The sequence below is a fragment of the Mytilus galloprovincialis genome, chromosome 12, assembly GCF_965363235.1.
Source record: "Mytilus galloprovincialis chromosome 12, xbMytGall1.hap1.1, whole genome shotgun sequence".
Taxonomy (NCBI): Eukaryota; Metazoa; Mollusca; class Bivalvia; order Mytilida; family Mytilidae; genus Mytilus; species Mytilus galloprovincialis.
In genome coordinates this window covers 44,048,077-44,192,255 of record NC_134849.1, presented here as the reverse complement: position 1 = coordinate 44,192,255, position 144,179 = coordinate 44,048,077, and the positions used below count along the sequence as shown (strand labels likewise).

Here is a 144,179-nt window from a genome sequence, read left to right as displayed (position 1 = left end):
CAAGAATCAAATATGATACTTCACTGGGGTTCTGAAAACAATCCAAGAAAAATTTGAAATATGGATGTTTATTACTGTAATTGAAAACAAATCAGTAAGTCATATATGCAAATACAATACAAAGGCTGTAAATTAAAATCATAGATTACTGTAAATTCAGAAATTATTGCAGGCATTGAATTATTTTTGAGATTTTGTCATTTTATACTAATATGTGATTTTAATTTTTACGATTTTAAGAAAATTCATGTTTAATTCATATAAAATATTTCAATAGATTACTGTAAATTCAGAAATTATTGCGGGCATTGAATTATTATTGAGATTTTGTCATTTTAGACTGATATGCGATTTTAATTTGATGATTTTAAGAAAAATCATGTTTAATTCATATAAAATATTTCAAAATGCGAGTTAGAATTATTGAGTTTACAACTCGGACGCATGTTTCGCAATAATAAAAACCTCGCATTTATTTCTGAATTTACAGTAATAAAAACTATCAATGACATTCATGAACATCAAAATGAACATACACATTTGATAGAAGTCAAAAATACATAGCAATAGCATTATTATTTATTCATGAAACTCAATCAACCAAAATTAAGATGTAATGACTACTAATGAATAAAGCCACAAGGTGAAATTCATAAATAAATGTGTATACTTATGCTTACCAAATAAAATATAAGTGTTCTGTCTGATTGGATGGTATTCAAAAATTCTAAATATATCTACTTTACTTCTCGTCATGTCAAGACCATTATTTTTGACATGTATAATTTTGGTTGCCATGAATAATAAGAAATTCTCAATTAAAAATATTTTGAAAATATTATTGTTAGTTATTGCGATTGATTTAAAAGAAAAACAAATATAAAGGGTTCTTTTCATATTTAAACTTATTCATATTTCTCAATACAAAAATCTATACTGAAAGCAAAACAAACAAACGAACAAAAAGCACCTTGCAAAATTAAGCATATTAAAAATTGAAGGGTAGATAATATAGAATCTGAATTTACATACATATACAATAAATAAGGGAGAAACTAGCTCCTTTATCAAGTTTTGGAAAGTGTGGACCTTTATTCTATAATTTGTTAAGTCGTTAAGATATTATTCATAAGATAAATACTTATTTGAAAAATGATACATGTCAATTCAAGGGGAGATAATTATACATGTACTTTTATGCATGGGTGTCTTGCAAGCTATACATTCTATTTGAAGGATGATAAGTTATTAAGTGCTGTGAAAAACATAGTTCTGAGTATGAATCTGAAATTAATATGCATTACACACTATACATACTTAAATAATAACTTACAGCTAATGATTAAAACAAAATAAGGGGAGATAATCAATCTCAATTAATTTAATTGTGGTGAATAACTTCCCCCTGTCAGAATAAAAATTGTTATTAATTATATCCCATAATGAAATTACTAATGATTTTTATTCTGCCAGGGGAGAAATTATTCACCACAAAATATATTAGGAAAAAAGCAATATATACATTTCCATATTTAAGACAATAACATTACAATTTTTATTACTTAACTTCATGATTAAAATCGTGTTACCAGTATGCCAATATAGTCATACCTATATCAAGACTAAAATTGATTCTGTATACATCGAACAAATGTTAAGATAACCTTGTAATGGATAACATTATTATATAGAAATTCTTCCAGTCTTACCATGAATCTAAACTTCTTTTTCAAAGTTAAAACTTGCTTTCTCTTACAAAGCACCTTTCTATTTTTTATCACAATAGAAATGGGTTATCTGACTTGATTTAAAACTAGCTATTTATAATTAGGTTTCAAAATTTAAATTTTCATATAAATGAACATACATTTTTAATGAAAGATTCGATCGAGAATTACTGATGTATATACAAATATATATATATAAAGCATATTATTTACAATAATGACTAGACATAGAAAAAAGGGTAAGCTGTAATTATAATTTATTTTACAAAAGATTTTCATCATACCAGATTTCCCTATGTTTAGACAAAAAAAGATGATCTTTATTTGGTAGTTAAAAGTAAAAGTGGTGGGAGGGTAAGGTAATACATGTACATTGTATTACTGATAAGAGGAAATGATCGCTAATAGCAACCATTTCCTCTTAGCAGCTACTGAGACAGCTCTCCAATGGAGACCAAATGAAATAGTAGTTTACAACTGTAGGTCACTGTGCAGCCTTCAACAATGAACAAAACCGATACTGCATATAATTAGCCTAAAAAAAACAATAATATAAAATATAAAACTATTTGCCTGATTTATGTACAAAACAATAAATGAAAAACAAATATGATTAACATACTGTAGATTCATTATTAGCTCACCTGGCCCGAAGGGCCAAGTGAGCTTTTCCCATCCCTTTGCGTCCGGCGTCGTCGTCGTTCGGCGTCGTTAACTTTTACAAAAATCTTCTCCTCTGAAACTGCTGGGCCAAATTAAACCAAACTTGGCCACAATCATCATTGGGGTATCTAGTTCAAAAAATGTGTGGCGTGACCCTGCCAACCAACCAAGATTGCCGCCATGGCTAAAAATAGAACATAGGGGTAAATGCAGTTTTTGGCTTATAACTCAAAAACCAAAGCATTTAGAGCAAATCTGAAGTGGGGTAAAATTGTTTATCAGGTCAAGATCTATCTGCCCTGAAATTTTCAGAGGAATCAGACAACCCGTTGTTGGGTTGCTGCCCTTGAATATGTAATTTTAAGGAAATTTTGCTGTTTTTGGTTATTATCTTGAATATTATTATAGATAAAGATAAACTGTAAACAGCAATAATGTTCAGCAAAGTAAGAATTACAAATAAGTCAACATGACCGAAATGGTCAGTTGACCCCTTTAGGAGTTATTGCCCTTTATAGTCAATTTTTAACCATTTTTCGTAAATCTTAGTTATCTATTACAAAAATCTTCTCCTCTGAAACTACATGGCCAAATTAATCCAAACTTGGCCACAATCATCTTTGGGGTATCTAGTTTAAAAAATGTGTGGCGTGACCCAGCCAACCAACCAAGATGGCCGCCATGGCTAAAAATAGAACATGGGGTGAAATGTAGATTTTGAATTATAACTCTGAAACCAAAGCATTTAGAGCAAATCTTTCAGGGGTAAAATTGTTTATCAGGTCAACATTTATCTGCTCTGAAATTTTTAGATGAATCGGACAACCCGTTGTTGGGTTGCTGACCCTGAATTGTTAGTTTTAAGGAAATTTTGCTGTTTTTGGTCATTATCTTGAATATTATTATTGATAAAGATAAACTGTAAACAACAATAATGTTCAGCAAAGTAAGATTTACAAATAAGTCAACATGACCGAAATTGTCAATTGACCCCCTTAGGAGTTATTGTTCTTTATAGTCAATTTTTAACAATTTTCATAAAATTTGTAAATTTTTACTAACATTTTCCACTGAAACTAATGGGCCAAGTTCATTATAGATAGAGATAATTTTAAGCAGCAAGAATGTTCAGTAAAGTAAGATGTACAAACACATCACCATCACCAAAACACAATTTTGTCATGAATCCATCTGCTTCCTTTAATATTCACATAGACCAAGGTGAGCGACACAGGCTCTTAAGAGCCTCTAGTTTTTTGTTGGCTACCAATTTTTGTGGATTACGTGGGTACAAGTGAACCACAAAATTAAAAGTTCAACGAATGATATATTTTACATAGGCTTGTACGCAGACTTTTCAAAACCACAAAATTAAATATCCATTAACATGCAAATTTTCCTAATCGACAAAAATTGGTACCCACGAAAATAAACGAATCCACAGTCATGACAGTAGGGATAACTGCTGCAAAAATTATAGCTACTGACTTTGGAATTTTAATTTTTGCAATATTTAGAAAAATCCTTTTTGATTCATATAAAAAAATTCAAAATGCAAATGTAATTATTGCAATGATAACCCTGTCACATTTTTCATATTGACAAAAACATCACAATAATTTCTGAGTTTACAGTAATATATTTGTAATAGAAAAACAAAAAACATAAAAAAATGTAAAATATTTTTACAGGTAGCCAATTATATACCACAGTTGGCCAGGTACAGCCCTGATGATTGGGGAATATCTGTCTGCACAATAGACGGGCAAAGGTAATACTATTTTCAAACCAAGAAAAAAAATATTAAGTCATTTCAGGTAACTCACTTGTGATTGCTAATTATAGATTAGTGTTGATCATCTCAATGAGACTGCTTTTCTCACTTAAGCCGGTACAGTGAGAGTGAGAAAAGCAGTCAAGTTGAGATGACCAATGATATCCTGTTTATCACTATTTTACCTATGACAACAGTGTTAATTTCATTGACAACAGGCATGTGTGCCCTCAGTTTCTAGCGAAAAAAGAATTAGTTACTCTACTGTGCTGAGAAAGGAAATTATAAGTCAATAAGATGAATGGAAAATTTTGTAAAATAGCTATGATAGTTTTTATTTTTAAATTTCTCAACTTTTTAGCGCACCTGGCCCAAAGGGCCAAGTGAGCTTTTCTCATCACTTTGAGTCCGGCGCTGTTGTCGTTAACTTTTACAAAAATCTTCCCCTCTGAAACTACTTGGCCAAATTAAACCAAACTTGGCCATAATTATCATTTGGGTATTTAATTTTAAAAATGTGTCCAGTGACCCGGCCAACCAACCAAGATGGCCGCCATGGCTATAAATAGAACATAGGGGTAAAATGTAGATTTTGGATTATAACTCTGAAACCAAAGCATTTGAGCAAATCTGACAGGGGTAAAATTGTTGTTGGGTTGCTGCCCCTGGAATGGTAATTTTAAGGAAATATTGCGGTTTTTGGTTATTATCTTGAATATTATTATAGATAGAGATAAACTGTAGACAGCATTAATGTTCAGCAAAATAAGATCTTCAAATAAGTCAACATGACCAAAATGGTCAGTTGACCCCTTAAGGAGTTATTGCCCTTTATAGTCATTTTTTACCAATTTTTCATAAATTTTTATAATCGTTTCAAAAATCTTCTCCTCTGAAACTACTTGGCCAAATTTAACCAAAGTGAGCCACAATTATCTTTGGGATATCTTGTTTTAAGAATGTGTGCGGTGATCCAGCCAACCAATCAAGATGGCCACCATGGCTAAAAATAGAACATAGGGGTAAAATGTAGATTTTGGCTTATAACTCTGAAACCAAAGCATTGAGAGCAACTCTGAAGAGGGGTAAAGTTGTTTATGAAGTCAATATCTATCTATCTGCCCTGAAATTTTCAGATGTATTGGACAACTGGTTGTTGGGTTGCTGCCCCCAATTGGTAATTTTTAAAGAAATTTTGCCGTTTTTATGCCCCACCTACGCTATGCCCCACCTACGATAGTAGAGGGGCATTATGTTTTCTGGTCTGTACGTCAATTCATCTGTCTGTCTGTCTGTCTGTTTGTTCGTCTGTGCATCCATTCATCCTGCTACAGGTTAAAATTTTTGGTCAATGTAGTTTTTGAAGAAGTTGAAGTCCAATCAATTTTTAACTTAGTACACATGTTACCCATGATATGATCTTTCTAATTTTTATCCCAAATTAAAGTTTTGACCCAAATTTCACGGTCCACTGAACATAGAAAATGACAGTGCAAAGTGCAGGTTTAAGTTTTTGGTCAAGGTAGTTTTTGATGAGGTTGAAGTCTAATCAAATTGAAACTTAGTACAAATGTTCCCTATGATATAATCTTTCTAATTTGAAAGCCAAATTAAAGTTTTGACCCCATTTTCACTGTCCACTGAACATGGAAAATGACAGTGCGAGTGGGGAATCCGTGTACTATGGACACATTCTTGTTGGTTACTATCTTGAATACTATTATAGATAGAGATAAACTGTAAACAGCAAAAATGTTCAGCAAAGTTAGATCTACAAATAAATCAACATGACCAAAATGGTCAGTTGACCCCTTTAGGAGTTATTGCCCTTTATAGTAAATTATTTTTACAGTTTTCATTAATTTGGTAATTTTACAAAATATTTTCCTCTGTTACTAAAGGGCCAAGTTTATTATAGATATAGAAAATTGTAAGTAGCAAGAATGTTCAGTAAAGTAAGATCTACAAACACATCACCATCACCAAAGCACAATTTTGTCATGAATCTGTGTCCTTTGTTTAATATGCACATAGACCAAGGTGAGCAACACATGCTCTTAAGAGCCTCTAGTTTGTAACCCCAATTTTCGGCCATGGAATATTGACTTCCCCCTCCTCCTCATGTAAAATTACCAATTGAATTACAGAATTTAACTGTGTATCTAAATAACCATTCATAAATTCAGACATTTGTCTGAACTGAACTGATGGAAATTTTTTATTCAAATATCAAATAAAGTGGATGTAAGTAATTATAGGCAAATTTAAGGCCTTCAACAATGTACTACCATTTAGTAGGCTATTTATAAAGCAATGACATGAAAAATATGAAGAAAAAAAATTACAGCCTATTTATTTTTTGTTGTTGAAAATTAAAGTCTTCTTTTTTTGAATTATTAAGTCAAACTGCAATAAAAATATACTACATGTTCCTTTGAAGATTCTATTTCTAATCATGCCAAATTAATTAATTAATAAACAAATGTTCAATGATGTTATTAGAAATCTGTGCTCGTTTTAAAATTGAAAGATCAAAAGAATTTGTATCAATATTTGGAAATACTTCATCTTTTTGCATGCAATTAAATACAATTTTTTAGGTAAGAGAACATTTCAACATTAAATCTATTTCGTGATAAAGGTAAACATATTTGAGAACTATACAGTTATTTAAAAATACGTAAGAATTTTTATATGTTCTTTGAATTTCTTCACAAGAATAAAATAAAGGCTTTAAAATAAGCTAGCTGTTATCTTCAGTGGCATATAATTATAAAAAAAATTCAACAAATTATCCTTTTCAGATGAGTTATACATTATATACCAATGTTTAAAAATAGACATTCTGTATTCCTTAACTCAACCATATAGGTATAAAACCACTAATTCATAGCCCCACTGCTCTCAATGTTAAATTATGCAATTTTAAGCATTAATGGCTACTTTGTATTTAAGTTCAAATATAGTGGCAGTTATTCCATGTCAAAAGTTTTGACTCAAAACTATACAATGTATACCTTATCTTGACTAGTGTTGAAAAATTAAAGATACCTTTTATTACATTTTAGAGCATATTGGTTCCCAGAAGTTTGATAGTACAAAAACGGGTACTTCTTATCTGGCAACAGGGCAAATTGGTCCTCCTATCAAAATTATATTTACTTATTATTCATATTATTCAAAAGACATTTTCACCGAGGGTTTTACTTTGATCCCAAGTCCCCAAGCTTTTATTTGATATCTAAACAATCCAAATATTTCAACTATTGAAAAAGATGCAGATATGCTTAGGAACTATTTTGTTTAAAATATAAACTTCTTTCTTGAATGTTCTTTCCAACCAGACATGCGTTAGTGGTTCTATACCTTTAATAATAAATTTTGGGAGAGAAACTTGTCTTTTTGACCATCAGCTGATAAAAATTGCTGAATTTCACATAGACAGTCTTGTAGTCATTTATTATTGACAAACAATTTATTTAGAAATTTAAGTAGATTTTGCTATAAACAATATAGTTTCCGCAGGAAATTCACATCTCTCCAGCTTGGATTTTTTGGTCGCTGAATCTTGCTTATAATTTGGTATCTCTCTCTCTGGATTCTGCATTTTCTCTCAAACTCCGACTTATATGCTAGTACCTATGGTAAATGAATATATGTATTTTTAGCTCACCTGGCCCGAAGGGCCAAGTGAGCTTTTCTCATCACTTGGCGTCCGTCGTCCGTCGTCGTCCGTCGTCCGTCGTCCGTCGTCGTCCGTCGTCGTTAACTTTTACAAAAATCTTCTCCTCTGAAACTACTGGGCCAAATCAAACCAAACTTGGCCACAATCATCATTGGGGTATCTAGTTTAAAAAATGTGTGGCGTGACCCGGTCAACCAACCAAGATGGCCGCCACGGCTAAAAATAGAACATAGGGGTAAAATGCAGTTTTTGGCTTATAACTCAAAAACCAAAGCATTTAGAACAAATCTGACATGGGGTAAAAATGTTTATCAGGTCAAGATCTATCTGCCCTGAAATTTTCAGATGAATCGGTCAATCAGTTGTTGGGTTGCTGCCCCTGAATTGGTAATTTTGAGGAAATTTTGCTGTTTTTGGTTATTATCTTGAATATTATTATAGATAGAGATAAACTGTAAACAGCAATAATGTTCAGCAAAGTAAGATCTACAAATAAGTCAACATGACCAAAATGGTCAGTTGACCCGTTTAGGAGTTATTGCCCTTTATAGTCAATTTTTAACCATTTTTCGTTAATTAAAGTAATCTTTTACAAAAATCTTCTCCTCTGAAACTACTGGGCCAAATTAATCCAAACTTGGCCACAATCATCTTTGGGGTATTTAGTTTAAAAAATGTGTGGCGTGACCTGGTCAACCAACCAAGATGGCCGCCACGGCTAAAAATAGAACAAAGGGGTAAAATGCAGTTTTTGGCTTATAACTCAAAAACCAAAGCATTTTGAGGAAATCTGACGGGATAAAAATGTTTATCAGGTCAAGATCTATCTGCCCTGAAATTTTCAGATGAATCAGTCAATCGGTTGTTGGGTTGCTGCCCCTGAATTGGTAATTTTGAGGAAATTTTGCTGTTTTATGTTATTATCTTGAATATTATTATAGATAGAGATAAATTGTAAACAGCAATAATGTTCAGCAAAGTAAGATCTACAAATAAGTCAACATGACCAAAATGGTCAGTTGACCCGTTTAGGAGTTATTGCCCTTTATAGTCAATTTTAACCATTTTTCATAAATTAAATTAATCTTTTACAAAAATCTTCTCCTCTGAAACTACTGGGCCAAATTAATCCAAACTTGGCCACAATCATCTTTGGGGTATCTAGTTTAAAAAATGTGTGGCGTGACCTGGTCAACCAACCAAGATGGCCGCCACCGCTAAAAATAGAACATAGGGGTAAAATGCAGTTTTTGGCTTATAACTCAAAAACCAAAGCATTTTGAGGAAATCTGACATGGGGATAAAAATGTTTATCAGGTCAAGATCTATCTGCCCTGAAATTTTCAGATGAATCGGTCAATCGGTTGTTGGGTTGCTGCCCCTGAATTGGTAATTTTGAGGAAATTTTGCTGTTTTTGGTTATTATCTTGAATATTATTATAGATAGAGATAAATTGTAAACAGCAATAATGTTCAGCAAAGTAAGATCTACAAATAAGTCAACATGACCAAAATGGTCAGTTGACCCCTTTAGGAGTTATTGCCCTTTATAGTCAATCTTTAACCATTTTTCATAAATCTAAGTAATCTTTTACAAAATCTCCACTGAAACTACTAGGCCACAATCATCTTTGGGGTATCTAGTTTGAAAAATGTGTCCGATGACCTGGCCATTCAACCAAGATGGCCGCCACGGCTAAAAATAGAACATAGGGGTAAAATGCAGTTTTTGGCTTACAACTATGAATTCAAAGCATCTAGAGCAAATCTGACAAGAAGTTAAATTGTTAATCAAGTCAATATCTATCTGCCCTGAATTTTTCAGATGAATTGGACAACTGGTTGTTGGGTTGCTGCCCTCCAATTGGTAATTTTTAAAGAAATTTTGCCGTTTTTGGTTATCTTGAATACTATTATAGATAGCGATAAACTGTAAACAGCAATAATGTTCAGCAAAGTAAGATCTACAAATAAGTCAACATGACCTAAATGGTCAATTGACCCCTTAAGGAGTTATTGCCCTTTATAGTCAATTTTTAACAATTTTCATTAATTTGGTAAATATATGTAAATTTTTACCAAATATAGTTCTCTGTTACTAATGGGCAAAGTTCATTATAGATATAATTGTAAGAAGCAAAATCGTTCAGTAAAGTAAGAACTTCAAACACATCACCATCACCAAAATACAATTTTGTCATGAATCCATTTGTGTCCTTTGTTTAATATGCACATAGACCAAGGTGAGCGACACAGGCTCTTTAGAGCCTCTAGTTTTGCAATGGCATGATCTGATCGTATGACTTCTCAGTGCATATTTTATACAGAAGATAAATTGAATTTTACTAAGCATTTACCATATAGATCACAAATATAACCTGAAGACTCCTTATGTTTTAAGCAAATACACAGAGGATTCCTTAGTCCTTCATCTTCACTTATCAGTACTTTACTATTCTGTCCATCTTTTGATATCACTATTATTCTATCAGTGCCTTTGTCTGCTACAATAATGTTACCATAAGTATCTGTACAAAGTCCCTTTGGTCTAAGTTCTAAATCCTGTGTATATTGCCAGATCTGTTTACCTGATCCATCCACACAGTATACTGCATTATCGATATAGTCACTATAGATTACTCTGTCACTACAGTAAACAAGGTGATACATTAAGTATTTTTTAAACTGGACTTGAATTGATTTCAGTGTATTTCCTTCGAAGTCTATAATACGGATTTCATCACTGCTCAACCCTGCAACCAGAGAATTATTAGAGAATAATAAATAAAAGCATGGTTTGTCTAATGTGATAACTTTGGTAACTGTTTCATTGTCCATATTGAAGACCTTAATGGCTTTCTCACAAGGATAAGTTATGGCAATAGTGTTCTGATTGATTTGTGTGACACTGAAGGCATCACCAGATATAGGAACCTGTTTCTCAAGTTTGCCATTTGAAGTAAGTAGGTTAACTTTACCTTTCCATTCCACTACTAAAATTCTTCCATCCATCAGACAAATCATGTCATTAATCCTTTTCTGTAGGTTGAGTTCTATCTTTGTCTCAATATTCATTGTCATGTTATTTATGTTGGATTGTTCTCTTGATTCTACTTGGGCTTCACGCTTCACATTTGTATCTCTATTTAAGTCTTTATCAGTTTTAACAACCAATACTTCTCCAAGAGTTTCCAATGATTCTACTTTGCTGAGTATTATTTCTATTTCGTCATTTTGCTTCATTTTGATGTGAAATTCTTTCGCCCTGTCATCATTTTCAAGATCTTCAACATATCGTTGACATTGGTTTACTTGTTGTTCTATCTGATGTACTTCTAGAAATGATTGCAGTTTTGAACTGTTAGATATGACTGTGTGTAAGTGGTCTTGCATTTCTTGTATTTTTTTCTGTTTTTCCTTAATTTCAGCCATGAGATCTGTTGCTTTAGATTTTTCCTGATTCAAGATGGTGTCTGCGTCATTGCACAACTTCTTTTCCAGATTGATTAAATAACTATTTATTTTCTCGCGAATATTAACAATAAGTTTTTTTATGTTTTTGTTTTCTTGTTCACCTCTGCTAATGTTTACAGATTTGTTTTCAATAAAATTATCTAGAAAATGTTTGATGGAGTCAATTTGTTTTTCTATAGACTGTGTGGACTTTTCAATTTTTGTTTTCTCCACAACATCAGCTAAACTTTTGATTCCAGTACATTTTGAATGACTAGTGGAAATACATTCATCACAGCAAGGCATTAAATGACTTGGGCAGTACAAGTTGAGCTGTTGACCATGTTTGTCACACTCAGTCTTGATAGCAGAAATGGATGGGTTATAGCTTTTAATATCAATAGTCTTATGATTACGTGTTCCTCTGGATCGTTTGTGATGACTGGAACATGTTGAGCACAATCCTTCATCACAGTTGTTACACCAGATCTCAGCTTCAGTGTTTACCTTTCCTTTATGACAAGGTCCACACGGTATATTAGGCTTATTGGACGCCATGACCTAAACATATACAAGATAAATTATGCTGTTTTTTTTATTGTTTGAAATCTTTTACATTTTGTCACGAATAGTTTACTTTACAGTATTGGTTTTAATTAGTGTTGAAAGCTGTACATTGATTTATATCTGCTTACATCTATGTCACTTTGACTCATGTGTAAAGTCATACCACACAAAGGCTTCTCACTTGTTCATTGATCAAAATACTTGATATAGAAATTATAGATATAAGTAGATGTGTAATGAATGTCTTGGCTCACATGCACCTAACAGCAAGCTATAAACGGCTGCCTAATTACACTGTAATATATATTACTCAGTGTTTCTATTTGACAAATTTTTATATTGAATAAACAATCATCCCAAGTTTGAATGCTAAAAAATATAGCTTACACATTACACTCAGTATGAAATATGCATATATTACATAAAGATCTGCAAGAATTTTTCATTGGAAAATGAAAACTAACTTGACTTATTGGTTTGAACTTTAAACAGTCCTGATCATCTAAAGACAGGATACTGTGTTCAATGTTGTAATTAATTAAATTGGTTTCTGAGATGTTTTATTTTTTTAGTCCCCTACTGATGAAGTCGAATGGGACTTTAGGTCTGTCTGTCTGAAGATATTGATTTGATATTTGGTGTATTGTTTTATCATGACAAGACACAGTTCAAGTTCAATTTTCACTAATCAAAGGGAGATAACTAACTTTTTTAAAAGATTTTGTTGGATATTTAGTCTGATAATTTTGTGCAGAGCTATGGTCCTTTGACTTAGAATATTCACTAAGATGATCAATTTTTCAACCTTTTTTGTAAATTCACAGTTTCTTGTTCAATTCGCACTAAATCCCTGTGGGATCAAAACAGTATGGTATCACATGCTTGTGAGTTACTTGGGTTTGATATGTGATTTCTCAGATACCATAAGCAAAAGATTAGTCATTTATATATGGTGTATGAAACAATTAAAAGAAGAAAATATTCGTAATTAGAAATAGGAAGATGTGGTGTGAGTGCCAATGAGACAACTCTCCATCCAAATAACAATTTATAAAAGTAAACCATTATAGGTCAATGTACGGCCTTCAACAAGGAGCCTTGGCTCACACCGAACAACAAGCTATAAAGGGCCCCAAAATTACTAGTGTAAAACCATTCAAACGGGAAAACCAACTGTCTAATCTTTATAAAAAACGAGAAATGAGAAACACGTATAAATCACATAAACAAACGACAACTACTGTACATCAGATTCCTGACTTAGGACAGGTGCAAACATTTGCAGCGGTATTAAACGTTTTAATGGTACCAAACCTTCTCCCTTTTTCTGAAACAATGGCAACATCACAACATAGAAAAACACACGATAGAATATCAATTGGCAGGTTTGGAAGTGTTCTTATGACTGTGACCTCATTTATTTTTAATTCAATGGTCACATTTAATAAATACGTTTGTTTCTCAGATACTATAAGCAATAGACTAACTATTTTCATGGTATTGTATGAATTTTAATCATAATAAGTAAAGCAGGTGAGACATTTCAGCATATGAACTCTTGTTACAATGTTTAATTTTTGAGAGAAACAATTATTTTTCATCTCCTTTTCCGAGTTTTGGTTGTGATCCAGCTACATGAACCTTGGTCAATGAATGAAAATTTCTTCTTTATGATACGAAAAGCTAAACAATTCAATTTATAAGGACAAAATTGTCATAAAATTATAGATGCTTGATAGGTTTCATTGAGATGAAGGGGCCTATTCTGGTATTAGTCATTGATACATAAAGCAGTACAGGCTTTATGATGACATGTCTTTTGAATATATAAATCAAGAAACACCTTTTCATTCAATATACAGTGGCTGATCTAGAGGGGGTTCCGGGATTTGTACGATAAAAATCTTTTGAATGGGGAAAAATAGTTGGAACACCCCCTTAATCCTGGGTTGGGAACCTTCCCCTTTCTAAAATGGCTAGATCCGCCCCTGATATATACTAAAAAAAAACATTTGATAGAAAAGTTAAGATTTCAGCCAAATACCTCTTGATGTTGTTATGACAAAATTTACATCAGCTGTGTGTATGTCTATCGAAACTTTGTTTTCCTTCACTATATTGAAAATGTCCACCATAACCAGGAAGTTAATTAGGACATGTCGATACCTGATTCAGGTGATACATGTGATATGTAAACATTTAAATGACACCTGAAATACCTGACGCAGATAATTAAAGTTGATAATAATCTTTCAATATCTTAGGGATTTAAATTTTCTATTAGAGGACTATAATAATTATTCCAGATACAAAAATGTGACTTTTTCCATTAATTTTTACAGTTTGTTATTATTATGTGCTGTCACATCACTGTCTTAGGTTTTATTTTATTTTTATTTATTTTTTTTTTTGGGGGGGGGGGGGGGTGTTGAGGGCGTCATGTGTCTGTCCCAAGTCAGTTTAGTGGTTTTTGTTGGTTCATGTTTGTAATATTTTTTTTTTCGTAAATTATTTTGTTATAAATTAGGCATGAAGTTTTCTCAATTGAATTTTTTCATATTTTTTATTTTGGGGCCTTTAACCAGTCTTGTGCATAATGTATAAAACTGTCCCCTTATTAATCATGTTAATAAAAGCAAAAATGTTTCTTACAAACTAACAGGCCATTAATACAGGGCAAGTAGGGATAAAAAGGGCTATTTTTAATCAACAGGGCCATTATGAAAAAAACCCAGAGCCATTATAAAAAATGTCCATTTATATGAAAAATCAGGGCTATTCACATAAATTTGTTATTCTATTTTTAGGCATTCTGTTGGGAATTATAATGTACTATTATTATATTTTTAGGCATTCTGTTGGAAACTATTATAATGTACAATTATTCTATTTTTAGGCATTCTGTTGGGACTATAATGTACCATTATTCTATTTTTAGGCAATCTGTTGGGAACTCTAACGTACCATTATTCTATTTTTAGGCATTCTGTTGGGAACTATAATGTACCATTATTCTATTTTTAGGCATTCTGTTTGGAACTATAATGTACGTACCATTATTCTATTTTTAGGCATTCTTTTGGGAACTATAATGTACCATTATTCTATTTTTAGGCATTCTGTTTGGAACTATAATGTACCATTATTCTATTTTTAGGCATTCTGTTGGGAACTATAATGTACTGTTTTGCTTACAGTCAACCAGTAAACCACTAGTGTATGTGTTCCAGACCGTATGAGTGTTTGGACCGTACGCGTACGGTCTGGACCGTATGCGTACTTTTTTAAAATACTCATACGGTCTGACTAATATTAAAAAGTTGGTCAAATTTATTACAAATGCATATAGCAGATCAACATTATTTAACTATCAAATTAATATAAAAAAGTTTAATTGTAATTGAAACAAAAACTTTATATTTTAACTTTTTTTAATTCACGCTAATTAAATATGTTAATCTCTTGTATTAAGCATGTCGATCAGTAATACATTAATTGTATTATGAACACTGAAATTGAAGATATCGGAAGTAAACATAATGTGGGAGTTCAATTGTTTTAGAAAATTTAGCAACTTCACCAAAAAATGCAAATGCAAAAGAACATGCATGAACTGTATACTTGAAAATGCTAAAAATATTACGTTACTTGAATTGTGTCACCTTGAACTGAAATGTACCATTATTCTATTTTTATGCATTCTGTTGGGAGCTATAATGTACCATTTTGCTTACAGTCAACTAGTAAACCACTAGTGTATGCCCTGGTTCAAGAGGAATTAAATCAAGAAATATTTTATAGGTCAAATGTCCATAACATCTAGCTAGGCATGTTTCTGATAAATGGTGTTTTTATACAGTATTTAAGTGGTCAGATGTCCATAACAACTACCGAGGCTTGTTTTTGAGAAATGGTGTTTTTATACTGTATTTTACAGTTCAGATGTCCATGACAACTAGCGAGGCCTGTTTTTGATAAATTGTGTTTTTATACTGTATTTTACAGGTCAAATGTCCAGAACAACTACCGAGGCCTGTTTTTGATAAATTGTGTTTTATACTGTATTTTACAGGTCAAATGTCCATAACAACTTGCGAGGCATGTTTCTAAAAGTGGTGTTTTTATACTGTATTTTACAGGTCAGATGTTCATAACAACTAGCGAGGCATGTTTTTGATAAATGGTGTTTTTATACTGTATTTTACATGTCAGATGTCCATAACAACTAGCGAGGCATGTTTCTGATAATTTGTGTTTTTTAACTGTATTTTTAAAAAAAAGTGGTCAGATGTCCATAATAACTACCGGGGCATGTTTTTGATAATTGGTGTTTTTATACTGTATTTTACAGGTCAGATGCATGTCCATGACAACTAGCGAGGCCTGTTTTTGATAAATTGTGTTTTATACTGTATTTTACAGGTCAAATGTCCATAACAACTAACGAGGCCTGTTTTTGTTAAATTGTGTTTTTATTATACAGTATTTTACAGGTCAAATGTCCATAATAGCAACAAGCAAGGCATGTTTCTGATAAATTGTGTTTTTAACTGTATTTTACAGGTCAGATGTCCATAACAACTAACGAGGCATATTCTTGATAAATGGTGTTTTTATACTGTATTTAACAGGTCAGATGTCCATGACAACTACCGAGGCTATTCTTGATAAATGGATTAATGGCTTTGTCCAACTTCCTGTCATATCAAGAATATTTGATGAAAAACAAAATCATATGTCATGCACACCTTATTTAATTTTATAAACATCCTGAAAAATAAGGGGAAGCTAACAAAACTGTAGGAGTTACGGACAAGGGGTCATTCGTGGCAGCAGCATAAAAACATACATTTTTTTTATACAACTACATTCTAGTGAGTACACCCTGTCCTTACCATAATATAACAGTATATGGTATAGGGTAATTGATTAAGATTAAAGCAAAATTAAAACATGTAAAATCATCTTGTATTATACTTCCTTTAATACTATACTATACATATGTATTTCCCTTTGTCATGTTTTAAAGGTGGTTGCTGAAGAATGTAACACACCTGCTTTAACCGAGGAGAATAGGGAGGGAAACTGTGGAAATAGGAAGCAGAAGAACAGACATAATACTTGGGTCAAGAATTGCATAAGGAGTCCACAGTTTCCAAACCCTAGCACTTCAGTGTTGAGTGAGTACATGAAGGTTGATGAGATTACGAATAAAAATGTGAAATACTTATTGTTGGCAATCTCATAATTGTCATATAGATGTGCAGTCCGATTAAAAGTATCCCTCAAATCGCTCCTTTTTTTCTGAAATGTGACATAGCAAGTTAAACCACAAGGAAATCCTTGCAGCTGGATTCCTAATTTAGATAACAAAGGGGACATATACCATGTATATTTTTAACATCTTTCTTTATGTTACAAATGTATGCAATTCACTTATTTACTTGTATATAAACATGTTAAAACATCATCAATGATTATGTTTTTATTATTTTTTAGATCCAAACAACTATGGATAAATTATGCAGATGCAAATGAGGAGCAGGTGATAGAGCACATCAGAAATCGACCAAATATTTTGGCCAAGCTTCAGTTACCAGGTATGTTGTCAGAAACAGAAGTCTCTAACAAAGACTGTGCGTCTGTCTGTCCTATAACAATTCATACTGGGCAAATATTGTCTGTATTTTGTTTTTAAATGACATGCTTTATATAATTCACAAAGAAAATACTGGGAAAACAATGTCTGTATTATGTTCACATATGACATGCTGTCTATAATTCACAAAGAAAACAATTTATACTGGGAAAACAATGTCTGTATTTTGTTCACATATGACATGCTTTCTATAATTCACAAAGAAAACAATTTATACTGGGAAAATATTGTCTGTATTTTGTTTTTATATGACATGCTTTCTATAATTCACAAAGTAAACAATTTATACTGGGAAAACAATGTCTGTATTATGTTCACATATGACATGCTTTCTATAATTCACAGAGAAAACAATTTAGTGGGAAAACAATGTCTGTATTATGTTCTTATATAACATGCTTTCTATAATTCATAAAGAAAACAATGTATACTGGGAAAACAATGTCTAATTTATACCAGACAAACAATGTCTGTATTATGTTCACATATGACATGCTTTCTATAATTCACAAAGAAAATAATTTATACCAGACAAACAATGTCTATATTATGTTCACATATGACATGCTTTCTATAATTCACAAAGAAAATAATTTATACCAGACAAACAATGTCTGTATTATGTTCACATATAACATGCCTTCTATAATTCACAAAGAAAATAATTTATACCAGACAAACAATGTCTGTATTATGTTCACATATGACATGCCTTCTATAATTCACAAAGAAATCCATTTATACCAGGCAAACAATGTTTGTATTATGTTCACATATGACGTGCTTTCTATAATTCACAAAGAAAACAATTTATACCAGGAAAACAATGTTTGTATTATGTTCTTATATGACATATTATATTCTATGATGTTCGTTAAGTTTTCATTCACACATTTATGGACTGATGAGAAGGAAAAACTTTTTATTTACAGACATGGACATCATCATTTATCTTTCTCAACATTATTGCTGTATTAAACACATTAGAAAACAAGATGACTATGAAAATTTGGCAGTTTTGTTCCTGTGATGCAATGATGTCAGTTCATTTGGTTTTGTAAAAAGCAGATGCTGGTTAGCTTAAGAGTACTTTTTTTGCTGTAATTGTGAGGTACTTATTGATAAAGAAATAGCCTTTCTATGATTTGGATAATTTATTTCCGTATTAAAACCATTTTGTCAACTGTTATGTAAGTGCCAAATTAAAGACAGACGTGATTAGAAATGAAATATCATAATACAACTACTGTGGATTCATTTAGTTTTTTTGGGTACTAATTTTCATGGATTAGGAAGACTTGCATATTCGTGGATATTTGTTTGTGTGGTTTTTGTAGAGCCTGTGACTTTTTTTCGCAATAGCTTGACATATGGATAGTGATCCAGCGGAGGCATTAGCTATCTTCTTAAAAGCTTTTATATTTTAGGAGGTGGAAGACCTGGATGCCTCAAACTTTGTATATGGATGCCTCATGTCACAAAGTTTCCGTCAGTCCCATGTCTAATGTTCTTGACCTCATTTTCATGGTTCAGTGACTACTTGAAAAAAGTGAACATTTTTGGTAATGTTAATTTCTCTCTTATTATAAGTAATAACATAACTATATTTGGTATGTGCCTACCTTGCAAGGTCCTCATGTCCGTCAGACAGTTTCCACTTGACCTCGACCTCATTTCATGGATCAGTGAACAAAGTTAAGTTTTGGTGGTCAATTCCATATCTCAAATACTATAAGCAATAGGTCTTGTATATTCGGTGAAAGGAAGGACTGTAAGGTGTACATGTCCAACTGGCAGGTGTCATCTGACCTTGATCTCATTTTCATGGTTCAGTGGTTATAGTTAAGTTTTTGTGTTTTGGTCTGTTTTTCTTATACTATATGCAATAGGTGTACTATATTTTGTGTATAAAATGATTGTAAGGTGTACATGTCTAGCTGACAGGTGTCATCTGACCCTATTTTCATGATTTAGTGACTCAAGTGAAGGTTTTTGGGATACGATTGCTTTCAAGCAATCTGTAGACTTATACGATTGGCTCAGGGTGTCATGCCCTCACGTCAACCGTTTTATTCTAAACATTTTGGAACATCTCAGATTCTTATGATTGTCTTGGTTTAAAAGGTAAAAACAAACAAATGGATTGAACTTAAACAACTGTCCTATAATGTTCTTTTCATAATCTTCATGTTTGATATTTCCCTTGACTTATATGCGTGTTTTTAACAACACGGAAAATCAGAATTAAGCAGTATTTGTATTTAGTGTTTTTATAAATTTAGAAACACGTCAGAGGGAATTCCCCAGTTGTGATAAAAATGCAAGAGTTCTCTGAATTCCAATAATTTAAAATCTATTTCTGTCATATACGAACTGAAGTGAAGTTTTTCTTATATGTCACTGTTATGAAACTGGTATTTGATAATGTACTTCCATAAAGAAATAGAGAACCATCTAGGTCGTTTAATTAATGTACGTTCTTGCTCTAGGGTTTGTTTAGGTAATTATGCGCATGCGTTAGTTTTCTTGACTTCAAGGGGTATTAGATTGAATAGTTGCTCTGGATTTCCCACTCAATTTATTAATTTATAACTCATGGGATCCTTTCTATGTATGTCTACTATTGAGGGTTATTCTTGTTGCATAATTCTAAATCATATGCATCATTTAAATTAAAATAAATGTAGTCCACATCGTAAAGGTAACTACAACACCCCTTCAGGCGAAATGGAGTCTTCCATATTATCGTTTCGAGTTGTCTCCCTTCTGGAAGTAACTGAATCAAAACAACATGTTGAGAAAAATAAAATTGTTTTGTCGATAAACGTCGTATTATATTAAAAACGATTGCAATTTAAACCGTGGAATGTGTACGGAAAGACGTCATGATCACTGACCCAAAGGAAATTAAATATATAAAGAGTTAGGAATGGGGTTTCTCCTATAATTAACGTAGGAAAATAGGTGATAAATGTATAAATGATTTATTTTTCAGGTTTTATGGACATATTTTATTTCCTTGCACCCAATGTTGTATGATGATTCGTCATGGCTCACCAAGTGTAGAAATTCCAAGATGACTCAAGAAGAGATTTTATTCGCTATATTCCGTTCAAATTTTGATCGTGATTCTATAATTGAACTTTGTACACCTTAACTAATGGACAAATGTTGAAATATTTTGACACAGAAGCGTTGGATTAATAAACTTTTCATTCTATTAATTTTCAACTAATTTCTTGAAGGACTATCCGAAGAAAATTGGCGGGAAAACGACACAACGCCTGCAATCTTGCACCATGTTCTCACAATGGACTCTAATATCCGTTACTGAGCTTCTGTTCCCAGGGCCAGTATTTTTAAAGTCAATGTCAGTATTGGACAGTAATGATAAAGTGCTCTTTTTGTACAGATGGTTCTAATTGATCATTCTTGATCCATGCTAACGTTATAATTGATCAATCGTGATCCATGCTAAAGGTTTTTAATCGATCAATCGTGATCCATTCTAATGTTATAACTGATCAAAAGTGATCCACGCTAAAGTGTTAATTTTGATCATTTGTGACTCATGATCATGCTAATGTTTCATCTTTATTGAGGATAAATTAATGTTTGATTAATTTGTGAGCCGTGGCCTTTATTTTGCCAATTAAAATAATAATTCATTTATATCTCTTTGGTATTTTTTCAAGCATGAATCTTAAGTTATTTAAAGAATACCTTTTGATCGAAAGCAAATTCATAATACAAAATAAATGTTTATTAAGTTAAAGGTCATCATAACATGCATGTGAAATTCATCATTAAAATGTGTGAAAACATATGTACAAAAGTCAGCACTAATCAGATATACTTGATCATGTTGATATGAGTTCATAAGTCAGTTCTGGCAGAATATTTGTAGCCAACACGTTGAAAAGACTCGGCACCATTCGAATTTGTTGTTCTCGTTTCCTCGGTGTCAGGAAATTTGCGGAAACGTAGTATTGGGAATATGAAAAATTAGCGGAAATGCAATACGCCCTTCGTTTGATATGTTTGAACTTTTCATTTTGCCATTTGATTGGGAATTTTCCGTTTTGAATTTTCTACGAAGGTCACTAGTTTTGTAATTTTATTTTTCTAAATACAGTGTACATGTACATAAACAACAAAAACTATTTTTTAATCTACGGCTTGGTTTGCCATTACAAGATCTTACAACTATCGCTCGATTGACGGTGTCCAAATTATTGTTACGTTAACTTATTAACCCTATTACATGTACAATGTATGTCTATTTGGGTTGCTCACCCAATTTTGTCAATATAACAGAATGACCTGTCGTACATGTGGAAAATTAAGCTGGATATGAAACCAGGTTTAACCCACAGTTTTCTTTTGGAAATATGCCACTGCATGGTAACTTTCGCCCTTCTTTTCTGTACCAAATCAAGCATATGATAGTTGTTTTTCACTCGTTCCGCTAGTGAAAAACGTTAGATTTTAGATTCCCAATCTTGGATTTCCGAGCTCCTTTGTTGTACTTTTTTATAAGCCTGGTATCCTTTTACAACCAATTGGTCAATAAAACTGGTGGCATAAGCCTGGTATTCTTTTACAACCTATCGGTCAATAAAACTGCTGGCATAAGCCTGGTATCCTTTAACAACAAATTGGTCAATAAAACTGCTGTTGTAAGCTTGGTATCCTTTTACAACAAATTGGTCAATAAAACTGCTGTTGTAAGCTTGGTATCCTTTTACAACCAATTGGTCAATAAAACTGCTGTTGTAAGCTTGGTATCCTTTTACAACAAATTGGTCAATAAAACTGCTTTTATAAGCTTGGTATGCTTTTACAACCAATTTCTCAATAATTGATACTGCTGCTAGATATGTCGCTATAAGATTAGATAGTTTCACTTTGTATGTTTTGTAAAAGATAGTTTACGCAACTACAATCATGGTAATAAAAAAAAAGCAAGTGTATGAGACATATTTTTTTATTTTATTTTTTTATTTGAAGTCATTTATGACTTTTATTTAAACAAATGCTATTAATCATCGTTACTTCATGCTCGTATTAAAATTAAAAAAAATAGAATAACACATACGTACATCACGGTCTTTTTAGATTGTCCAGTTTAGAAAGATTTGCGTTCTTACTTATTTAACCAATAAAATTAAGAATGAAAATTAAGAATATTTATAACACGTGAATTAAGATTTGGCGTTCATGACTATCAAAGAGACCAATTTTCAACAAGAGACCAAATGGCCGGTATAGAAGTAAGCTACTTGTAATTATTTAAAAAGGTGATCGTACGACCTTTATTAAACATGAAATTGTTTATGAAAACCTACAGTCCGAGGTATTTAAAAGCCTCGGAAAGGTTAATTAATAGTACTGCAACCAGAGTTCATTTTAAAAAACTTTAATGGTCCGGAAGAACACACACCTAAATTATATATCGATGGAAAGAGGGAAACGTGTACAATAAGAAAAGTTGGGTCGTAAAAATACAGAGTGTTCACAATTTTGTGAAATTGAGGCCAAAGGTCAGACCTAAAAATATCAATATTTCAACCACAAGAACAAAAAGGAGAAATATTATGATATTTATTCAATAGAATGCTACAAAAACGATTCAATCATAAGCATATGCTATAAACGATGTTAAAACGACAAATTTGACTACTTATATGAAGAGTTGCCATTACAAAATGGCGTTGATTTGGAACCTTCTGATTTTTTTCCATTTAAGACATAGCAAAAGAAGAAGTGGCCTTGGCCTTTTCACATCCATAAATTTTCATATTGTGTATAGTATTTCATTATAGTATATTACAGAATTATTTTCTAAAGTATAAAACACCAGTTTATCAAATTATTTCAATATTTTTTCTATCTTTGAAAAAAACAAAATTCAAGCGCTGAAACAGTGCATTTAATTTTGCATCTTTAAGGTTGTGTATTTTGTGAAAATTAGTATCTAGTTATAGATAAATACATATGTATTTGGAAAGTCTGGACAGAGCAGTTATTACACAAAATATATTATAGTCACCCGAGGCGAATGCGAGGTTTAAAAAAAATTGAGTGTAAAACAGTCAGTTTGGTGCATAAACATTTTTTAGTTAACTCATTAATTTTTTAAGGGAAGGATGAAAAATTATACAATGCAATGCCAATTTTCTAATGTTGTAATTCAAAATCAGTCATGACTCATGATCCTTATATAAATTTTAAAAAGCGACACACAATAGCTCAAGTATTCACAAAATAGGGACATGAATCAATCTCTTAGTCATCATATGCGGATTCAGTACGCGTATTAGCATTACAAGACACTTCCCTTTTTTTTATAAGAATAAGAACAAGTTCGGCGCAGGACAGAGTTTGTTCAAAGCAAACACAGTTTTTTAGTACAAATGCTATCTGGAGCGTAAATACCGTCATGATTTGGTCAAACTCGTCAGATATAGTCTTACCTTTGCATAGGAAACACAAAAGAAATGTGAGTACAACGTTTCGATCAATGTTCGTGACCCATATTCCCATATGCATATGCATGATGTATCTGCACTGCCAATCCCAAATGTAATGGCCGGGGCGAATGTTGCTACAGAAACGATTGATTTTGTAATAGCCATACATTTACAAATTTTTGTTATCTTTAGGGACAATATACGGTTCAGAAGCGCCTTTGTGTTATTTTTCATCGATTAACTATCAAATGAACTTTTGAGCCTAGGCTCCGTGTTGAAGACCGGACCGCATAGGCGGATTTAGGGGGGGGGCGGGGGGCCCGGGCCCCCCCTTTTTGGGTAAAAATTTGGTTGCTTATATAGGGAATCACTGAAGCGTGACTGGAGCGGGCCCCCTCTTAGGTCAGTCAGTAGGCCCCCACTTATGAAAATTTCTGGATCCGCCACTGGACCGTGACCTATAATGGTTTACTTTTATAAATTGTCACTTGGATGGTGTGTTGTATCATTGGCACTCATACCACATCTTCCTATATCTATTAACAAGCTATGCGGGCATCATTTCCATAGAAATACCAAAACGAGGACATAGTTCATAAGAGCACTGGTGGCAGGATGAAGTAATTGTTCTACTTTTAATGTATCCTTGATATTTTCAGACACACCTTGGTGTAATTCTGAAAATCTTAATATAGACTTCAATTTTTCCTGCAGCAGATATGGCATCCCCTAAATTGAGTTCAGAGCTAAACTCTATAATTCATATCCCTTGGCCCCACTGTGTCTGAATTGTAAGGTGTCACAATATCTAGTTAGTTCTGGAGTTTGGCAGTTTGGTAAGCATCAGAGACAACTTTGGGTAAAATTGATCGGTATATATAGAGGATGTGCTACATGAGAAAGGCTTTTTCTTATGGAAGAACAAATTACATCACTAACAATCGTTATTAATAAACTGACAGCAAGTTCAAATTCTAATTTTTCAGTGACTGTTTTACTTAATTGCACAGGTGTTGACTTCAATAAGTACTTGATTATGCATGGATAAATGATTACTCACATTAATAAGCACAACTTAAAAGACTGTCAACACGTTTAGAGGTTTTTCTTTTACACAAAAATCCTGTTTTCATATCCAAACTACAAAGAAGAAACTGAGCGCGAGATCGTATAAAAGTGTCAGGTTGTGATGATACATGTCGATCAATTTGATCACATATATGGATTTCTGTTGTTTCTAATTTAAAGTTCCCCAAGGGTGACTGGGGAAATGAAATATGGTCACTTGGTCTTCCCCCGATCGCCAGTATAACGAAGTTGGGCGTCCGTTTGGTTGTGCGGGATGTATCAAGTTCGCAGTCACGTCCGGTCAGAATGGGGACGTTAAAACCGATGCCTCGTGTAAACACCTTTGCATCAACTCTTTGAGGGGTCCGTAGGTGGCATGTTGCAATGGAAAATTTCTGTCCCAATCCAATATCCCATCATTTTCCAGTGGCAGTCGAAATTTTCCCGATCATCATCCCGAATGGCCTCTATTATGACAAAACCTACCTATTGCATGCAGTCAGCTCTTCTACATTATGGAATATAAAGCTTTCTACAAATCGTTTACGACGCCACAGCCACTGGATTTTACTCCATATAGGTCTTGGATTCTACGACTTTTGTCACAGGTGAGACAACAATATGGTACTAACTAATGACCATCAACACATGCACTGTAACTTTTAACCCCAATTAAAAAAACACACCCTTATTAAACCAGTTTATTTTTCCAGATAAGAGCAGAAAGCCAGTGTCTAGCTTTAGCTGCCATCAGAGACATATAATACAATGTATCTGCTGTAAACAATGCCAACTTGCGAAATTCTCAAAAAAATGAAATTATCAAGAGGGAAAGTAAATATTAAAAAAAAATATTTTCATTAACGACCCTCATTAACCAATCATGGTGTCAAAATTTGAGCAATATAATCAAAAGACTTAATGGTAGCCTTCGTCTGTTGTCTGCTCTTTGGTCGGGTTGTTGTCTCTTTGACATGTTTCCCATTTCAAAACATAAAGTCTTTTGGAAGCCACGCGGCAACTCGGAGAAAGTACGTAATCTTCTGCAAAGCATTCTACGGGAGCCCGAGACAGCTCCTGGTCGATTTTTATCATTCATTTTCAAACTACATTGATATTTTCTAAAATTTTAAACAAACGATATTTTTAAACAATTTCATTGACAAAAAATTAGCCTTTTGGAAGTCAATGCAACTTGGAGAAAATGCCTACCGGCTACGTTTTCTTATCAGTCAATCATTCAAGAAGGGGGAAAGGACCTTTATCGGAACTCCGGGATCAAGTGTTTTTAAACTCGGGATTTTGGGATTGACCCTTTCGGGATCCGGAAATTCTTTTTTTCAAATTTCGGGATGCCGGGATTTCATTTATTTGAATTCGGGACCTTGGGATCTCGTGTTTTTAAGCCCAGGATTTCGGGGGGCCCACTGACTGCCTAAGAGGGACGCTCCAGTTATTCCCTATATATATATATAAGCAACCATTTTTTCCCCTAAAAAGCCCCCCCCCCCCTTAATCCGCCTCTGACAAATTATTTAACTTGCATATAATTTTCAAGAAAATGAGTATAACAATGTTGCAAGAAGTCATAATTATTTGGACTTGTGTTATGGTCGGTTATGAGGGTTTGGATGGGGGGGGGGGGGGGTGGTCTTTTATTCTGTAAACATTTAATTTTCACCCCTTTTTTCTCTAATCTTCAAAAAATTAACCCCTTTTTTCTCTAATCTTCATTTTTTTGCCCGTTATTTTCTAATCTTCATTTTTAAGGGCATTATTCTTTTTAAATCATTTAACCCCATCAAAACCCTCGGTTATCATAAAGTTATTTTTATATTATTATTCTCTATTTAATAACCCTATTCACACCCTCGTACATGTTTATTGAAATAAGAAAGTTATACACATTAGCCTGGGATCCGGCCCAATCTAGCTGCGCGTCGACAAGATTAGCCAGGACCCCAGGCTATATACACATATACATATATAAGGGTTTTGGTTTTCCACGTGTATTTGTTGACATCTTCAAACAAAAATGTACTTATCAACCAATTAAAATGCCGTATTTGTACACACCTCCAAAGTTATGAGTAGTTTCCCTTGTCATCTAACAACATTTTCTATACGATTGCAAACTTCCAGACTGCAAGAAAGCCAGTCTACTTCCTGTTGAAATATTAACAGAAGACATTTTTCTCTAAAATTAATTTACATGTGGAAAAACTTGCTTATATGATAGTTTGTACAGGTGCTTTCAGAAAAATCTTGCCTTTGTTTATGTAAAAGACAGATTTAATTAGATTCAACGTAAAACATTTCTACTGGCTTACAACATTGGACGAAAATCTACTATTAATTTAGTACTATGCATCGACATGTAACCTTTGTAAAGAAAATAATCAAGCTTGAAAACTTTGGACGATATTCTAAGAATGGTTTTACACTGGTTGGTTCTTGTAACTCTGTAATAAACAGACACTGGTACAACACAGGTACCAACAATCCAAACACTTACCATACACAGTTTCCAGCAAAAGAGGAAAAGTAAGTTATGCCTATATTTATCATGATTTATACATAATTGCAAATATGTTCTTGTAGATATGCTTGTTGTATTGCTCACACTAGGAAATATTGAATTATGAAAAATTAGGAAATTAGCTAGTTTCTTCATGTTTAGAATCAGTTTAAGAATGAATCCTGGATTTCCTTTCTACTATCATGACTATTAAGTATATAAAAAGGAGACTGCAAACCAATGACACGACCATTAAAAAGTCTTTAACTGTATATATAGGGGTGGCAAATTGACTCTTTTTCTAAAACTTGAACGTTGCTAACACCATGATTATACAAAAGAATGTAGCCAAACTAAAGTGATGATGACTGACTTTTAAATTTTACACAGACTTAAAAAATAGCTATGAGACATTGCTGACACCAAGATTTTACAATCATAGCATGAACAAGATGTAATGACATTGACGACATCAAGATTTTACAGAACATGCACAAGTCCTATAATATACGACTTCAGAGCCTGAGGTTCATATCATTGATCATTTACATTCAATGTTTTTATTGGATTTTTATAGCTCACCTGTCCTTTGTTTTATATGCACATATATATAGACCAAGGTGAGCAACACAGGCTCTTTTGACCCTTTAGTTTTTATTCGAATGACAAATTTTTTTTTAGTCATATATTGGTCATATTGGTATCATGTCGTCGTCAGCATCTTCCGCAGACAGATTATTTCTGGATAATAACTTTAGTATTAGTAAATAGAAATCAATAGAATTTTAACTAAAGGTTCATAATCACTAAATGAATGTTGGGAATGAATTTGGTTTTTATTGTCCCAACAGTTTAGGAATTAGGGGCCAAAAATGGGCACAAATAAGCATTTTTAGCTCACCTGACCTGAAAGGTCAAGTGAGCTTTTCTCATCACTTGGCGTCCGTCGTCCTGCGTCCGTCATCTGTAAACTTTTACAAAAATCTTCTCCTCTGAAACTACTGGGCCAAATTCTACCAAACTTGGCCACAATCATCCTTGGGGTATCTAGTTTAAAAAATGTGTGGCGTGACCCGTCAAACCAACCAAGATGGCCGCCATGGCTAAAAATAGAACATAGGGGTAAAATGCAGTTTTTGGCTTATAACTCAAAAACCAAAGCATTTAGAGCAAATCTGACACGGGGTAAAATGGTTGATCAGGTCAAGATCTATCTGCCTTGAAATTTTCAGACGAATAGGACAACCTGTTGTTGGGTTGCTGCCTGTGAAATGGTTATTTTAAGGAAATTTTGCAGTTTTTGGTTATTATCTTGAATACTATTATAGATAGAGATAAACTGTAAACAGCAATAATGTTCAGCAAAGTAAGACCTACAAATAAGTCAACATGACCAAAATTGTCAGTTGACCCCTTAAGGAGTTATTGCCCTTTATAGTAAATTTTTAACAACTTTTCGTCATTTTTTGTAACTTTTCTAAAAATCTTCTTCTCCAAAACTACTTTGCCAAATTTAACCAAACTTGGCCACAATTATCATTGTGGTTTATAGTTTAAAAAATGTGTCCGATGACCCAGCATGCCAAACAAAATGGCCGACATGGCTAAAATTAGAACATAGTGGTAAAATGCAGTTTTTGCTTTATATCTTTGAAATTAAGACATTTAGGGCAAATCTTTCAAGATTTAAATGTCCATCAGAATAAGATATATCCCCTCACAAATTTTGAGTTGAATCAGACAACCTGTTGTTGGGTTGCTGCCCTAAAATTGGTGATTTTAAGGAAATTTTGCAGTTTTTGGTTATTATCTTGAATACTATTATAGATAGAGATAAACTGTAAACAGCAATAATGTTCAGCAAAGTAAGATCTACAAATAAGTCAGCATGATCAAAATTGTTAGAGGACCCCTTAAGGAGTTATTGCCCTTTATAGTCAATATTGAACAACTTTTCATCATTTTTGTAACTTGTATAAAAATCTTTTCTAAAACGTCCTTGGCCAATTTAACCAAACTTGGCCACAATCATAATACTAGGGTATCTATTTAAAAAAAAGTGTCTTATGACCCCACCTACCAACGAAGATGGCCGACATCAGTAAACACATTAACAGGTGAGCGACACAGGCTCTTGAGAGCCTCTAGTTTGTGGTCTTCGCACAATAACTTTAGTATAAGAAAATAGAAATCTATAAAATTTAAACACAAGGTTTATGACCACAAAAAAAAAAGTTGGGATTGATGTTGGGGTTCTTTGATATGCTGATTCTAACAGTGTATTTAGATTCTTAAATTTTGATCCCATTTTCAAATTGGTCTACAATCTGACAATGTACATTAACATGATTAAGGTCCAAAGTGTCCAAAATTAAACTTAGTTTGATTTTAACAAAAATTGAATTCTTGGGGTTCTTTAATATGCTGAATATAAACATGTACGTAGATTTTTGATTATGGGCTCAGGTTTCAAGTTGGTCCAAATTAGGGTCCAGAATTTGGTACACTTTAATACATGTAATTCATTCAGGATTCCTCCTTCTAACTTTCATTTTTATAACAAAACATTATTGTTTCCAGTACTTAGAGACATAGCTTGATCAGGTCATGAAATTGAGAATGAAAATGGAAAATGTATCAAAGAGACAACAACGTTACCCGACCAAAGAGCAGAAAACAGCGGTAGGCCACCAATGGGTCTTTACATAGCAAGAAAATCCTGCACCTAGAGGCGGGTTTCAGCTGTCCCCTAAATAAAATGTGTACTAGCTAGTTCAATCAAAATGAATGTCACTAAAACATATAAATAAACTTAAATTATAAAACATACAGAATTAACAAAGGCCAGAGACATGATTTGGGACATGTATGCATTGTAATATATGCCCGATCTACTTAAAATGAGACATTTATTCAACTAAGATTTAATTGTTTCACCATGGTAACTGTAATTGTGATAATATATTATATATATCTTTTACAGAGTTCTTGCATCAAGAGAACTACCAAAAGAACGGTAATTTCTAGCAAGATTGTTTTTCATGTGCACTTTTTTTTCTAAACGATTTCAACACAACTTGTGCATGGTGTTTTATATTTTTATTCTTCTTTTAGACACTGCTTTAACATACACATGCAAGTCAGTTAAAATCTCTTTTTGGGGGTGTAAAGTTTTTTATGAACAGTGTTCTAATTTCACTCCAAAATATCTTTCTGTGTGCAAAATGTTATATTTGACAAAGATTTAAATATGTGTCATGACAATATTTTAGAGTAAATCACTGATCACAATCCAGAGTGATATTTAAATTAAATCCCCCTGTGTGTGTATTGTCTGCACATTGGTACCAGATATACAGGGTTGTTTGCACATTTTTACATTTCACAATAAAATTGAACATTTTTTGTAATATATATATATACATGTATATCCATGTAACTTTTACACACATGTACATGTATATATTTCTCTCTAATTCTTCGTCAATTTATCCCTTTATGCACCCATTGTATAAAAAAAAAATTCATCAACGTGTGGTTCGCTTGATCTCAGTACTTCATTGATTAAAATTTGATTATGACGTCGAATTTTCTTGCTTTCCTCTGAATTTCCTATTGTGACGGCATGAAAAAAGGCGACCATGCCCGATGACGTCACATAGAAAGAACACATCTTTTTGCAGATCATAGGAAAAGAAGGAATAAGTTGCCTGCATAAAGTTAGAAAATCATTAGAGAAACAGATTCTACCACCAAATCTCGTGTAATACGATATTTATCCACTCTCGACAGTTAAATTTTAAATATTTAAAACGCTCGGGCAAGCCTCGCATTTTAAATTTAAAAATTTAACTGTCTCGAGTGGATAAATATTGTATTACACTCGATGCAGTGGTAGAATCTATATTTATGCAACACATCCTGTAGTTTGTCTGTTTGAATTATCAACTTCATCAACATGAGGTACATCATTAATTGTGTGTAGATAAATAAACCAACTCAAAATAAATAGAACTTTATATTTTGTAGAGAATCCTGGGCAATACAGAATTTTGAAGATCGGTTGTTTAATTACCTTAGTGATAATGGAGACAGGTTGAGCGTGCAGAAATTTAGAACTGTAAGAAATGCCATTTTATCATGTTTAAACTAGAAATCAGTTGAATCTGGAATAATTTTGAATTCTCGAAAATTGATTAGAAATTTAAATGTATGATGATTGATTGATTGTTGGTTGCTTTACACCGCATTAGCACAAAAAGGCTATATCGCGGCGAAAATGTATGATGAAAACTAACCCAACTAAACATGCTAAATAGGGTTAGTCATGTGAGCCTGGCTAAGGTCAATTTTACTTTCACTATCATTTCAGTATGAATTAATTAACCCCCTTTACTGGGCCTTAGCCATGGACTCACAGCTAACCCTATTTAGTTGGTTTAGTTTTCATTCTAAATTTCTCATCAATTTTCCAGATTCAAATAATTCCTTGTTTTTATTCTATCTGATTAAAATACAGATCAAGAGTTCAAACATTGCTCATTAGGATGTGACAAGACTCCATTTTACTTTAATTTCTGGTATTTATTATTTCAGCCAATGAAATTTCAGCTTTCAAATTCTTGATGGTGTGTTTTAATTCAACAAAATCAGAGGATTCTTGAAAGGTTTTTAAAAACAGAAAGTAGAGCTGAGTGTTTTCAGATCCTCGTATAAAACAAAACTTAGACACATGATCTTTATTTTAATCCGATTGTTTTTTTATTCAGCATGATCATATAAAAATAAGAAGATCAAGTATAGTGGTATAAAATGTATATGAGACAACTATCCACCAAGTCCAAATGATGCAGTTGTAAGCAGCTCATGATCACTGTACTTCAACAATGAGCAAAACCCTTACCAAATAGTCAACTATAAGAGAGCCTTAGCTTGCATAACAAAATGTAAAACAATAGACAACTTTGGAGTTCGATGCATTTCCGTCAAAAACTCTGGTTTTAGTGAACATCATTCGTGCGTTTAGGTGCATCGTCACTTCCGTTCCAATGTTGAGCCAGTGGTCAGGAAACTATAATGTTATATTGCACGAATCATTCGGCAAATTAAATTCTAATAATTGACAATCAACACTGCTGTCATTAGGAAATTGTAATTAAGTACCTACAAAACAAAAATTATTTCTAGTTTATCCTGCACAATGACGATCACTAAGGCACTTGATGAACGTTAATAGTGCAGGGATACAGGCGACCCCCTCTATCTGGTAAATGACGTCATAAAGGTGCTCATAATTGATGAGTTTTTTCTGGTGACAGATGAACTCGCAAGTGGTCTACAGTGTTTATATATCTCAACTTGTACGATTTGCTCGTGTATGTTACAATGTTTTAGATTTGAACGAGAGAAATTTATGTACATGTATTACTGAAAAATTATTACACCAGGGTTTTCGATATCACAAACTAGTCAAAACATTTACTAAATTTATCATCAGTATAAGGACATCATTCGTAAATATAGCTCAACATGCAGACTTCTTATACGTGAGATGAAGGTATTTCACATCCAATTTTTTATGGAAATATTCTTTATAAAGCAGAAAGGTGTCAGTATTCACCTCAAAAACTAATAAAACCTTTGAATAGACTTATTAAGAAGGGATATAGTTACGATAATGTTGTCAGGTCATTAAAGATGCATATTTTGGCGTTAATATTGATTCACTTATAGGGTCTTTGCATCGGAACTAAACACATTTATTCAAAAACCAGTTGTTGGCATGACACGGGTTATGTTCTTCTTTTATGATGGTATGATACTAAACCCCTAACTGGAAGGATTGTGCCTGATGTTCATATGATGAAATCATAATCTTTCAGTCAGTTTAATTGAATTCTGGAGCTTGCATGTCAGTTAACTGCTAGTAGTCTGTTGTTATTTATGTATTATTGTCATTTTGTTTATTTTCTTTGGTTACATCTTCTGACATCAGACTCAGACTTCTCTTGAACTGAATTTTAATGTGCGTATTGTTATGCGTTTACTTTTCTACATTGGCTAGAGGTATAGGGGGATGGTTGAGATCTCACAAACATGTTTAACCCCGCCGCATTTTTGCGCCTGTCCCAAGTCTTGAGCCTCCGGCCTTTGTTAGTCTTGTGTTATTTTAATTTTAGTTTCTTGTGTACAATTTGGAAATTAGTTTGGCGTTCATTATCACTGAACTAGTATATATTTGTTTAGGGGCCAGCTGAAGGACGCCTCCAGGTGCGGGAATTTCTCGCTACATTGAAGACCTGTTGGTGACCTTCTGCTGTTGTTTTTTTCTATGGTCGGGTTGTTGTCTCTTTGGCACATTCCCCATTTCCATTCTCAATTTTATTGAAACAAGAAAACCAACCATTTCTTAACAAAACAATACACCCCAAAATCAATTATGATATAATACAGAAACAAACGACAACCACCTAATTACAGGCTCCTGACTTGGGACTAGGTCAATTGTATGAAAAATTGTTATTTTCTTCATTCTTCAGGCAATAGCAAATTATGGTTTACGTGATTCTGACCCAAGGTTGAAAGAGAGTATGGATAATTTGAACAATGTACAAGCACAGGCAGACCTACATGGTTTGTTTGTTGACAAAAACACATTTAAAGAGTAAGTTATATAGACTTTTAGATGTTATCTTGGGATATTTTGGTTATTCAGTCATGCATTTTACATCACAAATATGGGTCAGAGACAGTGTGCAGGGACTGTTTTTGGAATAAACTTTTCATCAGACACTAAAATTTAAAACAGTAAATATGATAAAAAGCAAAAAGCATAAAGGGAAAAAACAAAACCATACATATTTATTTACATTGTTTCAGTTTTAACAGAACTAAAGTAATGGCTGTTTTGTGAATGAAACTCTAAGGGAATGATGATTTAAAGGGGAAGGAAACCCACTTGAAATGTAATTGTGTTAAGAATCTATTTTATATTTGTATAGTAATAAAGCGTCTTATCTCTTTGCTTTGTAATTTTGAGTTGTCTCCCATTTATATAAAATAAGAGGATTTGGTATGATTGCCAATGAGATAACTAGCCACAAGTTACCAAAGGAGGTAGATGTTAAGAAAATATAGGTCACTGTATAGCCTTCACATTGAGCAGAAATTGTACCAAATACAGGCCCTGACATGACAAACTGTAAAACAATTAAGACTAAAATTTCGTTGCATTTGCTAAGGAACTTCTTATAATCACTTCCTGAAATTTATTCTCAGGCTTCATTTCAGCATTCTATACCATGTGACACAAATTCAGAATCAGGTTCATCCCATATCAACTTTCTGTTTACCAAATACTTACATGTCATAAAAAAAACCAGAAGAATATGGGGTATCCATCCAAGACACAAAAAAAATCAGTACATGAACAGCAATAAACACACAAAAAACAAAGCAACAGGGATTTTATTGCTGTTCTTCATCTCAACGTCACATGTATTATACTGACACATACAGGCCATGCATAACATTTTTGTCACACTATTTTAGGGAAAATATACAAATAAGAGCTTCCTCAAATTTCTTATTGAGCTTGATGCGATTAATTATGTTATATGTTGTGATTTGATTCCTCTTTAACTTCCTGTTTAAAGAATACTAAAAGAGGGTATCATTAGTTAACAATAGCTTCTAATTCTACTTGTTTATTTCAGTTGTATAGCAGATAATATAGTCTTGATAGCCAAAGCCTTCCACAACAATTTTATCATACCAGATTTCCCTATGTTTAGACAACAAATAGATGATCTTTATTGGAAAGCGAAGAGTAATAGTACTGGCAGGGTAAGGTTCTTTTTAGAAAGCTAAGAGTAATAGTGCTGGCAGGGTAAGGTTCTTTATTGGAAAGCTAAGAGTAAAAATGGTGGCAGGGTAAGGTTCTTTATTGGAAAGCTAAGAGTAATAGTGCTGTCAGGGTAAGGTTCTTTATTGGAAAGCTAAGAGTAATAGTGGTGGCAGGGTAAGGTTCTATATTGGAAAGCTATATTGAAGAGTAAAATTGCTGGCAGGGTAAAGTTTTTTATTGGAAAGCTAAGAGTAATAGTGCTGGCAGGGTAAGGTTCTTTATTGGAAAGCTAAGAGTAATAGTGCTGGCAGGGTAAGGTTATACTGACCAGGTGGGAATTTTGCTTGTTTGTTGTGGACATTGATGTGTGTTCGGGTAAACTTGGGTACTGTGGATTCATTTTTTTTGGTTGGTACCAATTTTCGTGGATTGAGCAAAATTTGCATGTTCGTGGATATAATTTAATTGTTTTGCCAAATTCTACATACAAGCCTAAGAAAAATTTGTTGATTGTTGGACATTTAAATTCATGGTTCACCTGTACCGACAAAATCCCAGAAAATTGGTATCCAACGAATAATAATGAGTCCACAGTATTCCAATAATTGAATAAGATACTTCACTGGGGTTCTGAAAACAATCCAAGAGAAACTTGAAATATAGATGTTTATTAATTGAAAACAGATCAGTAAGTCAAATATCATGAAATATGCAAATACAATACAAAGCCTGTAAATTAAAATCATAGATTAATAAAAAGCTTCAATGACATTCATGAACATACACATATGTAAGCTTAAGGGATAGAAGTAAAAATATGTAACAATAGCAGTATTATTTGTTCGTCAAACTCAATCAACAATAAGACGTAATGACTACTACATATATACTGATTGAATAAAGCAACAATTTGAAATGCTAAATAAATGTCTTGTATATTTATGTGTACCAAATAAAATATAAGTTTTCTGTCTAACTGGATGGTATTAAAAAATACTAAACATATCTACTTTACTTTTTGTCACATGTGGCAAGACTATTATTTTTTGCATTATATATCTTGACATTTATAATTAATTCTCATTAAATATATTTTGATAATATTATTGTTAGTTATTGTGATTGATTTCAAAGAAAAACAAATATAAAGGGTTCTTTTCATATTTAAATATGTGTGGACCGTCATTCTATAAATATTTTTAAATTGTTAAGATACTATTCATAAGATAGATACTTATTTTGTCAATTTAAGGGGAGATAATCAAACTATTATGCATGGGTATCATACAAGTTATAAATCCTATTAAACAGGTCACACTGATAAGTTAGTATATGCTGTGAAACTGATAAGTTAGTATATGCTGTGAAAAATATTTATGAGCATGAATCTTAAATCTTAAATCAAAATGCACTACACACTATATATAGTCCGAGACCACATTTATTGTCCCTTGATTTCTAAATTTATTTCTCAATGTTTTATGCCTCAAATGACAAGTAGGGGGTAAACTTACACTGTACAGAAAATTGGGTCCAGAATTGCAAAGTAAAGTAGGGATTTGGTCCAGCTGAAAATTGTTAAAAATTAGCATGTCGGAAGCTGTCAAAACATTTCAAGACCCCCTAAACATAAAATTATCTATATTTTGAGTTTAAGAGAGTCGATGCAGTTTTCTATAGTTTTGATATAATTTGTCCCAAAAAAAAAAACACACTAAAAAATTTATTGAGAAATCACAGGTGGAATTTTTTTATTTGCATTTATTGTCTAAAAGAAATACACTAAGAAATAATTGTGGTCTCGGATCTAAGATACTAGAATATTTCATATGACTTTTTGTGTAGCATTCTCCTGTTTACATTGGATATTACAATTACATGTTTCAAAGGTTATTTTATGTATTCGAAGCCTTGTTTCAATATTTCTATGTATATTTACGCTATGTTTCTATTTTTATTTTATATTCATGATCAATATTAAAAATCTTGCTAAATTTAGATTCATGATATCATGACGTCCCACATAACAAATATGAAGGAGGTGCCGCAGAAGACGATTTGAAAGAAATTTCAAAATTTGTCAGAAGGAGATATCAAGAATTTTATGTTAAATCAGCTTCTGTGACAACTATCCACCAGAGACCTAATGAAGTAAAAGTTAACAACTGTAGGTCACTGTACAGCCTTCAACAATGAACAAAACCCGTACTGTGGATTCATTAATATTCGTTGGATACCAATTTTTGTGGATTTCGTGGGTACAGAGGAACCACAAATTCAAATATTTAAGGAATGACATATTTTCTAAAGGCATGAATACAGACTTTGCTGAAACTATGAATTGAAATATCCACGATCATGCAAGTTTTTCTCAATCCACGAAAATTGATACCCACGAAAATAAATGAATCCACAGTATTGAATTATTAGTAACAAATGTAAAGCAATTCAATCATAAAACTAATGGCCTAATTTATGTACAAAACAATAAATGAAAAACATACATGATATACATAGTGTTAACCGCTGAATTACAAACTTCTGACTTTGGACAGGCACATACAGAATTTGGCTGTGTTAAACATGCTAACTTAGTAGGTAATTATGTCATTTTGACTGTTCGTAGTAATTTTAAAGTAAATAAAATAAATCTTGACAGTTCCATTACTTTAGTAAGAATTGATTTTAGAAATTTAATTATCCTCATTTATAACTGATTTTTTGCAATTTGCATATCTAACTGTATATTCAGAAATTATTGTGTGCATTTATTATTGCGATTTTAGACTTGATTTTGTCATTTAAGACTAAAGTTTAGATATTTATTTATGGCAATAAAATAGTGAATTGAATTGAACTAAAATGTGATTTTAATTTTTGCGATATTCAAAAAATCCTGTTTGATTCATATAAAAAATTTCAAAATTCAAGTTTTAATTATTGCGATGAAAACCCTGTAGAATTTTACATATTAATTAAAGCATCCAAAAATTTTCTGAATTAACAGATATTTACTTGTAATTGAAAAACATGAAAATGTAAAATATTTTAACAGGTAGCCAATTATATACCACAGTTGGCCAGGTACAGCCCTGATGATTGGGGAATATCTATCTGCACAATAGACGGGCAAAGGTAATACTATTTTCAGACCAAAATTTTTTTAAAGTTATTTCAGGTTACTCGCTTGTAATTGCTACTTATAGATTATCGTTGATCATCTCAACAAGACTGCTTTTCTCACTTTCAAAGTGAGAACAGCAATTAAGTTGACATGACCAATGATAATCTGTTCATCACTATTTTACCTATGACGATGTTTTTAATTTCATTGACAACAAGCATGTGCGCCCTTTATTTCTATCCTTAAATTTTCATATTACTCTACTGTGCTGAGAAAGGAAATTTTCAGTCAGTAAGATCAAAGGAAAATTTCATTAAAAAGCGATAATTGTTTTTATTTTTAGATTTCACAACCTTTTGTAACCCCTATGTCAATTTTCAGCCATGGAGTATTGGCATTCCCCTCCCCTGATGTAAAATGACAAATTTAATTATAGAATTTAACTGTGTATCCAAATAACCATTCATAAATTCAGGCATTTGTCTGAACTGAACTGATGGAGATTTTTTATTCAATCTTGCTAGATCAATGTGATCACTTTGGGTTTAGTGATGGTGCAGATCTCTAAATTCATAGAATGGTTCTGTCAATTATTTCGTAAAGATATATGATTATAATAAGAGATTCATTTTTTTCCAAAAGAAAGATCAAAACACAAAATATGTATAAAAAGGATGGTCTATTTAATTTGGTAAATCAGTGGTATATATAGATATATTCATCTAAATCTCTTTATTAGGTTAAATTAAGTTACAATATCATAAATTTGCTTGAAATGATAAATACTATTGCATAATTCTTATACCTGGGCATTATCTGCAATTCAAATTTAAGTGTAACTTTATATGATAAAAGAATATATGCAGTTTGTTGTAGTACATGATCATTTGACTTCTTAGTCCATATTTTATCTCGAAGATAAATTAAACTTTACTAAGTATTTGCCATAGCGATCACAAATATAACCTGAAGACTCATTATGTTTAAAACAAATACACTGAGGATTCTTTAGTCCGTTCTTTCCACTTATTAATACTTTTCTATTCTGTCCATCTTTAGATATTACTTTTATGCTAACAGAGAAAGAGTCTGCTACAATAATGTTACCATAAGTATCTGTACAAAGTCCCTCTGGTCCTTTTAAATCCTGTTTATATTGCCAGAGCTGTTTACCTGATCCATCCACACAGTAAACGGCATTACCATTATAGTCACTATAGATTACTCTGTCATTACAGTAAACAAGGTTGCACAGTTCTGATTCACTCTGAACTTGTATTGATTTCAGTGTGTTTCCTTCTAAGTCTATAATACGGATTTCAGCACTGCTCAAACCTACAACCAGAGAATTATTAGAGAATGATAAACCATAGCATGCTTTGTCTAATGTGATAACTTTTGTAACTGTTTTACTGTCCATATTGAAGATCTTAATGGCTTTCTCATAAGGATAAGTTATGGCAATAGTGTTCTGATTGATCTGTGTGCCACTGATGGCCTTACCAGATATAGGAACCTGTTTTTCAAGGTTGCCATATGAAGTAAGTAGGTTAACTTCACTTTCTCTTTCGACTACTATAAATCTTCCATCCATCAGACAGATCATGTCACTAATCAACATCTTATTGTTGATCACTATATTTTTCTCAATATTCATTGTCATGTTATTTATGTTCGATTGTTCTTGTGATTCTACTTGTGCTTTCCTCCTCACACTTGTATCTTTATTCCAGTCCATATCAGTTTTAACAACCATTATTTCTCCAAGATTTTCCAATGATTCTAACTTACTTTGAATTACTTGTATTTCATCATTTTGTTTCATTTTGACGTCAAATTCTTTTGCCCTGTCATCACTTTCAAGATCTTCAACATATCGTTGACACTGGTGTACTTGTTGTTCAATCTGATGTACTCCTAAAAATGATTGTAGTTTTGAATCGTTAGATATGACTGTGTGTAAGTGGTCTTTCATTTCCTGTAATTTTCTCTGTTTTCCCTTAATTTCAGTCATGAAATCTGTTGCTTTAGATTTTTCCTGATTCAAGATGGCATCTGCTTCATTGCAAAACTTCTTCTCCAAATTGATAAAATGATTATTTATTTTCTTGCGAATATTAATAATAAGTTTTTGGATGTTTTTGTTTTCTTGTTCACCTCTTCTAATGTTTATAGATTTGTCTTCAATCAATTTTTCCAGAAAATGTTTGATGGAGTCAATTTGTCTTTCTATGGACTGTGTGGACTCTTCAATTTTTGTTATCTCCACAACACTAGCTAAACTTTTTATTCCAGAACATTTTGAATGACTAGTGGAAATACATTTATCACAGCAAGGGATTAAATGACTGGGGCAATACAAGTTGAGTTGTTGACCATGTTTGTCACATTCAGTCTTAATAACAGGAATGGATTGTTTATAGCTTTTGATATCAATAGTCTTATGATTACGTGTTCCTCTGGATCGTTTGTGATGACTGGAACATGTAGAGCATAATCCTTCATCACAGTTGTTACACCAGATGTTAGCTTCATTGTTTACCTTTCCTTCTTGGCAGGGTCCACATGGTATAGGTTTATTGGACGCCATGACCTGAACATATACAAGATAAATTATGCTGTTGGTTTTCTTGTTAGAAATGTTTTACATTTTGTCATGTCAGGGACCTAAATACACCTTGTCATGTCAGGGACCTAAATACACCTTATCTCTTTTTGTCTGCCATTACTGGACAAATTTGTATATTACAGTATCTTGTTCACAGACCAAAATACTTGATATAGAAGTCATGCCAAATAAACTCATCATAGATTCCAGGTCTAAATTTAGTATCTACGCCAGACACGTGTTTCATCTACAAAAGACTCATCAGTGACGCTCGAATCCAAAAAAGTTAAAAAGGCCAAATAAAGTACAAAGTTGAAGGGCATTGAGGACCAAAATTCTTAGAAGTTTTGTCAAATACAATTGCCAATTTACACTGTAATATAGGTCACTGTGTTTTTATTTAACAAATTACCTATTAAATGAATAATCATTCCAAGTTTGAATGTTTAAACATATTATTTAGTGTTGTATACACATAGCTGACACATTTCACTCTGTATGAAGATCTGCAAGAATTACTAATTGGAAAATGAAAACTAACTAGACTTATTAGATGGTAAATAGTCCTGATTATCTGAAGACATGATATTTTGTCTGATGGTGTAACCAATTAATTTAGTTTCTCCTGCTACACATAGAAAGATGTATAATTTGCATGGAAACGATTGTTATAATAGAACAGTTGTTTTTGTCTCCACTGCGAGGAAAGTATCAGAGCCATAGGTATAACAATCATGGCAGCGGTGGTGACATTGTAAATTATTTGTATATATTTCTGACATTAGAAGACTTTATGCTTCATACCATGTATGCAAATTCCTTATATAACAATATAACTTTTTCATTGTGTGAAATACTCACTTATTATGAGTAATAGGATAACTACATGTATATTTTGTATTTGGGATCCTTGCAACACAGAAATACCGGTAGTAAGTTAATATCTTAGATTTCATCCCCTGGTAGATTTATCTCTAAAATTGGCACATAAAGGAATATTTATTATTAAATACAGTAAATTAAGAAATTATTAGGGGGGGGGGGGAGTGTGTGGCTGAAACCATTAATTAGGGGGCAAAAAATGCCCAGTGGGTTTTTCTGGTTAATGGACAATTAAGACAATTTAAAAGTAGTGTAAGGGAGGTAATACAAATACATTTAAAATATAATTTTGTGTATGTTTGACAAAGGGGGTTAATTTTTTTTTTGAGTGGGGAGGGGGGGGGGTTAGGGGGTCAATTTGCAACAGTAAAGTGTATTGCACGAAAGCAAAAAGTATATAAATTCAAATTATATAACCAATTTCAAGTTCTTTGACTACAGTTATTCTGTGTCAGAAACCTATTATGTGTAAAATATTTAATCACATTTCAAATTCAGATCTGTATCAAGAGAGAATATTGTGTCCATTTTTGCATATCCTGCATATTATGTCTATGGAATCTTAATTCAAGAAACACCTCTTCATTCAATATACCAAACAAAGCATTTGACAGTATAGTTAAGATTTAAATAAATACCTCTTGAAGTTGTAATGACAAAATTTACATCAGCTGTGAGTATCGACTTTTTAAAATTTATTTTCCTTCACTGATTTAAAAATGTCCACCTTACCAGGAGGTAAATAAGGACATGTCGATACCTGATTCAGGTGATATGACATTAATATGTAAACATTTAAATGACACCTAAAATACCTGACTCAGATAATTAAAGTTGATAATAATCTTTCAAATATCTTAGGGATTTAAATTTTCTATTAAAGGAATATAATAATTATTCCAGATACAAAAATGTTACTTTTTCAACTGTTTGTTTTTATTATGTGCTGCCACACCACTGTCCCAGGTTTTAATATTATTTTTTTTATTTTTATTTTTTTTTGGGAGGGGGGGGGATGGTATTGAGGGCTTACAAACATGTTTAACCCAGTCACATTATTTGTGTGCCTGTCTTAAGTCAGGTGCCTGTAGTTAAGTGGTTGTTGTTGGTTCATGTTTGTAATACATTTTTTTTCGTAAATTATTTTGTTATTTATAAGGCCCTTAGTTTTCTCAATTGATTTTTTCATATTTTTCATTTTGGGGGCCTTTAACCATTTAACCAGTTTTGTGCATAATGTATAAAAATTTCCCCTTAAGTTATTGATAAAAGCAAAACCGTTTCTTACATTAATACAGGCCATTATTTAATACAGGACCATAAGGAATAAACAGGGCATTTTTAATCAACAGGGCCATTATGAAAAAAACCCAGAGCCATTATAAAAAAATGTCTATTACAAAAAAATCAGGACTATTCACATAGATTTTTATTCTATTTTTAGACATTTTGTCGGGAACTATAATGTACAATTATTCTATTTTTAGGCATTCTGCTGGGAACTATAATACCATTATTCTATTTTTAGGCATTCTGTTGGGAACTATAATGTATCATTATTCTATTTTTAGGCATTCTGTTGGGAACTATAATGTACCATTTTGCTTACAGTCAACTAGTAAACCACTAGTGTATGCCCTAGTTCAAGAGGAATTAAATCAAGAAACAGTTCATCAGTATGTTGGCCATGAACCCAGTGGGATTACGTTCAATGCCATTTCTCTCGATCCTGCAAGTAAGATATATTTGATAATTCTAGAATGCCATAATGCCCTATCTCATCAAGTACTGTAAATTCAAAAATTATTGCCTGCATTTATTATTTTTGTCATTTTGAACAAAAAATTTTGCGAAATTGAGAAAAATCCGGTTAAATTCATATAAAAAATTTAAAAAATGCAAATTTAAGTTATAATTGTGATTATAACCCTGTTGCATTTTTCGCAATAATTTCTGTATTTACAGTAGTATGTAGTTAAACCTCTTGTACACCACTGCCCTGAGGATGGTAACTAGTAGTGTGAGTCTTCTTCAATCCTGTCAGGTTAAAGAGTTCCTTTATGACTTTGGAGGGACGAAAGATACCAAAGGGACAGTCAAACTCATAAATTGAAAATAAACTGACAACGCATGATGGCTAAAAATTAAAAAGACAAACAGGCAAACAATAGTACACATGACACAACATAGAAAACTAAACAATTAACAACATGAACCCGACCAAAAACTAGGGGTGATCTCAGGTGCTCCAGAAGGGGAAGCAGATCCTTCTCCACATGTGGCACCTGTCATGCAATTCATTCCCTGGTCTTAAGTGTATCCTCCCAGGTACCCCGTAATGAACACTGTTGTGGTCCTGATTTTGTCAAGACATAAAAACCAATCCACCTCAGAAGAACGATTATGTTTGATAAGCCTAGAAAGTGCTACTACACATTAATCAAAACAGGGAGACAATCCTAACCTAGTAAATGTCCTCCAAACCGTAGAGTATAGGATTTGTCCTGTCTATTTTAGCAATTAGATTTTGCCTGGTCATTAATCATGCATATTCATGATATTAGTACACAGGTAACTTTTATCTATAAATAGTCGAATCTTCAGGAGTTTCGTAAACAACAACATTAAACGATATACATGTATACTACTTGATAACGTGTGACCTCACGTGTGTGGTAAAATTTGTTGATTGATGCACGTGGCTATTCTAGTAAATGAATTAATCTACAAAGCGAGAGCACTTTCAATTTTCATCAGCTAAGAGTGGACTAGCCCTTTTTGAAAGGCTTATGCTTGTTGGCCTTGTATATGATAAAGGGGACAAAGATATAAAAAATCTAATATATTTTTTTGGCTCTATCATTAATCAAATGAAAATAGTGAAATAATAATTCGCTTTTAGCATCCAGTATGGTTCAATTTTGTCAAAATAAGGTAAAAACAATAGATGTAAGACCCATTAAAATATTGCCATATTGATACATGTATATACATGTATAAAATACCACTGATGAACAAGGTATTGCTGGAACTCCCCTGTATTAAAATGTCTGGTTCTGCCCCTCTAAAGAATCCCATTTTAGCAGCACTAAATGATGAACTGAGAGGGCCACAGACCACAATTAATTCCTCTATCAGTTCTTTATAACCTTTTGCATCATTAAAAAAATTGCACCATGCACTTTTGTCCAATTTTTTGTGTGTGTAATGTATTGTCCTAGTCCAAATATATATCCAAAATTCAGAAAGATTGAAGCAATCACTTTTACAAATTTAGCCAATACACATCCATACCCCTATTGACAAGTCAAGAGATGTTCCGAAAACTGTAAATATCACCTTTTTGCACTTGACCTAATCACTCATTCCATATCAAAATCAGTTAAAATACAACCTCCAAAAATTTATTTGACCTCTCTTCTTTCATTTCCACCCAAAAAGAATAAAGGAATGAGTGAGGAAAGGAAAGAAAAAAAATTAAGGAAAAATACACTCTAATTAAAAGGAACTATATTCGTGGACAACGAAAAGCGGGGTCATTAATTGTGGTCTTGGGCCTATTAGGGGCCTAAAACTTGACCAATTCTAATAAAACTTGGCATGATTCAAGCTTAGTATATTATAAAACATGTTACAAAGTTTCAAAGCCATATGATACCAAATAAAAAAAATGTGGCATTTTTTATATGTGAATTTTGGGTGCTGAATTGTGGCGTTGAATTAAAACAATTAAAACTATCAAATTTGAGCTTCTAAAAACCAAAAGATACCAAAACTAACACTTTTTAATGTCTCTATGTATAAGTTAACATCTATTTAAAGCAACAGAAAGCATATTTCATGTATCAGACTTATGCAAAATGGACAGAAGTTAATTTTATATGAGCCTGTGCCAAAAAATAGAGGTTTTCAATTAGGGTGAGGCCTTATATCAAATGTAATATTTTTCACTTACCACAATTTTCTGAAGTTGTTAAGTTATTAAACAAACTTTAACAGGTTATAAATGTACTTTTGATGGAAATATAAGTTTCAAATAGCATAACGCATGTGGATAAAATGGTCTTTAGCAATGTTATGCTTAAAAAAACAGATTGCCAGTTTAGGCCGTTCCCCACATTTGCATATTTAAAAGCATATAAATGATATGGGAGATGGAGATATACTTCTTTTTGCTAAAATCTGTGCTCAGATATGATAAAACATGGAGCCTGGATGTAACAAGACTGTCACTTTCAACTATATATGCAGACAGTATGGTCTGATGCAAAGTTTATTAACTTTACTGTTTAAAAACTGAATGAAATGTCAGCCTCAAAAGGCCAATATTTAAACCACTAGCTATCGAACAGAAGAAAGTAAAGGTAGTCTGTGAAACAGAAATGGTTAAGCAACCAGTAATAAATGTTTTTGATGTAGGTTCAGTGCAATCTCTTTTGGAATACAACTTTTAAGTGCATAGAACTTCACATTTCACCTGCTGCGTATACTGACCGTTAGACTTAGACTATTAAAACAGCACATTTTGCACTCTTTTTATGTTTTTATCTACTTTTTTTTGTGTTCAGAGTTCACAAATAAGTTAAACAACTGAAATAAATACCACAAACACAAATAGATATCAGAAAAAAACTGTCAGAGAGAAATTAAGCATGCTGTTTTTGAAAAAATAGTGAAAAAAGTGAAAAAGCTACATTTTAGGCATTTAACCTGAAAAGTGACTTTTTCACAAAATTTCTATCAAATGAAAGTGAAAATCATTTCTTCTCATATAGTTTGACAAATCAATACCAATAGATCATTCAGAAAAGATGCCAAAGTAAAAATTCTAAATTTGCTGAAATGCACCTCTTAGGCCACAGACCACAATTAATTCCTCTATCAGTTCTTTATAACCTTTTGCATCATTAAAAAAATTGCACCATGCACTTTTGTCCAATTTTTTGTGTGTGTAATGTATTGTCCTAGTCCAAATATATATCCAAAATTCAGAAAGATTGAAGCAATCACTTTTACAAATTTAGCCAATACACATCCATACCCCTATTGACAAGTCAAGAGATGTTCCGAAAACTGTAAATATCACCTTTTTGCACTTGACCTAATCACTCATTCCATATCAAAATCAGTTAAAATACAACCTCCAAAAATTTATTTGACCTCTCTTCTTTCATTTCCACCCAAAAAGAATAAAGGAATGAGTGAGGAAAGGAAAGAAAAAAAATTAAGGAAAAATACACTCTAATTAAAAGGAACTATATTCGTGGACAACGAAAAGCGGGGTCATTAATTGTGGTCTTGGGCCTATTAGGGGCCTAAAACTTGACCAATTCTAATAAAACTTGGCATGATTCAAGCTTAGTATATTATAAAACATGTTACAAAGTTTCAAAGCCATATGATACCAAATAAAAAAAATGTGGCATTTTTTATATGTGAATTTTGGGTGCTGAATTGTGGCGTTGAATTAAAACAATTAAAACTATCAAATTTGAGCTTCTAAAAACCAAAAGATACCAAAACTAACACTTTTTAATGTCTCTATGTATAAGTTAACATCTATTTAAAGCAACAGAAAGCATATTTCATGTATCAGACTTATGCAAAATGGACAGAAGTTAATTTTATATGAGCCTGTGCCAAAAAATAGAGGTTTTCAATTAGGGTGAGGCCTTATATCAAATGTAATATTTTTCACTTACCACAATTTTCTGAAGTTGTTAAGTTATTAAACAAACTTTAACAGGTTATAAATGTACTTTTGATGGAAATATAAGTTTCAAATAGCATAACGCATGTGGATAAAATGGTCTTTAGCAATGTTATGCTTAAAAAAACAGATTGCCAGTTTAGGCCGTTCCCCACATTTGCATATTTAAAAGCATATAAATGATATGGGAGATGGAGATATACTTCTTTTTGCTAAAATCTGTGCTCAGATATGATAAAACATGGAGCCTGGATGTAACAAGACTGTCACTTTCAACTATATATGCAGACAGTATGGTCTGATGCAAAGTTTATTAACTTTACTGTTTAAAAACTGAATGAAATGTCAGCCTCAAAAGGCCAATATTTAAACCACTAGCTATCGAACAGAAGAAAGTAAAGGTAGTCTGTGAAACAGAAATGGTTAAGCAACCAGTAATAAATGTTTTTGATGTAGGTTCAGTGCAATCTCTTTTGGAATACAACTTTTAAGTGCATAGAACTTCACATTTCACCTGCTGCGTATACTGACCGTTAGACTTAGACTATTAAAACAGCACATTTTGCACTCTTTTTATGTTTTTATCTACTTTTTTTTGTGTTCAGAGTTCACAAATAAGTTAAACAACTGAAATAAATACCACAAACACAAATAGATATCAGAAAAAAACTGTCAGAGAGAAATTAAGCATGCTGTTTTTGAAAAAATAGTGAAAAAAGTGAAAAAGCTACATTTTAGGCATTTAACCTGAAAAGTGACTTTTTCACAAAATTTCTATCAAATGAAAGTGAAAATCATTTCTTCTCATATAGTTTGACAAATCAATACCAATAGATCATTCAGAAAAGATGCCAAAGTAAAAATTCTAAATTTGCTGAAATGCACCTCTTAGGCCACAGACCACAATTAATTCCTCTATCAGTTCTTTATAACCTTTTGCATCATTAAAAAAATTGCACCATGCACTTTTGTCCAATTTTTTGTGTGTGTAATGTATTGTCCTAGTCCAAATATATATCCAAAATTCAGAAAGATTGAAGCAATCACTTTTACAAATTTAGCCAATACACATCCATACCCCTATTGACAAGTCAAGAGATGTTCCGAAAACTGTAAATATCACCTTTTTGCACTTGACCTAATCACTCATTCCATATCAAAATCAGTTAAAATACAACCTCCAAAAATTTATTTGACCTCTCTTCTTTCATTTCCACCCAAAAAGAATAAAGGAATGAGTGAGGAAAGGAAAGAAAAAAAATTAAGGAAAAATACACTCTAATTAAAAGGAACTATATTCGTGGACAACGAAAAGCGGGGTCATTAATTGTGGTCTTGGGCCTATTAGGGGCCTAAAACTTGACCAATTCTAATAAAACTTGGCATGATTCAAGCTTAGTATATTATAAAACATGTTACAAAGTTTCAAAGCCATATGATACCAAATAAAAAAAATGTGGCATTTTTTATATGTGAATTTTGGGTGCTGAATTGTGGCGTTGAATTAAAACAATTAAAACTATCAAATTTGAGCTTCTAAAAACCAAAAGATACCAAAACTAACACTTTTTAATGTCTCTATGTATAAGTTAACATCTATTTAAAGCAACAGAAAGCATATTTCATGTATCAGACTTATGCAAAATGGACAGAAGTTAATTTTATATGAGCCTGTGCCAAAAAATAGAGGTTTTCAATTAGGGTGAGGCCTTATATCAAATGTAATATTTTTCACTTACCACAATTTTCTGAAGTTGTTAAGTTATTAAACAAACTTTAACAGGTTATAAATGTACTTTTGATGGAAATATAAGTTTCAAATAGCATAACGCATGTGGATAAAATGGTCTTTAGCAATGTTATGCTTAAAAAAACAGATTGCCAGTTTAGGCCGTTCCCCACATTTGCATATTTAAAAGCATATAAATGATATGGGAGATGGAGATATACTTCTTTTTGCTAAAATCTGTGCTCAGATATGATAAAACATGGAGCCTGGATGTAACAAGACTGTCACTTTCAACTATATATGCAGACAGTATGGTCTGATGCAAAGTTTATTAACTTTACTGTTTAAAAACTGAATGAAATGTCAGCCTCAAAAGGCCAATATTTAAACCACTAGCTATCGAACAGAAGAAAGTAAAGGTAGTCTGTGAAACAGAAATGGTTAAGCAACCAGTAATAAATGTTTTTGATGTAGGTTCAGTGCAATCTCTTTTGGAATACAACTTTTAAGTGCATAGAACTTCACATTTCACCTGCTGCGTATACTGACCGTTAGACTTAGACTATTAAAACAGCACATTTTGCACTCTTTTTATGTTTTTATCTACTTTTTTTTGTGTTCAGAGTTCACAAATAAGTTAAACAACTGAAATAAATACCACAAACACAAATAGATATCAGAAAAAAACTGTCAGAGAGAAATTAAGCATGCTGTTTTTGAAAAAATAGTGAAAAAAGTGAAAAAGCTACATTTTAGGCATTTAACCTGAAAAGTGACTTTTTCACAAAATTTCTATCAAATGAAAGTGAAAATCATTTCTTCTCATATAGTTTGACAAATCAATACCAATAGATCATTCAGAAAAGATGCCAAAGTAAAAATTCTAAATTTGCTGAAATGCACCTCTTAGGCCACAGACCACAATTAATTCCTCTATCAGTTCTTTATAACCTTTTGCATCATTAAAAAAATTGCACCATGCACTTTTGTCCAATTTTTTGTGTGTGTAATGTATTGTCCTAGTCCAAATATATATCCAAAATTCAGAAAGATTGAAGCAATCACTTTTACAAATTTAGCCAATACACATCCATACCCCTATTGACAAGTCAAGAGATGTTCCGAAAACTGTAAATATCACCTTTTTGCACTTGACCTAATCACTCATTCCATATCAAAATCAGTTAAAATACAACCTCCAAAAATTTATTTGACCTCTCTTCTTTCATTTCCACCCAAAAAGAATAAAGGAATGAGTGAGGAAAGGAAAGAAAAAAAATTAAGGAAAAATACACTCTAATTAAAAGGAACTATATTCGTGGACAACGAAAAGCGGGGTCATTAATTGTGGTCTTGGGCCTATTAGGGGCCTAAAACTTGACCAATTCTAATAAAACTTGGCATGATTCAAGCTTAGTATATTATAAAACATGTTACAAAGTTTCAAAGCCATATGATACCAAATAAAAAAAATGTGGCATTTTTTATATGTGAATTTTGGGTGCTGAATTGTGGCGTTGAATTAAAACAATTAAAACTATCAAATTTGAGCTTCTAAAAACCAAAAGATACCAAAACTAACACTTTTTAATGTCTCTATGTATAAGTTAACATCTATTTAAAGCAACAGAAAGCATATTTCATGTATCAGACTTATGCAAAATGGACAGAAGTTAATTTTATATGAGCCTGTGCCAAAAAATAGAGGTTTTCAATTAGGGTGAGGCCTTATATCAAATGTAATATTTTTCACTTACCACAATTTTCTGAAGTTGTTAAGTTATTAAACAAACTTTAACAGGTTATAAATGTACTTTTGATGGAAATATAAGTTTCAAATAGCATAACGCATGTGGATAAAATGGTCTTTAGCAATGTTATGCTTAAAAAAACAGATTGCCAGTTTAGGCCGTTCCCCACATTTGCATATTTAAAAGCATATAAATGATATGGGAGATGGAGATATACTTCTTTTTGCTAAAATCTGTGCTCAGATATGATAAAACATGGAGCCTGGATGTAACAAGACTGTCACTTTCAACTATATATGCAGACAGTATGGTCTGATGCAAAGTTTATTAACTTTACTGTTTAAAAACTGAATGAAATGTCAGCCTCAAAAGGCCAATATTTAAACCACTAGCTATCGAACAGAAGAAAGTAAAGGTAGTCTGTGAAACAGAAATGGTTAAGCAACCAGTAATAAATGTTTTTGATGTAGGTTCAGTGCAATCTCTTTTGGAATACAACTTTTAAGTGCATAGAACTTCACATTTCACCTGCTGCGTATACTGACCGTTAGACTTAGACTATTAAAACAGCACATTTTGCACTCTTTTTATGTTTTTATCTACTTTTTTTTGTGTTCAGAGTTCACAAATAAGTTAAACAACTGAAATAAATACCACAAACACAAATAGATATCAGAAAAAAACTGTCAGAGAGAAATTAAGCATGCTGTTTTTGAAAAAATAGTGAAAAAAGTGAAAAAGCTACATTTTAGGCATTTAACCTGAAAAGTGACTTTTTCACAAAATTTCTATCAAATGAAAGTGAAAATCATTTCTTCTCATATAGTTTGACAAATCAATACCAATAGATCATTCAGAAAAGATGCCAAAGTAAAAATTCTAAATTTGCTGAAATGCACCTCTTAGGCCACAGACCACAATTAATTCCTCTATCAGTTCTTTATAACCTTTTGCATCATTAAAAAAATTGCACCATGCACTTTTGTCCAATTTTTTGTGTGTGTAATGTATTGTCCTAGTCCAAATATATATCCAAAATTCAGAAAGATTGAAGCAATCACTTTTACAAATTTAGCCAATACACATCCATACCCCTATTGACAAGTCAAGAGATGTTCCGAAAACTGTAAATATCACCTTTTTGCACTTGACCTAATCACTCATTCCATATCAAAATCAGTTAAAATACAACCTCCAAAAATTTATTTGACCTCTCTTCTTTCATTTCCACCCAAAAAGAATAAAGGAATGAGTGAGGAAAGGAAAGAAAAAAAATTAAGGAAAAATACACTCTAATTAAAAGGAACTATATTCGTGGACAACGAAAAGCGGGGTCATTAATTGTGGTCTTGGGCCTATTAGGGGCCTAAAACTTGACCAATTCTAATAAAACTTGGCATGATTCAAGCTTAGTATATTATAAAACATGTTACAAAGTTTCAAAGCCATATGATACCAAATAAAAAAAATGTGGCATTTTTTATATGTGAATTTTGGGTGCTGAATTGTGGCGTTGAATTAAAACAATTAAAACTATCAAATTTGAGCTTCTAAAAACCAAAAGATACCAAAACTAACACTTTTTAATGTCTCTATGTATAAGTTAACATCTATTTAAAGCAACAGAAAGCATATTTCATGTATCAGACTTATGCAAAATGGACAGAAGTTAATTTTATATGAGCCTGTGCCAAAAAATAGAGGTTTTCAATTAGGGTGAGGCCTTATATCAAATGTAATATTTTTCACTTACCACAATTTTCTGAAGTTGTTAAGTTATTAAACAAACTTTAACAGGTTATAAATGTACTTTTGATGGAAATATAAGTTTCAAATAGCATAACGCATGTGGATAAAATGGTCTTTAGCAATGTTATGCTTAAAAAAACAGATTGCCAGTTTAGGCCGTTCCCCACATTTGCATATTTAAAAGCATATAAATGATATGGGAGATGGAGATATACTTCTTTTTGCTAAAATCTGTGCTCAGATATGATAAAACATGGAGCCTGGATGTAACAAGACTGTCACTTTCAACTATATATGCAGACAGTATGGTCTGATGCAAAGTTTATTAACTTTACTGTTTAAAAACTGAATGAAATGTCAGCCTCAAAAGGCCAATATTTAAACCACTAGCTATCGAACAGAAGAAAGTAAAGGTAGTCTGTGAAACAGAAATGGTTAAGCAACCAGTAATAAATGTTTTTGATGTAGGTTCAGTGCAATCTCTTTTGGAATACAACTTTTAAGTGCATAGAACTTCACATTTCACCTGCTGCGTATACTGACCGTTAGACTTAGACTATTAAAACAGCACATTTTGCACTCTTTTTATGTTTTTATCTACTTTTTTTTGTGTTCAGAGTTCACAAATAAGTTAAACAACTGAAATAAATACCACAAACACAAATAGATATCAGAAAAAAACTGTCAGAGAGAAATTAAGCATGCTGTTTTTGAAAAAATAGTGAAAAAAGTGAAAAAGCTACATTTTAGGCATTTAACCTGAAAAGTGACTTTTTCACAAAATTTCTATCAAATGAAAGTGAAAATCATTTCTTCTCATATAGTTTGACAAATCAATACCAATAGATCATTCAGAAAAGATGCCAAAGTAAAAATTCTAAATTTGCTGAAATGCACCTCTTAGGCCACAGACCACAATTAATTCCTCTATCAGTTCTTTATAACCTTTTGCATCATTAAAAAAATTGCACCATGCACTTTTGTCCAATTTTTTGTGTGTGTAATGTATTGTCCTAGTCCAAATATATATCCAAAATTCAGAAAGATTGAAGCAATCACTTTTACAAATTTAGCCAATACACATCCATACCCCTATTGACAAGTCAAGAGATGTTCCGAAAACTGTAAATATCACCTTTTTGCACTTGACCTAATCACTCATTCCATATCAAAATCAGTTAAAATACAACCTCCAAAAATTTATTTGACCTCTCTTCTTTCATTTCCACCCAAAAAGAATAAAGGAATGAGTGAGGAAAGGAAAGAAAAAAAATTAAGGAAAAATACACTCTAATTAAAAGGAACTATATTCGTGGACAACGAAAAGCGGGGTCATTAATTGTGGTCTTGGGCCTATTAGGGGCCTAAAACTTGACCAATTCTAATAAAACTTGGCATGATTCAAGCTTAGTATATTATAAAACATGTTACAAAGTTTCAAAGCCATATGATACCAAATAAAAAAAATGTGGCATTTTTTATATGTGAATTTTGGGTGCTGAATTGTGGCGTTGAATTAAAACAATTAAAACTATCAAATTTGAGCTTCTAAAAACCAAAAGATACCAAAACTAACACTTTTTAATGTCTCTATGTATAAGTTAACATCTATTTAAAGCAACAGAAAGCATATTTCATGTATCAGACTTATGCAAAATGGACAGAAGTTAATTTTATATGAGCCTGTGCCAAAAAATAGAGGTTTTCAATTAGGGTGAGGCCTTATATCAAATGTAATATTTTTCACTTACCACAATTTTCTGAAGTTGTTAAGTTATTAAACAAACTTTAACAGGTTATAAATGTACTTTTGATGGAAATATAAGTTTCAAATAGCATAACGCATGTGGATAAAATGGTCTTTAGCAATGTTATGCTTAAAAAAACAGATTGCCAGTTTAGGCCGTTCCCCACATTTGCATATTTAAAAGCATATAAATGATATGGGAGATGGAGATATACTTCTTTTTGCTAAAATCTGTGCTCAGATATGATAAAACATGGAGCCTGGATGTAACAAGACTGTCACTTTCAACTATATATGCAGACAGTATGGTCTGATGCAAAGTTTATTAACTTTACTGTTTAAAAACTGAATGAAATGTCAGCCTCAAAAGGCCAATATTTAAACCACTAGCTATCGAACAGAAGAAAGTAAAGGTAGTCTGTGAAACAGAAATGGTTAAGCAACCAGTAATAAATGTTTTTGATGTAGGTTCAGTGCAATCTCTTTTGGAATACAACTTTTAAGTGCATAGAACTTCACATTTCACCTGCTGCGTATACTGACCGTTAGACTTAGACTATTAAAACAGCACATTTTGCACTCTTTTTATGTTTTTATCTACTTTTTTTTGTGTTCAGAGTTCACAAATAAGTTAAACAACTGAAATAAATACCACAAACACAAATAGATATCAGAAAAAAACTGTCAGAGAGAAATTAAGCATGCTGTTTTTGAAAAAATAGTGAAAAAAGTGAAAAAGCTACATTTTAGGCATTTAACCTGAAAAGTGACTTTTTCACAAAATTTCTATCAAATGAAAGTGAAAATCATTTCTTCTCATATAGTTTGACAAATCAATACCAATAGATCATTCAGAAAAGATGCCAAAGTAAAAATTCTAAATTTGCTGAAATGCACCTCTTAGGCCACAGACCACAATTAATTCCTCTATCAGTTCTTTATAACCTTTTGCATCATTAAAAAAATTGCACCATGCACTTTTGTCCAATTTTTTGTGTGTGTAATGTATTGTCCTAGTCCAAATATATATCCAAAATTCAGAAAGATTGAAGCAATCACTTTTACAAATTTAGCCAATACACATCCATACCCCTATTGACAAGTCAAGAGATGTTCCGAAAACTGTAAATATCACCTTTTTGCACTTGACCTAATCACTCATTCCATATCAAAATCAGTTAAAATACAACCTCCAAAAATTTATTTGACCTCTCTTCTTTCATTTCCACCCAAAAAGAATAAAGGAATGAGTGAGGAAAGGAAAGAAAAAAAATTAAGGAAAAATACACTCTAATTAAAAGGAACTATATTCGTGGACAACGAAAAGCGGGGTCATTAATTGTGGTCTTGGGCCTATTAGGGGCCTAAAACTTGACCAATTCTAATAAAACTTGGCATGATTCAAGCTTAGTATATTATAAAACATGTTACAAAGTTTCAAAGCCATATGATACCAAATAAAAAAAATGTGGCATTTTTTATATGTGAATTTTGGGTGCTGAATTGTGGCGTTGAATTAAAACAATTAAAACTATCAAATTTGAGCTTCTAAAAACCAAAAGATACCAAAACTAACACTTTTTAATGTCTCTATGTATAAGTTAACATCTATTTAAAGCAACAGAAAGCATATTTCATGTATCAGACTTATGCAAAATGGACAGAAGTTAATTTTATATGAGCCTGTGCCAAAAAATAGAGGTTTTCAATTAGGGTGAGGCCTTATATCAAATGTAATATTTTTCACTTACCACAATTTTCTGAAGTTGTTAAGTTATTAAACAAACTTTAACAGGTTATAAATGTACTTTTGATGGAAATATAAGTTTCAAATAGCATAACGCATGTGGATAAAATGGTCTTTAGCAATGTTATGCTTAAAAAAACAGATTGCCAGTTTAGGCCGTTCCCCACATTTGCATATTTAAAAGCATATAAATGATATGGGAGATGGAGATATACTTCTTTTTGCTAAAATCTGTGCTCAGATATGATAAAACATGGAGCCTGGATGTAACAAGACTGTCACTTTCAACTATATATGCAGACAGTATGGTCTGATGCAAAGTTTATTAACTTTACTGTTTAAAAACTGAATGAAATGTCAGCCTCAAAAGGCCAATATTTAAACCACTAGCTATCGAACAGAAGAAAGTAAAGGTAGTCTGTGAAACAGAAATGGTTAAGCAACCAGTAATAAATGTTTTTGATGTAGGTTCAGTGCAATCTCTTTTGGAATACAACTTTTAAGTGCATAGAACTTCACATTTCACCTGCTGCGTATACTGACCGTTAGACTTAGACTATTAAAACAGCACATTTTGCACTCTTTTTATGTTTTTATCTACTTTTTTTTGTGTTCAGAGTTCACAAATAAGTTAAACAACTGAAATAAATACCACAAACACAAATAGATATCAGAAAAAAACTGTCAGAGAGAAATTAAGCATGCTGTTTTTGAAAAAATAGTGAAAAAAGTGAAAAAGCTACATTTTAGGCATTTAACCTGAAAAGTGACTTTTTCACAAAATTTCTATCAAATGAAAGTGAAAATCATTTCTTCTCATATAGTTTGACAAATCAATACCAATAGATCATTCAGAAAAGATGCCAAAGTAAAAATTCTAAATTTGCTGAAATGCACCTCTTAGGCCACAGACCACAATTAATTCCTCTATCAGTTCTTTATAACCTTTTGCATCATTAAAAAAATTGCACCATGCACTTTTGTCCAATTTTTTGTGTGTGTAATGTATTGTCCTAGTCCAAATATATATCCAAAATTCAGAAAGATTGAAGCAATCACTTTTACAAATTTAGCCAATACACATCCATACCCCTATTGACAAGTCAAGAGATGTTCCGAAAACTGTAAATATCACCTTTTTGCACTTGACCTAATCACTCATTCCATATCAAAATCAGTTAAAATACAACCTCCAAAAATTTATTTGACCTCTCTTCTTTCATTTCCACCCAAAAAGAATAAAGGAATGAGTGAGGAAAGGAAAGAAAAAAAATTAAGGAAAAATACACTCTAATTAAAAGGAACTATATTCGTGGACAACGAAAAGCGGGGTCATTAATTGTGGTCTTGGGCCTATTAGGGGCCTAAAACTTGACCAATTCTAATAAAACTTGGCATGATTCAAGCTTAGTATATTATAAAACATGTTACAAAGTTTCAAAGCCATATGATACCAAATAAAAAAAATGTGGCATTTTTTATATGTGAATTTTGGGTGCTGAATTGTGGCGTTGAATTAAAACAATTAAAACTATCAAATTTGAGCTTCTAAAAACCAAAAGATACCAAAACTAACACTTTTTAATGTCTCTATGTATAAGTTAACATCTATTTAAAGCAACAGAAAGCATATTTCATGTATCAGACTTATGCAAAATGGACAGAAGTTAATTTTATATGAGCCTGTGCCAAAAAATAGAGGTTTTCAATTAGGGTGAGGCCTTATATCAAATGTAATATTTTTCACTTACCACAATTTTCTGAAGTTGTTAAGTTATTAAACAAACTTTAACAGGTTATAAATGTACTTTTGATGGAAATATAAGTTTCAAATAGCATAACGCATGTGGATAAAATGGTCTTTAGCAATGTTATGCTTAAAAAAACAGATTGCCAGTTTAGGCCGTTCCCCACATTTGCATATTTAAAAGCATATAAATGATATGGGAGATGGAGATATACTTCTTTTTGCTAAAATCTGTGCTCAGATATGATAAAACATGGAGCCTGGATGTAACAAGACTGTCACTTTCAACTATATATGCAGACAGTATGGTCTGATGCAAAGTTTATTAACTTTACTGTTTAAAAACTGAATGAAATGTCAGCCTCAAAAGGCCAATATTTAAACCACTAGCTATCGAACAGAAGAAAGTAAAGGTAGTCTGTGAAACAGAAATGGTTAAGCAACCAGTAATAAATGTTTTTGATGTAGGTTCAGTGCAATCTCTTTTGGAATACAACTTTTAAGTGCATAGAACTTCACATTTCACCTGCTGCGTATACTGACCGTTAGACTTAGACTATTAAAACAGCACATTTTGCACTCTTTTTATGTTTTTATCTACTTTTTTTTGTGTTCAGAGTTCACAAATAAGTTAAACAACTGAAATAAATACCACAAACACAAATAGATATCAGAAAAAAACTGTCAGAGAGAAATTAAGCATGCTGTTTTTGAAAAAATAGTGAAAAAAGTGAAAAAGCTACATTTTAGGCATTTAACCTGAAAAGTGACTTTTTCACAAAATTTCTATCAAATGAAAGTGAAAATCATTTCTTCTCATATAGTTTGACAAATCAATACCAATAGATCATTCAGAAAAGATGCCAAAGTAAAAATTCTAAATTTGCTGAAATGCACCTCTTAGGCCACAGACCACAATTAATTCCTCTATCAGTTCTTTATAACCTTTTGCATCATTAAAAAAATTGCACCATGCACTTTTGTCCAATTTTTTGTGTGTGTAATGTATTGTCCTAGTCCAAATATATATCCAAAATTCAGAAAGATTGAAGCAATCACTTTTACAAATTTAGCCAATACACATCCATACCCCTATTGACAAGTCAAGAGATGTTCCGAAAACTGTAAATATCACCTTTTTGCACTTGACCTAATCACTCATTCCATATCAAAATCAGTTAAAATACAACCTCCAAAAATTTATTTGACCTCTCTTCTTTCATTTCCACCCAAAAAGAATAAAGGAATGAGTGAGGAAAGGAAAGAAAAAAAATTAAGGAAAAATACACTCTAATTAAAAGGAACTATATTCGTGGACAACGAAAAGCGGGGTCATTAATTGTGGTCTTGGGCCTATTAGGGGCCTAAAACTTGACCAATTCTAATAAAACTTGGCATGATTCAAGCTTAGTATATTATAAAACATGTTACAAAGTTTCAAAGCCATATGATACCAAATAAAAAAAATGTGGCATTTTTTATATGTGAATTTTGGGTGCTGAATTGTGGCGTTGAATTAAAACAATTAAAACTATCAAATTTGAGCTTCTAAAAACCAAAAGATACCAAAACTAACACTTTTTAATGTCTCTATGTATAAGTTAACATCTATTTAAAGCAACAGAAAGCATATTTCATGTATCAGACTTATGCAAAATGGACAGAAGTTAATTTTATATGAGCCTGTGCCAAAAAATAGAGGTTTTCAATTAGGGTGAGGCCTTATATCAAATGTAATATTTTTCACTTACCACAATTTTCTGAAGTTGTTAAGTTATTAAACAAACTTTAACAGGTTATAAATGTACTTTTGATGGAAATATAAGTTTCAAATAGCATAACGCATGTGGATAAAATGGTCTTTAGCAATGTTATGCTTAAAAAAACAGATTGCCAGTTTAGGCCGTTCCCCACATTTGCATATTTAAAAGCATATAAATGATATGGGAGATGGAGATATACTTCTTTTTGCTAAAATCTGTGCTCAGATATGATAAAACATGGAGCCTGGATGTAACAAGACTGTCACTTTCAACTATATATGCAGACAGTATGGTCTGATGCAAAGTTTATTAACTTTACTGTTTAAAAACTGAATGAAATGTCAGCCTCAAAAGGCCAATATTTAAACCACTAGCTATCGAACAGAAGAAAGTAAAGGTAGTCTGTGAAACAGAAATGGTTAAGCAACCAGTAATAAATGTTTTTGATGTAGGTTCAGTGCAATCTCTTTTGGAATACAACTTTTAAGTGCATAGAACTTCACATTTCACCTGCTGCGTATACTGACCGTTAGACTTAGACTATTAAAACAGCACATTTTGCACTCTTTTTATGTTTTTATCTACTTTTTTTTGTGTTCAGAGTTCACAAATAAGTTAAACAACTGAAATAAATACCACAAACACAAATAGATATCAGAAAAAAACTGTCAGAGAGAAATTAAGCATGCTGTTTTTGAAAAAATAGTGAAAAAAGTGAAAAAGCTACATTTTAGGCATTTAACCTGAAAAGTGACTTTTTCACAAAATTTCTATCAAATGAAAGTGAAAATCATTTCTTCTCATATAGTTTGACAAATCAATACCAATAGATCATTCAGAAAAGATGCCAAAGTAAAAATTCTAAATTTGCTGAAATGCACCTCTTAGGCCACAGACCACAATTAATTCCTCTATCAGTTCTTTATAACCTTTTGCATCATTAAAAAAATTGCACCATGCACTTTTGTCCAATTTTTTGTGTGTGTAATGTATTGTCCTAGTCCAAATATATATCCAAAATTCAGAAAGATTGAAGCAATCACTTTTACAAATTTAGCCAATACACATCCATACCCCTATTGACAAGTCAAGAGATGTTCCGAAAACTGTAAATATCACCTTTTTGCACTTGACCTAATCACTCATTCCATATCAAAATCAGTTAAAATACAACCTCCAAAAATTTATTTGACCTCTCTTCTTTCATTTCCACCCAAAAAGAATAAAGGAATGAGTGAGGAAAGGAAAGAAAAAAAATTAAGGAAAAATACACTCTAATTAAAAGGAACTATATTCGTGGACAACGAAAAGCGGGGTCATTAATTGTGGTCTTGGGCCTATTAGGGGCCTAAAACTTGACCAATTCTAATAAAACTTGGCATGATTCAAGCTTAGTATATTATAAAACATGTTACAAAGTTTCAAAGCCATATGATACCAAATAAAAAAAATGTGGCATTTTTTATATGTGAATTTTGGGTGCTGAATTGTGGCGTTGAATTAAAACAATTAAAACTATCAAATTTGAGCTTCTAAAAACCAAAAGATACCAAAACTAACACTTTTTAATGTCTCTATGTATAAGTTAACATCTATTTAAAGCAACAGAAAGCATATTTCATGTATCAGACTTATGCAAAATGGACAGAAGTTAATTTTATATGAGCCTGTGCCAAAAAATAGAGGTTTTCAATTAGGGTGAGGCCTTATATCAAATGTAATATTTTTCACTTACCACAATTTTCTGAAGTTGTTAAGTTATTAAACAAACTTTAACAGGTTATAAATGTACTTTTGATGGAAATATAAGTTTCAAATAGCATAACGCATGTGGATAAAATGGTCTTTAGCAATGTTATGCTTAAAAAAACAGATTGCCAGTTTAGGCCGTTCCCCACATTTGCATATTTAAAAGCATATAAATGATATGGGAGATGGAGATATACTTCTTTTTGCTAAAATCTGTGCTCAGATATGATAAAACATGGAGCCTGGATGTAACAAGACTGTCACTTTCAACTATATATGCAGACAGTATGGTCTGATGCAAAGTTTATTAACTTTACTGTTTAAAAACTGAATGAAATGTCAGCCTCAAAAGGCCAATATTTAAACCACTAGCTATCGAACAGAAGAAAGTAAAGGTAGTCTGTGAAACAGAAATGGTTAAGCAACCAGTAATAAATGTTTTTGATGTAGGTTCAGTGCAATCTCTTTTGGAATACAACTTTTAAGTGCATAGAACTTCACATTTCACCTGCTGCGTATACTGACCGTTAGACTTAGACTATTAAAACAGCACATTTTGCACTCTTTTTATGTTTTTATCTACTTTTTTTTGTGTTCAGAGTTCACAAATAAGTTAAACAACTGAAATAAATACCACAAACACAAATAGATATCAGAAAAAAACTGTCAGAGAGAAATTAAGCATGCTGTTTTTGAAAAAATAGTGAAAAAAGTGAAAAAGCTACATTTTAGGCATTTAACCTGAAAAGTGACTTTTTCACAAAATTTCTATCAAATGAAAGTGAAAATCATTTCTTCTCATATAGTTTGACAAATCAATACCAATAGATCATTCAGAAAAGATGCCAAAGTAAAAATTCTAAATTTGCTGAAATGCACCTCTTAGGCCACAGACCACAATTAATTCCTCTATCAGTTCTTTATAACCTTTTGCATCATTAAAAAAATTGCACCATGCACTTTTGTCCAATTTTTTGTGTGTGTAATGTATTGTCCTAGTCCAAATATATATCCAAAATTCAGAAAGATTGAAGCAATCACTTTTACAAATTTAGCCAATACACATCCATACCCCTATTGACAAGTCAAGAGATGTTCCGAAAACTGTAAATATCACCTTTTTGCACTTGACCTAATCACTCATTCCATATCAAAATCAGTTAAAATACAACCTCCAAAAATTTATTTGACCTCTCTTCTTTCATTTCCACCCAAAAAGAATAAAGGAATGAGTGAGGAAAGGAAAGAAAAAAAATTAAGGAAAAATACACTCTAATTAAAAGGAACTATATTCGTGGACAACGAAAAGCGGGGTCATTAATTGTGGTCTTGGGCCTATTAGGGGCCTAAAACTTGACCAATTCTAATAAAACTTGGCATGATTCAAGCTTAGTATATTATAAAACATGTTACAAAGTTTCAAAGCCATATGATACCAAATAAAAAAAATGTGGCATTTTTTATATGTGAATTTTGGGTGCTGAATTGTGGCGTTGAATTAAAACAATTAAAACTATCAAATTTGAGCTTCTAAAAACCAAAAGATACCAAAACTAACACTTTTTAATGTCTCTATGTATAAGTTAACATCTATTTAAAGCAACAGAAAGCATATTTCATGTATCAGACTTATGCAAAATGGACAGAAGTTAATTTTATATGAGCCTGTGCCAAAAAATAGAGGTTTTCAATTAGGGTGAGGCCTTATATCAAATGTAATATTTTTCACTTACCACAATTTTCTGAAGTTGTTAAGTTATTAAACAAACTTTAACAGGTTATAAATGTACTTTTGATGGAAATATAAGTTTCAAATAGCATAACGCATGTGGATAAAATGGTCTTTAGCAATGTTATGCTTAAAAAAACAGATTGCCAGTTTAGGCCGTTCCCCACATTTGCATATTTAAAAGCATATAAATGATATGGGAGATGGAGATATACTTCTTTTTGCTAAAATCTGTGCTCAGATATGATAAAACATGGAGCCTGGATGTAACAAGACTGTCACTTTCAACTATATATGCAGACAGTATGGTCTGATGCAAAGTTTATTAACTTTACTGTTTAAAAACTGAATGAAATGTCAGCCTCAAAAGGCCAATATTTAAACCACTAGCTATCGAACAGAAGAAAGTAAAGGTAGTCTGTGAAACAGAAATGGTTAAGCAACCAGTAATAAATGTTTTTGATGTAGGTTCAGTGCAATCTCTTTTGGAATACAACTTTTAAGTGCATAGAACTTCACATTTCACCTGCTGCGTATACTGACCGTTAGACTTAGACTATTAAAACAGCACATTTTGCACTCTTTTTATGTTTTTATCTACTTTTTTTTGTGTTCAGAGTTCACAAATAAGTTAAACAACTGAAATAAATACCACAAACACAAATAGATATCAGAAAAAAACTGTCAGAGAGAAATTAAGCATGCTGTTTTTGAAAAAATAGTGAAAAAAGTGAAAAAGCTACATTTTAGGCATTTAACCTGAAAAGTGACTTTTTCACAAAATTTCTATCAAATGAAAGTGAAAATCATTTCTTCTCATATAGTTTGACAAATCAATACCAATAGATCATTCAGAAAAGATGCCAAAGTAAAAATTCTAAATTTGCTGAAATGCACCTCTTAGGCCACAGACCACAATTAATTCCTCTATCAGTTCTTTATAACCTTTTGCATCATTAAAAAAATTGCACCATGCACTTTTGTCCAATTTTTTGTGTGTGTAATGTATTGTCCTAGTCCAAATATATATCCAAAATTCAGAAAGATTGAAGCAATCACTTTTACAAATTTAGCCAATACACATCCATACCCCTATTGACAAGTCAAGAGATGTTCCGAAAACTGTAAATATCACCTTTTTGCACTTGACCTAATCACTCATTCCATATCAAAATCAGTTAAAATACAACCTCCAAAAATTTATTTGACCTCTCTTCTTTCATTTCCACCCAAAAAGAATAAAGGAATGAGTGAGGAAAGGAAAGAAAAAAAATTAAGGAAAAATACACTCTAATTAAAAGGAACTATATTCGTGGACAACGAAAAGCGGGGTCATTAATTGTGGTCTTGGGCCTATTAGGGGCCTAAAACTTGACCAATTCTAATAAAACTTGGCATGATTCAAGCTTAGTATATTATAAAACATGTTACAAAGTTTCAAAGCCATATGATACCAAATAAAAAAAATGTGGCATTTTTTATATGTGAATTTTGGGTGCTGAATTGTGGCGTTGAATTAAAACAATTAAAACTATCAAATTTGAGCTTCTAAAAACCAAAAGATACCAAAACTAACACTTTTTAATGTCTCTATGTATAAGTTAACATCTATTTAAAGCAACAGAAAGCATATTTCATGTATCAGACTTATGCAAAATGGACAGAAGTTAATTTTATATGAGCCTGTGCCAAAAAATAGAGGTTTTCAATTAGGGTGAGGCCTTATATCAAATGTAATATTTTTCACTTACCACAATTTTCTGAAGTTGTTAAGTTATTAAACAAACTTTAACAGGTTATAAATGTACTTTTGATGGAAATATAAGTTTCAAATAGCATAACGCATGTGGATAAAATGGTCTTTAGCAATGTTATGCTTAAAAAAACAGATTGCCAGTTTAGGCCGTTCCCCACATTTGCATATTTAAAAGCATATAAATGATATGGGAGATGGAGATATACTTCTTTTTGCTAAAATCTGTGCTCAGATATGATAAAACATGGAGCCTGGATGTAACAAGACTGTCACTTTCAACTATATATGCAGACAGTATGGTCTGATGCAAAGTTTATTAACTTTACTGTTTAAAAACTGAATGAAATGTCAGCCTCAAAAGGCCAATATTTAAACCACTAGCTATCGAACAGAAGAAAGTAAAGGTAGTCTGTGAAACAGAAATGGTTAAGCAACCAGTAATAAATGTTTTTGATGTAGGTTCAGTGCAATCTCTTTTGGAATACAACTTTTAAGTGCATAGAACTTCACATTTCACCTGCTGCGTATACTGACCGTTAGACTTAGACTATTAAAACAGCACATTTTGCACTCTTTTTATGTTTTTATCTACTTTTTTTTGTGTTCAGAGTTCACAAATAAGTTAAACAACTGAAATAAATACCACAAACACAAATAGATATCAGAAAAAAACTGTCAGAGAGAAATTAAGCATGCTGTTTTTGAAAAAATAGTGAAAAAAGTGAAAAAGCTACATTTTAGGCATTTAACCTGAAAAGTGACTTTTTCACAAAATTTCTATCAAATGAAAGTGAAAATCATTTCTTCTCATATAGTTTGACAAATCAATACCAATAGATCATTCAGAAAAGATGCCAAAGTAAAAATTCTAAATTTGCTGAAATGCACCTCTTAGGCCACAGACCACAATTAATTCCTCTATCAGTTCTTTATAACCTTTTGCATCATTAAAAAAATTGCACCATGCACTTTTGTCCAATTTTTTGTGTGTGTAATGTATTGTCCTAGTCCAAATATATATCCAAAATTCAGAAAGATTGAAGCAATCACTTTTACAAATTTAGCCAATACACATCCATACCCCTATTGACAAGTCAAGAGATGTTCCGAAAACTGTAAATATCACCTTTTTGCACTTGACCTAATCACTCATTCCATATCAAAATCAGTTAAAATACAACCTCCAAAAATTTATTTGACCTCTCTTCTTTCATTTCCACCCAAAAAGAATAAAGGAATGAGTGAGGAAAGGAAAGAAAAAAAATTAAGGAAAAATACACTCTAATTAAAAGGAACTATATTCGTGGACAACGAAAAGCGGGGTCATTAATTGTGGTCTTGGGCCTATTAGGGGCCTAAAACTTGACCAATTCTAATAAAACTTGGCATGATTCAAGCTTAGTATATTATAAAACATGTTACAAAGTTTCAAAGCCATATGATACCAAATAAAAAAAATGTGGCATTTTTTATATGTGAATTTTGGGTGCTGAATTGTGGCGTTGAATTAAAACAATTAAAACTATCAAATTTGAGCTTCTAAAAACCAAAAGATACCAAAACTAACACTTTTTAATGTCTCTATGTATAAGTTAACATCTATTTAAAGCAACAGAAAGCATATTTCATGTATCAGACTTATGCAAAATGGACAGAAGTTAATTTTATATGAGCCTGTGCCAAAAAATAGAGGTTTTCAATTAGGGTGAGGCCTTATATCAAATGTAATATTTTTCACTTACCACAATTTTCTGAAGTTGTTAAGTTATTAAACAAACTTTAACAGGTTATAAATGTACTTTTGATGGAAATATAAGTTTCAAATAGCATAACGCATGTGGATAAAATGGTCTTTAGCAATGTTATGCTTAAAAAAACAGATTGCCAGTTTAGGCCGTTCCCCACATTTGCATATTTAAAAGCATATAAATGATATGGGAGATGGAGATATACTTCTTTTTGCTAAAATCTGTGCTCAGATATGATAAAACATGGAGCCTGGATGTAACAAGACTGTCACTTTCAACTATATATGCAGACAGTATGGTCTGATGCAAAGTTTATTAACTTTACTGTTTAAAAACTGAATGAAATGTCAGCCTCAAAAGGCCAATATTTAAACCACTAGCTATCGAACAGAAGAAAGTAAAGGTAGTCTGTGAAACAGAAATGGTTAAGCAACCAGTAATAAATGTTTTTGATGTAGGTTCAGTGCAATCTCTTTTGGAATACAACTTTTAAGTGCATAGAACTTCACATTTCACCTGCTGCGTATACTGACCGTTAGACTTAGACTATTAAAACAGCACATTTTGCACTCTTTTTATGTTTTTATCTACTTTTTTTTGTGTTCAGAGTTCACAAATAAGTTAAACAACTGAAATAAATACCACAAACACAAATAGATATCAGAAAAAAACTGTCAGAGAGAAATTAAGCATGCTGTTTTTGAAAAAATAGTGAAAAAAGTGAAAAAGCTACATTTTAGGCATTTAACCTGAAAAGTGACTTTTTCACAAAATTTCTATCAAATGAAAGTGAAAATCATTTCTTCTCATATAGTTTGACAAATCAATACCAATAGATCATTCAGAAAAGATGCCAAAGTAAAAATTCTAAATTTGCTGAAATGCACCTCTTAGGCCACAGACCACAATTAATTCCTCTATCAGTTCTTTATAACCTTTTGCATCATTAAAAAAATTGCACCATGCACTTTTGTCCAATTTTTTGTGTGTGTAATGTATTGTCCTAGTCCAAATATATATCCAAAATTCAGAAAGATTGAAGCAATCACTTTTACAAATTTAGCCAATACACATCCATACCCCTATTGACAAGTCAAGAGATGTTCCGAAAACTGTAAATATCACCTTTTTGCACTTGACCTAATCACTCATTCCATATCAAAATCAGTTAAAATACAACCTCCAAAAATTTATTTGACCTCTCTTCTTTCATTTCCACCCAAAAAGAATAAAGGAATGAGTGAGGAAAGGAAAGAAAAAAAATTAAGGAAAAATACACTCTAATTAAAAGGAACTATATTCGTGGACAACGAAAAGCGGGGTCATTAATTGTGGTCTTGGGCCTATTAGGGGCCTAAAACTTGACCAATTCTAATAAAACTTGGCATGATTCAAGCTTAGTATATTATAAAACATGTTACAAAGTTTCAAAGCCATATGATACCAAATAAAAAAAATGTGGCATTTTTTATATGTGAATTTTGGGTGCTGAATTGTGGCGTTGAATTAAAACAATTAAAACTATCAAATTTGAGCTTCTAAAAACCAAAAGATACCAAAACTAACACTTTTTAATGTCTCTATGTATAAGTTAACATCTATTTAAAGCAACAGAAAGCATATTTCATGTATCAGACTTATGCAAAATGGACAGAAGTTAATTTTATATGAGCCTGTGCCAAAAAATAGAGGTTTTCAATTAGGGTGAGGCCTTATATCAAATGTAATATTTTTCACTTACCACAATTTTCTGAAGTTGTTAAGTTATTAAACAAACTTTAACAGGTTATAAATGTACTTTTGATGGAAATATAAGTTTCAAATAGCATAACGCATGTGGATAAAATGGTCTTTAGCAATGTTATGCTTAAAAAAACAGATTGCCAGTTTAGGCCGTTCCCCACATTTGCATATTTAAAAGCATATAAATGATATGGGAGATGGAGATATACTTCTTTTTGCTAAAATCTGTGCTCAGATATGATAAAACATGGAGCCTGGATGTAACAAGACTGTCACTTTCAACTATATATGCAGACAGTATGGTCTGATGCAAAGTTTATTAACTTTACTGTTTAAAAACTGAATGAAATGTCAGCCTCAAAAGGCCAATATTTAAACCACTAGCTATCGAACAGAAGAAAGTAAAGGTAGTCTGTGAAACAGAAATGGTTAAGCAACCAGTAATAAATGTTTTTGATGTAGGTTCAGTGCAATCTCTTTTGGAATACAACTTTTAAGTGCATAGAACTTCACATTTCACCTGCTGCGTATACTGACCGTTAGACTTAGACTATTAAAACAGCACATTTTGCACTCTTTTTATGTTTTTATCTACTTTTTTTTGTGTTCAGAGTTCACAAATAAGTTAAACAACTGAAATAAATACCACAAACACAAATAGATATCAGAAAAAAACTGTCAGAGAGAAATTAAGCATGCTGTTTTTGAAAAAATAGTGAAAAAAGTGAAAAAGCTACATTTTAGGCATTTAACCTGAAAAGTGACTTTTTCACAAAATTTCTATCAAATGAAAGTGAAAATCATTTCTTCTCATATAGTTTGACAAATCAATACCAATAGATCATTCAGAAAAGATGCCAAAGTAAAAATTCTAAATTTGCTGAAATGCACCTCTTAGGCCACAGACCACAATTAATTCCTCTATCAGTTCTTTATAACCTTTTGCATCATTAAAAAAATTGCACCATGCACTTTTGTCCAATTTTTTGTGTGTGTAATGTATTGTCCTAGTCCAAATATATATCCAAAATTCAGAAAGATTGAAGCAATCACTTTTACAAATTTAGCCAATACACATCCATACCCCTATTGACAAGTCAACAGATGTTCCGAAAACTGTAAATATCACCTTTTTGCACTTGACCTAATCACTCATTCCATATCAAAATCAGTTAAAATACAACCTCCAAAAATTTATTTGACCTCTCTTCTTTCATTTCCACCCAAAAAGAATAAAGGAATGAGTGAGGAAAGGAAAGAAAAAAAATTAAGGAAAAATACACTCTAATTAAAAGGAACTATATTCGTGGACAACGAAAAGCGGGGTCATTAATTGTGGTCTTGGGCCAGAGAGGCTCTCCAGTGTTTAAACAAAAAAATGACTAGAAATGATTATCTCCCCTTAATTGTGCAGCTATGTAAATCACTGCTCAGATTATGTTTTGTAATCAGAAACTGTTTTTATTTTATATAATTATCTGAATTATTGAAAATGTAATTAAGGAGGAATTTGTGTAAAGAAGGTTGATTATTTAACGGGGTTAATTTGAAATGTAGCTGTTAAATTTAGACTCTTTGAAATGAAACATTGAGTGGATTACATATATGTGAATTCTTCCAAGAGTTATCAAATTCAAACTTGATCTAAAAATTTAAACTTGATCTCATTTGTGTACATAGCATTGTCCGAAAGGACAAATTATAGTTAAAAAATATTTAATAGTCACTACATCTAGAGGTGCAAGGACAAGGTACATTGGATAAATATCTAATAGTTACTACGTCTAAAAGCGTAGGGACAAGGTATATTTGTTAAATATCTAATAGTCATTTCTTCTAAACGCAAGGACAAGGTATATCAATTCTTACTGTTTGGACTCATTAGATATAAGATGATGTGGTATGAGTGCCCATGGGAAAACTCTCCATTCATGTCACAATTTGTCAAAGAAAAAACATTATAGCATTGAATAGGTCAAAGTGCAGTCTTCAACACGCAGCATTGGCTCACACCGAACAGTAAGCTATTAAGGGTCCCAAAAAATGAATTAGTTCTCATATAAGTTACTGTAAACCAACTAATTTATTTTCGCGTCAGTTGTGAGTAAAAAGATAACACAAATATTAATTGTCGCGAATTTGTAAAACTTGGATCTTTCATTTCCTACATAAAATGATTAAGAATATCGCGAAATTAAATCACCGCAAAGTGGAATAGAAAGAACAAAATGCGAAATAAAGTATCCTCAATAATAAGTTGGTTTACAGTTTATGGTGTGCTGACCCCTTACCGATCCATAGAGGGTTGGTAAAATCCATAGGCGTGAGGCCCTTTGGGTCTTACTTACCCTCTATGGTAAGAAGAGGACATGGAACAGTACACAGTGGCGGATCCAAAAAAAAAATCAGATGTGGGGGCCCACTGACTGCCTATTTTAAGAGGGGACCTGCTCCAGTCATGCTTCAGTGATTCCTTTTATAATCAAACAACCAAAAAAATGAGGGGGACTAATGGCCCCCCTCTAAATCCGCCTCTGTTACAGGCATGCGGTTATGCAAATTTGTAATTCATCACATTTTTCTTAGGAACTACAATACAAGGATTTCTTAAATTTGGTTACAAGGTTTATATCATTCAGCTATACAGTGTGATGTGTTTTCAAATTCATCACTAAACAACTTCCTGTTTACTGAAATATTTAGGCATGGGTATCATCAGTGAGCAGTAGCTCGCAAATGAGTTTCACTTGTATTTATTTAAACAGATTGATAGATTTTTTTGAGGTACTTGTAATTTAAATATTATAGTCCACTACAGTGACAAGAAGTTGTGTAGCCTGTTTTTTGTTAGAGGAATTTATATTACTTATTTCAGATAAACCACACAACCCAATGATAAATGCTGGAGCCATTCTGACCTGTTCTTTACTCAAGCAGAATATGAATCTTGCAGATAGGTTTGATTATGCAAGTTTCTCTACTTAGTAGTCTACTTCTTTTTATTTATTCCTTTCTACTATATCAAAAATGATTTTTGATTACTTGAATTGATTGTCTCCCCTTAATTAGCAGGTTTTTTTATTTACTGCTCAGATTAAGTGTTTAGTCCTTTCTATATCATGAAAGAAGATGAGAGATTATTTTCAAAAATACATCTATTCACCAAAGACTAAATGATACTGATGTTTGTAACTATAGTTCACTGTATGTCCTTCGACAATGAGCAAACCCTATCTCATTGCAAGCTTATAAAGGACCACAACATGGCAAAATGTGTATAATTCAAAGTAGAAAATCAACTGGCAGATTGATGTACAAAATATGATATACAGCAACAAACCACAACCACTGAGTTACAGGCTCCTCTAGATCTTAGAACAGGCAAATTCAGAATATGACAGGGACTTAGGTAATACATGTTAAGTCCTCAATAGCACACCTTGTCACAATTATGTTGATTAAATAGATATAAATTAGTTGGATGATTGTATTATTAATTCAAACATGGATTATGAATTCAAACATGAATTATACAGAAATATTGGTATAAAAACTTTGACCTCAAATTATGATTAAAAGAATTGTTACTTAGAACTGCCAATCGGTGTCAATTAAGATCATTGCAGTTAATAAAAAAAATGATTGTGAAAACTGAATTGTAGAGTTAAATACTGTATAGTGGGCTATTTTAACGGGGTGTAATTTTCGCTTATTTTCAGGGATAGAACTAAATCGCCAAAATAAATTCTGCCAATTTAAAAATGTGCATACAAAGGTATTGATAAAAGTATTGAATCCATTAAAATAATAACCTCCAAATTATTTTGTATACCTTTTTCAATGAAAATCGTGTAATTTTACACCGTCGAAAATAACCTGCTATAAAGTATCAAACAAAGCTTACAAATTATTGCATAAGTTCTAAAAAAAACAATTTTTTCTTCATAACTACAGGTTACAAAGATGTTTAAAAGATTGACTGGTGGAGAATATCTGGCATTCAATAATGCTGTGTAAGTAGATTATAGACAAGAAATCATCCTACTTAAACAAGTAAATTATTTAATAGAAACAGGGAATGTGTCCGAGAGACAACAACCCAACTAAAGAGTAGAAAACAGCCCAAGCATAGGTGGATCCAGGGGGTGAGGGTGGGGTTTGCTGGGTTCCCCCTTACATGGGAAAAAATTGGTTGATTATATAGGAATCAATGAAGCATGACTGGAGAGTAGACTATTTGAAATTTTGAAATAGGTATTAAACAATTGGCTAAACTATAAAATTTAATTATTGTTTATTTATTTATAGGTTTTTATCTGAGAGAGAAACAGCTGACCGCAATTTTGCTTTGGGATATTATATGAGAGAAAATAAGGTATGACATGTTTGTTGGCTGTCATTTCCACTATCTAATTTGTGTCACATACTTCTCAGCTTTTGTATTTAGGAATAATTAGATAATTTGGTATTTGGTCTGAAATTCCATAGTCTTGAGTTTTAAAAATCCTCGTTTTTTAAGTTACTTAAAGTTATCTGTTATCTATGTGTAGTTACAGGTGAACTATGTTTAGTTTTTGAAATCATCTTAAGGTCAGCAAGTTCACCTTACCTTGACATCATTTTCACGGTTCAGTAATCGTGGTTAGTTTTCCATAGAAATATGCAGATGTGTAATGAGTGCCAATGTGACAACTCTCTGTGCTTATTTTAGTTTTTGAGTTTAGAAGAGAATTTAATTAGTTACATATGGTCTTTAATGCTGATGGCAGGGCTTAAATGATCACTGATGAAATTCAACTCTGGACAATTTAGAACTAGACATATAATTTAGACACCTGTCTATTAGTCTTAAGGATGTTTGCTCCTCTACTTTTTGAATTATTGCCAGATTTTCGGAATCCTCCGGTTTTACCCATGTGTTAACATTTTAAAAATTTGCTCACTAACCCCTACTTTTCTTTTCATCTTTTTATTAAATATTACTTAAAAAGCCATAATTCAAAATCTTATGAAATCCTTGTTATTTTTTCATAGTTTTTTAATAAAAAAAGATGCCAATGTTAAGTGAAAGAAAAATCTAGAGAGAATTATTTCCCGCCAAATTTTCAACAGCTTATATCTCGAAAAACAAGCACACAGACCCTCCATTTTTTTTTTGCTGTTTTAGTTTCTTTATTTATATGCTTTCAATTTATAACAGTCTTTTAAAAAGCTTGTTATTTTTAAACAGAGTAGCAAACGTCCTTAAGGTTTTTCTGTGCTACTTTGCTCTCACGTTGGTGTATATCCCTTATCTATTTTTTTTCATACCAATATCCTGGTCACTATATTTTATCTTCTCATTTTTATACACCACCACCCAAAGACCAATGTCTGTCCATCTATCAACACTTCGTACAATAACTCCAATTTGCTTTAACCAATTCCTATATGAATATCTAATGGAAACTTTAAGTGCGTGTTGGAATTTGGAGTCACATTATTATTATGAATATTAATATAGATTAAATTCTTTCAAAATATCCAATTTCATTCTTGCAACAATTTTGGCATGCGTAAATTGAAGATCTTACATTTTTTTGCTGACCTAAAAAGATTTTTCTCATTCACTAAGACATTTAATTCTGTTTTAACATTGTTTTTCCATAATTGTTCATGAGTAATTACATTTAGAACTCTTTCATGTAGAGTAATACATACAGACTAGATAGTAGCAATAGGGTTGTTACCTTAAATACATGTTTTTGTAAAAGCATCAAAACTGTATACAGTCACATGACTAATTTTAACCAATTAAAAAAAGAATTTACTAAGAAGCCATGATGACTGTGCATTTAAATGTGATTATTACCTTGAATATTATAATATTTTTCAGTGTTTTCCAGAGGGAACAAATTTGATGGAAACATTGGACTTTTATTTCCAGGTTAGTCTAACTGGGTAATTTATTTTATTTAGTGTGTTTTTGATGAGTTGTTTCCCCTTAATTATCCTTGGCTATTTGTTTCATTGTCCAGTAAAGGGAATGATTTAACATTTAGTCTGCAACATACTAATGTTGAAATGTATTGAGAGAGCTTATTTTATATGTGCCTTGAAGCCACTTCCTATTAGCAATGTTTTGAAATTTTACAACACTCATACAAGTAACATTTTCGTCAAATAAGAGGTAAATGATGGTATGTTGAATCTTTTAATGTATTTAGATTTAGAATTCTGGGCCAAATTATTAAATTGGTCCACGTTGAGGTCCAAAGGGTACAAAATTAAACATTTGTTCGAATTTATCAGATATTTAACTTTTGTGGTTCTTTGAATATATATGCTAACCATGTATTTAGATATTTGGTGTGGGAATGATTATTTATGCTCAGTTATATATGTTACATCAACCAATTTCATGCAGTGTCACAGATCCAGACATGGAATAGGTTTTGCTTAATGTTTTATAACTGACGATTACTTTATTTTCATGTGTACAAATTTTTGTGGAATGCTGAAAACTTGCTTTTTAGTCGATAGTCAGGATTTCTTGATTTTGCAAAATAAAATTGAGAATGGAAAAGTCTGTATACAACCTGATAGAAATTTGTATTTTGTTGAACATTTAAATTTTTTGTTCAACGGTACCAAAAGAGTCCACAAAAATTGTTGAATAATAATAAATTCTCAGTACTTACTGCAAACTGTTCTTGAAGTAAATATCAAATAAATGAAAAATTTTGATGAAAAAGTATAATCAGTGTCTTGCAGTAAAAAAAAAATCATGTCGTAGATATCAAATATATCATTTCCAAACTTGAAAGTTATTTATTTAATTTTTTATTTAGGGTCATTTAGATAAGAGATAATTGTATTGTATTGGTATTGGTATGCAGAATTCTGTGAATTTGTGGATTGCAGATAACTAAATGCACCATGGCAACACTAACAATAGTAATATTTATAACTTGCATTCTTTTATGATATATACAGAAAAACAAATTTCTATGTAGATTTAAAACAAACCCAAATAGCTAACTCATTTTAGAATTGGTTTTAGAATGTTGACACACAGCTGTTAGCATCAAGAATAAGTCAAGTTCTATAAATTGGATTTAAAAAAAAACGCCAACTGGTCAGTTTTGGAAAAAGGTTGTTTATACAAAGACTGAGAATAAAATGATATATATATATACAATGCATGTATTTTAATTTCTAGTTATTTTCAATGGCAGATGACTCTAATACTGTGGATTGATTCATTTATTTTTGCTGATACCATTTTTGTGGATTGAGGAAAACTTGCATTTTCGTGGATATTTAAATTTTGTGGTTTAGTAAAGTTTGCCTTTCTTCCTTTAAATAATTTGTATTTCGTTGAACATTTAAATTTGTGGTTCCCATGTACCAAGGAAATCCACGAAAAATTGGTATCCTACAAATATTAATGAATCCACAATACTTTGGTATTGAGGAGGTACATACTGTAGATTAATTTATTTTTGGTGGTAACTAATTTCTTGGTTTGAGGAAAACTTGAATATTCCTGGATATTTGATTTTGTGGTTTTGGCACTCTACATCATTCCTTAAGAAAACTTGTAATTTGTTGAACATTTAAATTTGTGGTTCCCATGTACCAACGAAATCCATGAAAAATTGGTATCCAACAAATATTAATGATTCCACAGTACTGTAGTATTGAGGAGGTACATATTTTTTTCTAGCTTTGTTCAAAGAAGTTGACAGTACATGTGATGCAGACCTAATTTATAATTAATATATTTTTTTTTTTTAGCTTTGTTCAATAGAAGTTGACTGTGATTCAGCTTCAGTGGTAGCAGCTACTCTAGCTAATGGAGGAGTGTGTCCTACGACAGGGGACAAGGTGTTTTCTACCAACTCTGTAAGGAATACTCTGTCATTAATGCATTCCTGTGGCATGTATGACTACTCTGGAGGGTTTGCCTTTGAGGTTGGTATTAACCTTGATTTCTATATTTAGAATTAACTATTATAAACAATTACTTTTCCTTTCTCAAACCTTGGATCTAGCACACACGGCATACTCAATTAGTTATGTGAATTTTACATGTTTGTACTTTCCTTATAATTATGAGCTGACAGAGCTGTAGAATATATATAAGGTTGCATTAGAATAAGAGATAGTTTTACGTCTATGATGTTTGGTATTTGAATTAGTGGTGTTACATGTGTAAGCATGATATCATTTTCATCTTATTATTTTTGATTTCTTGTATTTGATAGGTTGGTTTACCTGCTAAGTCTGGTGTGTCAGGATGTATAATGTTGGTAGTACCAAATGTGATGGGAATATGTATGTGGTCTCCACCATTAGATAAATATGGTAACAGTGTCAGAGGGATACAGTTTTGTAAGGTATGGATAGAATTATATAGATAAAGATATTTGCTACAAATTTTATAGAAAAAACAATCCTAAAATAGATAGATTATTTTACTACATTCAGACTGTGGTTAAAAGTTATTTAGTAAGATTTTGATATCCCTACCCCTCTATTTTTAAATATCTTCAATTGTTACACTGAAAAACAAAAACTAAAATATTTTCTACATTTATGGCTCAGAATTGAAGATTGTTTTATTAATAAGCTTGAGGATTGACCACTTATTCAAGGACATTTTAACAGATCTTTCAATTTCAAACAGCAGCCTCTTTATATAGATAAAGTGTAAGACAATGACTGTTTAATATCGGTAATATACAAATGAAATTGATACATGCTGTTATTGAAATGATTTTAAGCATTGAATACTAAGAAAACTAAAACAACACTTTATCAATTATGAGGGTTCTTATGGAGCAACCATTTTAACATATTTTCATGTAAAACATGAACATTTTTTTTTTAGTTTTCAACAATATCAATCAAATTAATTTTAATGAAATTTAACAATATAAAGTATGGGGAAAATCTGGATTCAGAATAAAACAAATTGTCATTTGCTTGACCACAATATTTTTTTGTCCATGAAAATTGGGATCAGAATATATTTTTAAGGAAAAAACCATAACCCATCCTTGACATTATATGGTCGTTAAAGTGTTTTTCAGGATTTTCCTTCAAACTAAAACATTTGAACACAAAACTCTACAAAAATCATATTGAAAATATTTCTTTTAAAGATATTCCTAGCATGCACTATATATACCAGAAACTTATGATAATCTATTTATAGACCATACAATGAGTCAGGTCTGACTGTAAGTATTCCTTTCATACTGTGCCTAGCAATATTTCCTTGATTTTACAAGTTGTCTCCCTTACGTCAATGTGAAAATAAAAAGATGTGGTAGATTGCTAAAAGATTTACCGACTGGGCAAGACCCTTATGGGTAATCAAGGTTGTTTTAAAAAAAAACCAAACACCATCATAGTCTATTGCTTAAACATTTATAATTTTTGAAATCTATCATACACACTCAGTCTTCACCATAAACTTTTAAATCCACAAGGTCAAATTTTTCTAAATTTTAGTTGGATTCTGTTGCTTGAACAGAAGAATTTTACAAGCATGAAAGCCATTTAATAAGCCTTACTTCTATGTATCTTACTATAAACACTTATTGAATTATTTTAAAAACATTTCAAAAATTTTATTTAAAATGACGTAAATTTTGTAAAAATTCACACGTTATATCTATTATGAACTAATTGCCAACATAAAGACTATTATAGAAATGGGATGTGATAAAAAAAAAAAAAAAAAAAGTCAACGTGATAATATTAAGTAAAATAAAATAATGTTTACTTTTCCCAAAAGATTTACGAGACTAGTTTTATTCAGTACCAATTCAACTGTAGTTTAACTACAGTCTTAAGAGGGTATAAATCAACTTTTTTTTCTAATATAAGATTTTGCCAATTTTTTCTATAAATTAACTTTACCCTTTACTTAATAGAAAAAAAAATAAAAATATGGGGTCACTGTTCATTTAAGGGGGTTCGCGGGTCTAAATCATTTATATAGGATTTCTCTATATTTTTCTATAAATGAACTTTATCTTATCGTTATTAGAAAAATAAAATAAAAAAATGGGGTCACCGTTCATTTGCGCTCACAATCTGCCTTCGAAAGAAACATAAAAAATTCTGTTGAATTAATAGGAGAAATAAAGGTAATATCGAAATAAAAAAAGAAATTTATTACAGAAATCGATCAAATTTTACAATAATTTAGTTTAAGTACAGCATATATCAAAATTATATTAAAAAATATAGGTCACCGATGATTTAAAAGAGATATTTCAATGTTAAAGCCAAAAAATGGCATTTTTCCACCAAAGGGAGATAATTTGGAACTTTTTCAATGATGTTTACATTTCAAAAGTCATCTGTGGCCAACACGAATTTATTGTTTTGAATGTTTTTTGTTTCATATGATAAACTAACAACTACAAAAGGTAATAAATAATATTTGTAATGAAAAACAAATATTTAATTTTTTTCTGAAATTTTTATACCCTCAAGCCTCCTTAAGCTCATAATCTGTCTCCGAAAGAAGCATACATTTTTGTTAATGTTCTTGTTTTCTGGTGAACTAATAGAAGAAATATAGGTAATATCGAAATAAAAAAACCACCTAATTACAGAAATCGCATATATTTTACAATTATTTAAATAATGTACAGCTTATTTGAAAACAATAATATAGTATTAATGTATGGACTTTTTCATATTGGCCCTGTAACATGCCCAAGGTGTTAATAATGGCCAAGGATGGTTGTAATGGCCCTGAGGCAACGCCGAGGGCCATTACAACTGTCCGAGGCCATTATTAATATCAAGGGCATGTTACAGGGCCAATATGAAAAAGTCCATATATTGATACTTTTATTAACCAACTATAAAGGCAACTTCATTCAAGAACAGTCTTCGAGTCTCGGATCCAAAATTATACAGCTATCCACAAACTACAACAGGACCAATACAGAAAAGCCCGTTTCATAAAATTTTTATTAAATGGTTTTATTCTTCGATTAAACAAAGAGTAAAAAACTTACCGTGAAGAAGATACAGGAATTTCATAGGTGAACTTCAACTTGTCTTTTCGCATTCAATTTCGCATGGAATTTTAGTCAACATTGTGACTGTCAGATGTAATTTCTGATTTCTCATCCAAGTACTTAATTTTATGCTATTAAAATTCATTTCATCTAGCAAATAAAAAGTAGCTGGGAAGAATTAATCAGACAGTAAAGTCTGCATTCTGAGGATTGAACAACGGAAATGAAACAGTGATAATAATGGAAAATCGTTCTCGAAAAAGGCTGTGAAATATTTCCGTTTCAAGTCGTTACAAAACAATGTTAATGAACATCATTTATTAAACTTATTTTTATAATATTAAGTTTAAAAAAGAATAAAAAAATGTCACACTTATTTACAGAAATAAACGACATTTTGTTTTAATCGATGTCCCGTTTCAACTGTTCATAATGCATGACTGTGATTTCGTAATGCATGGGTGTGGTTTCGTAATGCATGACTGAGATTTCGTAATGCATGACTGAGATCTCGTAATGACTGGCTGTAGCAATTTCTCCGTTCATAATGACCAGATGTCGAAATTTTCCTTTTATAAAGCATGGGCATTTCTATACATATTGTAGTAAGTTGGTTAATAATAAAAAATATAGGTCACCAATGTTTTAAAAAAGATATTTTAATTTTAAGGCCAAAAAATGTCATTTTTGCACCAAAGGGAGATAATTTGGAGCTTTTTCAATGAGATAAACATTTTTAAAGTCATCTGGGGCCAAAACAAATTGATTTTTTTGGGTTGATTTTTGTTCCATATCATAAAGTAATAACTAATAGTGTAATAAATAAAATTTGTAATGAAAAAACAAATGTTTAATTTTTTGGTGAAATTTTTGTACCCGCGAGCCTCCTGAAAGCAATCAATGCAAGGATTAATATAACTTAAGTCATATAATTTGTTTTCAGTAAAAAAAAACTACACAAGGATAATTCATGATTTAAAATAGAAGATCTGTGTATTACTAAAAATTCTCTAAAATGAGTTGAAAGGTTTACCCTAATTCTTGTCAATTTGTTCAAGGGAGATAACTCATGTAGACAAGAGGTAATTTGTATGCAAGTACGAGAAAAAATTAGAAAATAAATTAATGCTAGCAATTTTATAATGCTTTGTAAATTTTTTTATCAATTATATAGCAAAAGTAGAAGGGAGTGGGTATTTGGAGGGGTAGACTTTTATATGGTTATTCAATTAGTATGCCCCATCTATTATTATGACAAATATAGGGGCATTGTCATTTGGTCAGGTCTGTGCTTCTGTTCTTTCCTTCATCTGTCAAGTTTTTGGTCAAGGTACTTTTTGATGCAGTTGAATTCCAATCAACTTGAAACAGTAGTACGCATGTTCATCTTTTTAATTTTAATGCCAAATTTCACGGTCCACTGAACATTGAAAATGATGGTGCGAGTGGGTCATTCATGTACTATAGACAAATTCTTATTTTTGACATAATAAAGCATGTTCTAAAAGGCTGCATATTTTTTTTGAGAATTCAGTTGGTCTAGTTATTTATTTTAGACAATATGATTGGTCTAGTTATTTGTTTTGGACAATATGATTGGTCTAGTCCTGGGTTTTGACAATTTGATTGGTCTAGTAATCATTTATATATTGACATTCTTGATTTGTTTTTATACGACCGCAAAATTTGAAAAATTTTTCGTCGTATATTGCTATCACGTTGTCGTCGTCGTCGTCCGAATACTTTTAGTTTTCGCACTCTAACTTTAGTAAAAGTGAATGGAAATCTATGAAATTTTAACACAAGGTTTATGACCACAAAAGGAAGGTTGGTATTGATTTTGGGAGTTTTGGTCCCAACATTTTAGGAATTAGGGGCCAAAAAGGGCCCAAATAAGCATTTTCTTGGTTTTCGCACTATAACTTTAGTTTAAGTTAATAGAAATCTATGAAATTTTGACACAAGGTTTATGACCACAAAAGAACGGTTGGGATTGATTTTGGGAGTTTTGGTTTCAACAGTTTAGGAATTAGGGGCCAAAAAAGGGCCCAAATAAGCATTATTCTTGGTTTTCGCACAATAACTTTAGTTTAAGTAAATAGAAATCAATGAAATTTAAACACAATGTTAATGACTACAAAAGGAAGGTTGGTATTGATTTTGAGAGTTTAGGTCCCAACAGTTTAGGAATTAGGGGCCAAAAAGGGACCCAAATAAGCATTTTTCTTGGTTTTCGCACCATAACGTTAGTATAAGTAAATAGAAATCTATGAAATTTAAACACAAGGTTTATGACCATAAAAGGAAGGTTGGTATTGATTTTGGGAGTTTTGGTCCCAACAGAATAAGGGGCCCAAAGGGTCCAAAATTAAACTTTGTTTGATTTCATCCAAATTGAATAATTGGGGTTCTTTGATATGCTGAATCTAACTGTCATGACTGTGTATGTAGATTCTTTACTTTTGGTCCCGTTTTCAAATTGGTCTACATTAAGGTCCAAAGGGTCCAAAATTAAACTTAGTTTGATTTTGACAAAAAATGAATCAGGTAGGTTCTTTGATATGCTGAATCTAAAAATGTACTTAGATTCTTGATTATTGGCCCAGTTTTCAAGTTGGTCCAAATCGGGGTCCAAAATTAAACTTTGTTTGATTTCATCAAAAATTGAATAAATGGGGTTCTTTGATATACCAAATCTAACTGTGTATGTAGATTCTTCATTTTTGGTCCTGTTTTCAAATTGGTCTACACTAAAGTCCAAAGGGTCCAAAATTAAACTTAGTCTGATTTTAACAAAAATTGAAATCTTGGGGTTCTTTGATATGCTGAATCCAAAAATGTACTTAGATTTTTTATTATGGGCCCAGTTTTCAAGTTGGTCCAAATCAGGATCTAAAATTATTATATTAAGTATTGTGCAATAGCAAGTCTTTTCAATTGCACAGTATTGCGCAATGGCAAGAAATATCTAATTGCACAATATTGTGAAATAGCAAATTTTTTTTTAATTAGAGTTATCTTTCTTTGTCCAGAATAGTAAGCAAGAAATATCTAATTGCAAAATATTGTGCAATAGCAAGATTTTTTTTAATTGGAGTTATCTTTCTTTGTCCAGAATCAACTTAAATCTTTGTTATATACAATATACAATGTATATTCACTTTTTACTACCAACTGATAAATTAAAATAATCTTTACCATTCAGTGATAACAAGCAGTTTTTTTACATCTTAATATTTTATGATGTATTTAAATGAGTAGTTATTGTTGCAAACTCCATTAGAAATTTTAATTGAGATTAGTTTTGGAATAAGGGAAAGGGGGATGTGATTAAAAAAATTGGGTTCAATTTTTCTCATTTGAAATTTCATAAATAAAAAAGAAAATTTCTTCAAACATTTTTTTGAGAGGATTAATATTCAACAGCATAGTGAATTGCTCTAAGAGAAAACAAAAATTTTAAGTTCATTAGAACACATTCATTCTGTGTCAGAAACCTATGCTGTGTCAACTATTTAATCACAATCCAAATTTAGAGCTGAATCCAGCTTGAATGTTGTGTCCATATTTGCCCCAACCGTTCAGGGTTCAACCTCTGCGGTCGTATAAAGCTACGCCCTGCGGAGCATCTGGTTGACATTTCATGTACTGATTGTTTTTGACATTTCATGCAAGCATACAAATAAAATACTTATGAATACTCTCTGCAGCTTATGGCAGATTCTCTTCTGCTTATAGTAATACACAAAATTTATAATTCATTTCAGAATTATGCTTCACTTGTTTAAAGCATTTATTATTTGGGTGTTTTTAATCTGGTTAATTTTTTTTAGAGAAGACACACCATAAATAGACTATAAGAATTAACAAAATGTTTGATTTTCAAAACCACTAAAAATTGTGGATAACGCTTGGTGTCAAAATGTAGTTGAGCAAATACAAAAGCTTTTCTCACTGTACTGAGGCAGATAATTAAATAATTATAATATATTGTCTACAAAAAGAAAGATTAAAATATTACGGAAGGTTCAACTTATGACCTATAGATATATACTATAACATTTGTATGAGAATGACTAAGTTTGATCATTTTGGAATTAGATGGTAGATCTTTGACAGCCTCTGTTGTTCATTCCATGGTCTAGACATTATAGGGGCATTTTTGAGATTGACATCTTGTGTTGATATTTGTCTATTTTTGAAAACAGTATGTAGACGTCTATGTTTTTGTTAATTTTTTATTGCAAGGTTGCTGTCTCATTGTATTCCTATCAGAGAAGATTATATAAACTGTATTTATTGTGTATTTGGAATAAGACTTGATAAAATAAGAAGATGTGGTATGATTGCCTGCAATGAGACAACTAAATCATATGACATGGATATAGTCATGGTCTTGAATATAGGTCACTGCAGTCTTCAACAACAATAAAATGCCAAAACAGAAAAAGGAGCAATTTAATACCCCAAACCAACTTGATTGTAATATTATTTATCAACAAATATTTGAATTTGTGTAATGTTTTATGACTTTGTTTTTATTTTGTAGGATTTTGTTGAGAAATTTAATTTCCATAATTATGACAGCTTAATACATTCTCCTAAGAAATTTGACCCTAGAATAAGGAAGGCAGAATCTAGGGCCAAAGTTGTTGTTAATCTGTTGTTTGGAGCCTACAATGGAGACGTAACAGCTCTCAGAAGGTTTGTTTATGTAGGCACTGAAGCAGAAAAAGTTATTTCAATCATATTATCCAGTAGCAGAGTCAAACACTCTTCCTACTCTTGGACAAGCTCAAAAACATACCTGAATTATTACTATTTCACCACAAATAGCAATAGATCATATTAGAATTTTGCTGTTATTGAGATAAAACTTATAGTTTGTGTAATACATTTAAACCTGGTCACGTTTTTCTACAAATATTATCATTAGTTGAGCATTAACGACTCTCATGATCTTCAAATTTTCATGTTAAGAGACAAACAAAAGACACCACATAGACCTTTCTAGGACAACACAAAATAGAGTTCGGTAAAAATAAGCTATTGAAATGTTATTTTAGTTGGTTTTGAGTCATCAGATATACCATTGATTCTGGGCTCTCTTGTGTGTGTCTCATTGGGGTCTAAGAGTGATGCGGGATTGCCGATTTTTTGTAAGCATGACATGTTAAAGTCAAATTATTGTGCCGTGAAAAAGGGAAATGAAGAATGGGAAATTACACACAAAAATTATGCATACATAGTGTAAGCGGGATACAGGAATCTGACAAAACAGTAAGCGGGATCTGGGATCAGAACCCCCCAATGAGACCCCCTCTTGTTAATTCATCTTCTATAATTTTCACAAGCTATGTTAATATACCTTCAAAGAGCCATTGATGTGTTCATAAATGCATACTCCTAAATTATATAGTAATTCTTTATTTTTCAGATATGCGTTATTAGGTACTGATATGAACTTAGGAGATTACGATGGAAGAACAGCTTTACATGTTGGGGCTGCCGAGGGAAATGATACTGTTGTTAAGTTTCTGTTGGAGAAATGTAAAGTCAACCCATTCCCTAGAGACAGGTACTATTTTGTTATCTCTATCTTTTATCCAGTTCTATAAATTTGATGAATACATGTTAATTCCAAGTTGAATGAAGTACTGTTACAGCAGATTCCAACGAGTATGAAGCTACAGGTAGATTCTTTGGTTAGCTTCCTTGTTAGCTGAACCATGAAATGATTATTACCTTAAAATTGGGAGGAGCATAGCACCAATACATCATCCAATGAAAACACTCATATCAATGGCCTGTTTATAATATGTATGTTTCATACAAGCAGGTTTCCCTAAACAACTTTGCAAATTAAATTTCATTTCATTTTCATTTTTGAATGAATTAAAAAATTCTATGTATTACAATAAGTTAGAAGCGGAGTTACGGTTTATGTTTTGTTCAAGGATGAAATACCCTTGTGTTGATTCAATGCTAAACAAATTGAAATTTTATAGAAAATCCACAGCATTTCCCCTTGCACTTTCATAGTTGGCAATTTAGTACTTGATATATGGAGGCAAGCAGTCCTAGCAATCATTTCATTAAAACAAGTTTATAAATTTAGATATTGGTTTAAACAAATATATATATATACGGACCAATTCAAGTACACCTTCTAGGGTGCGCTCGAATTTCGTGACTTCGGACGATTTTTTTTAAATTTACATAAACGGTTGTCTAGGACTTTTTGTAAACAATTAATATTAGCACATCATAGAAAATCAAGAGAGTAATCTATGCTTAAAATTTTATAACAAAAATATCTGTGGATTTCATTCTACAAAAATCTTGGTTTATTTGCCACAAAATCCCGTTTAACTTTTAAATGCAATAAAACTACAAATAATAATGCTTGATAGAAGTTTTCTCATTGTAAATGTACAAAATGGCCCATCTCTATTTCAATATCTTTGCTGTTTTTATATTATTGCAGTTTGAAACATTCGTAATTCAAAGGCTACAGAAGGGGTCATTAACCTTATACATACACATAACTGGATTGATAAATGAACTGAGTAATTTATTGAAATAAAATTGGCAAATCAAACACACCTACAACATGCTTGTGAATTGGCTTATACTTGTCAATAAATTTTAAATTTAGATTGAAAACTTATTTTTAAACTGACTTGTAAAACAAGTTTTACAATGTTTATATTCTGTCACTAGTTCTGATTGATTCTCTGTTTAACTATTGACTCCACCCAAAGGCTTGTGTACCTTACCTAATAATGATTTCATGGTTGAGCTAGCAAGGAAGGTAACCAAAGAATCTACATTTAGCTTCATACTCGTTGGAATCTGCTGTAAAGGAGTAGGTCCGGTAAGGACCGATTTTGGCCTCAAATTTCAGGTTCATCTGACGAAAGATTTTGACCACTTTTTAGGTTTTTGATTTGATTCTATTAGTTTATGTGAAAGATTTTCACTGATTTTGTCATTAAAAACGATCCAATTCAAGCTCAAATATGAAAAATCTACCATATATGCCGAAAAATGTCACTTTTCAGATGTTTTTTGTTAAAAATGAAAGTGGCCGCATCCGTGTTCATCCGCAACCTTTATATATGTTATGTATTATCATCAAATACAACTTACATTTTAATATTAAGGAAACACGAAAAACCGTCTAAAATTATACTAAAATGCTAGAATTGTGAAGATTTCAGTGATTTAGCATGACTTTATGGTGCTAGTACCCGATATATGTGCCATGTATTGTCAAAAACAGCCCATATTTATGTAGCAGAAGCATTCTACTGTCCAAAAAATAACTAAAAGTTTACATTTTAACATTTTGTAAAACTGCTATATTTTGGGGCCAAAAAGGTGTCTTTCCAGACCTTCTCCTTCATATGTAACAAATGATAAATTTGGATTTTAATTATTACATGTATTACATATCCACTGTATAATAAGGATCATAGATATTAAGGTGATACCAAATTAACACTTTGACTAAAATTAATATGGCTTGTTGAATTTTCATAAAATTTTTAAAAGACAAAAATTAAAAAAATTAAAAAAAATTGAACCCCACACTTTATCAGAAGAATTTCATTCGATGTATAGCAGTTTGACAAACACTAATTTTAATCATTAAGAAGCTTAATATTTAGTGATTTTAAAAACGTCTGCTGAATTTCACAGAGTTATCTCCCTATAGCGCTATGTACAGTACCACAGTAAATATTTATTTCATATTTTGTGAAATTTGAATATTTCAGATGGGGATTTACTCCACTTGATGATGCAGTAAGATTTGGGCACACAGAAGTACAGAAAATATTAGAGCCCTACACGGAGGAAGATAAAGACAATACAACTGTAGATTCTTGATGAAGGCTATAAATAGAAATTCTTTAGACCAATAATTAGAAAGTACCAATCTGTTAACTTAGTTCCTGAAATCTAATGTCTGTTAATGTAGTTATTGAAATTTAATGAGTGTTAACTTTGAATTTAATGATTTAACAGTTGATGATATTTAGATTTAATGAGTGTTAACATAGTATATGAGATTGTAGAATTAATGAGTGTTAACATAGTTAGCAATACTGTAAATTCAGAAATTATTGCGTCCATTTATTATTGCAATTTTGTCATTTTAAACTTAAATGCGATTATAATTTTTAGGATGTTTAGAAAAATCCTGTTGAATTCATATAAAAAAAAATGTGAGTTTGAATTATTACGATTATAATTACCCCTTTGCATTTTTCGCAATAACAAAAACATCGCAATCATTTCTGAATTTACAGTGTTTTATTACTCTTAACATTGAATAGAGTAAAATATTGCTCAAAAAGTGAACTTAATGCACAAGAAAAGTGTGATATGGTTCACATGACTGTCAGATTTCTGCTATGCCAAAATTGTCTACCCAATCAGGTATTGATTTTTTTCTACAATAGTAAAGGGGCATTATGTTTTCTGGTCTGTGGGTCAGCTAGGTCTGTCTGTCCTGCTGCAGGTTAAAGTTTTTGGTCAAGGTAGTTTTTGATGAAGTTAAAGTCCAATCAACTTGAAACTTATAGATATAGGAAGATGTGGTATGAGTGCCAATGAGACAACTCTCTATCCAAATGACAATTTATAAAAGTAAACCATTATAGGTCAATGTACGGCCTTCAAGACAGAGCCTTGGCTCACACCGAACAACAAGCTATAACGGGCCCCAAAATTACTAGTGTAAAACCATTCAAACGGGAAAACCGACGGTCTAATCTATATAAAAAAATGAAAAACGAGAAACACGTATAAATTACTTAAACAAACGACAACTACTGCACATTTTAGTACACATGTTCCCTATATCAGGATCTTTTTGATTTTAATGCCAAAAAAGAGTTTTGACCCCAATTTCAAGGTCCACTGAACATAGAAAATAATAGTGCAAGTGGGGCATCCTTTTGTACTATGTACACACACTTGTTTTTAAATAGAATAATGGTAGCCATTGTAGAAGTGACACATGATAACTTTTGATAACAGTTAGATTTAGTCACACAGCATAATATCATCCTCTTTAGAAAGACCAGTATCTTTCTTACTATTGAACACCAACTGATATATTTTTATAACTCTTTACTACATAAGATTATCTTTGATTGGTTGACAGCAAGATTTTGTAAAGGCAGACTTTAAAAAAACTTGAAGGCTAACAGCCACAGATAACATACAAAATATTTATTTAAAAAAATGACCAGTAGGGCCCCAACATTGCCATTTTTACCAAAAGATTGACCAAACAATATAGAAATGTAAAAGGTGTATTCTTTTTAATTTTCTCTTCATGATAAGGTTGTTACTCATTTTCAATTAATTTTTTCTTGACCGAAATGTTGTCTGGGGGCTGGGAAGCAAGTTAGTGCTTTTAACAGATGAAATTTTATCTTTTTACACTTACAAAATTTATAAATGAAATTTATACATATTGTACATATATATGTGTATATAGATGATATCTGTAAGATCTGAAATAATTTGTACATACTAAAATCAGTTATTTTGTGACTATTTGTATTTTAAAGATGCATTGTATCTATTACCTCCATAATTTATGTATAAAAAGTATATAACGTACAAAAACTCTTAAATGTACAGCTACAGGTTAAATACTTTTTAACTCAGGAAGTTGCTCTTGTATTAACCATATATGTATGAGATTTAAATATGACAAACTGGGTGCATTTAAAAAGTACAGCAAATATCTTTGATGCATTTATTTTTGTTGGTGAAGATTTTTGCAGATAGAGAAAAAAATATGTTTCATTTTCCTATCAATGGAACTGAAAATCTGTATTTTATCAAGTATTTAAATGAATGAAAAATCAGTATTATTAATGAATCCACTGTAAATAAATGTCAAGTTGCCATAAATTTTGTAAGCAACTTCATGATAGTGAAGATGTCTTGGCTAAAATAAAAACTGGGTCACATTGACCTATACTTAAAGCTAAATGAATTTTTAAGTCTCAGATACAAGTCCAGATGAATTTGTATTCTTTATTTGTCAAGATAAGTTTTGTGGTCATAGGTCATTATTTTTGTAAGAATTTGTAAAATATACACAAAAAAAACGTTTGACCTCTAATGTATTTTTTTAATTGTTATACAAGACCTTCAGTGCAGAACCCTCATGGGTAGTCAAGGTCGTTTAACAACCCTATGGTAGAAGCTTTATAAGATTTTAGATTTTTAGTGATTTTTTTTTCATGATAAAGAATACTCTGTTTTTGCGGTATTTTATTGTGCATAATACTTTTGTTTGTTAGTCATTTTTCTTTAAATTTTGTTTTGTCAGTTTGTGTTATATGTTTAAAAAATTTAGCGATGTTTGATTTTTTAAAGGGTAAATATTAATAGTTACATAGTGTGTTAGTGACTTCCGTATAGGATGAGGGCGAAGTAACAAATTTATCTTACTGACTATCTAAACATGTGGTATTTAGGGAACCACTAAAGCATGACTGTAACATGTGGTATTTAGGGAACCACTAAAGCATGACTGTAACATGTGGTATTTAGGAAACCACTAAAGCATGACTGTAGTGGCCCCTTTTATGACAGTCATTGCCCATCCCTTACCCCCTTATTTATTCTTACCTCTTCATTAGGAAGTGCTTCATTCTAAATAGATATAGAGAGATATGGTGTGAGTGCCAATGAGACAACTCTCCATCCAAATAACAATTTATAAAAGTAAACCATAATAGGTCAAGGTACGGCCTTCAACATGGAGCCTTGGCTCACACCAAACAACAAGCTATAAATGCATGGACAAAGCTTTTACAAGCCTATGAAATTAGAAAAAGGAGCTTTTTATTACATTTTTAGTAATGGTCATGAAAACACTATTTCTATCAAGTTTTACTTTAATTTACCTGTTCACTTTATTGTGGGACCTTGTGTCATCATGAATGGTACATTGCATTGTATAATGAATAACATTGAGGATAGAAATGGGACAACAGTTGTCAAAGAGACAACAACCCGACTAAATAGCAGATATATGCTGAAGGTCACCAATGGGTCTTCAATGCAGCGAGACAAAACTGCACCCAGAGGTGTCCTTCAGCTGGCCCCTAAACAAAAAGTTATTTAGAAGGACGTGAGATTGCTATTAGCCAATCAAAATAATGTTTTATGACTGCAAACTATAAATTAATTTTAGTCAAGTGCCCCCTTCTCTATCTCTAAATAAAAGTTCAATCTTAGACAAAAGTGGGACCAAAAATTGCTTTTTCACCGAAGATTGGTTAAACAATGCTGATTAACTTATGAAATGAAGGTTCAAATGTTGTAGTCCATTTATATTATATCAAATCAATTCATTATGTTTTATACATTCTTATTTGCCTTGAAAATACCTTTACAGTACCCTTTAATGTGTATGCTGTCTCTTTGTGGTAATGACTTAAAATACAGATGAAAGGGAGAGCTTGTTTAGCCCACTTCAGTAGTGCTGTGTATTTTATCTTTATTTTGCATTTATATAGGATGTTTTTATGATTTTGCAGTGTATTTCTCATTATACTTAATTCATACAGGTGCGGATCCAGAGGGGGGGTTCCGGGGGTTAGAACCCCCCCTTTTTTTTGGCCGATCAATGCATTTGAATGGGAGCATAAAGCTGGAACCCCCCTTTACTCTGGGTTGGGAACCCCCCCCTTTTTAAAATGGCTGGATCCGCCCCTGTTTCATACATGTTGAAATGTCATTTGTAATACGCATGATTCCAATCATTATCTTTCCGTCAAAGTGTTTGATTTTAGGTGACGTCATTATTTTACATTATTTGAGTGTTTGTTGGGCGAAAAATCAACATCAGTATGTTGAGCTAATGGATGCATATTCTTATAGAAATAACTACCTAATGACTGCTTCAATATCTTGTTTTTAAATGATAAAATTAATGTAATTCTATAGACAGAGTTAGATTATGTACATAAGAGTAAAGATCGGTGTTTTGAAAATGTTAAGCAGTCTTATTTATCAGTTCAAAAATCCAGGGATCCAGTTAGCCTGATATATGTTCAAATGATGTAGAAATCAGTGTATAGTAAAAGAGTATTTCTGGTACTGTGGATTAATTATTATTCGTGGCATACCAAATTTCATTGTTTTCATTGGTACAGGTGAACCACAAAATTAAGGTGGTACCTAACACTACAGGGAGATAACTCTGTAAAGTCAGCTAAACGTTTTAATTATGTTGTGTTGTAAAAGGAATATTAAGCTTCTCAATGATCAAAATTGGTTTTTGTCAAAGTGCTATATAACCAGTGTAATTTTTCTGACAAAACAGTTGGTTCAAAATTTTTGAAATTTTTATATTTTTGTTTAAGGGACAAAGTAAATACTTTGACAAAATTATATGAAAATTAAACGAGCCAAATTAATTTTAGTGAAAGTGTTGGGTACCACCTTAAATGCTCAATGAATCACAGATATTGCTATTGGGTTGTAAACAGAATTTGACAAAACCCAGAAATCAAATATCCATGAAAATGCAAGTTTTCTTCAATCTACGAAAATTGATACCCACGAAAATAAATGAGTCCATAGTAATGGGAATGATACGGATCAAATGTATTGTTTGAATCGCTAATTAATAACCTTGATCTCTCAAAAGGTTAATTGCATAGATTATCTACAAAAGTATTTTATATTTTGTTGTTGTTTATTTGTTGACCATTTATTATATTATATACAAGTGCTTTTTAATTGTTATGAGTTGAATGATTCATTTTTACATTTTCGTTGATTTGTTTTTTCCTGAGTTATGCATGAAAAATTTGTGGCCAGCAACTATTAAATTTCTCAATATTTTTTTAGAAACATGCATTTCAAAATCATTTATTGAACAATATTTTCAAATTCTTGTGATTTTTTAGAATATTTATTTGTTCCTTCACATTTCACACGAAAGATACAGATAACTATTTTCCAAACATTTGATGTGGTATCATTTATGATGTTGTTATTTTGAATTGCTGCAGGTAACATACTTATAAATGTCATTAAATGTTTCAGACTATACAAAGAAATAAAGGTGTTTTTGCCAAAGTTTGTGTTGCTTTATGGTATTTGAATATTTGTTTTCTCTGAAAATTTGTCAATATCAACAATAACTTGTCTTTTTCAAGCATATGATAAAATTGAAGACTTTCAAAAGAGAAATATTTAATCAAGAGGCAGGTGGCCGAGTTGTCCAAGAAGTTACTACTGTTATCACTAGCCAGTCAACACTGAGTTTGTGAGTTCGAACCACGGGGGGGGGTAACTTCGATATTTTCTTGGTAGGGGTGTGCCATTTTTGCCTCAAAAAACGTACCCATTTTAATATAACATTCACTGAAATTCAGTACCTATAGTTATATAAATATTTAAGAAAGAATGACCTATACTTATATACAATATTTAAAATATGACCCATGCTTATATAAGCACTAACTCACCGGGGTTCATTTGGGAACTTATTTGAAAGCACTTTGTTTAAAAGGTGAAGTTTCAAAGGAATTGATTTAATTTAATATAATAATTGACTATTAATAATGTATGATTCTCAATAGCGTATTTATATATGATATGTAGATCATACCCCGAATCAATATATAGGTATCAAACGTAATAGTCCGAGATTACTCTGACGTCCAAAGGCTGTTTTGCCAGACAAGCTGGGGCCGTGGGACGACCACGTCCCACGGCCCCAGCTTGTCTGGCAAAACAGCCGTTGGACGTCAGAGTAAATCAGAGTAAATCTCGGACTACAAACGTAAATGCATTTTAATATAGGATGTCATTAAAAAGGAGGGTCATTTTTATATAAAATCTCGCAAAATTATGACCCATATTTTTGGCACATCCCCGTATACCCAATAATAGGAAGTTGACCCCCCGTGGTTCGAACCCTGCTTGTGTGGGTGCACTTGACTCCCATCTTATTTTACTAGGATTGTCAGTTTTCTTATCGAAGGTCATGGTTTTCTCAGAACGCTCCGGTTTACTCTACCAATAAAAACTGGCCGACACAAAATAACTCAAAAGTGATGCTTAAAAGTAGTGTTAAAACACCAATTAAATCAAATAGCTTCAGACTTTTGCTATAAGGCAGCAACCATTAGATTTTCTGGGGGGGGCTATGTTTTTTTTTTCTGTACAAACTTTTTTTTTCGCCTGTGGCGAAAAACAATCTATTTTTTTCGCGACAAGTCGAAAACAATTTTTTTCTTTCAATTTTAGCATTACATATAGTGGCAACTGAGGGTGAAACAAACAATTTTTTTTTCTCAGAATCAAAAACAAATTATTTTTTTCTCCAAAAACTGGAAACAAACTTTTTTTTCCAAAAAAAACCATAGCCCCCCCCCAGAAAATCAAATGGTTGCTGCCTAAGTACCTTATTCAATTTTTAGCTCACCTGGCCCGAAGGGCCAAGTGAGCTTTTCCCATCACTTGGCTTCCGTCGTCCGTCGTCTGTCGTCCGTCGTCGTCGTCGTCGTCGTCGTCGTCCGTCGTCGTTAACTTTTACAAAAATCTTCTCCTCTGAAACTACTGGGCCAAATTAATCCAAACTTGGCCACAATCATCATTGGGGTATCTAGTTTAAAAAATGTGTGGCGTGACCCGGCCAACCAACCAAGATGGCCGCCATGGCTAAAAATAGAACATAGGGGTAAAATGCAGTTTTTAGCTTATAACTCAAAAACCAAAGCATTTAGAGCAAATCTGACATGGAGTAAAATTGTTTATCAGGTCAAGATCTTTCTGCCCTCAAATTTTCAGATGAATCCGACAACCCATTGTTGGGTTGCTGCCCCTGAATTGGTAATTTTAGGGAATTTTTGCTGTTTTTAGCTCACCTGGCCCAAAGGGCCAAGTGAGCTTTTCCCATCACTTGGCGTCCGGCGTCCGTCGTCGTCGTCGTCGTCGTCCGTCGTCCGTCGTCGTCCGTCGTCGTTAACTTTTACAAAAATCTTCTCCTCTGAAACTACTGGGCCAAATTAAACCAAACTTGGCCACAATCATCATTGGGGTATTTAGTTTAAAAAATGTGTGGCGTGACCCGGCCAACCAACCAAGATGGCCGCCATGGCTAAAAATAGAACATAGAGGTAAAATGCAGTTTTTGGCTTATAACTCAAAAACCAAAGCATTTAGAGCAAATCTGACATGCGGAAAAAGTGTTTATCAGGTCAAGATCTACCTGTCCTGAAATTTTCAGATGAATCGGACAACCTGTTGTTGGGTTGCTGCCCCTGAATTGGTAATTTTAGGGAATTTTTGCTGTTTTTGGCTATTATCTTGAATATTATTATAGATAGAGATAAACTGTAAACAGCAATAATGTTCAGCAAAGTAAGATTTACAAATAAGTCAACATGACCAAAATGGTCAGTTGACCCCTTTAGGAGTTATTGACCTTTATAGTCAATTTTTAACCATTTTTCGTAAATCTTAGTAATCTTTTACAAAAATCTTCTCCTCTGAAACAACCGGGCCAAATTAATCCAAACTTGGCCACAATCATCTTTGGGATATGTAGTTTAAAAAATGTGTGGCAAGACCCGGCCAACCAACCAAGATGGCCGCCATGGCTAAAAATAGAACATAGGGGTAAAATGCAGTTTTTGGCTTATAACTCAAAAACCAAAGCATTTAGAGCAAATCTGACATGTGGTAAAAGTGTTTATCAGGTCAAGATCTATCTGTTCTGAAATTTTCAGATGAATCAGACAACCTGTTGTTGGGTTGCTGCCCCTGAATTGGTAATTTTAAGGAAATTTTGCTGTTTTTGGTTATTATCTTGAATATTATTATAGATAGAGATAAACTGTAAACAGCAATAATGTTCAGCAAAGTAAGATTTACAAATAAGTCAAAATGACCAAAAAGGTCAGTTGACCCCTGAAGGAGTTATTGCCCTTTATAGTCAATTTTTAACCATTTTTTCGTAAATCTTAGTAATCTTTTACAAAAATCTTTTCTCTGAAACTACTAGGCCAAATTAAACTAAACTTGGCCACAATCATCATAGGGGTAACTTGTTTAAAAAATGTGTGGCGTGACCCGGCCAACCAACCAAGATAGCCGCCATGGCTAAAAATAGAACATAGGGGTAAAATGCAGTTTTTGGCTTATAACTCAAAAACCAAAGCATTTAGAGCAAATCTGACAGAGTGTAAAATTGTTTATCAGGTCAAGATCTATCTGCCCTCAAATTTTCAGATGAATCCGACAACCCGTTGTTGGGTTGCTGCCCCTAAATTGGTAATTTTAAGGAAATTTTACTGTTTTTGGTTATTATCTTGAATATTATTATAGAAAGAGATAAACTGTGAACAGCAATAATGTTCAGCAAAGTAAGATTTACAAATAAGTGAACTTGACCGAAATGGTCAGTTGACCCCTTTAGGAGTTATTGCCCTTTACAGTCAATTTTTAACCATTTTTCGTAAATCTTAGTAATCTTTTACTAAAATCTTCTTCTCTGAAACTACTGGGCCAAATTAATCCAAACTTGGCCACAATCATCTTTGGGGTATCTAGTTTAAAAAATGTGTCCGGTGACCCGGCCATCCAACCAAGATGGCTGCCATGGCTAAAAATAAAACATAGGGGTAAAATGCAGTTTTTGGCTTATAACTCAAAAACCAAAGCATTTAGAGCAAATCTGACATGGGTTAAATTGTTTATCAGGTCAAAATCTATCTGCCCTGAAATTTTAGGATGAATCGGACAACCCGTTGTTGGGTTGCTACCCCTAAATTGGTAATTTTAAGGAAATTTTACTGTTTTGGGTTATTATCTTGAATATTATTATAGATAGAGATAAACTTTAAACAGCAGTAATGTACAGCAAAGTAAGATTTACAAATAAGTCAACATGACTGAAATGGTCAATTGACCCCCTAAGGAGTTATTGTCCTTTAAAGTCAATTTTTAACAATTTTCATAAAATTTGTAAATTTTTACAAACATTTTTTACTGAAACTACTGGGCCAAGTTCATTATAGATAGAGATAATTGTAAACAGCAAGAATGTTCAGTAAAGTAAGATGTACAAACACATTATCATCACCAAAACACAATTTTGTCATGAATCCATCTTCTTCCTTTGTTTAATATTCACATAGAACAAGGTGAGCGACACAGGCTCTTTAGAGCCTCTAGTTGGTTATTATCTTGAATATTATTATAGATAGAGATAAACTGTAAACAGCAATAATGTTCAGCAAAGTTAGATTTACAAATAAGTCAACATGACCAAAATGGTCAATTGACCCCTTTAGAAGTTATTGACCTTTATAGTCAATTTTTAACCATTTTTCGTAAATCTTAGAAATCTTTTACAAAAATCTTCTCCTCTGAAACTACTGTGCCAAATTAATCCAAACTTGGCCACAGTCATCTTTGGGGTATCTAGTTTAAAAAATGTGTGGTGTGACCCGGCCAACCAACCAAGATGGCCGCCATGGCTAAAAATAGAACATAGGGGTAAAATGCAGTTTTTGGCTTATAACTCAAAAATCAAAGCATTTAGAGCAAATCTGACGGGTTAAAAGTGTTTATCAGGTCAAGATCTATCTGTCCTGAAATTTTCAGATGAATCGGACAACCTGTTGTTGGGTTGCTGCCCCTGAATTGGTATTTTTAAGGAAATTTTGCTGTTTTTGGTTATTATGTTGAATATTATTATAGATAGAGATAAACTGTAAACAGCAATAATGTTCAGCAAAGTAAGATTTACAAATACCTCAATGCAAAGGAAATGGTCAGCTGACCTCTTTAGGAGTTATTGCCCTTTATAGTCAAATTTTAACCATTTTTTCGTAAATCTTAGTAATCTTTTACAAAAATCTTCTCCTCTGAAACTACTGGGCCAAATTAAACCAAACTTGGCCACAATTGTCATTGGGGTATCTAGTTTAAAAAATGTGTGGCGTGACCCGGCCAACCAACCAAGATGGCCGCCATGGCTAAAAATAGAATATAGGGGTAAAATGCAGTTTTTGGCTTATAACTCAAAAACCAAAGCATTTAGAGCAAATCTGACAAGTGGTAAAAGTGTTTATCAGGTCAAGATCTATCTGTTCTGAAATTTTCAGATGAATCAGACAACCTGTTGTTGGGTTGCTGCCCCTGAATTGGTAATTTTAAGGAAATTTTGCTGTTTCTGGTTATCTTGAATATTATTATAGAGAGAGATAAACTGTAAACAGCAATAATGTTCAGCAAAGTAAGATTTACAAAAAGTGAACTTGACCGAAATGGTCAGTTGACCCTTTTAGGAGTTATTGCCCTTTACAGTCAATTTTTAACCATTTTTCGTAAATCTTAGTAATCTTTTACTAAAATCTTCTTCTCTAAAACTACTGGGCCAAATTAATCCAAACTTGGCCACAATCATCTTTGGGGTATCTAGTTTAAAAAATGTGTCCAAGATGGCTGCCATGGCTAAAAATAAAACATAGGGGTAAAATGCAGTTTTTGGCTTATAACTCAAAAACCAAAGCATTTAGAGCAAATCTGATATGGGTTAAATTGTTTATCAGGTCAAAATCTATCTGCCCTGAAATTTTAGGATGAATCGGACAACCCGTTGTTGGGTTGCTGCCCCTAAATTGGTAATTTTAAGGAAATTTTACTGTTTTGGGTTATTATCTTGAATATTATTATAGATAGAGATAAACTTTAAACAGCAGTAATGTACAGCAAAGTAAGATTTACAAATAAGTCAACATGACTGAAATGGTCAATTGACCCCCTAAGGAGTTATTGTCCTTTAAAGTCAATTTTTAACAATTTTCATAAAATTTGTAAATTTTTACAAACATTTTTTACTGAAACTACTGGGCCAAGTTCATTATAGATAGAGATAATTGTAAACAGCAAGAATGTTCAGTAAAGTAAGATGTACAAACACATTATCATCACCAAAACACAATTTTGTCATGAATCCATCTTCTTCCTTTGTTTAATATTCACATAGAACAAGGTGAGCGACACAGGCTCTTTAGAGCCTCTAGTTGGTTATTACCTTGAATATTATTATAGATAGAGATAAACTGTAAGAAGCAATAATGTTCAGCATAGTTAGATATACAAATAAGTCAACATGACCGAAATGGTCAGTTGACCCCTTTAGGAGTTATTGCCCTTTATAGTCAATTTTTAACAATTTTTCGTAAATCTTAGTAATCTTTTACAAAAATCTTCTCCTCTGAAACTACTGGGCCAAATTATTCCAAACTTGGCCACAATCATCTTTTGGGTATCTAGTTTAAAAATTGTGTGGCTTGACCCGGTCAACCAACCAAGATGGCCACCACTGCTAAAAATAGAACATAGGGGTAAAATACAGTTTTTGGCTTTTAACTCAAAACCAAAGCATTTAGAGCAAATCTGACATGGAGTAAAATTGTTTATCAGGTCAAGATGTAACTGCCCTCAAATTTTCAGATGAATCCGACAACCCGTTTTTGGGTTGCTGCCCTGAACTGGTAATTTTAGGGAATTTTTGCTGTTTTTGGCTATTATCTTGAATATTATTATAGATAGAGATAAACTGTAAACAGCAATAATGTTCAGCAAAGTAAGATTTACAAATAAGTCAACATGACCAAAATGGTCAGTTGACCCCTTTAGGAGTTATTGCCCTTTATAGTCAATTTTTCGTAAATCTTAGTAATCTTTTACAAAAATCTTCTCCTCTGATACTACTGGGCCAAATTAGTCCAAACTTGGCCACAATCATATTTGGTGTATCTAGTTTAAAAAATGTGTGGCTTGACCCGGCCAACCAACCATGATAGCCGCCATGGCTAAAAATAGAACATAGGGGGTAAAATGCAGTTTTTGGCTTTTAACTCAAAAACCAAAGCATTTAGAGCAAATCTGACATGGAGTAAAATTGTTTATCAGGTCAACATCTATCTGCCCTGAAATTTTCAGATGAATCGGACATTCCGTTGTTGGGTTGCTGCCCCTGAATTGGTAACTTTAGGAAAATTTTGCTGTTTTTGGTTATTACCTTGAATATTATTATAGATAGAGATAAACTGTAAACTGCAATAATGTTCAGCATAGTAAGATTTACAAATAAGTCAACATGACCGAAATGGTCAGTTGACCCCTTTAGGAGTTATTGCCCTTTATAGTCAATTTTTAACAATTTTCATAAAACATTTTCCACTGAAACTACTGGACCAAGTTCAATATAGATAGAAATAATTGTTAGCAGCAAGAATGTTCAGTAAAGTAAGATGTACAAACACATCACCATCACCAAAACACAATTTTGTCATGAATCCATCTGTGTCCTTTGTTTAATATTCACAAAGACCAAGGTGAGCGACACAGGCTCTTTAGAGCCTCTAGTTCGTAAATCTTAGTAATCTTTTAGAAAAATCTTCTCCTCTGAAACTACTGGGCCAAATTTAACCAAACTTAGCCATAATCATCATTGGGGTATCTAGTTAAAAAATGTGTCCGGTAACTCGGCCAACCAACCAAGATGGCCGCCATGGCTAAAAATAGAACATGGGGGTAAAATGCAGTTTTTGGCTTATAACTCAAAAACCAAAGCATTAAGAGCAAATCTGACAGGAAGTAAAATTGTTGATCAGGTCACAATCTATCTGCCCTGGAATTTTCAGATGAATCAGATAATCGATTGTTAGGTTGCTGCCCCTGAATTGGTAATTTTGAGAAAGTTTTGCTGTTTTTTTGTTATTATCTTGAATATTATTATAGATAGAGATAAACTGTAAACAGCAATAATGTACAGCAAAGTAAGAACTAAAAATAAGTCAGTATGACCAAAATAGTCAATTGACCCCCTAAGGAGTTATTGCCCTTCAGTCAATTTTTAACAATTTTCTAAAATTTGAAGATTTTCAATAACATTTTCCACAGAAAGTACTGTTATAGATAGAGATAATTGTAAGCAGCAAGAATGTTTAGTAAAGTAAGATCTACAAACACATCACCATCACCAAAACACAATTTTGTCATGAATCCATCTATGTCCATTGTTTAATATTCACATAGACCGAGGTGAGCAACACAGGCTCTTTAGAGCCTCTAGTTTATATCAAAGTCTGATTTATTATAGACGGGTTCAGGTTCTAGTGAGTTTATTAAAAGGCTTTGTTTAAGAATGTCTTACAGTTTTCTGTTCCTAATCTAATCTAAATACTTTTTGTTTACTAATGCTTATTTTTCTTATCCCCATTCCAATGGGTTATGCTTCAGTTGGAAAATTGGCAAATTTTCAGTAAATATCTTTTTGCCTGCATTGTCAGATCTAATGGTTTACAGTTTGCACAGATGTCTTTTTGCAATGTCAGGTCTACTTGATATCTTTTCATATTGGCATGTTTGCTGGTTATTTTTTGCAATGTCAGATTTACTGGATATCTTTTTGCAATGTCAGATTTACTGGATATCTTTTTACATCGTCAGATTTACTGGATATCTTTTTGCATTGTCAGATTTACTGGATATCTTTTGGCATTGTCAGATTTACTGGATAGTTTTTCGCAATATCAGATTTACTGGATATCTTTTGGCATTGTTAGATTTACTGGATATCTTTTTGCAATGTCAGATTTACTGGATAGTTTTTCGCAATATCAGATTTACTGGATATCTTTTGGCAATGTCAGATTTACTGGATATCTTTTTGCAATGTCAGATTTACTGGATAGTTTTTTGCAATGTCAGATTTACTGGATATCTTTTTGCAATGTCAGATTTACTGGATAGTTTTTTGCAATGTCAGATTTACTGGATATCTTTTGGCATTGTCAGATTTACTGGATATCTTTTTGCAATGTCAGATTTACTGGATATCTTTTGGCAATGTCAGATTTACTGGATAGTTTTTTGCAATGTCAGATTTACTGGATATCTTTTTGCAATGTCAGATTTACTGGATATCTTTTTGCAATGTCAGATTTACTGGATATCTTTTTGCATTGTCAGATTTACTGGATATCTTTTTGCATTGTCAGATTTACTGGATAGTTTTTCGCAATGTCAGATTTACTGGATATCTTTTGCAATGTCAGATTTACTGGATAGTTTTTTGCAATGTCAGATTTACTGGATAGTTTTTTGCAATGTCAGATTTACTGGATATCTTTTGGCATTGTCAGATTTACTTGATATCTTTTTACATTGTCAGGTTAACTGGATATCTTTTGGCATTGTCAGATTTACTTGATATCTTTTGGCATTGTCAGATTTACTGGATATCTTTTTGCATTGTCAGATTTACTTGATATCTTTTGGCATTGTCAGGTCAAATGGTTAGAATTATGCAATCATGCTAATGGCTATTTTTGTTTGCATTGTCAGGTTTACTGGATTATTATTTTTAGTCAGGTTAACTGCACTGAATGGAATGAAACCAAACATGGCAGGAGTGTTCCTTGTGAGGTGCTGACCAAGTTATGTTATTATGAAGCTGATTCATTATCCAAGAAGGCCACCAGAGAGGGACTTATTTTAATGTAGGACCCTATAGCAATACATACAAATGTCTTCTTTTAGAGAACCACTGAATGGAACGAAATAAATGCTTCTTCTAGAGGAGCACAATGGAATAAAATCAAACATGATGTAAATATTCCTTTTGTGCTGCCGATGAAGTGTTGCTTCTTTGTTGCCAATTTACTGTTCAGGATTTTTTTTATCAAAATACGGGGCCAATATCAAACTATGTTTGGCCTCAATTATTATCGGGGTATATGTTATGATTTTAATCTATGTTTACATGATTTCCAAAACCAATATTGAATCAGGTGAGCAAAACAGGCTCTTGAAGCCTCTAGATTTTTCTATTGTCTCTGCAGTATGGTTAATATGATTGGACCGTTACAGACCATTTCTTATAAATTGTTCAAAATAAACAACCAAGAAAATAAAATGAATTTTTATTGTTTAAAGCTGGAAAAATCAACATCAATAACAACATGACAGTGGTAAACATACCAATGTATATATGGAGGTAAAAATCTACTGGAGCTATTCCATTAAAATGCACGAGGGATGGCAGTGGGAGTGGAAGTTTTTGGTTTTAGATGTAGGTTGAGGGTCAAATTGATAAGTATTTTGGTTGATAAAATAAGTGAAAATTGCTGGGAAAATTTCTTTTTGAACATGGGTCGAGTCAATCTATTGATCAAATATTTTGATTGTTAATTAGGTGTGTATTGAAAGTCCCTTCCTGCCCTACCACACACAAATAAATGGAATAACCCCTTAGCTTATGTATATCTATCATTCCTAGTATTTATCACATACATGTACATTTTAAATAATTTCTGCAAATTGTGTACATCTTCTTTTTTAATCAAATGGTCTAATCAGGCTGGGAAGCACAATTATTACTTAACGCTAAAACTAACTTTGGTTAATTCTTTTCTCTATCTAGGAAATAAAATGGCACAAATTGCTGTTTGTTTTTTTGTTTTGCTCAGAAATAAACAGCATGGATTAATAGCTAATTCTACATCTTTCTAATAGTATGGCAAAATAATAAGTTTCACCAAAAAGAAGCTTATTATTTAATTGTAACAGTGTCCACGGCTCTTACATTTTACCAAAGAAATTAAGCATTCTTTACAGCTGGAAGTTCAGTACCCTGGTCTTTATAAATAAAAATGCCTTTCTTAGGGAGCTACCATTTGATTTTTATGGGGGGGGGGGGCTAGGATGAAATTTGAAAAAAATAGGCAGGACAGGAGTTTTGAGTAAAAAAAAAAGGCAGGATGAGCAACTTGGTAAAAAAAAAAGGCAGGATGACAATTTGAGTAAAAAAAGTCAGGATAAACTAGTAAAAAAAAAGCCAGGACCGAATAGAGTAAAAAATAAAAATGCAGGACAGAGATTACAACTAAAAAAAAAAGCAGGAAAATTTTTCATCCTAGCCCCCCCCCATAAAAATCAAATGGTAGCTCCCTTATAACTAGAATATAACAAATGAAACTTATCAACTATTGATGAAGTATATGTTTAAATAAAACAAGTAAGCTAGTTGTAAATTTTTCAAATGAAATAATTAAATATACTGGCAAGGATTTGAAATCAGTTGTGAGATAAATAACCATTAAATTAAAATGATGTACAGGGAAGACAAATCTAAGCGAACAATAAATAAAAACCAATATAATACAATGAATTTATCAAATTATGATGGCAAATAAAAAGAAAAAAAAGACAGCTATTAAAATTCCAAAGGGTTGTAAACTGTTCTATAAATGTTTTTTTAATTGATGAAGTTATACATTAACTTGTTTACAATTATGTAAATATAAGAAATCTCCATAATATGTATAAAGAATATGAATAATAGAAAGCAAAGAGTATACATCAAAGAAACAGTAACTATATTTGACAGTCTGAGAAACCATATGATATGGTTATTAAAGTGAATGCTAAGAATTTTGTAAGATAAGGGAAAATAATAAAGGGAAGTAATGAAAAACACAAGGATCAAGTGCCCAAGTACCTCATCTTTTGAATAGAATTTCAGATATCTGTACATATATATCATTTTAACATTAATGCTAATTATGCAGAAACAAAAACAATTATTCAATACAAAAAACACAAATTAAAATAATAACCATATCGGTGGATATGGATGGCACTCATATATTAGTTATTTAGGATTTCCACTAAAAAATTTAACTGTTTGGACCATGCCCTCTCAAATAAAATATTCAGACAGCAATTTCAAAAATAATCATGTGACTAACAAAATATTTTTAAGCAAAAAAGGAGTCCTAGCCAATTGCTATGTTGTGGTCATTCAGCTAGGAAACATCTTATCCATTGATAGATCAATATATACCAATACATGCATTAATGGGTCTGTTTCAGAAAATATAAATCTGCTGCAACATTTTTTTTAAATAGATAATAACAAAATGTACACAACCTTCAGATATCTATACTGACAATACACATATCAATTAACAAACAACAATGATCAAGAACAGTATACCCTTAACTAGTAGCACTCAGATATTACTATCACAAAATGTATCACATATTTATGAGCTGCTTCCTCTAGAAACCAACCTTATGCAAATGCATCTATTTGGGTTGAAAAAATCTCTATGAAAAGTATGTAGTGGGTCTCATTGGGGTCTAAGTGTGACGCGGGATTGCCGATTTTTTGTAAGCATTACAGGTGAAAGTCAAATAATTGTGTTGTGGAAATGAGGTCTAGCGGGACCCGGGAAATGACAAAAAAATGAGAATTGTTTACGTACATAGTGTAAGCGGGATACAGGAATCTGACAAAACAGTAAGCGGGATATGGGATCGGAACCCCCCAATGAGACCCCTATGTAACAGTTTGAACATGTAGTTCATATGAGAACTACAAAACAGACCAATATTCATCTTTGTATCTTATTTAAGGAATGACTAATATTTTTTCTGTCTATGAAGAAATAACATAAAAAATTTGGTGCACACTGAATAACGCGCATAGCGGTTTATTTAACAGTGTGAACCACATTTTTTATGTTATTTCGAATCGACAGAAAAAATATTAGTCATTTCTTATAATTTAATTCTAAATTTCATTTTTAACCGTAGAACACCATGAAAAAACGTTGATAACGTCACGGTCACATGACTAAATTATGTCTATGGTCTGATAACAAAATAACGTCAGCCAATCAGAAGACGCGTTACATCCAAAATTAAATTATATTTGAACGTTCCAAAATCGATCAAAGTATAGGTCTATTTTCATCTAACACAGCTTATATGTTATTGCAAATGGTTAAGGGTGTTTCTATTTGCTAAATATAGTCTTCATCTGTCCTCAAATAAAATTTTATGCTGATTGTTAAAGAAGCTACTATACTCTTATTATTCGTTATAAAACTAATATAAAAGAAATGCTAGATTTTTGTCCGAAAAAATTTTAACACTGAAATCTTTTTCTGAACAACTTCTGAAAAATCTTAATAGAATTAATAATTTTTAGGAAAATGAGGTCAACAGAGGAAAGACCTTTGTGACAAAGTAAAATCTTAAAATATTCAATAATTGTTTTTCGCAATTGAATAGACTAGAAACTTAAATGGACCCTTAAAAGCTATTTCACAATTAATGTTTTGTCAAAACTGCTTTACTTACCTCTGAAAACATAAGGTTAATCAATACATCAATGGCCAGGGTAAAATATAAAATAATATAAAAAAACAATACTTGTATAACTGATTTGAACAAAATAATGCTGCTTATTCACTATGAAGATTATAGAATGGTGAATGGAAAGGGGGAATGTGTCAGACAGCAACCAGACCAAAGAGCAGAAAACAGCAGAATGCCACCTACAGGTCTTTACCAAAATGAGAAAATCCAGCTGGCAGCACTCAACAAAATTACAGCTTGTAAAAGCATCAACCATTATCTGAGGGGTTGAATTTAGAACTTTACTGAAAGTAATTTTTACAAATGATTTTTTTCAAAAATGCAAATAGTTCCTGATGAAGGTTTTAGGCAGTGCCTAAGGAACAAAAATCAAAGCTCGTTAGTGCTGGTTTTCAGAAAATGAAATATTCTAAAAAAAACTTATCAAAAAGGTTCATTGACACTTCCGTTTTCAATCATTGAGTCATGGCTTTATAGGTTTTCTTTACTTAACATAAAAAATATATTCTGATGTATTTAAGGCCAATTGTTTACCTATCATCATGAACAGAGCACTATTTATCAGGATATAGACACTAGACACGCTTGTAGATAAAAGTCTATTATGCATTATCATCGTCCTCAAAGTCCACTTTACTAAGAATTGCATCAGCTCGATAAGCCTCATTGGAGTGTTTAGCCATTATTCTAAGTAATGGTCGCACTAAACTTAGCCACCATTGTTGTTTTGGTAATCTTTTTCTGAAATTCAAACAAAACTATACTACATAGAAAAAACAAACAGATATTTTATCTGGTATGAAATAAATAAAACAACTACCATCAGATCATAGTTCAAGAAAATAACATATTTCAAATAGTTTTTTGGTCATTGGATGTTAAAAACTTCAATTCTTCAACATAAGCATGAACAAAGCACTATTTATCACAATAAAGAGACGTTTGTAGATAAAAATCTATTATGCATTATCATCATCTTCTAAATCCACGTTAGTAAGAATTGCATCAGCTCGATACGTTTCATTGGAGTGTTTTGTCATTATTCTAAGTAATGGTCGCACTAAACTTAGCCACCATTGTTGTTTTGGTAACCTCTTTCTGAAATTCAAACAAAACTATACAACATAATTATTTAAAAAACAAGAGATTTTTTCCACTGTATTTTGTTGCTTTTAATGACAGATAAATATGAAACATCTGTCTGTCATTAATTATTTCATGGTCTATTGCCATGGGGGATGTTTAAAACTTGAAACAAATGTGATTAAGTAAAACCATTAACAGATTTACAAGTATGTAAAGTTGTAAAATACAAGAAAAATTGCACTTGTGAAGAAAAAAAATAATAATGTGTTTCACACGGAAAGCTTATTTAAAAAAAACCACTTTACACACCAGTTTCATGGAAAATTTCTTAATTTTTTTGTTTTTATGTTAAAAATAAATCCAACAGTTTAAAAAAACAAAAAAAAAACAAAGTTGTGTGTTGTCTTAATATCCTAAGAAAAATTTTATCAGTCATTTTCTATAAGTTGCAGATTAAAAAAAGTTTGCAGCTCACAAATCAGAAGTGATCCCTATGTATTGTACACTTCATACACTTTGAAGCAGACCACAGAATAATACATTGTATTTGCAGACAACATAATATAAATTACACATTGTATTGGCACATATAGGTCAATATGCTTTCATTAAATACATAACAAACCAATCTAACAAACAACTAAAAATTAACAAAAGTTCAACAAAGGTGAGAATTCTAAATATTAGACATGTTAGAAGACTTAGAGAATTGTGTTAAAATAGTGTATAAATATCACCTTGTTCCTGTGAAGCAACAGACATCAAGCATCATGCAATAAAGCTTATAGATACATGCAACATGCAAGGTGTAAGAGTAGGATAAAGTTCTACAGTGGGACTGTGGGATGATAAGGTTTTTATAATACAATAAAACCTATTTTTAGAAAATCAAAATATAACAAATGTGTATGTTGAAATACATGTACTTGCACCAAACAATTGAGACATAAGTTTCCCTATCAGAATAGTCTCTCAATTTCACACAAAAGTTCTGAGTGTAATTTCCTTTTGAATTTTGAATTTTTAAAAAACAACAGAAGAACAAAGCAGGAAATTGTAATTATTTAAAACAAAAAACACACTACAATATAACAACCTGGTAAATTTAACTTAATTTTAATGGTTTTTCTTTAATATTTGTTCCTCTAACTTTAAATGTTCTGAGACAACAACAGCACCATCCTATCATTAAATACAAAGGGAAATAATCTTCTCAACAAAATAACATCTAAGAAAATTTCACTAAATATAAATGAAAAAAAAAACCAATAAATAAACTAAAATGAGACAATTGGTACACTAAGGAATAATAAAAGTAAAAAAATCTCAAGACTTTTAGATTTGGAATATTTGTAAGTATGAAATCACACTTATCAGGGTGAGATTCTATAAATAGTTCTCGTTCTATAAATAGTTCTTTCTATAAATAGCACAAGCATTAAGCATTGTCTTCATCTTCCACTTCGTCAACGCCAAGGGGAACTCCCTCTGTCTGATATGCAACTTCTGAGTGCTTAGCAAGAATTCTAAGTAATGGCCGAAGCCTTAACCACCATTGATCATGTTGTATCCTCTTGCTGAAAATTATAAAATTGTCTTGGTTACAGAAGTTGTTAGATACTGTGGATTCATTTATTTTCGTTGGTACCAATTTTCGTGGATTCCAGTAAACTTACATGTTCATGGATATCTGATTTCGTGATTTTATGAACGCCTGCATACAAACCTATAGAAAATTTGTCTTTCGTTGAACATTAAAATTCATGGTTCACCTGTAAGCCCGATATCCATGAAAATTGGTAACCAATAAATAATAATGAATCCACAGTTTAGTTTCTACTCTAGAAATTGTCTACCTTTTTTCCTTATAAAGACCATGGCTCATCTGAGAAACAGAACACTGTCCAACAAAGCACATACAAAACTTGCATGCTCATTGTTAGAAATTCACAGTTAATAATTTTTCTAATTTTCAATAAACCAAGGTTCAATTTCCTTCAGGCATAGTTTATCTTATTAACTGCTTTTAAGGCATGTAAATTTTAGACCTTCTAGCTTTGCTTTTCTCATTACAAATTGGTATCATTTTTGGGGGGAGGTGATCCAAATTTGTGGCTCTAGGTGTTCCTGAAGAAGGCTAGCTATAGTCAAGACAAATGCTCAGCATTTAAAAAAAAAAAATCTTAACAAATGTATAAATTATTTTACACACAAATCTTAAAGGAACCTACAGACCCAGATTAATAAGATTAAATCAAATGACAACAATTGTCAAGGAATTTTTGAATAAATAGTTTTAAGATATCTTTGTATAATAACTATTAGGCAGTGATCTTAAAACTCATTCGCCATTCGGTCATAACTAGCAGATGAGGAGCTACATTTATAATACAAAGGTGAATAGATATATTTACGGTTGAAAGGGAAAGACTTATTACACATGGATAGTATTAGACAGTTGGTGCTTTCAATGCAACAGCTTGCCCCATTTAAAGCTTGTAAGTAAGAATTAAATTAGTAGTTGTTTGTCTAGCTTCTGTCAAGCTTTAGCGATAATCTTTATCATTTCAGTTGTACCCTTACAAACTGAACAAGGGCTTTTAATTCTTAGAAGTTTAAACATTTCTGTAAATTCAGACACAGCTGGTTGATAAAAAATCCAGATAACATGCGATTTCAGGAATTGATTCATGAAACTATTTAATGCAAATGAAAGGCTTTTATCTTCTGTTTTTTTCTAAACCTATCTTGGTGCAAATTTTACAATGATAAAAACATTTCTGAGTTTACAGTAAATTAATTCTGAAAATGTACTTTTTACATATGTTCTTCATATAGGTATGAGTGCCGCTGAGAAGAAAGATATAGCATTTATACTAAAGATCTGTCTATGTTTAAGCATTTTGTTTTATATAAAGAGAAAAATTAGTATGCATAGTCAAGAGATAAATAAAAAGTATGCATTTTAAAGAGATATATAAATAAAGAATAATCCCATTTGACTACATGTGTTAGTTTCAGTTTCCAGGAGTTGTCTCCCTTTTAGGAAATATTTTTTACCCACCAATTTTGAAATAAAATCAAATATCAAAGATAATTGTTCAATGAAAAGGAATTTACCCATGTAGACACAAAAACAACAAGAAACTTTATCATGACTTCACTTAAATGTTGAACTTTGAACTATCAAAATGTAAACACCGCAAACCCATTCCTGTATATGCAAATAAGTTTATAATGAAACATTCATGGAAAATTTAATATATACATACAACCAGACCAGTTTATTTTAGTATAAATAACCCTTTTTGAAGATTGAAATATATCTCAACTTTGATTCAAGTATTTATCTCAACAGCTTCTGAAGCTTATTAAACAAACAATTTGAGATTATGTTGAAAATTCTAGAAATAAGTAGTTATATTTTCGTGCATTTCACATTTCTACTGTTGATACACAGATACATGTACAGATGAACAACAACCAAAGAAAAAAGTCTAAGTTGTTTTAAATTTTTTTTATAAATAAAACATTTAAAACTTCAAAAAAACTTATAAATAAAATAACTGTTTAACAAGTCAAATTCCTACAAAACAAAGTTTCAAGGTCATATCTAGAGTGAAAATAAGGCTAGACTTTGACATTAAACATAACAATTTTGTAAAATAAAAAAAAATCACCTTCTATTGACTGATTTGTGCAGTTTTAATATATGTAGCCATGTTACTTACTCAAAATCTGTGATTTCTCTGAGTTCTTCTAATGGAGTAAATAACAGTTGTCTTCTACACATACCCAAGAGTACGGCAGAATCTTTCGTACAGGATTTTATTTTTCCTACAAAAGATTGTCAAAATGACAAATTTTATTCATATTCTCTTTATTCTTATCCTGAAATTACAATTTTTTTTTATCTAAATTTTAAATCATTATTCAAAATCATTTATCATTATTATGATTATGGGTAAACTACTAAAACTAAATGGAGAATGTGTCCTTTGAATGTGTCTACGGGACATAGATGATACCTAAACTTGCATGTAAGGTTATAAAGGGATATAATTCAAGAACTGTACAAGTGTCGCCACTCAAATTAAAAAAATGATAAGAGTTTTGTAGTTTGAACACTGTGTTTAAGTTTCATAACATTTGGTTGAGGCAAACTTATGTTAGAGAATGGAAATAAAAAATTCAGCAATATTTTAATTTGTAAAGGGTCATAACTCTAGAACAGTAAAAATTATGCCAACCAAATTGAAACATGATCTATGTTTTCTTGAAATAACATTGTGTATAAGTTTTAAAACATATGCTTAATGCACAATCCTATGAAAAACAGTACCCAAGAAAATAGAATATGTCCTCAAAAATAAAGGTAGCAATACAAATACAAAAGGAACTCTATACAGTTCCAAGCAATGAATTACAAGACAAGATACCAAAAACATAAATATCAAAGCACATCTTATAAAACAAACCGTCTTCTGTGGTATTTTCTTCAACTTTAGTGATCATATAATCTACTGCCTTGGAAGCCATCTTTGTTCCGTAATTTCTATCGAATGGCGATGGTACACCACCTTGTTGCATATGTCCCAATACATTCTTACGACAAGTAAACGATCCTTTACCCTCCTCAGAAAACATCTGATGGATAAAATCTGTTGTGTAGTTGGCATTTGCGTTTTCATTTCTTAAAAAATAATGAAAATATTGTAAATTCATAATCCATAGCTGGTAATCTACACAAGCAGAACATCAGTTCTGCAAGATATCGGTAATAAAAAAAAATTGTTATTCTTTTTCCGTCTGAACTGAATGTGTTTTGTGCGGCTTACACAATGATAGAAGTTGATAGACATCTTAATTAATCTAAAAACTGTGTTGTTTATTATTTAACGTGTGATCGGATCAGTTCTGAATGAGGACATCATGAATGCTTGATTGGAAGTGCTATTTGACATAAACTCCACATCTCCTTGTAATCATATTTTACATTTCATTTCTTTTTCTATACTGTAAAACATTGTTTGAAGAACTATTTCCAAACACATTTATATAAAAATGGCCAGGCCCTTCAAATGAAATTTATAATATATTTCCAAAGTCAGGTTTAGAAATATAATACTAACCTTAAAATTAATCCTCTTTGCACACCAAGTTGAATAATTTTATTTTTCAAATGGATGACATCATCCTGTTTAAAAAGAGAAAAAGATAGATTAAAGTTAATAACCTAATTGTGGATCTAAATTATATAGATCTACAATATTCAATTACTCAAGAGGTTTTTCTTTGAATAGTTTTTTCTTTGTTTAGTTGTATGTTGCTTCCAAAAAGTCAGGCGCCTGTAATCCCGTGGTTGTTGTTCCTTTCTGTTGGCCATTTCTTTTTAATAATTATCTTATCAGGAATCTGGCTATTTGTTTTCATTTTTTTTCCAAACATTGTCATGATGGAGACTTTTATAGGTGGCTATACAGTATTGGTTTTCTAGCTGAAAGCTGCCATCCCTGTAGCCAAGGGGGGGGGGGGGGGGGGGTTCAGACGAACCCCACCTTGAAAACAAATAAACACTGTTAAAGTCAACGTTTTGTTCGAATTGTGACTTAAAGTCGAGTTTGTGAGTCCAAATACCCCCCCCCCCCCTCTTGGAAATTCCTGGCTGCAGTCTGTTTACACTCCGCAATGGGAAAACCAATACCATATAGCTACTTATAAAAATCTCCAATTTCGGTTTGACATGAAAATACAGACATTGTGTTACATAATTTGGGATTTTGTTTTTTACAAGCTCGTAGAGAAGATCTTGTGTGCTGGAAGAGTTTCTTTTCTATTATTCTCTCATCATCTGTTTTGCCAGTGTGAATGTATGACAATTTTTGCTGGTTGATAGGGCTTAAATTAATATATTGTTTGTTTCCCCAATCCCTACCCTGCCAAGCCAGGTGTTAGTAGGTAGGTAGGGAAAAAATTTTGTTTTTTCCACAAAGCTGGAACAATATAAAATCAGAAATGAATAAAATAATATAAGTCTTAGATTTGACAATAAAATTTTATGAGTATTACTGTTTTTGCAGGGTCGGTGGGGATTGGGGAAACAAACAATATTTTGATTTTAAAAGGCCTAGAAGATTTTGTGTGGTAGAAAGTAAACTATTTACCCTTAAATTAGTTATATTAAATGGATCTTCATATATATAGGCTGCATCAGCTCCTCCTGCTAGACCAGCCATGGTTGCTAGGTAACCACAATATCCTCCCATGACCTCCACAATAAATACTCGTCTTTTAGTTCCAGTAGCTGATTGTTTGATTCTATCACAGATCTAAAATATCAAAAAAGAAAGCATCTGTCAAAACATAAGGTCAAAATATAAGAGAAGAAACAGAGTTTGGTCAGATGATATAAAAAAAAAAAAACAATTTTAATGACAAAAAAATTTTGCTTGTGTACAAAGGTGGATCCAGGCCCCCCCCCCTTTCGTCGGAAAAATTTGGTTGCTTATATAGGGAATCAGTGAAGCGTGACTGGAGCGGGCCCTCCTTAGGTCAGTCAGCAGGCCCCCCCTTACTAGAAGTTCTGGATCCGCCACTGGTGTATCAATGAAAAGCTCATTGGTCTCATTACTATTAATGCTTTCAACAAACCATTTGTCTTTGGGGATAATTTCATGCACTTTACAAGGTCATCAAATAAGCTGAAATAACTTCAGCAGTAAAATTTCCATGTTTTCAAAACATCAGTCTATGATTAAATAATCAATAGCCCATATACTTCAATCTCTGTTACATTGTAACATCTACTACAATTCTCAGATAACATGCTATATTGGCCCAAAGAATTAAGGCTGTACTTGAGATATGCTGTTTAATACTAATGTCTGCTTTTCATTATGTTTTATTTTGTATCTTCTGTAGACTGTCCTTAATAAATAGTTAATCAAAACAGCTATTTTATTTAATACTGAAACAGGAGTCGGTTTCACAAAAAACAAATGACTAAGATTGATTGTAACTTGTATACTGAATTGTTTATGATTTACGACCAATCTAAGTCAAAATTTTTTTTGTGAAACCAACTCCAGGCCTCAGGCCCCACCACCCCAACAAATCTGTAGTCAATCCTCATTATTGTATCTATACTTACGTCTGCTATTTCATTTAATGCTGTATCTGCACCTAGACTGAAATCTGTCCCCGGTACATTGTTGCTGATAGTACAAGGAATGACCACCATTGGTATACAGAAAGCATCATACTTTGATCTGGCCTCTGTCATCTGAAGGGCACTGTGGTAGGCCTGTAAAAGTCATAAAACTGTTTGTATAAAGTATAAGCTGTCAAGACAAATATATGGAAGTTAAGTATAAAAGAGTAAGAAAGAAGGCATTACTATGTATGCTAGTAAGTTATCCAATACCCGAGTCCTATTAAAACCAGAAAAAAATAAGTAATCTTTAAATTTTCATACATGTGTTCAAGAGAGGTTTATTCCTGTCAATATCTTCAGGTTGCACTTTGTAAATACAGCTGTTGCTCAAAACACGCCTCTTTTGGGGAGAAATTGAATATTCATAGAAAATTAATTTTGTTTACATACTGGTTCCCAGTTATGCTCTCTGTGTTCCATACCGCAGAGACAGAACTTGGGAATGTTACCAGTAAATAAACACGTGCATATTGTTTACATTGAAATCTGTGGTAACCTTTCATTAGAGGTAGGGGTAGTTAAGAAAATTAGTGTAAGTTTAAACTCTGAGAAGTTCAGGGCATATAAACGTTGAAAATATGCCGCACAGCCCTATATTTTGACCTTTGAATATTTCAATGAACTTTCAATTCTAGGATAAGATTTTTTTCAAAACTTCATAGTAAAAGTGGTACAGTATTAGCCGTAAAAGGAGTTCCTATGGGAAATTGCATTGTCAATATTTACAGAAATACAACCTTAAAAGAACTAACATTGATTTCAACAAATTCAACACATAATCCACAAAACCTTATCATTATTGAAATTCTTCCTTTGAACAGTTCATATTTTAGTGCAATTAACTTTTTCTCTCCATTTCTCCCATAACTTCCATTCAGAAGATACTGTGAAAACTGATTTTCAAGGAAAACAGTGCAAAACAAGAAATACAATAAAAGGAAACAGCATACTGTGGTTTTATTATTATTCGTTGGATACTAATTTTTCATGAATTTCGTGGGTAAAGGTGAACCTTGGTATGTCCAACAAATAAAACCAGATGCTCTGCAGGGCGCAGCTTTATACGACAGCAGAGGTTGAACCCTGAATGGTTGGGGCAAGTATGGACACAACATTTAAGCTGGATTCAGCTCTAAATTTGGATTGTGATTAAATAGTTGACACAGCATAGGTTTCTGACACAATGAATGTGGTATAATGAACTTAAAATATTTTTTTTGCCTTTGAGCAATTCACTATGCTGTTGAATATTAATCCTCTCAAAAAAATGTTTGAAGAAATTTTCTGAAATCTGAAATGAGAAAAATATTTGCTATTGCACAATACTGTGCAATTGAAGATTTCTTGCTATTGCGCACTACTGTGCAATTGAAAATTTCTTGCTATTGCACAATACTGTGCTATTGAAGATTTCTTGCTATTGCTGAATACTGTGCAATTGAAAATTTCTTGCTATTGCACAATACTTATATAATAATTTTGGATCCTGATTTGAACCAACTTGAAAACTGGGCCCATAATCAAAAATCTAAATACATGTTTCGATTCAGCATATCAAAAAAGCTCAAGAATTCAATTTTTGTTAAAATCAAACTTAGTTTAATTTTGGACCCTTTGGACTTTAATGTAGACCAATTTGAAAACGGGACCAACAATTAAGAATCTACATACACAGTTAGATTTGGCATATCAAAGAACCCCGATTATTCAATTTTTGATGAAATCAAACAAAGTTTAATTTTGGACCCCGATTTGAACCAACTTGAAAACTGGGCCAATAATCAAAAATCTAAGTACATTTTTAGATTCAGCATATCAAAGAACCCCAAGGATTCAATTTTTGTTAAAATCAAACTAAGTTTAATTTTGAACCCTTTGGACCTTAATGTAGACCAATTTGAAAATGGGACCAAAAAATAAGAATCTACATATACAGTTAGATTCGGCATATCAAAGAACCCCAAATATTCAATTTTTGATGAAATCAAACAAAGTTCAATTTTTGGGCCCCTTATTCCTAAACTGTTGGGACCAAAACTTCCAAAATCAAACCCAACCTTCCTTTTATGGTCATAAACCTTGTGTTTAAATTTCATAGATTTCTATTTACTTATACTAAAGTTAGGCCACGGTTTTTTAATTAGTTGGTTTACGGATTTTTCGCATAAAAAAGTCGGGTCGGTCGGTCGGAAAAAAAAAGAAAAAAAATATCTTTCAAAACAGAAAAAATATGCAAAATAAAATATATATTTCACCTTACTAACAAAATGTTGGTCTTATATGCTGTTTTGTCATCATTTCTTAACATTAAGTTCGTTGAAATATTATTGATCAGTGATCATGAACATCGCATGACATCGTTTAATAATTTCCTGTAAAAAAGGGGGGTTGCACGGACAAAGACGAAATTAAATCGTCATTTCACAAACAAGAAAAACAGATTCGTGTAGCTCTCAATCAATTCCAGAAAACTTGGTGAATAATGATCTTCAAGCACAAAAACTGATAAAGAAAAAAATATAAAAACGTCGTACAAAAATAAGTTTCAACACACGTGTCGAAAAACGTAATAGACTCGTCCACTGGAAAAACGACAATATCGGGTTAATCAGTTGTCATGCAATCCGGTTTTTATCCCAATGATCGATATTTTTTGTTATCTATGAAACATGAAAATTTCAAATGATTTGTTAATATTCAGTACTTTAATTGATGTATTCCACCTGTCCACATTTGGACAAGTCTATTTCTCTGAGATGATGCATCTTACGGACTGATGACAAATAAGGGAAACGAACTTATTTTGTAAGTGGTTTTAAACACAGGTTTCGTTCCACAAAATTATTTGCGCAAAAGACATTTCAAGGTCAGTTATAATTGATTTGTCTATTTTTAGAAACGTAAATTATTTTTCACAACAGAAAGGGTTACAGTCAACTTTGTTAATGATTAATGCATTTCATTTCATAATAAAGAAAAATTTAATTATTTTTCAGGGATAATGCATTTAAAAGGGTCGGCGGGAATAAAAAAGCATGAAAAGTCAATTTTATTTTTATTCTGAAAATCAGCAAAATCAGGTCGGCGGATCCGTAAACCAACAAATAAAAAAACCGTCGCCTTATGGTGCAAAAACCAAGAATAATGCTTATTTGGGCCCCTTTTTGGCCCCTAATTCCTAAACTGTTGGAACCTCAACTCCCAAAATCAATCCCAACCTTCCTTTTGTGGTTATAAACCTTGTATTTAAATTTCATTGATTTCTAATTACTTATACTAAAGTTATTGTGCGAAAACCAAGAATAATGCTTATTTGGGCCCTTTTTTGGCCCCTAATTCCTAAACTGTTGGAACCAAAACTCCCAAAATCAATCCCAACCTTCCTTTTGTGGTCATAAACCTTGTGTTAAAATTTCATAGATTTCTGTTCACTTTTACTAAAGTTAGAGTGCGAAAACTAAAAGTATTCTGACGACGACGCAGACGACGACGCCAACGTGATACCAATATAGGACCAAAATTTTTTCAATTTTTGCGTTCGTATAAAAAAATCTTTAGATTTTGTATGCACACTTTGGCAAAACCCTGAAACTTAATACAATGTATCCACAAACATGTAATTTTTCCTTAATAAAAAAAAAACCCCAATGAATTCACACATGCTTTTTACCTCAAATCCTCCAATGATAAGAAGACCACTGATATCATGTTCCTTTAATTTTTCTGCAACTTTGTCTAACCCATATCTTGCAGCAGTACATCTATCAAATACAAAAAATATCAAAATTGTTAAAAAATAAGTATCATTTTAACATAAGATAATAAATTCAATAATTGACTAACTTTTGAAAAAGATAACCCAAAAAAAAGCACAAAAGCTAAAAGGCTTCAAAAAAAGGTTTGTTTGAGGCACAAATCCTTTAAAAAATGTTAACATAAAAAGTAGTAAGAAAATGATGACTGCCACATCATTGATTCTGCAAAGTTGAAAGTGATGTGTCTTTGTTGTAAAAGCTTATTAAATATGTTTTACAAAAGTTATCAGGTGATTACTCACTTTTTGGTTCCTAACAGTGATCCACCTTGACAAGTCCATCCATGTACATCTGTCCAACCAATTGGTTTTACCTATAAACAATAAATATTTCCCGATAATTTCCTAAATCTGATATTTTTTGGTCAATTGGTAACATCACATGTTTTAAAGATGTAGAATGTATAACTTTTGTAATTCACTGACTTTTTCGAATACCGTCTTTTGGTATATATAGTGCACATTTGTGTATAGTGGGGACCTTTGTGGTCCAAGAAACGAGAGAGAAAAAAGTTTATTGGTCATATTATACTCCTAGACATTTTCGGAAAAGTTACACTCCAAAATGTATACAGGACCTACAATTAATTTTAGATACAATGACTTTACTACTGCATGGACTATATAGTTCATCAACATCATCTACAAAATTCCATAGCCTGTCAACTCTGAGGTTGTGAATTCAAACTCTGATACAACACTGTGTGTTCCAATCATAATTGACTTGGATTGGACTAATTAATACAGCTACATCACAATAAATTGATTTCTATTTTCTATCTATTATATCTATTCCAGTTGGGTTGTGAACCGTTCTGTTTTGAATCATTAATTATTAATAACTTTGAATCTTATCTTGAAATTACAAAGAGAAAATTTTGAACTACAACTAAAGAAACACCTTTTGTGTCACTTATTTTTTTACTCTCCAATTAATAACAAACAAAAGTATTATATCCCTGTCAAAAATATACCATATATATTGCAAATGCCTTTTCAATATCTAATATGGAAATTGAAAAGGCAAACTATTTAAAAAGCATATATAAGAGTAGAGAAAAGTTCCCATGATTTAAACTTAAACACCTTGAATTCTGGACTCTTTCAAGATGTTCATGTTTTGAGAAAGAAAGGTTGTCAATTTTGTCAAAGCAGTTTTTCACAAAACACACAATAATACAGATTTTTCTTTTACTAATGGGATACTCATGTCTGTTGTTAATCATATGAAAGGAAGTTCTTTCCCTTGAAATATATACTACATTTTATTTCAATATTAGCAAGATAGGCATTTATCCATGCATTAATGTATTAGCACAACAGCTATACAGTGGAATAAGAAAAATATCTAATAAAATAATAGTCAGGATCAAAATAATAAGTATGAAGTCTTAAAAATTGAATATTATATTATAAATTTGACTTTTCTGAAGAATTGCAGCAGTTGAAAGCTGTCAACTTCCCAAAACTTAACAAGAGTTATAAAGCTCATAATAATTAGCTAGATTATTTGAATTTATTTGATTTTATTAACTTGATTTGGCCAATTATTCATATTCATAAATGATATCCAACAAAAATAACAAACCCTATTAAAACTTACATTCTCGATGAAGAATATTCAATTTAAAATTCTATATTCCATGTGTAATTTATTATAATGTTGTTTTTAAAAGCTCACTAGAGCTAATGTGTTACTTTGTTTACTATGTATAGCAATAGATAAAATTTTAATTTGATTTGATTTGATTTAATAATTGTTAATTTGAACTTATCCTTACAAAAATTCTTGGAAAAACTTGTGTAGAAATTTAAAATCACATTAGTATGGAAGTCTTCATTGTAAACTCTAAACCAAAGAAAATTGTGTGAAAAATGTAAGCGCTAAAAAGCTTAAGATTGAAGTTATGAAAAATCTTACCGGTTCTACTGCCCTTAAAATCTAATAAAAAATTCAACAAACAAAATTACTTGCACATGCACCATAATATAATCCAATCTAAGGTAACTGACACTAGCAAACTACATATAGCTAAACCATTGCACAGATTATAGAGATCTACAAATAATAAACAAAGGGAGACAACAAATAATTGTGAAATATCTAGTTATTTCCCTTTCATTCTAAACAAAGAAAGACATCAAATAATTGTGAAATATCTAGTTCTTTCCCTTTTAGTCCTAAACATAAGGTTTTAAAATAACATATAACAGATTTGAATATGACATTATCAAATTTAAACATTTTTCAAATTTTTTACTAAGGATCTCTATAATTTTGCAATAATTCTTCAAAAATATGCCTTCTGATTACATGGAAATTCATGTCACAAATTTTGTATATTTTGTGTTATCAGTTCTTTCTTGCCTAGATTGAAAACACCTTCACATGATTTTTTTGTCTTCTCAATATATAAGGATAATCATCCACTGCTTTTTTTTTAAATTTTAGACTTTGATGCAAAAAAAATATCAAAATGTGTGACCTGAATATAACGCATGGGTGAACACTGGAGATTAGTTATATTAGTTCCTTACCGGATCCACAATTTGTGTCATCTATGTTTCAAATACAAGACAATATATTATACCTTCCGTCCCAGACACAAAATAAATCTTTTTCACTAAACCCTCTTACTGTTTAGCACCGCAAATGTAATTTTCATCCAATTTCAGCTTTTGAAAGCAAATAAAGTTTTTTCTCTTTCAATAAACTAAAATTAATTTAAGGATTTGGGTATTCTTGTAAAATCTATAAGACAATAAGATAATTAAATAAACTCATCATAGATACCAGGACTAAATTTATAAGACTTTCCTTGAAAACCATAGACATGTGGTTCTTCCACCAGGAGTGAAATCTCCCCATTTTTAAGCCCTCTTCTGTCCCTCCCATCAAAAATCAATATCCTCTGATTTTTTCAATATGTTCCTACTTCCAACACAAAATAAAATATATATAGTAAAAAAGCAAGAATGTTATTTCAGCAATTTTTAATACCAAAAATGTCAGTTAAACCAAAATAAATAAATTGTAAATTGTAAATTGTAAATTGTAAATTGTAAACTGTAAATTGATTTGATAAAATTGGATGAAATTATAGCACTTGCACCACAATACAATTATAAACAGAAACACAACAAAGACTTATTAATAAAATTGGTTCAAGCTCTCTGCAAATTTTTCTTATTGTACTTAGCTCAACATGATCAACAATAAACAAGACACAATTCTCCATACATTGAATCCAATAATAAAAAAATAGAAATTTTGAACACGAAAGTTGCATTTCTATGCATGTTTTAGATGTTTCTCTTTTGAAGTAGGACAAAGGAGCAGTAATTGCAAATGCAAACACATTTTAACAGTAATACACATCTTGAAGCATTTTTTCACATGGTTTTACATTTTATGAGAATTGTGCCCAGTTTTCTATATTTCATTTCAAGCTAAGTTAAGAAGACACAGAGATCTGTAGATTACAAACCATTTCAAAAATGTTCTGGTGACTCTATAAAAACGTGTAATTAAAATAATTGAATTGCCTGGTACAAACATTGTATATACTGTAAAAGTTTCAAATTATTTAAAAGTAAAATGTATCTGCAGGAACTGTTCCTGAGCACTGGGTTCATCCTATGTTTTTATACTGCAACTAGTTGTACTTATTTCCTAAATATAGTAACACAACTACATCTTGTGCAATATCAATTTCTTCATGGATGTCTTTTTCCACAATCAGAGGTTCATTAAGGGATGAAAATAAGTTTGAAATTTGTGTTACATTTTAAATAGCTATCAATGTTTTAATTTAGTTGCAGTATAAAAACAATATAAGGTCAATATCAGAAAAATATGAACTTTTTTGTTCGGAACAGCTCGGTAAAACCTTGCCCTTCCCTAGTTTCTCAGCCTCATACAAAAAAGTGTATATCTTTCTGACATTGACCTAATATTGCATATTTCTAGGGTTTCTGCTTCTGCCAAATAAATGTACAATTAGCAAACTGATTATACTGCCATGGGTATGCTTTGCATACAGAACCACCTGGTTCCCCATTGGTTTTCTGTTTATCCATTTTTAGATCTGTGTAGTGCTTTTAGTAACTGTTGTTTGTCAGTTCATCTTTTTATTAACTTTGTTTTTTTTACAATTTAAATAACATTCCCCATTTCCTTTCTCAATTGTATTTTGTCTGTCTTTCTTTTTTTATTCCCCCCTTCCCCCCCCCCATGAAATATTGTGATGCTTCTTAGATATATGTAGCTATTAATTGAGGTATATTAAAACAAATAGGGAAAGCAAATTCACAAAAGACGACACAAATATTATGAGGAAATTGCAAGGAATAAATTCTATTAATGATTCTAAATAAAGGGTGAACATTTTTGTTATTTCTTTTAACATGTACCAGGTGTGTTTGAATATCAATGCAAAACACATCCAAAATTTACTGCATTGTTATTATAGTAAAAGTTTTGCAAAAAACAAATCATCTGGTAAATTGTTAAAGACAAGTTTTTGCTCTGCAAAACTTTCTAGTCTTATTAACTTTACAGGAACATGATCAGTAAGCAATGCACAATTATTGATATTCTATTTTTTTGTAAAAAAAGAAAATTTGTTTTAAAACTGAAAATAATGACAAATTCACTCTATATAAGAATTTGTTCGTTTAAAAAAAATCAACGTAAATATAGGTTCAGATGGAATGGAAATCAACCATGTCTAACCGCTCGTTATTCAAAGTATAGGCCAAGAGAAAGTAGATTTTTTACAGATTCTGAGAAAAGTGTGAAAAACATATTTGTTGATCAAAGATTATTAATGTATGTTTAGGCAAACAAAAGGACAAGGTGATTTCAATATAGAAAGTTTTTAAATTTTAATATTCCTATATACACCTTTCAGATAGGCTATCTATCACTTGAATACGAGTTCCACAGAATAAGGAAGGCCTTAACATTCTTAATATTCACATACCCAACACCACAAATTCCCAGATAATGATTTTTAACACTGTAGTTGCTTCTTAATACAAAAAAAATGATTTCAAAAATGAATAAAATAAATTATACTGAGAGATGCTCTGAATAAATGAATGTTCAGCTTGCACAAAAAAAATCACTATACAACTTAATGCAATAACTTTCAAAAACACACTATAAAATGCACAATGCATGAATAGAAAATTTAAATGCTTCTTTTACAAATAATAGAAATATATAAAATAAGTTAGGGGTGCAATAAATGCTCAATTAATCAATAAACAAATACAGTATTATTTCAACTATTCTATGAATATATACAAACCGGCCCATACAAACCAGTATATAAACAAACCAATCCTCAGCCAAAGGGAACCCTTAATGATAAACCACCCTGTAATTCAGATATGCTTTTCTGCACTGGAATGAATTTTGAAAAAAATGCTTTCTGCAAAAAAGCTTTTCTACACTGGAATGTAATTTGCAAAAAAAATAACTTTTACACACTGGAAATTTTGTTGGCAAAATTTTTTTTTTGCAATTGGTAAAGCTTCAAATTTGCATAATTTCAAAAATTAGCTTGTGAACTTTATATAAAATTTAAAAATAAACACTTGTCAACACTTTTTTTTTAATCAAACATGAATGATAAATGTTCATGTAAAACAGACAGTTGAAATTCATGCATCAAAACAGTTAAATATTGCATTTGATTTTTTTTTTCTGTTTAAATTTTCACATCTGGTTTTTGTGGCGTTATTCAAGTTCAAATCTGTGTCCTGAAAAGTAGCACCCATGCAATTGTGTATTAATTTTATTTTTATCTTTATACCAGGACTTCTAATGATTGACCCAGCTATCAGTGAGCTAAGCTCTTAGCAGATCCAAAATTAAACAGCAGGAACAGGTTGGCAGGTCCTTAAATAAACCCATGAACTTTCCAAGCTGGAAAAAGCCTCCAACAAAACAAAACAAAAACATGCCAATTACTTATACAAGTACCTTGCACAAGGCCTAAATAAATATAAAGAACAAAAGTTGAAAATTCCTTTCAATTTTTTTTAATTTGAAATGATAATTTTTAATGACTTAAAAAGTCTGTTACCTTTATTCTTAATAGGGTCGTATCAAGCCAAAACAGCCTTAACTCAAATGGTTTTTCCCCAAATTCATGTAAAAAACAAGAATGTGTCCATAGTACACGAATGCCCCACTCACACTATCATTTTCTATGTTCAGTGGACCGTGAAATTGGGGTCAAAACTTTAATTTGGAATTAAAATTAGAAAGATCATATCATAGGGAACATGTGTACTAAGTTTCAAGTTGATGTAACTTTAACTTCATCAAAAACTACCTTGACCAAAAACTTTAACCTGAACTTCGCACTATCATTTTCTATGTTCAGTGGACCATGAAATTGGGGTCAAAACTATAATTTGGCATTAAAATTAGAAAGATCATATCATGGGGAACAAGTGTGCTAAGTTTCAAGTTGATTGGACTTCAACTTCTTCAAAAACTACCTTGACCAAAAACTTTAACCTGAAGCAGATGGACGAACGGAGGCACAGACCAGAAAACATAATGCCCCTCTACTATCGTAGGTGGGGCATAAAAACGAGGAAGGCAGCAAGAGATTGGATTTTAAAGAAATTCAAATAAGTTAATAAAAAATTTCTGAATAAATAATAAGCCCTACTATTTGGTCTCTAACTTTATAAAAATGCTACAAATCTTCCAACAAATTAAATCTTTTTAAACGTAAAATAGCATATTTAATGCAAACATTTTTATAAATCAAATTATACATAAGAAACAGTCTCCTTCTCAAAAAGCATTTGAATAACTTCCTTTGCTTGGAGACCTTTAGTTGGGTTAAGTTTGTTAGAAAATATATCCTAGTCAGCTTTATCTAACTAGAGGTTCTCAAGAGCCTGTGTTGCTCACCTGTTACTGTATTTACAGTATTTTTCTTAAAATTACCAATTCAGGGGCAGCAACCCAACAATGGGTTGTCCAATTCATCTGAAAATTTCAGTGCAGTTTGATCTTGACCTGATAATCAATTTTACCCCCTGTCAGATTTGCTCTAAATGCTTTGGTTTTTGAGTTATAAGCCAAAAACTGCATTTTACCCCTGTGTTCTATTTTTAGCCATGGCTGCCATCTTCGTTTGATGGCCAGGTCATCAGACACATTTTTAAACTAGATACCCCAAGGATGATTGTGGCCAAGTTTGGTTAAATTTGGCCCAGTAGTTTCAGAGGAGAAGATTTTTGTAAAAGTTTACGGACGACGGATGCCAAGTGATGAGAAAAGCTCACTTGACCTTTCAGGTCAGGTGAGCTAAAAATACCATATTCCTGTGAGTAAAACAATTTTGGACCAAGTATAACATTGGACCCCTCCAGAATATTGTAATTTTCAATATCTTAACTAAATACAACAAGCTTTAAACTATCTTTTTTCTTAAAGGTAAAAAGACTAAAATTTCAAACGTAATGTTGTCTTTTAATCAACTTCCTGTGATAAAGAGATATTTCATAAATAAAAACAAAATTCTATCTAGACATTTGTTACATAAAATACTATTCAGAATATGAAGTATAAAACACAACAAAAGTATTCAATTTACATCTATACAAGTACTAACTATAGTTAAATACAAATTGTACTATTTAGCAATTGGTTATAAAAAGTTATCTCCCTTCTCAAAGTTTCCGCTATACTTACATCACCATAAAGAAGACCATCAAATGAATCATGGATACCTAGTACAGTGTATCCCTTCGTCAGAGCAAATCTGACAAAAGATCTGACAGCTGCATTGGCTCCACAAGCTGGGGCTCCAATATTCATAACGGCTAACTTTTTACCACTCTGAAAAAAGGTCATAAAATTGGAGCCAAAGTCTCTGATACAATATTAATTAATCATTTAAATCATAAAAATCATTCATGAAGGTCACTAAACATGATGAATTCACTCACAAAAGAGATTACCCTATTGATTTAAATGTTTTTAGATCTTAAACTAAACATGAAAGGCAATAAGAAGTTGAAGGAAACACCATTTCTTTTAAACTTAGCAAACTGTATTAATGGCTAATAGTAAATTGTAACTCTTCTTTTTTAACTTACTGAGCACACTTGACCAGTGGGATCACACATTACTTTGGGTGGCCGAAGTTTACTTAGCCTTAAGTATGTTGCTAAATTGTTCTGGAAACTCCTAAAATACAAAATAAAGTATCTTTAAAATCTTAAAATGCCAAATCTTCTTGTTGGCTCTCATGTACAATAGATAATTCTTTAAATTTATTGCATTTGTAGGTTTGTTTTGTATTCAACCTTATTAATAAGATTTATAATTCAGGAGCCAGTGGTAGTCATTTATACTGAATATCATATTTGCTTTTCAAATCAGGCTGTTAGTTTTATAGTTTGAGTTTTTTAAAAGTTGTCATTTAGGGGCTGCTTATAGCTTTTATCATTGTTGAAGGCTGTGCAGTGACCTATAGTTGTTAATGTCTAGATGTCTTTTGTTCTCTGGTGAAGAGTTGTCTAATTAGCAATCATATCACATCTCCTTATTTCATTATATTCTTATAATCATATGCTAGAACACACCCGCGAAAATTGCGGGAATTTAGAGCTTGGTTGAAAGTATGTATACTGTTGTAGGGAGAAATTTTGTAAAAGATTTTGTGTCTGGAGAATTTCAGTAAAAGAGTTCATGTCTGGAGATTTTCAGAAAAAGGTATCAAAATGCATAGGTACTTGGAAACAGTTTCAGCCCTAATCCTTGTTTCCAAAGTCCGTTAATTTTTTTCTGTTAAATTCCATTATTTTCGTGTTTCTGTATGCTATGAATATATAAATAAATTGTATTTGCTATTAACTGTCAATTTCAAGTTTCTTCTCATAGGCTATCACTGCTATATTATAGAGAGAGTCTCTATCAACCCGATATATATTGTGCTGTCCCCGAGTACTCTTTAATATGAAATTTATGTGCAAGTTTAAAACCGGAAGTCCTATTCACTTAAAAACGATATTGCAGACATTTTAAGCTTGGTTGAACGTACTATGTTCTCTCTTTTAGGAAGAATTTTTGTAAAAGATTTTATGTCTGGAGAATTTAAGAAATGATATCAAAAGTCATATAGGTACACAGAGACAGGACAATATTTTTAAGCCCTCTCTTTCTTTTCCGTTATCATTTTGTTTTCAGTTATATTCCATTATTTTCGTGTTTCTGTATACTATGAACAGAGACATATAATACATCCTATGTCTCTGCTAAGAACATTCGTATCCATATCATAAATATTAAAGTGTATTTTAATTTTCTATCAACTATCAATTCTAAGTCTCTTCTCCTTGGCGATCACTGCTATATTATATAGATTGTCTATATATATATTATAGTAGTATTTTAATCATAGTATACTGTACATGCAGATAAACACAAAAATAATTGTCCTGTCCCTGTTCAAGTACTCAAAAAAATTATGTGTAGTTAAACCGAGGTATAATAGTAGTGGTTCTAACGATCTAAAAAACCACAATATGGACAACACTCTGATTGGCCTATTTATTTTCATTTTTGTTATCCATCATACGATTGGTTCTCAATGTTAAAACCGGTAGTCATGTCTGACATAAAAGTCGGTCTGATGACGGAATGAATATCCGGACGCCTTTATTTTCGTTTTTCTCCCGAAATAACCCAAACTGAATAGTCATAAGAATGGATGACAAATGCGACTATGCATGGTACCTATAGGACACAGAGACATGATGATCAATTTATTGTGGGAGAAAGAGAAGCAACACACAAAATAAGGTCTTCTCATTTAATAGTATAGATTGTCATAAAAAATGTGAAATCATGGGACTATCCATATCTTTAATGTACTGTTACCTCAAGTTGTTCTAAGATCCAATCATCAAATCATACTTACTTTCCTCTTAACCTCACAGCTTCCTGGAAATTCTTTTTATTCATAGCTTCCTGTACACTTTTTGTCTGAAATTATAGAAATTATTGTGAACAACAACATAAAAAAACAAGAACAAATACAAGTGACTCCCTGTGGTTTATATACTTATGGAAAATCATAATGGACAAGCAACTGTCAATATTACACAGATGCCCCATTTGCTCTATCATTTTCTATGTTCAATGGACAGTGAAATTGGGGTCAATAACTACATTGACCAAAAATTTAACCTAAAGCGGGACAGACGAAAGAAAGAACGGACACAACCAGAAAACATAAACTATTGCAGCTGGGGCATAAAAATCAAATTGTATACATTTGGCAAGGAGCTGATATTTTCTTCAATGATACTTTAATACCAAACTATTTCAAATAATTACGTGTGCCTACAAATTTCAGACATTTCAAATTATTTCCAAAATAATCAGAACAAGAATGTGTCCATAGTACACGGATGGCTACTCGTACTATCATTTTTCATGTTCAGTGGACCGTGAAATTGGGGTCAAAAATATAATTTGGCATTTAAATTAGAAAGATCATATCATAGGGAACATGTGCACTTAGTTTCAAGTTGATTGGACATCAACTTTATCAAAAACTACCTAGACCAAAAATTTAACCAGAAGCAGGACACACAAAGGAACAAAAGGACGAACGACCAGAAAACATAATGACCCTTTACTATCGTAATGGGGCATAAAAATCAAAATGTATACATTAGGCAAGGAGCTGATATTTTTCTAAATGATACTTTAATACCAAACTATTTCAAATAATTACTAGTGCCTACAAATTTCAGACATTTCAAATTGTTTCCAAAATAATCAGAAAAATTACTTTAACAAAAAGAATGTTGATGAGTAATGGATGTTAAAGCATCATCTTACAAACCATGCTCATATCAAAGTTGAATTAAAACTTCAAAAAGCGTTGATTTGTAGTTCCAGAGATAAACACATTGAAAATTATATACATGGCTTTTATATGTAAGAATATTACTGAATTCAGTAAAGGGGAAAATTTCTTATAAAATCTGAAAATGCATCACAAAGTATTTTTCAGAATTTCTGATCTGTGGTTCTTGAGCAAAACTGGACAAAAATTTATGGGAGGAATAAACGATGGGGTACATGTATATCTCGTCAAACCCACCTTTTTTTCATATCAAACATCCAAACTGCTACTCTGAAGCATCTTGTGCTTTGTAGAAGAAGATAATTATACATTGTTGTTGATCATCTCAACGAGATGGATTTTCTCGCTTGAGCCGGCAAAAGGGAGAAAAGCAATCAAGTTGAGATGACCAATGATAATCTGTTTATCACTATTTTACCTATGACAGCTTTGTCAATTTCATGCCAATTTCATTAGCAATGCCACATGCCTACTTAAGTTTCTAGCAATTATTTTCAATCTCAAGGGAGTAGCATGATATGAAAAATTATCACAAAAAAAGATCAAAGGAAAAATGCACAAAACAGCAATAATAAAAAGTCTTACCCTTTCAACACATTCCATTAAAGGAACTCTGACTGTCTGGTTGCCATCTAAAGACACAACACATGCTGGTGTATCAGGCTTGGCATCCATCAGGGCAAGTACAGCCTCAGCTCCCATTCTGGCTCCCTGCAAAATTTTGAAACAGTTTACAATTGCAAAACTGACATTCTCACACAATTAATTGCATTCAAAATTTTGATTTAATGATATCATATATACATGATATATGAAATTATTTCTTTGTCAAACTTTATATCATTCTGAAAAAGGAGTAGGTCTGGTAAGGACCAATTTTGGCCTCAAATTTCAGGTTTATCTGACGAAAGATTTTGACCACTTTTCAAACACTTAAGTGTCTATTTCATTTGAATCAATTAGTTTGTGTGAAAGATTTTAACTGATTTAGTCTGACATTAAAAAAACGACCCGATTCAAGCTCAAATATGAAAAATCTACCAAATATGCCAAACTTGTCACTTTTCAGATGGTTTTTGTCAAAAATGAAAGTGGCCGCATCCGTGTTCATCCTCAACCTTTATATATGTTATGTATTATCATAAAATACAACTTACATTTCAATATCAAGGATGAACACGAATGCGGCCACTTTTGTTTGACACGAAAACTGTCTAAAATTTAACTAAAATGCTAGAATTGTGAATATTTCAGTAATTTAGCATGACTTAATGGTGCTAGTACCCGACATATGTGCATTGTATTGTCGAAAACAGCTCATATTTATGTAGTAGAAGCATTCTACTGTCCAATAAATAACAAAAAGTTTACATTTTAACAATTTTGTAAAACTACTATATTTTTGGGCCAAAAAGGGGTCTTACTGGACCTACTCCTTTACCTTTTTTCCAGAAAAAAAATAGCTTTGATGTTTGACTGCTATGGTGCCAAAGGAAACGCAAGGTGTCCCTGAATTTTCCAAGTATGAAATATTATTAAAAAAAAAAAGAAATTGCATTAGAAAGAAAGTAACTATATCATTTTAAACCCGCCTCACTATAAATGTGGTTTTCTGTCACAAATATTTCATTTACCTAGCTCCACTTTCCAAATTAAATCAACTCAATTGGTGGACTAAAGTAAATTTCTATGTTATTTTGACTCGGTTGAATAGTTGTCTCATCAGTAATCATACCACATCTTCTTAGGCCAAATAAAAAAGTATGCGTGGTTCCAGTTAGATCTGAAAAAAAGTTAGGGTAGGTAGGTAGGTAGGGATTTTTTTTATTTTATGGGTTTTTTTTACATCGAGTCTATGGGAGCAACATTCTGACTTTAACAGTGCTTAATGAAAAATGACAATAAAATCTTTAGGTAGGCTATTTTTAAGCCGAAAAAAGTAGGGACGGTAGGGTTACTGGAACCACTCATATATTTTTATTTGGCCTTATTATAGTTACAAATACAGTCATTACAGTACTAAAAGTCTAAATAAAAATATAATAAAATAATAAAATTTCCAACAGCACTAATTTTTAAACTTTTTTAAGAGGATGTTGAAGTTCACAATTAACATATACAATGTAGTTCATTAGTGTTGAATGAAAAATGAAAGCTTAAAATTACTTGCAAGATATTATACAGTTCATAATCAACTTAAAAACATTTTTTTTTTTTAAATCAAATATATAATATATAAATCACATAGTGAATTATGAATTTTTCATGAACAAACCAGAATTCTGTCAAAAGCTGTTGGTTTTCCTCCTCGTTGTACATGGCCAAGAACAGTAACTCTTGTATCATACTTCAACTCGTTTGTAATAAGCTACAAGAGAAAAATGATGACATATGAAGAAGATAATAACTTTAAACTTCAATGATCCCGTCCTTAAGGTTTCATAAGGATTTACATGTACCTCACCAAGTTTGTGCTATTCTTTCTTCTTTTTTTTAATAATGTTTGGTTTTTTTTTTTCTTTGTTGAAATTATGTATGCAAGCTTATATCATTGCAAACCTGATACTGTTGCATTTTTGTCACATTAATAAAAACATTGCATTAATTTCTGAATTTACAGTATATCAAAATATCACGTTGAAAGATCATATCATAGTGAAAATGTGTACTATGTTTCCAGTTGATTTGACTTCAACTTCATTAATTACTACCTTGACCAAAAACTTTAACCTGAAGCGGAACAGACGACCGAACAAACAAAGGAACGGACACTCAGACCAGAAAACATAATGCCCCTCTACTATCGTAGGAGGGCCTTGGGGATAAAAATACATTTCACATTGTCCTTGTATAAAATAATTTACATACATCTTTAACCATATTGGCAGTAATTGGATTGCCTTCAATATCAATTGCACCTTCTGCTATGATGACTATGTTCAAACGCAGGCCCATCTCTCTTTCCTACAATATAAATAATAAAATACACATTTTTGGGTATGAGTTGGAGAATAAAAAATATCCCATACCCTATTACAACAAATGCAATAATACGCAAAATAGATGTTTTTATGTCAGACTATAACTATGTCATGTAATATTTCAATAACTCAATACATAATTTAAGGTAGATTCATGGTATACCTAGATTCATGGTTCGCCGTCTTGGATTGTACAATCACAGTACAAATTCGGTCTAGTTATTTGACTAAATCTGCAAATTTGGAGACAGATTTGCAATTCAATGATTAGACTGTTTATTTATATAAAGAAAACTTGTTAATTTATTGTTTTAGTCAAAACATTTTAACAAATATCAAATATTTTGGTTTTTAAGATCATTGTTTTCAAATGAGCCATTTAAGGGAAGATAACTCTTTCAGCACAAAATTTATACTGGGCTAATAGGGAATTTTTTTTTTTTTACTTGTAGCAAGAAAACAAGTTCGGTGACACTATGTTTTCTTTTTATTTTCTTAAAACATATTATGAAACCTATCTTCTCACAATTTATTTTAAAATTCTATCTCATAGAATTTTTTTATGCACACTAATGTGTTTTTTCATAAACAAACTAACCAAATTTAGTCAATTTTCAACGACTCATAGCTTGAAAAATAGCACGGTGACCTATACTTTTTTTTTTACATTTTTGACAAAAGCATAGAAAAATCTTCATTTTGGCAAATTATAAGAAAATTCTGTCTCAAAAAATATATACATATGATCTACCTTAAATACATTGACTTGAACAGATGGGTTGCTACAAAATGAATTAATCCTGCAAGAACTAACAACACAACAGCAATTCTTTTAATATTATTAACTATTCGATCCCAAACTATGCCTACTATACCTATTTCAAAACTAAGAAACATTAATTTTTTGTATTTTTCTTAATATTTGAATTCTTGGTTAACCTTTAACCAAGAAACTCATAAAAACTTAACTGATACATGTTATATGCTGAGTAAAAATATAATCCACATTAACAGCGCTATTAAAATGACTTATGTTCTTCAGCAATATTAAATACTTACAGCTGACAGTTTTTTACATAGTGTTTTCTCCCAACCCTTATCTGGAGGACATTCTGGAATTAATACCCAGTCAGCTTCTGTAGCCAAAGCAGCAACTAAGGCTAAGTACCTATCAAAATAAAACAAATACAGTCGAACCACGTTGTGTCGAAGTCGAAGGGACCGGACCAAAGTATTCGACTCATCCGAGGTTCGACTCATCCACGGTCAAGTGTGTCGTCATAAATTTTGAATGCATGAAATACGGCATGAGATTTGTGTAAACTAGATACAATGAACAGTGTGCCTTTTCCATTCAATCTCCATTTTTGGTCCTTCGTAATAATTAAAAACACAAGTACAGATACAAATCATGCACAAATAAAATCAATAGTCTACACAAATAGTTACAAAGGTCAGTCGCTATAAATTATGAAATCATGTGCGGCACGAAATAAGTTCTGAATGGTCTCTGGTGAGGTTGATTGCTTTTACATTAAATTATCATGAATTTATTATAATTGTCCTAATCCTTTTATCTATTGTAATTAATGAGTTTTAAATCTAACTATTCATTTAATCTCGGCTTCGGTCATTTAAATTTGTTTCGTTTTTATCTCAGGTGAAAAATGTTCAACACACTAACATTCCGCTTGAACGATCAACAAAGTTGTTAATTAGCGGCAACCATAAACATGTCATTTTAACTGTTATACAAACAAGTATGTTTACTCAGCTTTGATCTCTTTTGAAAATGATTAGTTGACATAAGAAATACATCCGACTTAAAAAATTTTCATCATGATCATTAGGTCTGCATCTTTCGAAAATTCTTACTTTCGAAGTTCAAGACATCGGGGTCAATTTCATTAATTTTACTTCGACGGGACTATAAAATTTACTCAACTTAACCGAGTATTCGAATCAACCAAGTTCGACTCATCAGAGGTAATTATGCATTGATCAAACGGGAATTTTACCAGGACCGCAAAATTACTTTGACTCATCCGAGTTTTCGACACAACCGAGTTTGACACAACGAGGTCGACTGTATACTAATTAATAATATCCTATGACTAGTTTAAAAGGTCGACTATCTGTAAATTACATTGTTTCATGTCAAGACATCCCAAAAATGCAACCAATATTTGTTTTTCATACAGGATTCTTTTATATATTTTTAAAAGTATTCTGTTATAAAGAAATTGATTGGAGATAGATGTGAAAATGCATCATATGATATAACATGCTCACATAAAGTTGGATGACAAATTTCTGAAAGCTCCGATTTGTAGTTCAAATGAATAATGAAAGCTATATTGTTTAAGGACAGGGTGAGCATATGGAGGAAAACCAACCAAAGGACAGATTGTCAGACAGTTTTTGTGCTTAACCACAAGTCCACCAGCACTGGCTTGTAAAAATGTTTTTGGGCCTTTAAAACCCTCTCTACGGAATCTATCTGAAATATTTGTAAAATTTGGCTTTCAGCCTGTAGATTCAAAATTTATTGTGAATTTTGAGAGGAAAAAATTGTATACTCCTCCATTAATTAGAGCAAGAGTATAATGATATAGTAGCTTTCATGTCTAACAGCAATTATTTGCTATATATTATTACTTATCATTTTTTTAATGCCACCTACCCACAGTGCCTACCCATAACTTCTAATACAAAAGCTCTTTGATGGCTTGATGCAGTGGTTGAGATAGAATCGACTGATTCTATGATTCTGTGTAGTGCCGAGTCTGTCCCAATGGTCATGTCTGTGCCACAGAAATCATTATCAATAGATCCTACCATTCCAACTATGTTTATGGAACTGCAACTTTTTCTTTGTTCATCTGTTATTCTGTCTGTATAAAGATCATTTATTTTTTTTAATATTGTAAGTTTTTCAACTAAGGGCTATTCCAGAAAAAAATGTATGGGGGGATTGGAAGGCACTTTTTGTCAGCACCTGCCACTCAAACAATTGTTATTGAGACTTATAGTGCATTATAGTGTGAAAAGTTGTTCTGATACCCATCACCCATGTATTATTAATATAATGTGCCTTCCAACCCCCTCATACATTTTTTTCTGGAATAGCCCTTAAGGTTTTCAAAGCTTAAAATTTTACTTGAAAAGGAGACATTATTTATATCAAAATACAGTCCTGTCTAGCATTTGATCAGATAGTCATGCCAAATATATTTCAACAAAACGATTTTTGTTGGTCTGAAACCAAAATGAATTTTATAATTTACTTGTAGTATGTCTTGTATTTCAAATATTTGTGAGAATTTCAGGCAAAACCTTAAATGTCGCAGCTTTTAATTGTAATGTTTTATTTAATCAGTACAATTATCTCTACTCCCTTGATTTAATTACCTAAATATAAGTTAAAATACTTTATAATAGGTATTTAGGTTTATAATTACTATTATTTTGCAATCTCCATTTTTGACCTAAAACCTGATGTGAAGAGAAACAAATATTGCTATTGAAATCAGATTTTTGGGACTTTTATTAAGGTCATGTATTGGGATTAACCTTCTTTATATATGTTCAACCTGAAATCAAATTTTCAGAAAATTTTTGAATTTTAACAAAAAGTCAAATGAAAGAAGGTTATTCGAAATTTTAAATTATTACAGTGTGTGAAACCTTTTTTTCTTGGAACTCGCCAAATTGGCAAGCAGATTTTCAATTCAACTCGCCAAATTGAAATCCCACTTGCCAGCTTGGCGAGTGTCTAAATTTTTTCACTTGACACCTTATTCAGACGTTATTATATCATAAGTATTCAACATTTTTAGAAATAGCTCCAAACTGTTACCATAACTAATGCATTTTCAATATTTATGCTATGAGAAAAACAAATATTGTATTCTATGTACACTGTAAAGATTATTTTGCTGATCTTTTCCTTCCTTTTATGTTATATTTAAGATAGATCAATTAGCAATGTACATGTACAACCTAAAGATTATTTTGTTTACTTTTCATTTAAAAACTGAATTAATAATCATATTTAGCATCTTACTTTTCCATTGATGCTGTTCATTTAAAAATTCATATCATAATTAAGTTTTTATTTACAGTTTATAAGAAAATTTACTCTTAGTTCAATCTTCAAAACACATTTTATATTGCCAAAAGGAAAATGATAGTAAACTTGTCTATCTGTAAAACACAGTTTGATTAGTTTAGATTTTTCATACACCTGTCATCTAGCCAATAATATGTATCATCTGGGTCCTAGTTTATACAGCAGTCAAGGATAACAGTATAGAATTTGCGGGGAAAATGTTATTGTTACGATCTTTTTGATGGCTTGATTCAAAGTCGCCACAGAAGAGCTACTCGCCACAAGGGCGAGCTCTATTCAGGCCATTCATTAGGAGGCGGTACCAGGTACTTTTACCCTACTATGCTATTGACAAGTACCGCCAAAATGTAGGAATTTTTATATAAGATATTCATGGAATAAATTGAAAAGTACCACCTAGAAAAGTGGAAAGTACCAGTCAACATGAAAGATAATGAAAGCCCTGTCTATTGAACCTGGACTCGCCAAATACGATTCTTACTCGCATTTGACGAGTTGGCGAGCGATGGTTTCACACACTGTTATTACTATTTTTGAGGGCTTGTATGTAGACTTTGGCAAAACCACAAAATTAATTATCTGCAAAAATACAAAATTCCCTTGATTGACCAAAAATAATTGAATCCACAGTATTTTCCATCACATTATTCATGATCACATGACTTTTGTACCTGTTGCTTTAAGTTCATCCAGTAGACTATTCCATTCCTGTCTGAATAAGTTAGCACCAGTCAAACTACCATCTCCGCCAATCACTACCAGATTTGTTATGTTTTTATCTATAAGATTCTTGGCAGCCTTCAACCTTCCCTCTCTTTGACGGAAATCAGCACATCTGGCACTGCCAATCACAGTTCCACCCTGTTAATTATTCAAATTTTGCATTGTTTAACTTCTATGAAATTGACTTCTTCAATTTGATCTCAAATACAAAGGAAACCTAGAAATATTTATATAATTATTTATACTTTTCATTCTATCCCCCTCCCCATCTTTTTTGTACCTTTGATAACTATTTTGTAAGAGGATAAAGAAGAACCAAAAAAATTACAAAATTATGAAGACCACCACATCAATGTGTAATGACAGCAATTTGTAAAATCATATTTACTTTTACTTTTTATCCAGCATGTCGAAATATTATGCAAAGGACAAATCAATGTTACTGCAAGGGAATACAATAAAGGAGTAGCACAGGGATTGTAGCTACTTTATTCCTTATTCAAATCCCTTTTTGATTTATCTTCATTCTGGATTTAGATACCATGTGTGCATAGGATAAAGTCATGACATGGTGTATTTTCCATACCTTTTGCATAATTCCAGATGAGCTTGCCCAAGAAGCTTCTATAATGTGATCGCCTCCATCAACCATACCCTGGTATCCCTGAAATCAAAGATAGACATTTCATAGATTAAAAAAACTTAAATACACTTAAGGGGGTCTAATTGGGGGGTTCCGATCCCGGATCCCGCTTATTGTTTTGTCAGATTCCCGTATCTGGCTTATGCCATGTACGTAAGCAATTCTCATTTTTTTGTCATTTCCCGGGTCCCGCTAGACCTCATTTTCCGTTTTCACGACACAATAATTTGACTTTCACGTGTCACGCTTACAAAAAATAGACAATCCCGCGTCACGCTTAGACCCCAATGAGACCCACTTAGCAATAGTATTTTTAACTTATTTTTTTTTTAGCTGGTGTGGTGTCTTTTAAAATAAGAATCCTTTTGATAAGTAAACGACTAGTGTATTATTTTATAACACAAATATCCTAGATTTTGATTGGTTGACAGCTTGTGTGCCGACTTTAAACATAAGTATCATTTTGATAAATCAACAGCTAGTGTACTGTCTTATTACACAAATATCCTAGATTTTGATTGGTTGACAGCTTGATTTTCGTAATAAATGGAATTCTCATTTTATTCAAACTTTTTAATTTTTTAGCAACTCTATATCGATATTCTACTGTCCACAAAATTAATCATGTTCAGAAGGGGTGAATATTTTTGTGAGATTATCAATAGAGAAAATGTTTGTCAGATTATTGTGTTATAGGCTGAACTTCAGTCTCTAGATTTTTTATCCTCAACTTGAATTAAACTGGTGATTTAGAGCCTGACATATGATATTGAATAGACCCCATCTACTGTCAGAATTATTGCAAACATCTTGTTGTTGATGGATTGCTTTCTCATTGATTTCCATATATATCAATTTTTTTTTCAAGACTTTACTACTTGAAATCTATATAAAATGATACATCAATTCATATTACTCAATGCACTCTTTGTATTTGAAGTTATTTTACCTCTTTGATGTAGTACACTTTACAACCAAGAAAGCTTCCCATTCTAACCACAGCTCTTACAGCAGAATTCATACCTGTAAAACAATTAAGAATTGAATGCTTTTTTTTTTTTTTTTTTTTTTTTGCTTTTGAATTGTTTTTTGTGGAACCACGTGTTATCATGAATGATAAGTTTTACTGAGTGATGCAATTTGCATTAGGAATAACATGTGATGTGCAGTTAGCCAATCAAATTCTCATTTCCATTCTCAATTTTATTCTTTTTGTAACTTTATTGGGGTGTAAAAGCATTGACCAAAGTACATTTTGTATGAAGCTTGGTAGCGCTCCATTCTAAAAATGTATGCACGTCAACGCTTTTACAACCGTATGAAGTTACAAAAAGAAGCATTCAATACTTATAATTACATTTTTTTAGCTATGATCATGAAAACACGAATTTTATAATTTTTTTATTTAATTCACCTGTGCACTTTTTTGTGGAACCACGCGTGTTATCATGAATGATAAGTTTTATTGAGTGATGCAATTTGCATTAGGAATAACACGTGATGTGCAGTTAGCCAAGCAAAATAAATTCGTTATAATGAAACATACATCTAATGTAATTATATTACATTTAAGGAGGCTCGAGGGTATAAAAATTTCAGAAAAAAATCAAACATTTGTTTTTCATTACAAGTTTTATTTATTTCCTTTTGTAGTTGTTACTTTATCATATGGTACAAAAATCATTCAAAACAATCAATTCGTGTTGGCCCCAGATGACTTTCAAAATGTATACATCATTGAAAAAGTTCCAAATTATCTCCCTTTGGTGGAAAAATGCCATTTTTTGGCCCTAAAATTGAAATATCTTTTTCAAGTCATCAGTGACTAATCTTTTTTAATATAATTTCCATATAAGCTGTACTTAAATTAAATAATTGTAAAATTTTAGAGATTTCTGTAATAAATTTCTTTTTTTTTATTTCGATATTACCTTTATTTCTCCTATTACTTCAACAGAAAAAAACCACCTTTACAAAAATGTATGCTTCTTTTGAAGGCAGATTGTGTGCGCAAATGAATGGTGACCCCACTTTTTTATTTTATTTTTCTATTTAATATAAGATAAAGTTCATTTATAGAAAAATATAGAGAAATCCTATATAAATGATTTAGACCCGCGAACCCCCTTAATTACCTATATGTGATATATACATTTAATCAACCTTATAAATCTTTATCAGGGTGAATGAGAAAACAAAAAGAAATATCTCCTTCAACAACAGAATAAATGTTGTGAAAAGCAAATGAAAAGAAGAACATGTCCATGGTACATGCAATGGATGTCCCACCTTTCATTTACTAGTTTCAGTGGATAAATGAAGACAATTAACACATTTGTATCTTTATTGTGTGATATTTTAAAGCTTTGCAGAAAGAAAACAGTGTAACTGTACTCAATCATAATGATCATCTACTTGGTAAAAAGAAAACGTTTATTTCAACCATGAGAGTTATCTCTCTTTATTCACTAACTTAATCTTATATGGTGACTCTTAAGCATGTTCTATTGTGCTGTACATGTATGTAATTAGTTTAATCAGAGTGAGTGAAAATGTGAAAGATTGGTATGAAAGTGTCATTTTTTAAACCTCAAATGAAGTCAGAATTATTGGTATGAAAGTGTAATTTTTTGAAGCCCAAAATAGCCCTACATGTATGAATAGGAAATCAAGAATTTGAATTATACTAAAAATCCATGTTATTATTTAATATTTCATTGTTATCTATATACCATTATATTATATACTGTGTATATCATTCTATTCTTGTATCACCTATATCCAATATACAATGTATCTAAAAATTATTAATAATGATCATCAGACTGCAATTAGTGCTACCTACATGTATAACCTGATAACAATTAACATCAATATTAATTAAACTGTCAGATTATAAATAGAAATTAGAATATGTGGTATGAGTGCCAATGAGACAGTCCTCCTATAAATGGATTAATAATTGCATGTTTGATTGATTGATTTTTGGTGTTATAACACCACTTTTAAGCACTGAGTTCAGGCTATTTCGTGGTGGCCAGTTTTTATTGGTGGAGGAAGCTGGAGCCCCCAGAGAAAACCATGACCTTTGATAGGAAAACTGATAATCCTAGTCAAATAAATTTGGAGTCGAGTACACCCGCATGAGCGGGGTTTGTACTCACAACCTCAGTGTTCACTGCCTAGTGATATTTTATGTATTTTTGTACATGAACAGATAATATTCCATTCCATTCCTCAACACATACGATTTACGACTAATATACTTAAGATCAATTCTATTTTTTTTTCTTGGATTTTAATTTTTATCTTAATCTTAAACATAAAAAGTCAGAGCTCAGACATAAATAAGTCTGAATCTGCTTTTGACTCATAGAGGTTTAAATTTGTAAGTTTTAGGATTTGTCTCCCTTTAATGTAAGACAAAATAGGACTTTAATAAGTCAAATATTGTTAAGCAAGAAATAATTGACCAGAATAAAAAAGTTGCGAATATCAACTCCTACAAGTTAACTTCAATACCCATGCATATTTACAAAAAAGGTCATGCATCTAAATCAAATAATGACAACATTGAAAGACAATGCTTTGTCTTCTAAAGAAAAATATGAATGAGAGTCTAAAAAATCAGAGATAATGTTAATTAACCTTACAATGCAACCACCTGGAACCACACTTAATGAGGTAAAACATCTGTGTTTACACTGTTTAGTAAGGATGTTCAATTAGACAATTAAATATAGATAGCTCAAGTCCTTGTGAACTCTCAGACAGGTTTTTGCTGTCATAGGTGGTGTACTTTGGCCACCAAGTAAAATTAAGTTTTTTCATCAACATAAATAGACCTAAACAAGTCTGTCATTTTCTGACTTAGACAAGTCTAAAATTGAAAACAATTTTTTATAATAAATACATGTTTTGACTTCTTTAAGTCAAAAACAAAAATCAACTTGTTTATGTCTGAGCTCTGACTGATAAAATGCAATTAGTTAGTATGGTTAGTGTTAGTCTTGTATGTTTTATAATTTTAGTTCTGACATTTATATGTTTTGGACTTTACATGAAGTATGACCTGAAATTTCACTGAACTAATATACATTTTTATTTAGGTGCCAGCTGAGCCATACCTCAGAGTGCCAGATTTTCTCACTGCATTAAAAACCCTTTCAGCTGTTTTGTCAGTTGGCATAATCAAAATTTTCACTCTCAATTTTATTAATCTTTTAAGTACAAAAATGTATCAAGATGATGCTACAGGTTAAATCCTTTCGAATATATTCAGAGTAATTTGATATAAAACAAATTTGTGTCTGTTTGTTATTACACAAGTGATGAACCTTGAGAAAAAGAAACTAGAGGCTCTAAAGAGCCTGTGTCGCTCACCTTGGTCTATGTGAATATTAAACAAAGGAAGCAGATGGATTCATGACAAAATTGTGTTTTGGTGATGGTGATGTGTTTGTACATCTTACTTTACTGAACATTCTTGTTGCTTACAATTATCTCTATCTATAATGAACTTGGCCCAGTAGTTTCAGAGGAGAAGATTTTTGTAAAAGATAACTTAAGATTTACGAAAAATGGTTAAAAATTGACTATAAAGGGCAATAACTCCTAAAGGGGTCAACTGACCATTTCGGTCATGTTGACTTATTTGTAGATCTTACTTTGCCGACATTTATTGCTTTTTACAGTTTATTTCTATCTATAAAAATATTCAAGATAATAACCAAAAACAGCAAAATTTCCTTAAAATTACCAATTCAGAGGCAGCAACCCAACAACGGGTTGTCCGATTCATCTGAAAATTTCAGGGCAGATAGATCTTGACCTGATAAACAATTTTACCCAGTGTCAGATTTGCTCTAAATGCTTTGGTTTTTGAGTTATAAGCCAAAAACTGAATTTTACCCCTATGTTCTATTTTTAGCTGTGGTGGCCATCTTGGTTGGTTGGCCGGGTCACGCCACACATTTTTTAAACTATCTATCCCAATGATGATTATAGCCAAATTTGGTTTAATTTGGCCCAGTAGTTTCAGAGGAGAAGATTTTTGTAAAAGATTACTAAGATTTACGAAAAATGGTTAAAAATTGACTATAAAGGGCAATAACTCCTAAAGGGGTCAACTGACCATTTCGGTAATGTTGACTTATTTGTAAATCTTACTTTGCTGAACATTATTGCTGTTTACAGTTTATCTCTATCTATGATAATATTCAAGATAATAACCAAAAACAGCAAAAATTCCCTAAAATTACCAATTCAGGGGCAGCAACTCAACAACGGGTTGTCGGATTCATCTGAAAATTTGAGGGCAGATAGATCCTGACCTGATAAACAATTTTACCCCATGTCAGATTTGCTCTAAATGCTTTGGTTTTTGAGTTATAAGCCAAAAACTGCATTTTACCCCTATGTTCTATTTTTAGCCATGGCGGCCATCTTGGTTGGTTGGCGGGGTCACGCCACACATTTTTTAAACTAGATACCCCAATGATGATTGTGGCCAAGTTTGGTTTAATTTGGCCCAGTAGTTTCAGAGGAGAAGATTTTTGTAAAAGTTAACGACGACGGACGACGACGACGACGGACGACGGACGCCAAGTGATGGGAAAAGCTCACTTGGCCCTTCGGGCCAGGTGAGCTAAAAAGTGGTTACAAAATGCATATATGCCTCAATTTTTAGTGCATGGGGTAATCAATATTTTATTTTAAATGGCTTGGACAAGCTGATATTTTCATGCATGCATTAATATAGTCCAAATAATTGTTATGTCTTAAAAAGCTTTTTCAATATTTTGTTAATGTCAATGTAGAGTCTACAAAAAGATACATTTATTTTAATGACATGCACGATTAGAATTTGTTGCCAAATAATTTTGAAAAAAAAGAAAATAAAGTATTTCAAAATAAGCATCAAAGAGTACTTGAACAAAAGTTAAAGTGCAGCTTCATAAGACACGTTTTTTTTATTTAAATTATCTTTACATGAAAAAAAAGTAAAATCACAAAAGTACTGAACTCAGAGGAAAATCAATTCTGAAAGTCCATAATCACATGGCAAAATCATATAACAAAACACATCAAAAACAAATGGACAAGAACTGTCATATTCCTGACTTGGTACAGGCATTTTCAAATGTAGAAAATGATGGATTAAGCCTGGTTTTATAGCGCTATCCCTCTCACTTTGATGACAGTCTCATCAACAAATTCTGTTATATTTACAATGATGCGTTAACTAAACAGACACAATAAATAAAAAAGTAAATATCAAAATTTTATACTACACTCATAAAATGCCATCATATTTTAAAAAGAATGTGTTAGTATTGTCTTTATGTATGGTATATATCGTGTATTGTAATAATTCATACATTGTATGCTTGATAATTTATTGAATATATTGAATAAAATATTATTATTATTATTAAAAGATATCACAAAGAGAAAACAAAAAATAAAATAGCCTTTCAAAACAACATAATGATAACTTTAATTATTTGGACAAGTTTATAGTATCAAAAGACATGACATAAAAAAAAAAAAAAACCCAAAAAACAAATGAAACAAGAACAACTAAATTGAAGGTCAATGTGGGATTCCGCTGTTATGTTTATCTTTTTAATACTGGTTAATGAAATCATTACAGTGTGTACTGGTTGGTCATTATCGCGTA

The 144,179-nt window shown here is 31.7% G+C and overlaps 4 protein-coding genes and 1 long non-coding RNA gene across 13 annotated transcripts in view; 3 read left to right on the top strand and 2 right to left on the bottom strand.

Annotated features, from left to right (window-relative positions):
• Nucleotides 1–4,173, top strand: part of LOC143055562 (glutaminase kidney isoform, mitochondrial-like) — a 6,020-nt gene extending 1,847 nt beyond the window's left edge. The window contains exon 3 of the mRNA XM_076228718.1: nt 4,082–4,173. Within this exon, the coding sequence (XP_076084833.1) occupies nt 4,082–4,165 (84 nt within the window). The 3' untranslated portion in view covers nt 4,166–4,173. The remainder of the gene's footprint in view (nt 1–4,081) is intronic.
• A 14,414-nt stretch (nt 4,174–18,587) lies between these two features.
• Nucleotides 18,588–20,748, top strand: LOC143055337 (uncharacterized). The gene is made up of 2 exons (XR_012971995.1): nt 18,588–18,639; nt 20,524–20,748. It is a non-coding gene; the product is annotated as an uncharacterized LOC143055337 (long non-coding RNA).
• Nucleotides 20,749–27,216: 6,468 nt separating this feature from the next.
• LOC143053869 (glutaminase kidney isoform, mitochondrial-like) lies at nt 27,217–90,192 on the top strand. The gene is made up of 16 exons (XM_076226660.1): nt 27,217–27,613; nt 30,571–30,603; nt 31,617–31,707; nt 34,127–34,251; nt 35,303–35,432; nt 38,489–38,568; nt 43,619–43,782; nt 71,591–71,682; nt 72,670–72,728; nt 73,024–73,090; nt 74,591–74,641; nt 76,495–76,671; nt 76,965–77,096; nt 84,295–84,449; nt 85,183–85,323; nt 87,527–90,192. The coding sequence occupies exons 1-16, from the start codon at nt 27,435–27,437 to the stop codon at nt 87,636–87,638; spliced, it is 1,788 nt and encodes a 595-aa protein (XP_076082775.1). The 5' UTR covers nt 27,217–27,434; the 3' UTR covers nt 87,639–90,192.
• Nucleotides 36,086–42,787, bottom strand: LOC143053872 (uncharacterized). The gene is made up of 2 exons (XM_076226662.1): nt 42,686–42,787; nt 36,086–41,150 (listed from the first exon to the last, which is right to left on the bottom strand). Exon 2 carries the CDS (start codon nt 41,145–41,147, stop codon nt 39,465–39,467), a length of 1,683 nt encoding a protein of 560 aa, XP_076082777.1. The 5' UTR covers nt 41,148–41,150; nt 42,686–42,787; the 3' UTR covers nt 36,086–39,464.
• A 16,259-nt stretch (nt 90,193–106,451) lies between the features above and the next one.
• Nucleotides 106,452–144,179, bottom strand: part of LOC143053859 (ATP-dependent 6-phosphofructokinase-like) — a 38,752-nt gene continuing 1,024 nt past the window's right edge. The window contains exons 2-21 of one of the 9 annotated variants that reach the window (XM_076226651.1): nt 138,447–138,520; nt 137,441–137,518; nt 136,803–136,992; nt 134,683–134,893; nt 133,059–133,167; nt 131,887–131,982; nt 131,294–131,386; nt 129,604–129,729; nt 128,062–128,126; nt 126,236–126,326; nt 125,829–125,975; nt 121,591–121,614; nt 118,346–118,416; nt 117,959–118,049; nt 114,226–114,378; nt 113,240–113,404; nt 112,208–112,272; nt 111,554–111,768; nt 110,807–110,912; nt 106,452–106,730 (exon numbers count right to left, since the gene is read on the bottom strand). In XM_076226651.1, the coding sequence (XP_076082766.1) occupies nt 106,592–106,730; nt 110,807–110,912; nt 111,554–111,768; nt 112,208–112,272; nt 113,240–113,404; nt 114,226–114,378; nt 117,959–118,049; nt 118,346–118,416; nt 121,591–121,614; nt 125,829–125,975; nt 126,236–126,326; nt 128,062–128,126; nt 129,604–129,729; nt 131,294–131,386; nt 131,887–131,982; nt 133,059–133,167; nt 134,683–134,893; nt 136,803–136,992; nt 137,441–137,518; nt 138,447–138,520 (2,309 nt within the window). In that variant the 3' untranslated portion in view covers nt 106,452–106,591. Of the gene's footprint in view, nt 106,731–106,796; nt 107,088–108,378; nt 108,653–110,806; nt 110,913–111,553; nt 111,769–112,207; nt 112,273–113,239; nt 113,405–114,225; nt 114,379–117,958; nt 118,050–118,345; nt 118,417–120,023; nt 120,045–120,640; nt 120,662–121,590; nt 121,615–125,828; nt 125,976–126,235; nt 126,327–128,061; nt 128,127–129,603; nt 129,730–131,293; nt 131,387–131,886; nt 131,983–133,058; nt 133,168–134,682; nt 134,894–136,802; nt 136,993–137,440; nt 137,519–138,446; nt 138,521–144,179 lie in introns of those variants that run through there. The other 8 variants (XM_076226649.1, XM_076226653.1, XM_076226652.1 and 5 more) reach the window with 8 other exon arrangements.

Excerpts from the sequence above, each read along its gene's own strand:
- LOC143053869 (XM_076226660.1), top strand. The coding sequence starts at position 27,435 with ATGCATCGACATGTAACCTTTGTAAAGAAAATAATCAAGCTTGAAAAC. Across the intron at positions 77,097-84,294 it reads GAGGGATACAGTTTTGTAAG|GATTTTGTTGAGAAATTTAA; the intron begins GTATGGATAGAA and ends TTTATTTTGTAG. Across the intron at positions 84,450-85,182 it reads GACGTAACAGCTCTCAGAAG|ATATGCGTTATTAGGTACTG; the intron begins GTTTGTTTATGT and ends TTTATTTTTCAG.
- LOC143053872 (XM_076226662.1), bottom strand. The coding sequence starts at position 41,147 with ATGGCGTCCAATAAACCTATACCATGTGGACCCTGCCAAGAAGGAAAG.